The sequence below is a fragment of the Trachemys scripta genome, chromosome 2, assembly GCF_013100865.1.
Source record: "Trachemys scripta elegans isolate TJP31775 chromosome 2, CAS_Tse_1.0, whole genome shotgun sequence".
NCBI lineage: Eukaryota > Metazoa > Chordata > Testudines > Emydidae > Trachemys > Trachemys scripta.
The window spans coordinates 144,431,271-144,575,449 of record NC_048299.1 but is presented as its reverse complement, the minus strand read 5'-3'; the positions used below and the strand labels follow the sequence as shown (position 1 = coordinate 144,575,449).

The 144,179-nt window shown below is 44.7% G+C and overlaps 1 protein-coding gene across 1 annotated transcript; it reads right to left on the bottom strand.

Moving 5' to 3' along the window:
- Window positions 1-40,399: 40,399 nt before the first annotated feature.
- TACR1 (tachykinin receptor 1) lies at window positions 40,400-137,417 on the bottom strand. The gene is made up of 5 exons (XM_034761737.1): window positions 136,714-137,417; window positions 94,719-94,913; window positions 51,220-51,370; window positions 49,862-50,058; window positions 40,400-47,248 (listed from the first exon to the last, which is right to left on the bottom strand). Exons 1-5 carry the CDS (start codon window positions 137,256-137,258, stop codon window positions 46,957-46,959), a joined length of 1,380 nt encoding a protein of 459 aa, XP_034617628.1. The 5' UTR covers window positions 137,259-137,417; the 3' UTR covers window positions 40,400-46,956.
- Window positions 137,418-144,179: the final 6,762 nt, after the last annotated feature.

The window sequence follows — 144,179 nt, the reverse complement described above, 5'->3', positions numbered from 1 at the left end:
CCAAATACCTTCCTTATTCTCACCACAGGACCTTCCTCCTAGTGTCTGATAACACTTGTGCTCCTCAGTCCTCCAGCAGCATACCCTCTCACTCTCAGCTCCTTGCACCTCTTGCTCCTAGCTCCTCACACTCGCACCACAAACTGAAGTGAGCTCCTTCTAAAACCCAGGTGCCCTGATTAGCCTGCCTTAATTGATTCTAGCAGCTTCTTCTTAATTGGCTCCAGGTGTCCTAATTAGCCTGCCTGCCTTAACTGGTTCTAGCAGGTTCCTGATTACTCTAGTACAGCCCCTGCTCTGGTCATTCAGGGAACAGAAAACTACTCATCCAGTGACCAGTATATTTGCCCTCTACCAGACTTCTGTACCCCACTGGTCTGGGTCTGTCACAAGGGGAAGCGGAGGGGGAAGGTTCCTATTCAGCCCTGCTCAGTTTGAGACTCCAGACCTCGGGAGGAGAACAAGGCAAGCTGCTCACAAGCCATTTCTCGCTGCTAGCAAGTGGGCAGAGCCATGACTCCTGTCCTATCCACACTCCGGGATGCCTGGGAATCTCGATGTGATGGAATGATGCCGAGTCATCTTTTGGAGACGTCTCTTTTACAGCAGGTATTTATATTCATTCAGTTGCCTGACTAGCTAGGAATGGGTAGACCCTAATTTTCATTCATCCCAGTGTAGCTGCGGTAGCATCCTGAGGGTTAACTGAGTCTGTACCCAGGATCCCAAGCAGGATTGTATTCAGGGGACTAGCCCAGGCAGCTACGCTGTCTCTTTTAGTGAGCTTGCACACTCAAAGCTAGCTCCGGTATGCCACCTTCCAGTTGCTATGTAGATAGACCCTTAGCGTGCTCGGAACTATACCCCCAGCAAAACTCTTCTCCTGGTTCTTCTGGGGCGGCTGCCCTCTTGGCCAATGCACTGGGGATTGCACCAGGGACCTCTAGAGCAAAAAGCATGAGCTACTACAGCTTGAACTAATGAGCCAAAGCTTGGTAGCTGAGAGCTGTAACATCCTCAGATCTGAGGATTGGCACAGAGGGGGACCTGTCGCACGTGCTCACCAGTGGGTTACGCTTGCTTTAATTTTCTATCCGGCTGCTTGCCTGATTCAGGGGCTCCTCCTCGTTCACAAAATCCAGCTGGCACATACAGCCAGCAAAGGGTTGTCACAGGTTTTCTCTGCACCAAGCACACAGCCCTGTTGAATGCCATCAGTGTGTGAGACACCTCTTACAAAGTTCTCCTTGCCCATTTGCATGGGGGAAATGTGGGAATTAGGGCTTTTTCCATGATCCCACTCCTCATAAGGTTGGGCAAGTATATTTTATTCACCTTCTGCCTGATTTCTATCCTAGATCAGGAGCTCTGGGAGGCAGGGACGGTCTTTGTGGCATTTGTTGGTACAGTACTTTGAACAAGGAGGTCTTTTTAGCTCAACTGAGGTTGCATAACCGATCTGGAGCTGGGTTGATGATTTGGCATGACAGGCTGGTAAGGCTGGTGCACTAGTGTTTTTTTGTTTGTTTGTTTGTTTTAAACCATTCTTTTTCTCTTTGGTGTTACTTTGTAGGAGGTGTCTTTATTTCTACTGATCTTTAGAGACTATCCTGGGAGTAGGAGGAAAAACAAATCAATTATCAGAATTTTAAACACAAGCATTAACAATCTAACAGCCATTTCCCCTGGGTTCTGATTACAGTCAGGGTTGAAACTATTGATTCATAAGGAAGCCCCAGGAAGCACATGGTCGGCTCTGACAAGCAGCAACAAGTTTATCGCAGCACCCGTATTGTGTGAAAGTAATAAATCCCCAAATGGCAGGGTTACAGAAACGGTGCCGGAGGGAGGCTGCATTTGACGAGAGACATCATTTTTAATTTCCACATTTATCAATAGCTCTCAAAAGATCTGCACAGGAGAACTGGGTCCGGGATTGTGCTGAAACAAGTGCACTTACCTCCTGTGAAAATGTTCCACCCGTACTGCCCAAGCATGCTGCTTCTGCCATGCTAAGCTACGTCCTCATGAGAGGAACAATCTTTTTCAGCTTCAATTGCCCAGTGCACACAGCGTCCTCGTCTGCTTCTCAATGCAGGCAGACCATTAGTGGGAGTTCCCACCTTTTTGTCCAGCAATTTTATTTTATTTTTTTTATTAAGCTTCCAGCTCCTGGAGTGCTGCCTTTCACCATCACAGAGCTGTTTAGCTGTTACTTTAGATTGCTTGGATTCATTTCATTTTTTGTTTCATAAAGTGCTGCCCAATTTTCTTCCTGTTGTCTTTGGATACATCCACACTGCAGCCAGAGGTGTAATTTCCAGCATGGGTAGACAGATGTAAGTGTCCTGGATTGTGCTAGAGCAGGGTTTCTCAAACGGGGTCCATAACTCATGGACCCCCTGGAGTACCCTTATGTCCAAGGCCGCTGGTCCCACTGATCAACTCCTCCCTCCCAGTGCCTCCTGCATGCTGCGGAACAGCGGCATGCAGGAGGCACTGGGAGGGAGAGGGAGGGCGTGGGAAGGGGTAGAGGTGGGGCCTTGGGGGAAGGGGTGGAACACTGTGCTAGAGCACTAAAAATAGCCGTGTAGCCACAGAGGCAGTGGGATGGCCTAGCCCAAGCCACGCAAGTACAATACTTTGAGACTCTAGGTACATACGAGGGTGGCTTGCTCCTGTTGCTGCTATTTTTAGCATGCGAGCTCAGTCAAAACTAGCAGGTGTATGGCTATAATAAAAGTGAGCAATAGAGCCTTGCCTTATTAGTTAGGGTGAGGGGTTTCAAAGGCACCTAAGGGTCGGTCCACACTGCATCTGGGAACAAGCCTCCCACCCTGGGTTCCAGCAGGGCTCGGGGTAGTGCGCTAGAAATAACGGTGTAGATATTAAGACTCAGACCCTCAAGCCTGAGGGAGGGGTTGCGTGAGAGTCGGACCTCACGTCAAAGCAATATTTACACGGCTAGCGCAAGTCCCAGGGGCATGAGTCTGCAGACCCAGGCTGGCCGGATCGCTCCCAGATGAAGTGTAGACATGTCCAGAGTGGTTTAGGAGCACACATCCCATTGAAAGTCAATCAGTCTCCTCCTCCTAGCTCACTTGGGAGCATATGAAAACACAACCTGCAATGGCTAATGGAGGAGACGGGTCAGAGAAGGCTCTTCATATACAAGTCTGTCTCTGTTTCCCTAGCTATCTTCCGATCCTATTCCCTCTCCAACCACATGTTCTAACAATCCCAGCACCCAATAATGAATTGCATGCTGTACGGAGACATCAGGTGTTTTCTGTGCCCACTTCCTTCAGGTGCAACCTGTGCACAGGTGTAACCTGTGAGACAGTGTTGTCCAGTGGTTAGAAGTGAGAAAACCTTGGTTCTATTCCAACTCTGCCACTGTCTCACTGGGGCAACCATGGGCGAGTCCCTTCACCTCTCTGGGTCTCGGTGTGCTCATTTGTAAAATGAGGCTAATACTTACTTACCCATCATAACATCTCTCACGGGAGTCTTGTGTTTGTAAAGCAATTTGGGACATATTTAAGGGCTTGATATGCTGGAGGTCAGACTGCATGATCTAACGTCCCTTCTAGCCTTAAAATCTCCAACTGCAAAGCTACATCCTGAGCTCTCTGAGTGACTGTAATGCTGATTGTTAGTTATCCATGCAAGTTCCATGGTGTTGGTGAGGGAGGAGGAGACTTGTCCCTCCCCATGCACAGATCTCAAACTCCATGGAAGGACTTCCCTATGTCTCTGGAAGAAAGAGGACAATGCTGCAGAAGAATCACTCCAGCCTGCTGCGATTCTGGGGCTGGGATCCCCTGCTCACAGATGCATAGTGTTTGAAACAATACTATGTTAAAGCACACATTTAGTGTGCACCAGCAAGGTCAATGTGGATCAATTTAATGTGCAACATGTTGGTGGGCGTTAGTGTGCATTACCCCGCCTAGTGTGCATCACCCTGCCATGTTGACATTCCCATCCTGACCATATGGCCCTAATCTATATCTTTTACTAAACAACCCTAGAGAAATAAATTTTGGAATGATTGCACTGAATTTACCCATTCTACTTAGTATGAAAAGGTCTGGGCATGGGAGGATAAGAAATGTAGGATTTCAGGCCATGTTTCACTGAATGGCTCATAAGCTTTTGTGCAACACCTCTAGATTATATAACAAGGCAGCAGGGCAACATACTAATCCAATGATCTATTCAACAATTAAGGTCTAATGTCACTTTGTGCAAAACAAGGAGCTGAACTCACTTGCACTGTCCCAGATATAGACAATTGATGGGATTGGGTGCAGCTTTGCACTGTATGGCTGCAAACTCTTATGTAGCATTAATAAAAAGCAAATCCAACATAAGAATGGCCATACTGGGCCAAAGCAGGGGTCCATCTAGCCCAGTATCCTGTCTTCCAACAATGGCCAGTGCCAGATTTTTCAGAGGGAATGAACAGAACAGAGCAATTTTGAGTGATCATCCCCTGTCCTCTAGTCCCAGCTTCTGGCAATTGAAGGTTTATGAACAGCCAGAGCACAGAGTTGCATCCCTGACCATCTTGACTAATAGCCATTGATGGACCTGTCCGCCATGAAGTTATCTAATTCTTTTTTCAACCCAGTTATACTTTTGGCCTTCACAACGTCCCCCGCTATTGAGTTCCACAAGTTGACTCTGTGTTGTGTGAAGAAGTACTTTCTTTTATGTTTGTTTTAAACCTGCTGCCTATTAATTTCATCAGGTAACTCCTGGTTCTTGTGTTGTGTTGAATGGGTAATGCTTCTAACCACCTCTTTTAATCAGCTGTTTAGCCAGGGTAGTACTTTTTTTTTTTTTTTTTTCCCCTGGTCCTCTATCTATCTATCTATTAAACCTCTACCTCGATATAACGCTGTCCTCGGGAGCCAAAAATTTTTATCGCGTTATAGGTGAAACCGTGAAACCGTGGTATATCGAACTTGATTTGATCTGCCGGAGCACGCAGCCTCCTCCCCCCTGGAGTGCTGCTTTACCACGTTATATCCGAATTCGTGTTATATTGGGTGGCATTGTAACAGGGTAGAGGGGGGGGGGTGTGTATATGATTTGGCATATACATTTCATTTGAGCCTCTTATGGTGGTTGTAAATAGTCTCCATGCAGTTTGCAGACAGTTCACCCTTGTTACAGTACTTTTTTAGTTTTCATTTAACTAGCTTCCCCTTTTTTGTATAGTTCCCCTTTCTGAAGTTAAGTGCTACTGTGCGGAAACCCCTGTGTTAAATACTACTGTGGTGGCATTTTCCTCCTAGAAGGCTGTTAAATGTAATTAAATTATGGTCGCTATTATCAAGTGGTTCAGCTACATTCATCTCTTGTGCCAGATCCTGTGTGCCACTTAGGACTAAATCAAGGATATAAATCAACTGTCACAATCTGGTTTAATGGGAGGCTGACTACAAAGTCTGCCTAGCTTGCATGTACATTCATCCAAATTTAGCTGCTTCTACCAATTCCAATTTTAATTCACCCATTCAGAAAGGCAAGGGCAGCAGTTGTTAAAGGGGACAAATGAATGTTAAATCTCTTAGACACATGAGTGAAGCAGACCTTTCAAAGCAATGAAGAAGGCGGCGATGATAAATCCTTTGTCATTTTAGCTTATGTACAAAAAGGGTCTAAGGTAATGAATATGGGCACTGGACCGGGATTTGAGAGATCTGGATTCTATTCCAGTTCTGCCACTGGGTGACCTTGGGCAAGTCACTTCTGTGCCTCCGTTTCCCCCTTTTTAGAAATGGGGGTAGTGATACTTGTCTCATCATTGGAAATGTGCTTTTGAGATCTATGGATGAAAAACAATCAATTAATGGCCCCGGAATCAGGTTCTGTAAGAGCTAGGCAGTGGTATTGATTCTTTTGGGCAATTTTTAGTTCACGTGAGAAGTGCTGCATTGACTGCTGGAGTTTAAAGCTGCCCCTCTTTAGTGGAGCAGAACCAAGGGTGGCTGCAATAGTACAAATGGTATCTCCTACACCTAATGGGATGAATCCAGTCAATGACCAGATGGAATATTTTAGTCTCTGTTCACGACAAAAGTGATGTCAGCTGGAGAATTCTGCTGTCGGTCCAAATGCAGCACCTGTCTTTCCTGTGCTGTACTAATGATCCCATACCAAAAGCCCTGAAATATATGGATTGCCCCATTCATCTCAATGGAGTGTTGACTCTGAAGCCTAACGACACACATTTAAATATCCACATTAAGTATTTCACTAATGACCATTTAACAGAAACATCCAGCTGCTTGGAGCTGTGGATAGAGGTTAAGGAGAGCACTGTCACTTTCCCATCTCTCTGACCCAAAGAGAGAGAGGCATGCGAGATTCCAAACTGTAAGTGATTATGTGGGTGACTGGGCAACAGATCATTATAGGAAGCATAAAAGAGATGGGTTTTGAGTTTGTAACATCTCCCCTGATTGAGCTGTGTCTGGGGATTGGGCAGGGGACTTCTGAATGCAAACGCATGAGCCTCTACTGCAACAGTTCCCAAACCTTTCACTGACATGACCCTATTTTAATGACTTATTTCTCCCTAAACGGCATGGAAGATGTCATTTTGTAGAGCAACATGGCATCCTCCATAGGTGTGAGATCATACTGAATGAAGGATGCCATTTGCTCTGTAAAGTGGCATCCTCTGCAGTGCATGCGCCGTACACGTGAGGTCCCCCTCTAGTGGCTAGAAGTTACTGCTTGGGGAATTGGAAGGAGGCAGCAGTAAAAGATGGCTCTAGCATGGGAAGAGGGGGAGTGCCGGACTGAAAGCAGGGCTGCCGTAGCATTATGCACATTAAGCTCTGCTGAGAGGATGACAGTAAACCCCCCACACACACACATACCCCACGTCTGTCTGTGTGGTTTAATCCCCTCCCACCATGCCTGTCTCCATTGCACTCTCTAAACTGGTTTTAGTTTACTTAAGACTTTTTCCTGTTTCAAGTACATTGCAATCTCTCTCTCTCTCCTCTCTCTCTCTCTCTCATAGAAACAACTTCCCATTTCAATTCATCCCAACTCCTGCTGAAATACTCAGCTCGTTAATTCTTTTGCCGCAGACCTAGGCAAGCGAGAGTTGAATATGAACTGAACAGTTTAAATGACCTCTATGTGTAATGATGGGTTAGGTTTCCTTTCACTTTCCTCCTAATAAATTCCATTATCTTTCCCTTTTCAGCCAGGGACTCGGTTGCTGTTAGACACAGTAGCGATGCGAAAGCTTGGGTAGCTTCGGGCTCTTATCAAAGTAGGACCACTCTGTGCTATCAAAGGTTGTGCTTGGCTGTAATGAAGTCACTATCCCCCTGGCCCTTTCCCCACAGAAATAGGATGCAGTAACATCTCCTAATGATACCGTAGGATCTTCTATTACACAAAACACCATCGGTCTGAGAACATAACTTTTCATAGTCATGAAAACAGAACTGAAGATAAAGCTGACTCGGAGCTCTAAAATCATGATGAATTAACAGAGAATATTGCTTTTCTGTGTAATTAAACCTCTTGAATAATGTGAATCACCATTCCTCTGTAGACTGTTATCTGTATTCCAAGACTGCAGCCTCATTGTGCAAGGTGTTAGACATACACGTAGCAAGAGCCAGTCCTTGCCCTGCAGAGCTTATGACCTTGTTAAACCAGACGGGCAGAGGTTGGAACCAAGTGGGGGGGAGTGACTTTCCCAGCATCACACAGCAGGTCAGCAGCTGAACCAGATGTCTTGAGTCCCACTCCAGACTCCCTGGTCACTAGATCATGTTGTTTCCCTGCCATGGAGCTACAAATAGAACCTTTTAGCACTTTGTATCCAGTACCGGGGCAAATTCCCAAAGGAGATGTGACCTTTTTAAAACATCTCCCCTTTCTAACTTCTGATGATCCAGAAGCATCAGGGGCCCAATTCACTCTTGGCATGGGGTCAGCCCACAGTCTATGTCCCCATTTAAGCCTTACTCAATCACCAATTCCACTTCTTGAAGCATCTCGGTATTCCTTGATGGTCTTCTATCCAAGTCCTGGATGAACCGTGTCCTTCTCCGCATGCAAATCCTAATAGAATCTAAGGGTACGTCTTCACTGTAGCTAGTGTGGGTGATCAGCACCCAGGATAGGTTAGCCCAGGTGGGAGCAGCTGCACAGTAAAGCCTTACCTGAGTTACTGCGTCTTTGATTGTGCTACACTCACCTGTGTGTGTGTCGCAAGGACATCTGGGGACATGTCACCTGCTGCAGTCAGCTGAGCTGCTCTGATTCTTTCCTGGCAAATGGTAGAATGTCTCCGTCTATCCTGGGCACACAGAGGGATTGGGGAAAGGCACTGGAGGATTATCAGCGCTGGTCATTTGGCCTGCGCCCTCACCACAAAGCAGGTGGGTTACCAGCCCAAGTGAAAGCCTCCTTCTGGCTTGAGCTGAAATCCCAAATGGGCCAGCTAGCCCTGGTTGAAAGCACCACCGAACTTCAGTGAGAGGGTTGTGTGTGGACTGGAGCAGGATTAGAGACAACACCCAGGTAAGAGCTAGGCCAGTAGTTCCCAAACTTGTTCCATTACTTGTGCAGGGAAAGCCCCCACGGGCCGGGCCAGTTTGTTTACCTGCTGCATCTGCAGGTTCAGCCGATCGCGGCTCCCAATGGCTGCGGTTCGCTGCTCCAGGCCAATGGGAGCTGCTGGAACCGGCGGCCAGTACATCTCTCTTCCCGCTGTCCCCATGGGCCTGGAGTGGCAAACTGCAGCCACTGGGAGCTGCGATCGGCCGAACCTGTGGATGCAGCGGGCAAACAAACCGGCCCGGCCCGCCAGGGGCTTTCCCTGAACAAGCGGCGGAACAAGTTTGGGAACCACTGGCCTAGGCTAACTCTACAGTGAAGAGAGACCCTGATTTGAAGGTGATGGGGCTGCCAAAACATATGGTTTGCTACTCTCTCAGAAGAGATAATCCGAGCCAAGATCCTGATTCAAGACTATCCTTGAATGTTAGGAAATTTTGGGTCCAGGTCAAGCCTTTGCAGGTTGGGCTTGCATCTGATCATGCTGTAGCGAACCTTCTGATTATCAGTAGAACCCACAAGAATTTACCCACCTAGAGCCACGTGAGTAGAACTCCTGGCTTGATCAACTCATCAGCTGTGTTTATGAAAATGTGTCATGTGCACACAGAGCAATGCTTAGTTGTTTTTGCTGTTATTTAGGGACACGTTATCAACTGGCTCCATTAGAAATAATGAGGTCTGATTTACAATAATTGCACATGTGTGCCTGTAACTTCCCCACATGCTGCTTTTGAAAATGTCTTCCCAGCTCAATCTAGTAGTTCCCAGATAAATCAGACCCTAATGAGCACTCTTAATAAGGGATAAGTATCATAAAGCAGGGGTATTTTATTTGATTTTATATTTTAGCAAGGACCTTCTCTGAGTTTTCAAAGCATTGAAATTGCCCATTCTCACGTTTGATTTAGCCCATTAATTGCACATGGCGTAATTAATCAATCAATGTACATGCCAAGATGAAGGAGAGGGACAAAAGCAAAAAGGAATATTCTTCCGTTCCAAGCCTAAACTTATTTTCTCATAAGTCGTTAGAATTTTAAATGAGGCATTCTCAGCAAAGAAACCTGCCTAAATCATAGAAATTTATGGCTGGGAGGGACCTCCGGAGGTCATCTAATCCAGTTGTGTTTTTTAAAAGTGAGTAAACTGTGGGCTGGCATGCTGCTTTCCCAGCCCAAGATAAGTTAGGCAGCCTTCAGTCAATTGTGGTTCCTTCTTCCTATCTTCATGGGAACTTACAGAAAGTCCAAACAGCACAAAACAGTGTTAGCAAAACAAAATCAGCAACTACAACCAACAATGTCCACTGTCCTACACATCTGCAGGTGGGCATCTAGCTCACACTCAGCTGTTTCTCCCCACCCCCTCCTTCCCAAGGCAGCCCCTTATATTCCCCTGGTCCTTCTAGTAAGTCAGTTAATTGGCCGATGCATTAACTCCTTAGGTTCTGACTAGGGACTGCCCTTATGCCCTGTCACACTAACCTTTTTGGGGTTCCAGGCTGGGCAGTTAGGCACTAAGGCTGTGCTGAGATGCCCCTATTTGGAATTGGGTTTAACGTGGGATAAAATGCTTTTTTGGCCCTCACAGTAAACAGACTGGCCACTCACAGCCAGCCTTTGCTTATCAGAGGAGAGCAGACGTTATTCCTCGAATGAGAAGTGAGAAAACTCGACTCTGCTACTGAATTTCCATCACAGACGGGGGCAAAAAGTCCTAAATATCTAAACTTGTTGCGAAAAGAAAAGTGGGGGAACTTTTCGATTTGGAAGTGTGAAAACATTTCATTTCAACATTTTTTGATTTAAATCGTTTGATGTTCCTGAGGAGAAACATGACAGATTTTCCCTGTGGAAAATTCTGCTCAGACTTCTCTCTCTTCCTCCTTCCTCTCCCCCTCCCCCATCCCCCGGAAAAGTTCCATTTTGATGAAAATCTGTTTTCAAGCAGGGAAAATGTTTTTTTGTTCAAAACTCTTCAACCAGACCTGGTTGTTGCAAACTTTTCTTCCTGGGTCAGGTAGTGCCTCCATTGCACATGGCTCCATCTTTTTTCCTCCAAAGCACCCCCTCCAGTAACCAAACTGAAAGAGAAACCCAGGTATACACCCCAAGATCAAAAACTTCTGGTCTCCTCCGAATGGGATAGAGAACTGATTCCCTTCCAGAAGCATGTCGTTGTAATCCTGTATGGAATAGCTGTGATGCGAAGTACTCTAAAAATGCAGATCACTAATTATTAGACTTGGTTATTTATCTATCTGTGAAGGGCTTCTTTTTGTCAAATCTTACAGGCAAATGTTCTGTGCATATACGTTTTGAAACCCCTCTACCAGGGACCAAAAGAGAGAGCTATAGAGACAAGTTTAGGAAACTCCTGTGTAAATGCTAAACAAGCTGCAAGATTCATCTGTGTTGGAGGAAGACTGAGCAGGGTCCCAGTAGGAAAAGGGAAAAGCTGGGCTGGGGGGGGAAGCTGACTGGAAAGCAGAGAGCAAACTCGATTCTTGCCATTTCTTGCAAACTGGATTCTTAACTCCCCTCTGGCTTTGATGGGGGATGCTGGAATATTTAAAATTAACAAGCAGCAAAGTATTCCAGCAGAATCCCCTTCAGATTGAGAAGGTGGGCAGATACTTGGTATCTCCTTGCAGACATTAACCACAACAGTTCATCCTCTCCATGCCCTTCGCTGACATTCACCTTGGTATGTAGGGGCCAGAACAAGACCATGCACCGCATAAGTTTTCCAAAATAAGGCTCAAGTGAGGTAGAGGGGTGAATTTTTCCTCTTCGCTCTGTGAGAAGTGGGGCGGGGGGGAGTGGAAATCTTAGGTGGGTGGGGCACTGCAGCTCCACCTTGGCTCTCCATGTGGTTGAGAGGCTCCTTTGACAGTGCCCCTCAGTGCTTTGCTGTGGATCTCAAGTTGTTAGGGGAAGTGAGGCTGCTGTCGCTTCACTGGTTCATGCTAGTGGAACAATATGCTCTGGGGTGCCAGAGCAGCGGCGTGCCAGGGTTGCTACAGCTGGCAGCACTATCCAGGGATAGCTCAGTGGTTTGAGCATTGGCCTGCTAAACCCAGGGTTGTGAGTTCAATCCTTGAGGGGACCATTTAGGGAACTGGGGTAAAAATCTGTCTGGGGATTGGTCCTGCTTTGAGCAGGGGGTTGGACTAGATGACCTCCTGAGGTCCCTTCTGATTCTATGATCCTGTCAAATCAATAGCTGTAAATTGCTGTCCTGGAGAACTGCTGGGTGCTCAGCCTTGTTCTGACCCTCAGACCAGTCATTTCAAGGGTGGATATGGATTTAGGAGCCAAACTTCAAGATCAGTTTTTTGGGGTTTTAAAATCTTAACCTAAATGCTCATAATGATGAGGGGTGCTGTGTAAGAACCTAGAAAGAGTAAGTTACTGTGTTGTAAAGTACCACTGTTGTAAATTACCTACTGTTACCATGTAGCCCATCGTCTTCTAAACTAAAACGGGATTGTTCCCTACAGTTTATTCTGTAGAAAATAGCTGAGCTTAGTTTTCGGTGTCACATGTGCTAAGGCTCCTAATACAAACAATGGAAGTGGAACAAATTAATTTTTCTGCCATAAATGGGTTTCATTTTCTTTATTTTGTCCAGATAATCATTTAACAAGCAAATGGTTTTAGAAAACCATGAGAACTTTGCTTCCCCTGCACCGCTGCCCTCCTCATTTCTCAATACACCAAATAATCTTTCGGACTGAAATCTTCCCTTTTAAACAAAGCTTTATCTTTCTCTTCTAACAAAACAATCCCACATTTGATATTTAAAATAGAATAAAACTTTGAGGGAGGGAATCAGTCATTCCCCTATAATTTTTCCTTCACGTTTTCAACAGGAAAGATAATTGTAGCTCAGATAAGATAACTCCTACAAACTCGATTACTTTTTTTCCTTATTGTACCCACACTAGTGCAAAATGAAGGCTCTGGACAAGGGAGCGGGGATGGGATGTGTGATGTGGATTGTGATAGGACCAGGCAGGCTAGTGGCTAGATCATTGGTTAGGGAGGTTGTAGGGTGACCTCACCCCTCCTTCTTCCTCAGGACCTGGCCCACGGTCCTGTATTGCTCAACCCCTAAACAGGGGAGATGGATCTTCCTCCCAGCCGTGAAGGGGGAGGTTCAATGCCTGTTTTCCTGGCCTGCTCTCTATGCAAATCCTTTTAGTTTGGGGCGTGGCCCCACTAGTCCAGTTGCCCCGCAGTAGGGGCTTCTCTGTAGGATCCCTTGGCCGGGAAAGACTTACTTGCCTTCAGTGGCTGCGCTGGCAGGCAGGTTGCTAGTCTATGCCTTCTGGCAGGCATACAGAGCGCTCCTGCCTCTTCGCCAGTCAGCCCCTGACTGAGCCAAGCTCCCTTCTTTTTTCCCCCCCTCCAGGCCTGGCACTAAAAATACCTCTGATCTATATTTATCGGTAATTGTTCCACTCTACTGGGTCTTGGAGAGGCTACAGGTGGTGTCCTGTTTCCAGTCTGGGGCTCCACACTTTAAGAAAGCTAGGGACAAAATAGAGAATCCAGAGGACAGCAATAAACATAAGAGGTTTGGAACATATGACCTATGATGAGGGGCTGAAAGAACTGGGCATGTTTAGTCTCGGAGAAAAGGCTGAGGGAGGATGTACATCTTCATGAGTAAAAAGTTCTTATAACAATGATGGTGATCAATTGTTTTCCATGTGCACCGAGGGCAGAACAAGAAGTAATCAGCTTAGTCTGCAGCAAGGGAGATACAGGTTAGGCATTAGGAAAAACCTTCTAACTCTAAGGATCATTAAGCACGGGAACAGGTTACTTACAGAGCTTGTGGAATCCCCATCATTGGAGGTTAAGAACAGGTTAGACAAATATCTGTCACGAGTGGCTTAGGTATATTTCATCCTGCTTCAGCATGGATGAGAAGGGACTAGATGACCTCTTAAGGTCTGTTCCAGCCCTCCATTTTATGATGCTATGATGATTTGTTCCCGTGCAACTTTACATGCATTTTACATATTGCGCTGACAACAGACGTTAAAAGCCAGAGTCATCTCCCTTTGGGAGGCCACAGCCAATTGGCATAGTGCAGGGCAGCTTCTGGGTTGATCTAAACTACTCTGAGGCTGCAGCCAGCATAAAACTGGCCTCCGATTTGGGCAAACGAAACTGGCTCCTTTGCCGAATTTTCTTTGGAAATAGAGTGCAGCAGATAATCCAATTATAAGGCATTTATCTGCACAATTGGGGTAAATCAAATTTGCATGAGTTAATTCAGTTGTACCCATGCAAGTGATGTTGCAAAAGATACTGCATGCTCACAAAGGCCAAAGCGAGTTATCCTTGAAAATTTAGCCTTGAGTTTTCAACGCCTGAGTAGACAGGATGCACTGGGAAACCCCAGAGGTGGGAATGACCTGTGTGTTATGTTCTTGTTCTTGTTAATGATTCACTTACTATTTGTGTGCGTCAAGGTTCTGTGAAAAGAGGAAATGATAGCTTCAGTCTTTTGTTCCTGGCCCATCCTTCCAGTGATCAAAGGGATGTTTGTCTGAACTAGAATGTTATACTAGTTTTCTTCCCTAACCAAAGGGCAGGGGTTAGGAGAAGGCAATATTGGTGCTGTTGAATCCAATCCAAGGAAACTTCATTTCTTTGCTGATTTTGAATTCATAATTTTGCACAGCCAAATAACTATCCAACATACAAATCATTCCATAGAGTGTTCCTTATTAATCTGGTAGCAGTGCACGTACTAAAGACTCTTAAATGGGTTTGGTGACTTATGCTGGGTTAAAGATTTAGAAAAATGACTTGTTCCCTATAGGCAGGGTGTGTGAGTTGAATGTTCAACTAAGGTTTTAGGAATGTGTAGCTACAGACTTCAGATTAAACCATGAAAACAATCCATTGCCAAAAGACATGCACACCCCAGCCTTGGCCACTCTGCGACATGCCGTCTGCCATTGGAACGCCAATATGTACTAGAAGAGTTTTTGGTGCAGTGGTGTCACTACTAGACACCAAGTGGCATGATGATGAATGCAAAGAGTTAAGAATGTCCTTGCTCCCCAACTCCAGAAAACGAGTACATCGTTCAATGGGGATTGGTGTATTTTCTTGGCGTCAGTTCTTCATCCATTATTACATTTGGGATTGTTTAGTTAGCAGAGGAGAAGAGTGAGGGAGGATTTGATAGCTGCTTTCAACTACCTGAAGAGGGTTCCAAAGAGGATGGATCTAGACTGTTCTCAGTGGTAGCAGATGACAGAACAAGGCATAATGGTCTCAAGTTGCAGTGGGGGAAGTCTAGGTTGGATATTAGGAAAAACTTTTTCACTAGGAGGGTGGTGAAGCACTGGAATGGGTTCCCTAGGGAAGTGGTGGAATCTCCTTCCTTAGGGGTTTTTAAGGTCAGGCTTGACAAAGCCCTGGCTGGGATGATTTAGTTGGGGATTGGTCCTGCTTTGAACGGGGCTGGACTAGATGACCTCCTGAGGTCACTGCCAACCCTGATATTCTATGATCTCCATAAATAATACATTTAACTTATGCTCATTGCCTAACTAGTAGGATCTCTATAGAACCTAAAGAGAGAGCCCCGTTCTCAGCATGAAGCACCTGACAGCTCAGTAGATCTATCCTCCAAGATTCCTCCAGAGTGGTGGACTCCTCTGGTGCCACCAATGGTGGCCCATGCCACTCCCCCTTCCAGCCCCTCGCATCGGGTGACTTCCTAGGAGAAAAGGGGTGTGGCCCAGACATCCCTAAGGATGGCTGTAATTTACGTTGGGAGCCATTCCAACTCCTGGATTAGGGAAATGCAATGAGACATGAAGACTGACCCTTTTGCTTCTTCCTGTCTGATGCAGGGTCAGAACACTGGATAATCTGGCCCAGATATTCATTTAGAGGGAATTTTTAATTTCTGTTTTTAGGTCTTAAATGGTCCTTAGGCTTTGTATTGGCCCTCTGCCTGGGGATGCATCTCAGCCTGACTGGAGTGCCAAATGTTAATGCATTTTTCTGTTTAAATACAAATTTGGCCAAGATTTGAGAAGCGTCCAGTTACTTTTTGGGGGGAGAGGGGTGCCGCCTATCTTGAGAGACCTTAAAGATGCTTGATTTTTCAGAATGGGTGCTTGGCACTTGGACAACTGGGCTCCTTTAAGATATTTCAAGTTGGAGTCTCAAAACGGGAGGCCCCCAAAATCACTAGTCGTGTCTAAAAACCTTGGCTTAATTTTCAAGGGACTCTCTCTTGCTATATGTGTATCCTGCACCTAATTCAGTGGGGCCTGACCCAGTTGTTGCCTCTAGGGATGGTTTTAGGGACAGGCGTAAAGGGTGGTTTCACCCTAGGCACAAACTTCCCAAGGGTGTAGAAAACATTTTCTGCCCTGACTGGTAGAACGCCAAGGGCAAGTCATGATTCTACAAATAACCAGGGGGAGAGAAGTATGGTACCAATTTGCAACTTCTGTTTATTTTGTTTCCATCAGAACTTGAATATGTCTTGGATACTCTTACATATTTTATGACATAGGTATTTTCTTATAAATCAGACAGCTGCTTTCCTGAACTTCTCACCCCGCCCGCCTGAATGTTTGGCTTCAAATACCGAGCTCTCTGCACGCGCGCACACGTGCTGATTGACAGTGTATATAATAAAGCCAAGTTCTCTTTCCATTTATTGAGTGAAGACATGCTCCTCCGCACACTGTTGAGCAAGCAGATGAAAGCCGTCAGACCTAAATTCTCCCTATGGCAATAGGCAGTCGGGTAATGCCTCTGCTGTCAACTCTGGCTGTAATTAAATATCCTCTCTTTTCTATTAAGAGTTTGCTCTGTGCTCTTCTTCTTTAAAGATAGATAAATAAAAATCGGATGTTCTGAGTTTTGGCCCTGCCTGTCGGAGGGAGCTGAAACTAGCCCAGGCATTGGCAAACCGGAGACCAACTTGGGGATTCAACATTTGCACATGCATATGGGATTGCAACTGGACTGGATTTCCTTTTCTTCCTTTAACTTTGTGTCATCTTGGGCTTAGAATAAGCAGTAAGACCCTTCCTGCTCCCCGCCCCCCTGGCTTGTATTTCTGGCTCTGCTGCTAATTCCCTGCATGCTCTGGGGGGGAACAAGTTCCCTATTCTGTGCCTCAATTTCCCCATTTGTTAATGCTTGTTCATGACACAGCGATGTGACCGTGGGTTCCGTCCTGCAAGGTGCCAAGCGCTTCCTATGAAGCGGAATTGGGTTTGAATTCATTAGGCACATGAGGGCATCCAACACCTTGCCACAGGTGCTCAGAAGAATCCAGTCTAATGTTTGTAAACCTATTCTGAGCACCTGTATCTTCCAAAGAAGAGGTGGCTCTGACATTATTCTCCATTATACTTTTTGGCTGGAAAATTGGATTTTTGACCAAAATGAAAAATTTTTGTGGAAAGTCCTATCCATGAAAATTTTCCTTTAAAAAAACAAAAACAAACAAACAAAAAAAACAACCAAAACTGAGACATTTTCTGCTGAAAAAGTTGACAAAAACAATTTTTTTAATTTTTTGCCAAAGCTTTCCATTGGGCATATGTGACATGGGAGAGAGGAGGGGGCAATAGAATCTTCTGAGCAGCTCCAGGGTTGTAGGATTCTCTCCTGATCATTCTACCATACTCAGTTATGACTATTGACAGCACTGAATACAAGTAAAAACTGACCCTATCTTGTGAAGCTGACAAAATTATTTTCAGGGAGAAAGTAGTTGTTTTAATGCCAGTTCTCCTAGAGATGAGGCTAGGCCAAAAATGCCAGATCCAGATATCACCCAGCTTTGGCAACATATGACCCACCTTCAGATTCAGAGTTAAGTTTGGGGTCCACCTCTCTCATATAAAGTGATGTGGGACATTGAGTTTGAACAAGGTTTTGTAATGTAGACAGAGCACAGGCAAGCTTTGAATCCTGTCAGAAGTGAGCCTTTGATCCTGGGTAGGGGGAGTCAAAAGAATTTCAAAGGAAAGGGAAGGACGGCTGTACAGATGGTTTAATGAAAAAATCAACGTGGCAGCAGTGTTGAAAGAGAGTTAGATGAAAAATGCATGCCGGACCCTTTGGGTCTTTCTGAGGTTTTGGGAAAGCTCAAAAAATTCAAGTGCTGATCTTTTCAGAGAAATAAAACAATACTTGCACTAATTTCTCTCCTGAGCCTGAATGACCTTCCTATAATATCAAATTGTTTAAATATTACTCAGGCCAATAAAAAGCAGAAGGAATCCCTCACCACTACTGGACTCCAGTTTCACAGTGGATTAATGGAGTTTGCCCAGTGTAAGATGGAAATAACACCGTGGTGATTTGGGCCCAGGAAATTCAAAGTGACTTTAATTCTGTAGCCTCAGCCCATGCTGCTCGGGTGAGATACTTATGCAGAATGGGCCGAATTCACATTTTGACCCAATAACCAGAGCTGTGAGAAATGAGTTTTCCCCTCCTGCATTTCCCAGTGTGTCCCATCCTCTTGTGTCTATTATTAGTAAGCTCTTTGGAGCAGGGAGTCCTTAATTTGTGTGTATTGTTCAGTACGGAGCACAGATTTGACTCAAAAAGGCACGAGATTGGCCGGAGAACTCTGTCTCCATTGTCAGATCAGATCAAAAGACAGGGTCCTGACCATTTGTGATAATCTCAGATTTCATGGTACTTTCCCCAAAACCCTAGTCAGAGAGATTTAAGGGAAGAAGGAATCGGCTATCAAGTAGTCTGACTTGTATATCCTAGGCCACCCATGCTGCCCAGCATCTGTGCACTCAACCCAACAACCGAAATCAGACCAAAGTAATAGACCCCACAATTTCAGGCAGTTTCATTCTGCCCTATCTAAATTCTCCCATGGAGTTTCAAGTGAATACAGTATTCTTTGCTTGCCATCCAAAATTCTTGGGTGATGGTGCTTGTGCACTGTGAAAGAGCTGCTGGTTTTACCGCTAGGGGTTTGCATTTCAGTGGGGGGAGAAGGGGAGGGATGATTGTTAGATAGCAAAATTAATTTGTAAAGCACTTGGAAATCGTCTGGATGGCAGTTGCTGTGTAAATGTAAATTCAAGTCTGTTCATACCACGGATACATCAGCCATACAAGTATAATAGAGGCAGATTGCAACACAGTTGTCCTGAGATACGAATAGAGGGTCACGCAAGTCATTGTTTATGTAGGCTGAGCTGTATACTAGTAAGTGAGAGTAGCATATTAAGCTGTGATCTATAAAGGCAGTAGCAGGGGGCTGTCAGGGAGAGTCCTCTGCCTGCAGCCCCAAACAGGCCTTCTGAGCCTGATTTTCCTCTGACTTACACCAGTGGAAATTAGACTTTTCTGGCTTTCCAGTTTTCACCAAAGTCAATAGGGCTCTGCTCACTGAGGCCTGGGATGTTCCCAGAAGCTGTTGAAGTGATCACTGGAAAGTTGTTGCGTTAGACAGAAAGGCCATTGAGTTGAGTGTAAGGCCTTGTTTCATTTGACTAATGGAAAGCCTTTTGTAGTGGTAGATAGAGTCTTAATCATGACTGGGCTAAAGGTTTGGACTGTCCAAGGTTTTTAACCAAGTTTGAGGGATACGGTTGGGTCCTGTCTCCACTGCCGCTGTGAACAACGGTGTAAGGTAGGTCACGGAACAGCCATTCTGGAACAGGGCCTATTGTGCAGATGTGAACAAGCTCATTCCTGCATAGGTTGATGCCAAGATACAGGGTCAAGATTTTGAAGAGTGCCCAGTAAGCTCTAATTTTTGGGTGCTTGACCTGAGACCTCTGTGAGGAACCTGATTTTCCAGAGATGGTGGTGGGGGGTGCCCAGTACTTGCTCAAAATCGGGTCCCTTTAAAGGGAAATACCAAGTTGGGCATGCAGGCACGTTTTGTTTTTGTTTTTAAATCTTGTCTTAGATGCATAAACCTTGTCCATGTATAAACCACTGGTGAGCCTATGTTACAGGTCCTTGTCTGTGCCAATCCATAGAGGATATAAATTGTTTCAGCTCCCACTTATGTGGTTGCCGCCATTTTCACTGATACACTGGGGATTGAACTGGCGATCTCCAGAACTGAAAGCATAAGCTGCTACTTGAGCTACAAAGCCAAGACTCCCTAGTTGGGGCCTGTAAGAATTCATCTCCTCTATGGATCACAGAGTGGGATCTGTTACACCTGCTCAAAGGTGAGCCACTGAGAATGCAACCAGCCAGATGCTGCTGATAGGAATCTCAGCAAATGGGAGATTGTTTTGGAAGTGCTGATCCAGCCCTAACAAAAGCATCAGAAAGACGAATGCTGCCTCTTTAATATCTCATCTTACTGTATAATTTTGTCAGTGCTGTTTCTTCGCCTTCACCTGTGGGTTCAATTAAAGCTATATTTGGATCTTTTCCAGATAGTTAAACTTGTCACTCGAAAAGATGAGAGAGATTTCATTTTACAGATACAGAGATCAAAGCTTTTTCTGCTAAGCTTTCTAACCTGACCAGTGTGTCATCATTATCTTCAAAACTACAGCTTGTCGGGGCCTTATTAAGGGGCTACATTTCTGCTTCAGATTGTGTTTAAAAACAGGTAGCTTTCCAGTTAGTTCCTCCAAGTAGTGCCCTGAATTTGTGGGAACTAAAAGTTTTCATTCTAATAAATGAAAAGTGAATGGGGCTAGGAAATCACTTAACAAAGTTTGTTGGGAAAGAAGACGGCCATGAGGTTGAGTCATGGTCTGAGACTTGGGGTTCAATTCTGGTCTCAGCCTCTGTGCAATGTGCAAACACTACAGCGATGGGAGGGATTCTTCAATTGTTGTAGTAAATCCGCCTCTCTGAGAGGAGGTAACTAGGTCTTCAGTTGACCTGACCTACATAGTGCTAGGAGTCAGGTCAGCTTAACTACCTCTCTCAGGGTGGGAATTTTTCATGCCCATGAGCGACATAGCCTAGGGCCACCTAAGTTTTGGGTGTACAGTAAGTCGAGGTCGCCTTTTCTCTCTTTCCAGGTGGTGTCTGTTTTAGCACTTGCCCTGGAAGTCATGTTGGTGGCATCCTTAGTGTGTCCCAAATATGTCCATCATCGTTGTTTTACCCTATTGAACGCTTTAGATTGGTTTGGTCTGCTTACAGTTTCTGATGTTACAAGAAACTCTTTCCAATGGACTCTGCAGACCTTTCGCAGGCATTGACTCTGGAATGAGTTGATCTTATCAATTTTTTGTTTCAGATTTCCATGTCTCTGATCCACAAAGGAGGACAGACAGGATGTCAGTATTAAAAAAATTGTCAGTGCCAGTCAGGGTACTTTTTTCCAAATCTTTTCAAGTTTATGAAAGGTGTTTGCTGCTGTAGATTTACTTGTCTTCTCTATTAGTGTTTTTTTTTTTTTTTTTTTTTTTTAGCATGTTAGTTAGCATATGTTTGTTAACCCATGGCAACATCACATCTGAAGTCCAGTGCATACAAAGCCTCTGTGACCTTAGTGAAGTCACCTAGGATAGGTTTACACAGCCTGGGGCAGCAGGCCTCCCAGCTTGGGTCAGCAGACTTGGGCTCATGTTACCACACTAATGAGAGCTGCATAGATAGTGCTTTGAAGTTGTAATTTGGGCTCTGAAGCCTAGGGTGGGTTTCAGAACTAGTGGCTCAGCCCAAGCCACAACTTCATGCACTGTCTACGCAGCCACAGACTGACATACCCTTTGGGTTTTCAAAAGTGCTCTGCACTGACTGAATTCGGCTCCCACTCATGCTAATGGGAGTTCTACTGCCAACTTAACAGGGAGCCATTAGGCCAATGATGAGCAATTATGAAAATCAAATCCTAGCCCTTGCCTGGTTCCCTGTGCCTCACAACCAGGGGTGTCGGACAGGGGACCAGGGGCCCCCCCACTTTTATAAATGGGAGGGCTATGCCCTTCCATTCTTACTGGGCGTAAGGGCAAACGACAGGCAAGAGGGGGCAGAGAGAAGCGAGCGAGGGTGGGGTCTTGGGGGAAGAGGTGGTGCAGTGTCTTGGGGGAAGTGGCAGGTGGGGGGGGGTGGTGCCACAGTTTGGGTACCTGTGGCCCCCCCACTTTCAGGAAACTTCTGCTGCTCCTGCGTAGTATACCATCTGTAAAAACAGGTCTAATACACCTTCCTTTGTCTGGTGTGAGACTGTACGTACAGCACCGGGCATGATGGAGCCTCAATCTCAGTTGAGACTGCTGGATGCTACTGTAATAATAATACATTCCTGCCTTCAGCAATTTATATTCTTTCTCTCCCCTTCTCACCATCCACAGTCCATTTAGCTCTTTGAATTAGCATTTTATAATTAGCATCTCTGCTTTCTTTGGCATGTTTTCAATTTCTTTTCTACCCAATCCTTTGTGGTGGTTGCTGGTTTGTTTTTTGAAAAGGGACTTGTGAAGTAAAGGCACATCCCAGGAAGGTTAAGCTTGAGTCCAATTAGGCAGCTTTGTCACCTCTAATTGTGCTGCGTTTACGTGTGTGGCTTGACTAAGAATCTGCCCCTGGCTATGAAGGTGCCAAAGCTTTGCCAAACTACTCTTGACTGATTAAATTGATAAGCCCATACATACCTGAACATGGGGAGGCCCTGATGGGGAAAATGCAGCCTAATTTAGCCTAAAAATGGCTGTGCTGAAAAAGTCTCTCCAAGGCTGCAGACATAAGACATCATAACGTTTACAGTTTTACAAGTGAGAGTAATTAAGCATTGGAACAATTTACATAAGGTCGTGAAGGATTCTCTCCATCACTGGCAATTTTTAAATCAAGACTGAATCGGAGCAGAAAAACATGTTAGAAACCCATCCTAGCAGGAATTGTTTTGGGGAAGTTCTCTGGTCTGTTTTATACTGGAGATCAGATTAGATTATTCCATTGGTCCCTTCTTTGAATCTATGAACATGGGCGGGAGGGAGTCTGGCTTTTAATGCCACTAGTGATTTAGGGAGGTGCTGGGGCAGTGTCATTATGTTGTCCCTGGAGAGGACACAGTGAGGCAAACACAGCTGGGGAACATACTCTATCATAGTATTCTGGCTACCTGATGTGATGGAGAGGGCTTTCTGCTCCTCATTGTGTTCCCACACAGGGGAGCCAGACCCTACCCCCGCTGATGTCCCACCAATGTTGTCTACATTGGAATTTTAGACACTAGTGTGGCTGTGATTGCATTATTTATGCCAGTGGCTAAAATCCCAGCACAGAGAAGGCATTGAAAACTTATTCTTTGTTTACAATAATCCCCCCGGGCAGTTTTAAGATCTCCGGGGTCTTCAGCAAATGTCCCCTCACTCTGTTTTTGTTTCATGCACCATATGCTGGATAATAACACGAGAGGGCTCCAGGCTTGTAAAACTAAATTGACTCTTTATTTAGAGAACTATTTACAGAGGTTCTGCAACTGCAGTTAATTTTCCAGCCATTTGCACACAGACTGACTTCCTGGTGCATCTTCCAAACTCTTTCCTCTTGCAACCTGTGCTCTTCCCTCCATGTTTCATGCAGGTGTCTCTTCTGTTCCTCACCATTGTGCTTGCAGGGCTATCTCCCCGAGTGGGAATAAGTGATCCATGACTTCAGAAACCCTGTTATTCTAGAGTTAATGAAGATCTTACGTCCGCTTTGAAGGTCGGCTGGTTTTGGCAAAGCTTCAAGCCCAGGAAGATTGAAAGAGGGATGAGGGGGAATAAGGAGGGAGAAATTACATATATTTTATGCAACTGCTTGGAGAAAGGCCTCTCTGATGAGGCTGTGAACTGACAGTATTGTTCAGGGAAATACAGTATCACTGGGGACAAGAAGAAAACTCATGGAAGGATGGGAACTTCAAGCCCCTATGCAGAGTTCACAAAAGCCTCAGGCAGAAAATAGTATGGAAAGAACAATACTGATTCAGTGTGAGAAATGTTGTTCTGTAGACAACCAGAGCAGAATTGGAAGGTACACTATGAAAAGTGAATGAAGGGGTTCTTGATGGCTGCTAACCTTTTACAGAGCTAATTTATAAAGCAGAACTGAAGAGAATTCTGTAATAACCATCAACAAGGAGCCTCTACAGCAGGTCTGCTTTGCAGAATGGCAGTTGATGCTGCAGAAAGCCAGCTCCTAGAGATTTGAAGCCGCTTTTCACGCAGAGCAAAATAAGTCACATAACTGCGGAACATCGTGCAATGTTGTCAGGCTGACATTTTCTAACCCAGCTAGGGGATTTAGCTACACAACTTCCATTAATTTCCAGTGGGAGTTGTAGGCGGTAAACCTCAATGTTTGATGCAAAAATGGTTAGTTAAAAAAAAAAATCTTATGTTGGGTTGGAATAAATTTTTCTGCACCTTCATTAAATTGGAAGAAATACTTGGGGCTTGGCGATTAATAATATACAACAGCTGTGAGGAAAGGTGCCAGGGAGTCATGCTGGCTTCTTCCCCGCTGGTGCTTTCTACCAGGCAAATTAGTCTGTCCCTGCAGCCTCCAGCAGATCGAGAGATGTGATCATTCCCCTCTATTCGGCATTGGTGAGGCCTCATCTGGAGCGCTGTGTCCAGTTTTGGGCCCCACACTACAAGAAGGATGTGGAAAAATTGGAAAGAGTCCAGCGGAGGGTAACAAAAATGATTAGGGGGCTGGAGCACATGAGTTATGAGGAGAGGCTGAGGGAACTGGGATTATTTAGTCTGCAGAAGAGAAGAGTGAGGGGGGATTTGATAGCTGCTTTCAACTACCTGAAAGGGGGTGTCAAAGAGGGTGGTACGAGATGACAGAACAAGAAGTAATGGTCTCAGTTTGCAGTGGGAGAGGTTTAGGTTGGATATCGGGGGGGAGGGGAGGAATTTTCACTAGGAGGGTGGTGAAGCACTGGAATGGGTTACCTAGGGAGGTGGTGGAATCTCCTTCCTTAGTGGTTTTTAAGGTCAGGCTTGACAAAGCCCTGGCTGGGATGATTTAGTTGGGGATTGGTCCTGCTTTGAGTAGGGGGTTGGACTACATGACCTCCTGAGGTCCCTTCCAACCCTGATATTCTATGAGTCTATGAACGTGGGGAGGGATAGCTCAGTGGTTTGAGCATTGGCCTGCTAAACCCAGACTTGTGAGTTCAATCCTTGAGGGGGCTATTTAGGAATCTGGGGCAAAAATCTGTAGGGGAATTGGTCCTGCTCTCAGCAGGAGGTTGGACTAGATGACCTCCTGAGGTCCCTTTCAACCCTGTGATATTCTGTGAATGGCCACTTGGCTGTGATTGTCAGTTGTATGTGATGGCACCTGGATGGAAGATTCAGCCTTTGTTTTGGTGGGAGGGGCGGCTGTTTATGTGCTCTCCAGACTTGTCTGATTCAACCACATTTTTGTCTCATATTTGTACAAACCTTTTGGCATTTACCATACATACACCACACAAGAATATTAATGATCAATGTGGTGATGGTGGTTTTTTCCAGTGATACTGTATGTAACCCCTATTAGATCCATATTATTGCATAAGTGAATTGGGGTCCACTGACCCAACTGACACTCACTATCCGATACCAGTGAGCGAGTCCTTTGCCCTCTGGCATAAGGATGCTCTTAGGGTCACACTTTGGTGGGAGCTTTTAATTGTGAAGCTACTGTCGATTTTGTAATCTTGGGAACCCTTTGGTTAAAAGGCAAACCCCCAACAGGAGTGTCTTCTCAAAGAACTAGCCACCTCCCCCTTTGTTATGAAATGTGAAGATTCTCCTCCTTTTTCTAAGATCTTGAAGGGAAGGGATGTATAGCATCTGGCATGTCAAGGCCACAAAAGCTAAGTGCCTCCTTTCTCCGGCTTCATAAAGAAAAACTTCAGTTTTAAATTGACACACAGAATTTTCAAAATATTCTTATTAAAAATGAATTCATATTTCCCTTAAAGTTACATGCATAGTTGGGACACCATTTGTAGAAAACTTTTATTTCTTAAATCCTTAAAAATAGCATAAGCTTCCTTGAGATGTTTATTTGCAAATGTTTTTTGTATTTAAATGCAAGCCTTACAATAATGGCCTGATGCCATTGTTATATAAACAGTAGTATGTTGTATGCACATATATACTATTGCCGACTGCTAATATAAGAAGCCATTTGAGTACAAGGTATTGATTGGGAAATTAATTAGTTACCTAGCAGCGTTTAAGCAACTTCCCTACCAAACTCAGAAAGATAATGCTTGGAGAGGTGGTTGTTAAGACAAATCAATGCCTTTATGGAGGACTATTTAAGCTATAGACTCTTTAAGAATCACCTAAATTTAAAAAGTCTATTTCAAAGCTAAGAGACTTGTTTGAAACGTGGTTCATGAGTTGAAGTTCTAATAAAACTCAAGGAATATCTCAGACATTGGATTAAATACAAGAAAGAGCTAAAAGGCTCTACAATTTAGAGATAATCTGAGACTTCAGAATTCTATACTTTGGTCCTATCTAGAGCTACCAGAAGCAGGGCCACTCTCAAAGGTGTAATTCCTCATGGCTGTCTGCAGACAGACATACAAAAGAATTTGTAACTAAAATAAACATGGTTTATTGTTTGTGTTTAATTTCCTCCCTTTAATAATAAAACAGCCAGTTAGTCATTGTAATTATTTTGTTTTTAATCATGGCATCTCCTAAGGCCTGGCAAAGAACCTCATGAGTCTGAAATAGTGGGAATCACATCCCTGAATGGACATTTGAGAGAGAACTTAAGATTTGGCCCCTGTGTTTTCTTGTTTCTCTAGTTTATACATTTTAATAATTTGTTGGAATACCATTACTTGGTGCTCAACAGCTTGGATCTAGTTCATGCAGTCTTGTGACTTAACTCCCTAGTCGTCCTGCAAAATCTCAACCTCAGACTGTGGAATCAAAGTGAAGAACGAGACTCCAACACATTGGCTGTGTTTTGCTTGATTTGAAAGGACTGGATAATTTTATGACCCACGCCATTTGCAGCGTGCAGGATAAAATAATGTAAACTAGCTCTTGCATAGCTGGTCATTGGAGGTGCCAGGGAGGAATTCTCCACCCAGGCACAGCAACATGTCTAGCATTGTGTAATTGATTTAGATGCATTAGTTTTCCCCCTTCCTTTAAAAGCATCTGATATTGGCCCGTGCTGGAGGCAGGATACTAGACTTGTGATCCCATAGCAGCAGCTCTATCCCTGTGTTAATATGGGGGCAGAGGGCAGGTGGTTGGGTCTCCCTATTAAGGAGTTACTGGGGGCTGGGTCAGCTCTCAGTGCAGGGTAGGGCAGTTCCATGGGCTGCTCTTACTTGTGGCCATGGTGCAGTGGCCTTTAGGACACAGGTCACCCTTGGCCATGTCTCCATCTGCCCCTGGCCAATTCTAGGACTGCTGCAGAAGCAAGACAGAGCTGATGGATTCAGCTCTGTGCCTGGCATAAAGAGGATGATACCCTGGGAGAGGTTAAGACCAAGACACACCATAAGGCAATGACTAATCTGGCCCATAGCAGGATCAGGGCAGCAATTTTTTTTTTTAAATGAGTCTGGAGGAACCCCACGCCCTTGTGAATCAGGTTGGCAGGAAGCTGGTATCATTTTGGTCAGCTTCCATCCACAGAAAGGGCACATAACAATGCAGGTACCAATAAACAGTGTAAGTACCCACAAACACAATGGGATCTGGGGACCAAAATAGAAGCAGCCCACTGCTTGCTAGTGATTCTCTACTGGGATCAATCATGTTTTCTGGAGCTCGGTAGTAACTTTGCAAGTGAACTGATGGTAGGTGGGTATGAATTTTTATAATTAGTAGAAGTGGACTCTGCTTGGAAATAAGGAAGATGAAATTTCAAGGCGAATAAGTGGCTGTACAGTAACTTGCTAAATTGGAGGTAGTTCTCCAAGCATGTAGAAAATAATCCCTATGCATTTTTCTCTGTTAAAATTTACCATGCAGTTTGGATTCAGTCAAAATTGTGTTACTCTTGTTTTTGACAGTTCCTAGATATGATTGATGGTTTAGTTCGAACACCAAGTTAATTTGTTTTGTTGCTTCTTTAAATCACTCTTTTACGGATTTTGGCAACGTCTTTAATCTTCCCTTGGATATAAATTACTTTTCAGCAATTGAAATATGATTTTCTTTTGTGGTCTCTCTGTCGGAAATGTAACAACCAAAAAAACAAAAACAAAACCCTTTTTCCTTTGCACAAAACAATTCTCTCAGGAGTTTCTCATAAGCTGTCAGCCAACAACCCATCTGTGTCTATTTGTTCTCTGCCGTTTCCGCATGCCAACATTTAGTTTCACACAATGTAAAATCATTCAAAGATCAGGGTTGAGTCCACATAATAGTAAACCCAAAGTCTATTTGTTTTTATACAACTGTACTTTAGGACCAAAATGCCCTCATAGAAGTGAATTGGTATTTTGGCAGTTCATTTTTCTAAAGGAAGAACCTGGATTTTCTGTTCAGGCCAATAATTCTTGCATTTAGATTTAACCTTACAGTATCTTAGATTAGATTTCAGAAGCTCTTCCCTTCTGGTACCTTGCCTGTGATCTAATGGTTTGAAAGCACAGGGTATTGGTTGCCTGAATTCTCTGCCCGTCTCTGCCACTGACCTGCTGTGTAGCCTTGAGCAATTCTCTTAGGCCAACAATTTTCAAAAGCGTCCCCTATTTTGGGATGCCTCAAGTTCTTGGGAGCCCAATTAACCCCCAGGGCCTGATTTATTCTCCCCCTACCCCCCGAGGTGCTGAGCGCCATCAGATCCTAGGGACTGCAGCTGGGGCTCTCAGCATCTGAATCTCTGCAAACTGGGTCAGACCAAAGGTCCATCTAGCCCAGTGTCCTGTCTTCCGACAGTGGCCAATGCCAGGTGCATCCTTAGTCTTAGCTAATATTTGTAAAACACATTGTAATGTTCAGGAGTTAAAATAATTCTCTACTCATCCCCGTCCCATGCTCCTGGCTCTTGTCAATTTCTCTTCAATTAGAGCTGACCCAAAATTCCTCTGTTCCATTTGTGTTATTCACAGGTAACATCAGATACTTTTGAGAGCACACGCATTTGCTACAGATCCAGTTCAGAGCACACAAATTCAGAGGTTGGGTAAAGGTCATTTTGAAAATGTGGCCCAAATTTAACAGACCAAAATTAGACTCTGAAACTAGCGTATAAAATTAATCTCCCCTTGCTAACGGAAGTGTTTTGCATATCCCTAAACTTTTCTGATATTTACTACTTGTTATCAAAGGCACCTATTGTGTAGACAGCTGTCCACACACAACAAAAACATGATCTGTGCCTGAAAGGGATTTTGCTGTGTTGTGAATAATAAACCCAGAGTTATAGGTAATATGACAGCTCCGGTTTCTGTGCCTGCACATCTGATTTATGAAGCTATTAGCTCGGTTCTCAACTGGTGCAAATTGGCATATTCACATAGCTTGAACTGGGCATCAGAGCTGCATGGATTCACACCAGCTGTGAATTTGTGTTCTAAATCTAACACAAGTTACTCACCCTTTGAAGACTGATTCTTCTTCCTGACATCTATAAAATAAGCATTGCAGTATTTAATATCTTCTTAAATGTATATGTGGGCTTTAACGTTCAGTGGTGCCCATTTTATTCTAGAAGCCAGTGACAAATCCAGACTTGTCAAGACTCTGAATGCTCAACTCTGCTCGGTTACATTTGAATAAAGTGGCCTATTGGTTGTTAATAGAGAGAATGAATTTGTAATGCATAGCAAGTCAGTCTTGTAAAACATTTTTGACTTGTCCCTTTTCAAACTCTACATAAAACTGTTTCATGCTGTGAAGTTATACTTTAGTGGTAAAACACATGGGGCTTTCAATGATGCTAAAGCAAATATTCTTTGACTGTAATTTTTGAAGGGCAGGGACTGTTTCTGTGTGTGTACAGCTTTATACACAGCAGGGAAATACTGGAAAGTGACTAGTAAATATTAGAGCAGGTATTCACTAGGTGTCACTGTTACAAAGCTGCCAAGTTCTTTTTTTTTTTTTTTTTTTAGCATGCGAGCAAATGTTCAGTTTTGGGAAGACATTCGGTGGTGGTAGTGTTTGAAAGTTTTGGGTTATACAAAGTCCTATACGAAGGCAATGCTTCTTGGGGAAGGAAGCTGGATAGCAGCAAGAGAGTTTGCTCTCTCCCTTAGCCTCTGTTGGAAGTCCATTCATAAGGCAGAGTTGTTCCTTGGGAATTAAGCTTTGGTGTGGGGTGGAGTCTCCTAGAAGAAGAGATTGCCTTGCATGTTTTTTGACCATCTCTGTTCCAGGACAGGTGTAAGGCCCGATCCGGTGAGTGCCTTGTGGAGATGCTGAGCATGCTGAAATCTCACTTCAATAGCAATTGAGGGTGCTTGGCATTTTGTGGGATTGGGCCTTAAGAGGACAGCAACATACTGCAGTAACTAAAGTTCTTTACGGGTTTTGAAGATGTGCACCATGGGGTGGCAGGTGAAATTCACTGGCCCAGGTAGGCCTTCACAATAGAACTCAGGTGCTGCCTAGGTCTTGTTTTAGCACTTTACACAGAGTGTGCTTTGCACTGATCTAATCCTTGAGGGGGCCACCTAGGGTTCTGGGGCAAAATCAGAACTTGGTCCTGCTAGTGAAGGCAGGGGGTGGACATGATGACCCTTCAGGGTCCCTTCTAGCTCTATGAGATGGGTATATCTCCATACATTATTATTAATCGGGAGGGGAGAAAGCCTGGTATGGTCCTTATCTGTGAAGAAAAGTCGCAATCTATTAGCAGGGCAAATTGGAAGAAATCACTCCCTGGAAAACCAGGACCTCTGGCTTGTTAATCTCCACTAACAAAACCTGACTAACCATACCGGATGTATATCCGGCTACAAACCAGCGGCGTAGCTAGGAGTGGAAATTTGGGTGGGCCCCGACTTTTTCAGGTGGACAGGCAATGACAGACACTGCTAGCTCAGCCTCTCCACCGACGCCTCGCCCTCTTCCTAGCCCTGGTGCCCCCGGCACAGGGCTTCACCTGCCGAGCTGGGCACGCACATGGGGCGGCTCAGAAAATGGCCAGGCAGAGCTGCCGGAGCGTAGCTTTCTGAAGGGCAGGCGCAGAGCTCCATCCTGGATTTCAGGTGCCCGAGTGACGCTCTGGGCTGCTGTGGCAGCACTACACCCCTGCTCAAATTTGGGTGGGCCTTAATGCTAAGCAGATGGGCCGCAGCCCACTCAAGCCCACCCGTGGCTACGCCCCTGCTACAACCTCTAGCTAATGATGCATTCAGCTCTGCAGTTGTTTAAAAACACCTGTGGCATGGCATGCCAGTCCTGGCAGCAGCAAAGAAGTTGAAATTGTTTCCAGCGTAGAAGACTACCCCCTTCGTTCTCTCTCAACACCGGTGACCTCTTGCCAAATGAACGTGCTTGTTGCAGGAGCTTCATTAGCCAGAGTGAGAATCCCTTCCCCCTGGCAGGCTTGCAAAAGGAAACACATGTTGCCTTTCTGGTCCGGAGGAAGCAAACAATTCATCCTTTCAGAGCTGAGCAGAATCTGCATGGAGAGAAGAGCCTTCTGATGTTTGCTCTCTGTCTGCAGAGATTCCATGGAGCACTGATGCGCTACCCTCTCCTGGAGTCTGTTCTTGCTACAGCCAGCTGGTTTGAGGGGTGGGATGTCCCATACTGAGAAACCATGGTGCTGGGCATATTAAAAATACCTAGCAATTAGGATTTATTATTTCTATTGCAGTAGAGGCAAAGGGGCCCAATGAGGACCATTGTAGTAGGTGCTGTAGAAACAAATAATACAGATAGCCCCTGCTAGGGGGTTCGCAGTCTAGGAGACAGATTAGATAAGAGAAGCAAACAGGTTGACAGCTTCCCTGTATTTATCAACAGAGGGTCCTGTGGCACCTTTGAGACTAACAGGACCCTCTGTTGCTTTTTACAGATTCAGACTAACACGGCTACCCCTCTGATACCTGTATTTATATAACTTCTCGGCATTCTTAAGGGATTATATGCAACTCACTATATCAATCTTAATCTCTCTCTCTCTCTCTCACACACAGACACAGACACAGACAGAGTGGTTTAGCAATTATTTATCCCTCCAATGTGTGGCTCTTCAAGCCTTGCGAATACTCATAATATGAGATCACGCGGTTAAAAGTCAGAGACATTCTACTTCCTAAAATGTAATAACAATAATAATAATCCTTAGCTTTTACATCAACAGATCTCAAAGCACTTTACTAGGAAGGTCAGTCTCATTACCTCCATTTTACAGATGGGGAAACTGAGGCACGGCAACTTGGTTCAAGGTCACCCAGAGGGATAGTGACAGAGCTGGGAATAGAATTTAGGTATCCTGAGTCCCAGCCCTGTGCTCTGTTTACTAGGACACCCTGTGCAATTTATTTCGTGCTTTTCAGCTAGGAGATCTCAAAACACCCCTCAACAAGAAGGATGTGTCATTATCCCGATTTTTGTAGCTGGAGGAGCAGAGACTTTTCCAAGCAAACTGGCAGAGCTCTCCTGACTCTAGGTCCCATTGTCCTTACCTTATCCACTGGACCATGCGTCCTCTCACTTAGGAGTTTCTGAGACCTGTGCCAGTCACACTACCCTGGGTTCTGAGCGATCTCGTCACATCTCATGCACTAAGGAGCGAATCCTGTGAGGTGCTGAGTGGCCTCAACCCGAGCTAAGCATGTTCAGACTTGAGGACATTCAACATTCCGTTTCAAGGAGCCCGATTTAAGCAAGGCCTATACTAGCTGTAGAGATGTGGGGTGGAGGGACCATCTCTCTGGCTAAGGGGTAGTTTCCTATAATACATTTTCTAGTGCTTTGTTTGTTCTGTACTTAATGCCCAAAGTGATGGGGTTTCCAATCCCATTCCATTGGGAGACTATGCCATCGCTTGAATGTATTTTGCTGTGAGGAAGCTCTTTGGGATAATCAGGCTACACAACCAAGAGATCGGTTCTGCAAATCCTACGTTCTTAAGTACTAGACAAACTCTAATATTTTCTGAATGGCACAATAACTGCGCTCCTGAATATAATTATTTCATTGAGAATGCAACTTTCTTCCTCCATAGACTTCAAACCAGGCAGAGCTGATGTAGTGTGAATTCCAATGAGCTCATAGGATGCAAAATCATATCAGTTTTGCAGGGGAGGCTTAATTGATCATTCTTTCCAATAAGCACAACCCAGACATTCTACTCAACGTAGGAGTATGTGTTTAAAAACTGGGATAGACATGGTGAGACATTGATTTAAATACAATCGTTTGAGGTATATATTTTATCCTGGATCTAAAACAGTGAATTTTGAAGAGACATGCCATTCTTGGACTTCACTTTTAAGGGAAACCATGTAGGGAAAGAAATATCTGTGCATAATGCAGCTTCCGTTCAGCATCGAACCAGAATTGTGTTTCAGACTTCTAGGTCCATACTCCTACTCACGTGTTTGTAATAATAGCTGCTAGGTGCTGCTGAGCTCTTTTGCAAATCGGGCCTCTTTGCGTCTGTCTACACTGCAGCAGAAGCCTAAGCTCAAACTCAGGCTCAAGATCCACCCCCTCTTCTGTCTACACACAATTCTGTCTGACTCAGGCCAGCAAGGGAGCAGGTTGGAACCCGAGTCATACTGAGGGTCGGGTCCAAACTCCATAACTTTGCAGTGTGAATGCAGCTCAGGCCTGGGTCCCTCAGACTCTGGTCCTGAGAGTCCGCCACAACACCATGGGCCTGGGGTTTCTTGTTCTTTCTATCCCAAGACTAGCCAGTCAGCTCCCAGGAAACAAAAGCAACCCACAGTTCAAGTACAGTTGCTCAGCGTTCTTTGACACTGATGGTACCTGGAGTCAGGGAACAAGGTTGTTGCCATTCTGCAAATGTCTAGCAGGCAGAGCTCACACAGGTGCAGAGAATCCTTGTTTGAAAGAGAGGTTAGCTGTAGCAGTGCAAATTGCCGTTTACCTTGTCTGCACTAGAGTTTTGCATTGGTGGATGGCCTTCACTGGCTAAAATGGCGGTTAATCCCCAATATAGACAAGCACTTTCTCTGGAAATACCTATTGGCATATAAACATAAACTATACAGCATGCCTGGAGCTGGTCGAAAAATTTCCAATTAAATGTTTTTTCTGTAGGGAAAATTCCCTTTCATCAACATCTAAACTTTCTGTGAGAATTTGCCAATTTCAATGAAATTTCATTGTAGAAAAAATAATCCAAGCACAGCGTGTGGATAATGTCAAAACATTTCATTTTGATTTTTCACATTGAAGTGCCATTTTGTTCCAAAATGTATTTGATAAGTAATAAATTTTTTTTAAAAAAGGAACATTTTGATTGTCCTAAAGTGAATTTTTTTCTCATAGGTTTAATTTTGCAGGAAATTTTGAAACTCTTTGGCTTTGTTCCAATTCAGAATGAAAATGAGGATCAAAATGAAGGAATTAACTCACAGAACAGCAATTCTGGTTTCCGCGAAGCTCTAAACATGGCACTTATTTACTGTGCATTTACAGTGGAGTTGGAGGGGTAATTTCCACCCCTGTGTTAGCTCTGGTTGAGCAAGCATGCGAAACGTAGCTGGGGTGGTGTGAGCGGCAGCAGGACTAACCACCATGAATACAATCTTGTCCGAGACCATAGGAACGTACTCAGGGTGGCTAGCCCCTCACCACTCACTCAGCTGAGGCTACACTTATCTTTTTAGCACCCTAGCTCTGATCAAGCTAGTGTGGGTGCGTCTACATGAACTGGATTTTATCCCTCCAGCTCCAGTGTAGATATAGCCTTAGTGTTTGCTCGAGACATAGGCCCTGATCCTATAATTGTTCTGCCTGCAAAAATTCCCCACTGAAGCCAACAGGAGTTTGAGCTAATGTGACGCCAATTTTTAAAAAGGGCTCCAGAGGTGACCCTGGCAATTACAGGCCGGTAAACCTGACTTCAGTACTGGGCAAACTGGTTGAAATTATAGTAAAGAACAAAAATTGTCAGACACATAGATGAACATAGTTTGATGGGGAAGACTCAACATGGTTTTGTAAAGGGAAATCATGCCTCCCCAATTTACTAGAATTCTTTGAGGGGAGTCCCTAGCCTTTGTCTGCCAGAAGTTGGGAATGGGGGACAGGGGCTGGATCACTTGATGATTCCCTGTTCTGTTCATCCCTCTGGGGCACCTGGCATTGGAAGACAGGATACTGGGCTAGATGAACCTTTTGGTCTGACCCAGTATGGCCGTTCTTATGTTCTCGTTCCACTGTTAGAGTGATGTATAGGAGCCATATCAGGGGTGAAAATCTCATCTCCCCCCTCAAAGGCTGAAGTCTCTGGGTTTGCTCCTCCTTAATCTGAATGAGTTGGCTGGGGGCTGGACTGTTGAGTTAAGAGCTGTCATTCAAATTTCTTCTTTCTCAATCATCCTTTAAAATGAAGTAGTGATCAATTAAATTCAGACCCCCCCCAGCAAGTTCTGCTCCAATAAGAACCTTTCTGAGATGGGTTTGATACAAAATCCTTCCCTCTCGTCTTCTATGAAATATTTAATGTTTTGCTCTGAATGGTTGGTGATCTCCCAGAAGCAGAACGGTGCTGTTAACTACAGAGGGAATCTGTTATATGGAATGAAAGACACTTTTAAAAAGCCCAGACTCTCCATGTCCCTGAAGAGGCAGGAGAGATATTTTTAAACTTCTAACAAGGGGCAGGAGAGAAATGAAGAGGGCATAGGGACAGGCAGAGTAAGGTGATGGTCTCTGGATCACTTCACATCTTGCTGATCAGAATGTAGGGATTGCCAGACTGGATCATGTGGGGGTATTAAAACTGTGAGATCTGTCACTTTAAATTTCTGCGGGTCTTCCTGGCCTTGCTTCCAAGCTAGGGAGCTCTGGAGGGAAATGGAGGATCTGTGTCCTCAGCAGTCAGTTCTGCAGAGAGCCAGCCTTAAGTAAGGTGGGATGAGTTTAGAGAGCAGCCTGTTTTCTCCCTCTCTGATTGTGGGTACTTGTGTCGTATTGTTCTGAATTCTACGAAACAAAGTCATGTTACATTGCAACCTTCCATCAAGAGTATTTTGTTTTTATCTAGCATAGAATCATAGAACCATAGGTTTTGAAGGGACCACAAGGGTCATCTAGTCTAACCACCTGCCAAGATGCAGGATTTGTTGTGTCTAAACCATCCAAGAGAGTTGGCTCTCTACGGTGTATGCCAGGAAACACAACAGATGGGGCATTCCATAATACTCCAATCCTATCTGTATCAGTGGACAGCGCAAAAAGCGGGTAATGATGAGGTAACCTGCCCCCAGAGGAAATCTGACTCATTCAGTCTGTCTTTCAGAAACCGATCTCAGCCAGTAGACTTCAGGTAGGATTATTAAGGAGGAACTGATGCAAAAAGGATCAATTGGAGTAAAGATTTTCAGGAGAGACTCTTCTGTCTTTAATGGCTAACCATTTTAATTCTGTCAGCAGCCTTTGCTATCATTGGTCATAACATTTTCTTGACTAGGTCAGTCTTCAACGGCTCTGTCCCTTCCTCTTGAAGACAGCCCTGGGGAGGAATTGCTTAATTGCTTTTCTACCCCGAGGGGGGCTCTCTCGCAGGGCTCTGCAGAAATCCATTGGAGCACAGTCCCTGTTCAACGTGCCTATGGAGTCTCTGTTGAAATGGGGAGAGGTGCTTCTATCTGGCACCCAGTCAGTGCAGGAAAGGGTTAACAACATATTGCCTTGGGATCAGGCAAGCAAAACAAGGCTTTGAGAAGTTTAGGGCTTCATAGCACAGTTGAAAGCAAAACTTAGGAACACCCCAGATGGCTGACTGTGCAGTTCAGTAACGCTATCTATTAAGTCATTTGGTGGAGTGATAAGTAGTCAGCAAATGCATTATTTATTGCCCTGCAAATGTCTGCTTTGCAAAAGGAATCCTCTAATATGGTACATACTCTAGAACACTGCCAACGTGGGCTGGAGCCAGGTCAATTTATGATACCCCTGAGGCTTCTGCATTATTCAGCGTGCTCCAAAAATAACTGGGAACTAGCGTTCCCCTGCCTTATGATTCAATTCCAGGGCCGTTTTTTTTCCTCCATTGCTCTGCGCAGTGTACAGTCATTTGCAGCAGTCCAGTGTGGGTGTCCAGTACTCCCATTCAGGTTTGTATAAACGTGCAAGGCACTGGAGAATCAGACTTTAGAGCCTTCTGGGTATGAAAACTTATATTGCACCTGTCCCTGGGCTGACATGCCTGTGACCCGCTGTGTAGCATATCCCAACAGTGAGTAGGCGAGGTTATAGGTGCAAAATCTGGGATGTATAGAGAAGAGAATAATAAAGAGAAGGTACCAAGGGGAGACTAAGGTTACATACACACTACAGCTTAAGTCGGTATAAATTACGTTGCTCAAGGGGGTGGCTTATTCACATCCCAAGTTGCACTGACCTAAGCGGCGGTGTGAACAGAGCTATATTAGCAAGATGCTTCTCCCACCAATATAGCTACCACCTCTTGCAGAGGCTGGAGTAATTAAGTCAATGAGAGAGCTCTCATCCGTCGGCGGAGACCGTCTACAGTAGCAGCACTACAGCAGTGCAGCTACATCGGTACAGCTGGGCCAGAGTAAGCTCTGCAGTGTAGCCATAACCTGAGTAAACAATGATCCAAGAAAGAGATCTGGGACATGCCTGTGGAGTATCACTTGAGAAGCAGGCGATGCTGTATGGAAAGTGTGTCTGGCCCAGGGCAAGTGGGAATAAATTGCTGCAGAACCTACCCCCATCAGCTCCCTATCATTCAAGTGTTGTCACCATTGATGAATTGATTTGGAGATGGTTCATCTAGTGTGTAAATTTAATAATCCACTGCCTAGGGCATGGATAGGGAGGGATTCTCAGTGTACAGCTCTCTATCTCTTGAACTAAAGGAATAAGTCCCTTAACTGGTAGCCATAATAGGCTGTTATCCTCTAATGAACCAGCCGCTAGAGGGAGATGCATCATACCCTTTGCCAGCAAGATAGGAATGGTAAGATTGTGAGAGCAGTGAATATTTTGATACCCATATGGCTTCAGCTGGAAAGCGTTGACTCTTGTTCAGTGACCCACAGGGCGTTATTTGTGGTTGATCAGCTCATGCTAGGGAACAATCTTGCATTACAGGGACAGATGCTCTAGTTCAGGAGCCTTTTGCTGAGAGCCAGAGCCTCCAGGCTTAGTTTAGCCCAACCCAAAGGAATGTACAGTTGATAAATTGTATGGTCAGGCTTTGAGGCCAGCGTGGGATGAGAGAAACCTAGGCTGGCCTCTTAAGGAGGAATTCTTCCAGCATTTGAGCATGACCACTGGGTAGAGGTATCGCCAGTGAGAAGATAAAAAACAAAAAAGCAAGATGTTCTGTCAGAGCACGTAGGGCTGGATTCTATGGCCCAGCATGGCTGCTTTGCACCAAGCATTCTGAAAGTGATGCAAAGTGTCCTTAATGACTGTAGATAGATAGACAGTGGAGAATGTAAAGCTCTTCAAGACCGCTCTGCTGTAAGGGGATTGGGAGTGTGACATATTGCAGGCGAGTTGGAGCTCCACTACCCCATAGCCTCCGGCAGCATAGGTTCTTTATGCAAGCGATGTAAGTTAGAGCTGCTTCTGGGTGGCGCTAACTTGCACTGGGGCTGGGTGACAGCTGAGCAGGGATCTGCCTCTGGCTTCCTGCACTCACTTTCCCTCACTCAAAGCGAGCTCCAATCACATAAGGTGGAGAATCATTCCTACAGTCCCTTTTTCCCCACCTGACATGCAGCTAACAAAGAACATGCACCCAGGAGCTGTAAACTCCCCTCAGCTGTGATGTTCTCTCATAGCACGGCCAGCCCAAAGCTGTTCCATGGCAAAAATACATTAGGGATCTGCCTCCCCTCCCCCCATGAAGTGACCTGTAATGAAAAGGGATCTGCCGAAGGCTTGGTATATGAGCATGTGTGTGGCTGGGACTTCAGTGGAGATGCCAATCAAGTTTGCCTTTACAGCACTAGTTCAATTAAAAATTGTAAATTACAATCTGCTGGAGATAATTAAAAGGGGCTGTGTGTGATTGGAATAGTCAGCTAATGATTGCAATACAGTCTATGCTGTCTTTAGGTATGAGGATGGGGATGTTTTCCCCCTTAATGGGAATAATCATGAGTGGTACATCTACAGAAAACCACTTAAATATGCAGGACTGCACTGACTGTTGTGGTCAAGGCCTGATTTAGAGGCAAGTGACCCTGGGGTGCCGGGTTTGGGGGATGCCAGGCTCAGGGAGCTGTTTTTGTTGTTAGTGGTCAATGGGAAAATAGAATGTTTGAAGTCAAATATTTCAGGTATTCCATGTGTGGATTCATTCTTCACTAACCTCCTAGAATGTTTCGGGCCTTTGTAGACTCTTGTGGAACCTTCCAGACTTTCTGAGACTTTCTGTAAATACAGATTTACAGATCCTAGTGTGCAAATTTATCTTATGTGACTGGGATAAATCATGCATCAAAGTTGTGAAATGGGCTACAAATGCAATAAAAAATAAGGTATTTTAAAGTTTAACAAATGGGGGGGGGGGCGCCAAAGACCCTCTTTGCCTGGGGTGCCATTTGGTTTAGGGCCAGCCCTGGTTGTGGTCCCATTTTTAGAAGTAACTGTAAGAATACGTATCATGATACAAGCACAGAAGTGACCATACTAGCAGGAGGACGATATATTCATGCCAAGCCGGGATAGATTGCCAGGAGCATGTCCGATGTGCTTGAGAAGGCTACAGAAGCTTAAGCAGGCTTGAGTGATGCAGTGAGTTCAGTGATGCCTTCCCCCATGAAACCTGAGAGCTGATTAGCATCACGGTATTAACATTTTAATGGAATCACCTGCGACGCGAAGGACCAGATTCAGCCCCGGCATAAATAGACGCAACTGTTGTTGAAGTCTATGGGAATTGTCCCTACTCGCACTAGGGCTGGATTTGGTCCTGTATTTATATTGCATCTTAGCAGTGTTACTCTTTCGTTTGTGTAAGTCCCCAATCCGGCAAAGCCCTTAAGCTCATGTGTAACTTTAAGCACGTGAGTTGTCCTATTGGTCTCAGGCACTTGCTTATATGCTCTGTCAGGTCTTATACGTCTAAGCTTGTTGGTGCTACATAATTGAAAATAATTGTGTTGTTACAGGATACTACTGCCAGAAGGGTCTTCCCAGTTGTCCTACGTAAGCTCTTCATGTAAAGAAAGGAGCTGGTAAGTACATTCCATTTAAAAATGTTAGATGTGTTGCACTTAATGGAATGTTGATCTGCTCTCATATGGTGGTTACCCTGATTCCCTTCCCCTAGCTGTTCATCGGTTACAGTAAGTAATGACAGATGTGTCATTACTCCTTGGGACTCTGTGAGTTCTGCAGCATCTCCTTTTGCTCTTGTGTATCCCCTTCGTTCAAACCCAGAGAGAATACCTCTCACCCACCCACCTTTCCAGTTCTTGACTGGCATTGCCAACAACCCCCACGCAGCTAAAATCACTGTTTATCCAGCAGCCGGTTTGCAACACAGCCTCACGAAATAAACATTTATTTATGAAAATATGTTTTGACTTAACAGTAAACAAAATCAACATTTTTTTTGTTTTACATAGACATTACCACAGAATGCACGTCATACAATACTGTAATCATTAGCTGGACCATGAATTGAACATCACAAGCCATTGGTACATCGCACTGTGATTTTTTTTTTTTTCTTAATGTATCATATTGCACAGAATTAGAATCACTTTGTCCAGGGCTGAAAGCTTAGACTCAGTTTCATTCTGGCCTTAAAGGCGATAGTGTATCATGATCATCTAGTCTGACCTCTTACCCATTGCAGGCCACAGAACAACACCCACCCACTCCTGTAATAGGCCCATAACCTCTGGCTGAGTTACTGAAGTCCTCAAATCTTGATTTAAAGACTTCAAATTACAGAGAATGCACCATTTACTCTAGTTCAAACCAGCAAGTGACCCATGCCCCACACTTCAGAGGAAGGCAAAAAAACAAAACAAAACCCCAGTCTCTCAGGGAAAGCCAGGTATGATCTTTTACCTTTCTCCAGCTGTTGTGTTCAGATTTATAACCCCCTTCTCCAGGGCATCATGAAGCTCAATCTAGAGGTTTTACTGTGATTCAGCCATCTGTGTGCAAACCATTTCAGATAGTTTAAAATACTGGCCTGTGGATTTTGTGAATGGACTGACAAGGTGATAAATCTTTTGAGTCTTGGACTGTGACACTCTTTATATAGGGTGTGGGGCGGGGAAATCATGAACATGACATTAAAAGATTTGAGTATGGAGGCCTCTCTCTAACGACAGGAAGAAGATTGAATCTTGTAGAATAGGTCCATGAAGCCCACTGTGGTTATAAAATCCTGCAAGATTACTCTAGCTAAGAGGCAACTGTGCTTTCCCAGCTCAGAGCCTTGTGGGCAGTTTGCCAAGAGCTAGTGGCTTCACCTATGTTGCATAAATGTAGCAGACTGCAGACACTCCTCTTCCATACAGGAATGGGACCTGTTGGGACAGCATGGTAGAAACTCTAATGCCTCAAGATGAGCCAAGCAGCTGGTTTTGGATCATTGTGTGGCTGGTAATGGTAGTTGGAAGACCATGATAGCTCTGTGCACTGGACAGGATGATCTCTGGCTAAGTGCATTTCTCTTGCATGGACCACAAGTGAAGGCAGTTTGGGTTACACCTATCACTTGAGCTACCCCATTTCCCATCTCTGCAAACTTATTTTAGACTGTGGCAAATAAAACAGAGCTAATAATTTTCTTCTTGCTGTATGTGTGTTGATTACTGACAATAACGTGGCAAGTGTCTGGGGATACATAGGGAAGAATGTGTTAGTGAGTTGGTACAGCCCACAGTCGGGGCTAAAAGATCTAATCAGCTTTGTGTGGGAACTCCAGTTAAGGGTCAGTCCATTGGCCTATCTGAAGCCACCAGAGACAGCCAGCTAAAGCAAATGCACCGTGTTCCGGAGTGGTTCTGCAGACATTGGTTTTGACGCTCTGAAATGACGTCCGTATATCATGAGGTTGTGACTTTTTGCTTCACTTTGGCATTGTGATTTGTATGTCCATCTTGTTGGGCCTCTGTGTGTGAGGACTGGCTGTGAAGACCAGCCCCTGAACTCCACGAATCTGGCCTATTGTACTTATCTATTTTAGGGCCCAGGCAAGACAGGGGAACCAGGTTCAAGGTACAAGTGCTACCAATTTTCAGCACCAGTCTGTCATCAGATGCACAACTGGATACCATACGCCAGCCCTTACAGGGATGGGACTCATTATACCTGTTCCCAAAAGAGAATATTTTAGATGCTGATTTCAGTTTTGGGGTGTTCAGACACCGTATTTTGGTTTGGTTCCTCTACAAAAATATAGGGGTTGCTTGAAAACCTAGGTTTGGTTTGCAGAAATCCCCTCCCCTTCCCAATGTTTTGGCGTGGTTTGAGGTGTTTTGGAGTCAAGTCTGCTTGACAGCCTTAGATTTTGAATAAATTAGAAAAAGCTGTATTTGTCCTGACACTCCAGTGTGTAGCGTGCTTAATTAGTAAATATACTGCTGTTTATTGTACTCGTGCATCTCTTCGCTGTCCCAGAAGAGAACATGCAGCTCCCATTAATGTTGGTGGGAGTAATATGTATGGGTAACAAGGGAGGAATAGATCTCCTATGTGACTATCTCAGAATATTATTATTCAGCATTGCAGAAAGCCCGGAAAGAAATCACCATGCTTTGGAATTGGATTTCTGATAAAAGAAGCGAAAGTAAACCTGAAACAGATAAAGCCCAAGGACTCTGCACTACAGTTACACTATTTGAAAGGAAAGGTATAATAGTATTGAGACTCACAGTGTATTTGCAGGGGGGCGGAGGAGGTTCCCTATGTCTCTTTCATGAGCTCTTCAATCAGCGTAGAAGATTTACATGCCAATATCCCTATCTTATTGCACAAGAGGGTCCTCTGAGCTAGGTAACTTGTTGCATACATGTACGTACATCGTATTTATTTCTAATAGATGTGGACCTGAACCAAAAGGCGAACTCCAGATCCTAATTCTATAGTGTCTCTACAACAGGCTGAGGCCAACCCCCTAATGGAAATAACCTTCCATTTTTGGGAAAGTTTGGCTCTGGACTCCCTTTAGCTTTTAACTATGCCCATTTTATACTGAACATTTTGGTTTTTACTAACCCAGTCCCCACTGAATAGAAATAAATACCATTGGTGGCTTAGTCTTTGGAAATGTCCTAGTCATTGGGCCAAATCCTGAGCTGGTCTAAATGCTTGAGGCTCCATTGAAGTAATTGGCATTATACCCATTTACAGCACTTAAGCATCTGGCCCACTTTATTTCAAGAGACAGATAAAACCATTTTTCAAATGATCAGTTGGATGCTGCAGGATGCCTCATTTTAATATTCTGACCCTGCACCTATGGGTATAGTTTACACACACGTTAATAAGAGTGACCCCCTGACCTAACCTTGTAAACCAGTCAAAACTCTTTGTAAACAGTTACAGCATACGTATTTTGATGATTGTGTGTTCCATCATTTTTAATTTCGTCACAAAAACTGTAACGTTATTTACTACTTTCTCACTGCGTTATTACTTCAAGTAAAAACACTTAAGTATGAACGGAGTTGCTTGTAAAGTTGTACAGTATGAACAAGAAGTATCTTATACTGTGAATTATGGCGACTTCATTAACCCTATACATGTCCTTAGGGCTCTCCCATCTTTAACATATTGTGGTGGTTATAAACTTACTATAAGTAGGCCACTGATAAAAGAAACCAATAATTCTTGTTCTCCTTGTGTGCCTTGTAAGTATGGAGGAATGTAGGGTGGTTAGGTGTGTGTGGTTGTTTTTTTTTTTTTGTTTTTTTTATTTTAAGGTCAACCTGTAGCTACCAGTCCAGCACAAATTTTGTGTATATAACGCTGGGAGTATAAGCCAAACCTTGCTTGCCTTACTCATGTATGTACTCATGTAGAGCTTTACTTTGAATCATTTGGTTTTACTTGGATTTAACATTTCTTTTGGGACTGCTTGTCTGAATAAGTCAACCAGCATTTCGCTCTGAACTGGCATAAAAATGCACTCCTGCTTTTACAGCACATTCTTAATGCAGTGCAGCGCTGATAAATTTTGCAAAAAAAGGGTATTATCAAACATCCATTTAAAAACCTCCAATCAGATAAATTCCACAGAACTTTGTCAGAGCAAAAACTCATGGCTTGCAACATAAACTACGTTGTTACTATCCCACTAAGGTATTTCAGTTTACCGGGCTCATGCTGTGCATTGGGTACTTGAATGTTGTACGACAGCGTGATACCAAGTAGTGTAAATATAGGGTCAGGCTTCAAGCAGTGGGTCTGAAGTCTGCATGTAAAAAAAAAAAAAAAAAATCCTCTCCTCCAAAATCCATCTGTGACCCTTCCTTTTTTCCCACATCATGCAAGCTACTAGAAAATTATTTGAAGAATAAGGCGGCGGTAGCAGGAAAACAAGTGTGAGATCTTGTCCCACGAGACAGGAAGCATGAGAGATCGTCTCACGCAAGCCTTGGATGAAAGGAGACATTGATAGTATATGGGAGGTGGTACTGTAGCAAGTCTATACATGAAGTGTGGCACCCTATAACCTTATAGGGTCATCACAATAAAGAATGGCAGGCTGATATGATATCCAGAAGAGCTGTTTTCCAGAGGCAGTACTTAGCAGAATGTAGACTAAAAAAGTATATCCTGGCTTTTGCCAGTTCTACCTAGCAATAACCATTGGAGAAATCTGTGAACTTACTACTGGTATCCTTATTTAAATTAAATAAAGGTATTTCTACCATCTATAAAAACAGTTTGGGATTGGGATTTATTTAACAGCTGTATCTTCCTGTGGTCAGTTCACAGGCTGCATAATAAAGTACCGCCCAAATTTAATCTCTGACTTAATTTCATACATTTCAGGGGATTTCACCAAAGGATAGGCACCCCACAGTTAGACCCACCCAGGTATCTGCAATGTATTTCAGTCTCTTACAACCAATCAGAGTTTTACAAGCTGCAACTACAGTAGAACCTCAGAGTTATGAACACCTCGGGAATGGAGGTTGGTCATAACTCTGCAAAGTTCATAACTCTGAACAAAACATTATGGTGGTTCTTTCAAAAGTTTACAACTGAACATTGACACAATAGAGCTTTGAAACTATACTGTGCAGAAGGAAAATACTGATTTCCCTTTATTATAGTAGTTTACATTTAACACAGTACTATACTGTATTTGCTTTTTGTGTGTGTGTTTGGTTGGGGGTTTTTTTGGTCTATGCTGCTGCCTGATTGCGTACTTGCAGTTCCAAATGAAATGTGTGGTTGACTGGTCAGTTCATAACTCTGAGGTTCTACAGTAATGGTGTTGAAATGCAAGGCATACACTGGAAAGCATCTTCCACAATAGAAGTATATCACTTCCTTTTTAGTAGGTTTTGTTTTTGTAAACGTGTTAGACATTCCTTTTTAGCTTTCAGTTACATCAGATATTTGTATTCGATAATACATGATATTCTTTCCTCTTAAGCCCTGATTCCATGCTTATTTACAAAATTACTTTCCGCTGGCATTGTTAAACCTAATCTGACTACATGCACTATCTACTGCTACCTCTGTCATTATCCCTGGTATAGCCCCACATGCACACTGATGAGGTTTCATTCATTCAAAAGATGCCTTTTGCCATCAATACTGTCCAATTGCATGTGTTGGAGACAGATGTCTCTTGGCACTCTCCTACTGCTCTCGTGTCCCAAATGAAGCATAGTCAGGCCTGTTCAGCACTTACTAGGAAACATCCAAGGAAAACCCAGGTCATGTATAGGACCAGTACCCAAGCATGTTTTGAGGGGCTTGGGAGGGGGGGTGCACTGCTGATGGTATAGAGCCTGTTTGCAAACTATATTTATTTCCTGACAATTAGGGCTAACCCAGACATTTTGTTTCTTGTTGTATTTCCCTTTATATACTAAGAATAATTTGGTGGGTGTTGGGGGTGGTTGGGTTAAAAAGGGAAGAACGTAGTAGTGAATTTTGTATTGTGCGTCTCTTGGACTATCCAGATAATGATGATAGACGCCACAAACCCCATATAGAATTTTAAACAAAGGCATTTCCAAGCTCTAGAGTGTCAAATTAGCTTTGGGTAGGAATTTAGAGTGAGGCCAATGGGTTGAGGTGTATCTGAAAGCCCCCAGAGCCAGCCAGCTAGAGCAAACACCTGAAGTTCTGGCTTGGTTCTGTAGTCCTAGATCTTGAAGTCTTTGCATCATGAGGTTAGGATCATGCAAAGAGTTGAATCTAGGAGACCCAGAGGAAATCAAAGGTTGTGCTAGAACCTTTTTGCGGTAAGAGCAAAAGAAGCTGAACAGGTCACATGGTCAATTTTAACTTGAATCCAGTAAACTCTGCTGACTACACTACAGATAGGATCCTTGGGAGAAGGAGGAGTATACCTTGACAGAAAGCTGAGTAGTGGAGAATAAAAAGAGAGGCATGGTAGCAATAAACCTCAAGAGCTCAATCTTTCCTTCACCAAAAGAACTGAAATCCTCTGTGTTTAACATACCATGTGCAAGAGAGGCAGCCTTTGCTGTAGTGTTGTCTACTAAGCTGGTGGAGGTGTATTGGTTGTTTCATAAGTCACCAGCCCTATCTTCCTCTTTTGATACCATTTCTCCATTTTGCTAATCAGCAACAAGTGAATGGCAAGTCAGGGAGGAGATATGACAACAAAAATAGTGGGGAAAGGAAATGGGGAAAAAGCCCCCCCGGTGGAAATTTATATTGCATTCAGACACCGATCAATGGCGGAGCATAGCTTGAGAATGAACAGTAGCACTGAAGGCCAGGTTCTGATACCTACCATCTTTTTTTTCTGTAATGCTGTGTCATAAATTAAGATCTACTTTCAGTGAACAGCATCGGTTAAGCATTCAGCCCAGCAAACGACTGCAAGATACCATAGAGAGAGAAGATATTGTCGATGTTAATTGATGCAATTACACTGGGTCAGACAGACACACTGTTGAGAGGTGGCTACTGTCGCAACCAAGGCATAGCATCTTCATCAGGAAAAGGTGAATACAGGCACACCTGGATATATGGTTAATGGAGACCTGGGGCGTAGGTATAAGCAATATTTTCTGACCCTTGCTCAGTTGGATGGCAGCTTAGGAGAGCGTGTTGGAATAGAAGCTGAAGCTTTCGGAGACGGTTTTAGAGTCACTGCGGGAGGAGCCGTTGGATGTCATATCCACGGACAGGCGCTTAATTTTGTTGCTCTCTTCAATGTCTTCCTCAGTGTTGCCGGTGACGGAGGATACAGTTGTCTCAATCCGGCTGACCTTATACATGCTGCTCTGGGTCTGGAGGTACCTGGCAGACTTCATTTCCAGCCCTTCATATTCCCTAGCATTGATGAGAGGGCACCACCGGAAAGCGTGCTTAAAGCCAATGCGGAATCTGAGGAGACAGCCAAGTGCAGGGATGTTAGGCCTAGCATGTGCTGAGCTGGTTACAGAACGTTTTCAGTGCAATCCATAGGAGGAGTCACCCAGCATATGCATTGATGCAAAAAGTGTGACCAACTCTCAATCCTTAATACCCCTATCGTCCAGTATTCTGTTCACTAGACCATGCTGCCTCATTCTGTTCCCAGCTCTGCTGCTGACTCACCATGTGATCTTTAAGTCCCTTCCCTTCTGTGTCTCGGTTTACCCTTCTGTAAAGTGGGCATTGGGATATCAGAGAATCCTAAAAATGTTGGGTTGGAAGGGCCCTCGAGAGGTCATCCAGTCCATCCCCCCTGCACTGAGGCACTTTGAAGTAAACCTAGACCATCCTGGACAGGTGTTTGTCCAACCTGTTCTTAAATGCGGCCAATGGTGGGGATTCCACAGTTTCCCTTGGAAGCCTATTCCGGCACTTAACTACCCTTTGAGTTAGAAAGCTTTTCCTAATATCTAACCCAAATCTTCCTTGTTGAAGATTAAGCCCATTTAGGGTGACCAGATATCTCGATTTTTTTTTTTTATAGGGACAATCCTGATTTTGGGGCCTTTCTTATATAGGCTCCTATAACCCCGCCACCCAGTCCCGATTTTTCACACTTGCTGTCTGGTCACCCTAAGCCCATTACTTCTTGCCTTACCTTCAGTGGACATGGAGAACAATTGATCACTGTCCTCTTTACAACAGCCCTTAGCATATTTGAAGACTGTTATCTGGTCCCACCCCAGTTTGCTTTTCTCAAGCTAAAATGCTCAGTTTTTTAACCTTTCCTCATAGTTCAGGTTTTCTGAACCTTTGTTCATTTTTGTTGCTCTTGTCTGGACTCTCTCTGTACAGTTCACCCACATTTTTCCTAAAGTGCGGTGCCCAGAACTGGACACAGTACTCCAGTTGAGATCTCACCAATGCCGACCAGACCTGGACAATTCTCCTGTGTCTTACATGCGACACTCACTCCTGTTAATATACCCCTGCTAATAGTCAATCCACCATCACTGCCTTGCTATTATACTTGGTAAAAGAGAGAGGCTTGCAAAACTCTTTTGCAATTGGGGCATATAACCGACTAATTCATTCAGAACAAGTTTTCATTTACCCAGTCCCTCTTCGCATTTCAAATTCTTATTTCCAAGGGTAGAGCCCTTGATGGCCTTTATGCATCCATTTACATAGTAATATTGATTTAAGGGCTTTACCAATGTTTTATGTGTTTCTCGCCAAGTTTAGATTGCAAACTCTTGGGAGCCTGAAGTGTGCCATACTAAATTTGCATGAACCTATGACATTATATACAAGTTTAACATTGGATCAAATCCTGAAAACTTTACTCCATCCAAATACCCACTTGAGCCACAGGAGTTTAACCGACTAGACACTTCAGGATTGGCCCAGTTTTATAATCTTGTATCTGCTAGAACAGTAACAATTTTATTTAAATGCACTTACATGTGTGTCTATATAAAGCAGGGATTATAACTATGGTGGGAGGGTAGGATCGGTATAATCTATTAACCCAGAGGCTGCCACTCATGCCATGGTGATGGGTCCCTTTACAAATACCCTCTTACTGCCCATCTGGGTCTGTATCTCATTCCAGGTATACTGCTGCTATCTCCTTTCTGGGCATGGATTAGAGCCTGCTGATATTTGTTGGTATTTTTGCAAAATATTTCAAAACTGGATTGCTTTGTTTTGAAATTTCAGGAATTAAGATTTGCCTAAAGATTGTTTGACAGGAAAATGTTTCATTTTGAATGTTGGGGTTGCCCCCTTTAACTTTTCTTCTTCCTTCTTGCCCCTGGAAAAGTAGGGGATAAGGAAGAGAAAGTGGGGAACAGCCAAGCACTTTTTCACCCCCATGGAGAAAAATGGAAAGTGTTTCTTTTTAAAGGAAAAACAAATTGTCAAAATGAGAACTTATTTCATGCTGAACTTTTTTCATTTAAGAAAATACAAGCTGACAATCATTAAAGCGATTTGCTTATGCCCCCCCTTTTTTTTAACTGAATAAAGATTGGATATACCCCAGCTCTCGCAGAGATTTTCATCTAACTAAGATGGGGAGTGCCGTTATTCTCCACTAGACTGCACTATTGGATCCCAGAGGAGCTATAAGAAATGTATACGCTGGCGAGTCTGATCTACAGTGTCTGCTGTAGCCCTGTTGACAAGGGAAAACTGTGCTGGAAAGAGCTTGGAGTTTTTATTTGACTTTGGCTGCCTAAAGCCTTTGAAAATGTAATGCCTGATTATTCAGAGGTGCTCAATACCTGCAGTTCCCATTGACTTCTGATGAAGATGTAGGTGCTCAGTACTTGGGAAAAATCAGCCCCTTAATTTAAGAAACTGTGGGAGGGAGAAGCCTTGGTGTAGCTGTTAATTTGGTACGCTCCGGCTGTAGGTAAACCCAAACAATTTTCTGAGTAATTTTAACAGCCACCCCAATGTGTTAGCTCCCTGCTAAGCTGCAACTCATCACCATGTCTAGGGTCCTCTTCTGTACCCGAACCATCCCCCACACTTTCCCTTTATTGCACTCAGTCAGTAGCCAAGCTCATAACTCACCTGTCATTGAGGCAGCAGTAGATAATTGGGTTATACATGGTGGAGCTCATGGCCAGCCACATGACTGCTAAGTAGACCTGCTGGATAAACTTCTCCTGGTACCAATCGGGGTTAAAAAAATGCAAGAGGAAGTAGATGTGGTAGGGCAGCCAGCAGACAGCAAACGTGCACACCACAACAATCATCATCTTCACCACCTGTATGAGAGTGAGACCTGGTTATAGCAGAAGTTTACACTGTACCCTTTGAGCAAAGCATACCTAATAGAACTGAAGTCAGTGTGAGCAACTATGGGGGAGAATGGTGGGGTGGCCCTCCTGGGAAGAGAAGTCCTCTGTTTATCCACAGGAAAACAGATAGGCAAGGCAGAGATGTGCTTCAACTCTGCCGTGGAAGGAACCACTTCAAGGAGTAAGTAGTGGTCTTCTTCATTCAACCCTTGGTCTTTCTATTGTGATTTTCAACCAGGGGAGCCAATTATTTTTGTTGTGAGAATGGTGGGGGTTTTGGATACCTGTTTTTAGGAAATGGATTGAACCCAAACATATTGGGTGGCAGATGACAGAACAAGAAGCAATGGTCTCAAGTTGCAGTGGGGGAGGTCTAGGTTGGAAATTAGGAAACACTATTTCACTAGGAGGGTGGTGAAGCACTGGAATGGGTTACCTAGGGAGGTGGTGGAATCTCCATCCTTAGAGGTTTTTAAGGCCCGGCCTGACAAAGCCTTGGCTGGGATGATTTAGTTGGTGTTGGTCTTGCTTTGAGCAGGGGGTTGGACTAGATGACCTCCTGAGGTCTCTTCCAATTCTAATAGTCTATGATTTCCTCTCCTCCTCCTTGCCCTATATTAATGACTTTTGGCCACTGCTGTCAGGGACTGGATTTGAAATGATGGCTCTGTCCCGAGCGTGATCCCATTACCAGTTATCTGAGCCATTGAGTCTCTCCAAAATATAATACACACCTTAATTTGAATTCGGTATTAGAGCACTCAGCGCCACATTGTTAAAAATTTACCTCTCCTGTTTTTGCGCCTGAGTTTTTGGGTATCCAGCTGGCATCTGGTTGGACCTGATTTTTCAAAGGCGCTGAGCAACTGCAGCTCCCATTGATTTCATCTGTACTTGAAAGTCTCAACCCTTTTAAAAATCAGGACTCTGGGTGTCAAGTTGTGCACCCCAAAAAAAAGACATCCAAAGTTGATGGCCTCTGTTGAAAAGTTTGGCCACTGTGTATATGTTATGTTCCATTTAAAGAATGGCTGAGAGAGAGTAAATAACCATAGACCCAAGTTTGTTCAATTGCCTTTGCACACCCACTCCCCAATCATTCTGCCATGAGGTCGGAAAGCTGCTTACCTTTCGCTTGGCGGACACTTGCTCATGGTAGCGGTCAGAAGAATCGCCGGGTATCTCGCTAGCCCACAGAGTGATGCCAACCACCGTGTAGGCACATCCTATCACCAGGAGCGGCAGGATGTAGATCAGCACAGTCACGCAGAAATGATACCTGAAAGTTTGTCATGGTAAAATGCTGTTGAGTGCACAGAAAAACATGCAGGATATTTCGGGTCTGATTCTCAGACGTGCTGAGCACTAGCAATTCTCATTGATGTCAACAGGATTTGTGAGTGCTCAATACTGCTGGAATGTCTGGCCATCGGCTTTCAGCAAAGCATTCGGCACCCTCGTGAAAACATTGCACGAAAAATGTTAAGGCTGGGTGTAGTGTAGCACCCAGATCACTGAGATAATTGAGTGACAGAGAAGTTTGCAGGCTTAACTGGAATCAGTTAACCCAGGGGTAGGCAACCTATGGCACGCGTGCTGAAGGCGGCACGCGAGCTGATTTTCAGTGGCACTCACACTGCCCGGGTCCTGGCCACCGGTCCGGGGGGCTCTGCATTTTAATATAATTTTAAATGAAGCTTCTTAAACATTTTAAAAACCTTATTTACTTTACATACAACAATAGTTTAGTTATATATTATAGACTTATAGTAAGAGACCTTCTAAAAACATTAAACTATTACTGGCACGTGAAACCTTAAATTAGAGTGAATAAATGAAGACTCGGCACACCACTTCTGAAAGGTTGCCAACCCCTGAGTTAGCTTATTGTGAGAGGGATTGCTGATGTTTGTGGGACAGTGATTAGCCCAATAAGGGGAAAACCCAATTGGCAAGAACTGGAAGTAAAAGGGGAGCTCAGAGAGTCAGCTGGGTGTGGTAGAAAAAGCTGGGTGCCGTGCTTCTCCTGACACATGCCTTTCCTGTGTTCTGCAGTGCCTGGAATCTGGAGGTTAAAGGTATAGAATCACAGAACATTAGGGTTGGAAGTGACCTCAGGAGGTCATCTAGTCCAACCCCCTGCTTAAAGCAGGACCAATCCCCAACTAAATCATCCGAGCCAGGACTTTATCAAGCCAGGCCTTAAAAACCTCTACAGATGGAGATTCCACCACCTCCCTAGGGAACCCATTCCAGTGCTTCACCACCTTCCTAGTGAAATTGTGTTTCCTAATATCCAACCTAGACCTCCCCCACTGCAACTTCAGACCATTGCCCCCTGTTCTGTCATCTGCCACCACTGAGAACAGCCGAGCTCCATCCTCTTTGGAACCCTCCTTCAGGTAGCTGAAGGCTGCTATCAAATCCCCCCTCACTCTTCTCTTCTGCAGACTAAATAACCCCAGTTCCCTCAGCCTCTCCTCATAAGTCATGTGCCCCAGCCCCCTAATCAGTTTTGTTGCCCTCTGCTGGACTCTTTCCAATTTGTCCATATCCCTTCCAGTGGCGTAGCCAGCTTCTGAGTGCAGGGGGAGCAACCATAAAAAAGGTGCTCCTCCTCTGGCCACACACCCCTTGGCTCCTCCTCCGGCCGCTCCGCGCCCCGCCCCCAGGCTCCTCTGGCCACGCTGCTTCCTTCTCCAGGGGGCTGGAGGGAGCGGAGCAGTGGGGCGGGCAGCAGCTGGCGAGATCCCCTCTCCCCGGCAACTTTCTGCTTCCCCGGGCAGCCCAGCATTTCTTTCAAAAGCGGCGCCTGCCGGGCCGCCGCTGGGCTCCTGCAGGCAAGGCGGGGGGGCAGGGGCAGCATGGCCGGACTCCGGAGGAGCCATTTGGGGGGGTGGCGGGCGCGGCCGGAAGAGCGAAGCGGCCGGGCTCCTCGGCCATCGCACCCCACGCTCAGCGCTGCCGCCTCCTGCGGCAGCTCAGGGCTCGGCGGCCGAGCGCTCCGCAGCTGGCGGGCAGATCCCCTCTCCCCGGTAGCTTCCTGCTTCCCTCGGCCCGGAAGCAGGAAACTGCCAGGGAGAAGGGATCTGCCCGCCAGCTGTGGAGTTCTCGGCCGCCGCGCCCTGAGCCACCGCAGAAGGTGGCGGCGATGTTGGGGCCGCGTGGGGCGCTATGGCCGAGGAGCCGGCCCCTTCGCTCCTCTGGCCGCGCCCGCCGCCCCCCCAATGGCTCCTCCGGAGTCCAGCCGTGCTGCCTCCCCACTTGCCTGCAGGACTCCAGCGGGGTCCTGGCAGGCACCCCTTTTGAAAAATGAACTGAGGGGAAGCAGCTGCTTCCCCTGAACCCCCCTAGCTACGCTACTGATCCCTTCTGTAGTGGGGGGACCAAAACTGGATGCAATACTCCAGGTGTGGCCTCACCAGTGCCGAATAGAGTGTGTATGTTGTGAGTTAGAGACCACTCAAATGGGCCAGGCAGTGTGGTGCATTGGGTAGATGAGGGAGTGCTTTGTGACAGCCTACTTTAAACTACCTGTTAGTTTGCTTCCTCCACCTGTTGGATCTTTTCATACACCTTGAAGACTGGGCTTTTCAAAACCACTCGAGAGAATTAGGCTTCCAGTTCCCACTGAAATCCAATGCCCTTTTGACAATCCCGGACACACATTCTTTGGGATGGAGGCTGTCTCTTTACTTAATTTCTGTGCTTGGGGCCACTAGATGTGAGCAGTCTACAAATCAGTGTAGTCTCCAGAGTCCAGTCAATTTCTTTTCTCAGCTGCAGCTAATCTCCAGACCTCCTGAAGTCTATTATTGTTGGGGCATCCTCCTGAGCTGTGATTTTTTTTTTTAAAGCAGTGAATCATGAGCTGCTTCTAGAGCTGACACTGCTTCATGTCATCATCATTTTATTGAAGAGAGATCCTATTATCCCATACAAATAAAGGGCTTCACACCCCAGCCGGCTATCAATCAGGCCATCCCCATCCCCGATGGGAACACACACAGAGCCAGCCTGAATAAGCATCTGTCCAGAAAGGAGATCTCCATCCCCGTGCCTGCTATCGTTCTTGCTGTCAAAATGTTACAAGTGGCATCCATGCGAACATTTGAGTGAGCTCACAAGCAGAACTGGAACGTTGCTGCCTGTTTTCAGTTCCCCATGGAAGCAATGCCACGTTCCGTGCTGAACTGAGTTGCTGTGTTTTAGTTGTGACTGACATTAGCACCTTTCCAAGAAAAAGGAAAGAATGCACTTTACAAGCTGTGTTCTAATTGGACACGGCACATCCTTCCCTAGAACGCAGAATCCTATTTGTCTTTGCACCTTCCTCCATACAGCACCTTCTTCCTGAAACCCCATTCTCTGATCCAGTCTACCAGAGCTCCCCTTCAGTCCCACAGGCAATTCTGGTATTTCAAAATCTGGTTTTGTCCCAAATCGGAACAAAGTCAAAAATCTCAATTTTTTTTTTTTTCAAAATGAAATATTCCAAAAAGTTTTGCATTGACTGACCAACACATTTCATTTTGACGTTTATAATTTATAGTCAAAATGTAATGTACCATAATTCAAAACAAAACATTTCATTGACTTTCCATGAAAATGTTAATAAAATGATGCATTCTCATGAAACATTTTGGTTGTGTGGAATCAGCATTTTTCAACAGAAAACTGTTCCATTGGAAAAAAATTTGACCAGCTCTATCTCTTACAAAAAGCCTATAAAGCCCATCCCTCACCCAGCCTTCCCTACACAGAGGTTTAGCTAATCCACAGATGACCTCAAAACACTGTACATTCCAAATTTGAAAGAAGTTTTTAAAACATGGCCCCAGACTTTGACTTATTCTCTTCTACAATTCACTTACCTACGGGGGACTGAGCTAGTTATCAAGTCACTTGAAACAGAATGTGGTGGTTTCTTTAGGCCAAGCTTGGTATAAAGGGAAATAAACACTGAGCTATAAAACATGCGTCTGACGAAGTGGGTATTCACCCACAAAAGCTTATGCTCCAGTACTTCTGTTAGTCTATAAGGTGCCACAGGACTCTCTGTCGCTTTGAGCTATAAGAGAACTCAGTGTAGAGATAGGGTTTAACATTATTCTTTGTTACAGTAGCAACTAACATTGGTACTTCATTGTGCTAGGTGCTATACATACACATAGTAAGATGCAGCCCTGGTCCTGAGGAGCTTACGATCTAAATACACATCAGGGAGAAAGGAAGACTTATCCCCATTTTAAAGGTAGGGAACTGAGGTATAGAGATACCAGGTAACTTACTCAAGACCACATAAGAGCCAGGATCTGAATCCACATTTCCTGAACTGCAGTCCAATGCCTTAGCCACAAGATCATGCTTCCTCTATAGGACACAGAGGAAAATTCAACCAGCTTTTTTTTTTTTTTTAAACCTGTGTTAGTAATCTGTAACCATCCGTTTCCTGATTGCTGTGTATCCCCAAACTCTGGTGAAATTCAGATCTGTACTTTGCTGCTTGGGGTGAAATTTTCAGAAGTGCCTATGCTAATTAGGAGCCTGTGGTATACAAGGACTATGTTGGAACTACAAGCTTTAAAGGCAGAGGGTTTTCCTGTTCCTGCTTCAAGGCTCTGTAGGGAAGCAGGCAATTATCAAAGGCAGTCTTCAGAAAAGCCAGCCTCGAGTAAGACTGGGTTAGTTGTGGCTCTCTGTTTTAAGGAGTAGCCTGTTTTGTGTGTCTCTGTTTTGGGGTTCTTGTGTGTTTGGGTTCTGAATTCCAAGAAATAAAGGAGTGTTATGTTGCAGCTTTCCAGCAAGAATATTTTTAATCTAAGTTCTCTTTGTGTATGCCATGAACATAACAGAGCTCTTACGCCCCATTTTCAAAAATTACTTAGTGAAATTTTGCTTCTGGTTCCTCTTCTAGTTTACAGTTGGTGCAAGATGCTTCTCCCCACAAGAGTTTCCCAAATGCTCTGCTGTGCTTACAATGGTTGCAGTTTCCTGCCTTCTAACATTGTTCCTCTCATGCCTTCAAGAGCAAAATCATATATTTGGACAGCAAAGATATTTGGAATCCAAAAACCAAAACAGATGGTGGCTCCCTGGAAGCTTGCTGTTCAGTTCAAGCATTTCTCCAGTATCTATTGCCTCGTTTACATTGTCTGCCCCTGGTCTCGGATGGTGCAACAGGACTTCAGCTTTTGGAAACCAGATATTGCTTTAGCTCTTGTCACTCGCTGTGTCTGGTATCTAAACACGACCTGAAGATTACCAAGTGCATTACAAGTATTAAATCTCTCAGCATTCCTCTCAAGTAGCATTGGTTATGTTAGATCCGTTATACAACTGGAAACCGGCACCAGGAAGGATTAAGGATAAATTCCTCACTCAGGTGTGTGTGATTTCCATTGGGAGTTAGTGGAAGCCATGCACAGGTATCCATGGGTAGACTTTGGCTCTGCAAGCTGCCTTCAAGTCTCACCATACAGCAATCCTTTGGCAAAGCTAACAGAGCCAGAAGTGCCCATTCCCAGTCTTATTCTAACCACTAAAAGGCACAGGGCCCTTGGTTCAGTTACTCAGTGCATTACTCAGTGTCAGGAGAAAATCTATTGAAGTCTAACTGGCTGTTTTAAAAGTCAGTTTAAAAATCAGGCCCGTTGGGGCAAGTAATGACCTCAAATACAATGGTATAAAGCCAGAGCTGTTAGTCACTCTGGTTTAATGCCTGGCTGGAAGGCACTCAGATACAGCGGCGATGTGCACAGTCTAAGCACCTATATAGAATGGAATAGAGTAACTCTATTTCCAGCAGTAGATCTAATCAAGGGGAGGATTTTCCAAAGTGCCCTAGATGGTGCGGGAGTGGAAGTCCCATTGAAAGTCAATGAGATTTAGGCTCTTCTGAAACCTACAGCAGGATAATTTAGGGGATTTGGGCCTATTCCAGGTTGATAAATGTAATGGATTTTTTTTTAAAGCTATAAACTTAACCACTCCATCTGAAAACAACTCAGGTTCCTCTGACTGCCCTTTCGCTCAAGCTTTGTCTAAAAGCATCGGATTTTTCCAGAGGGTATGGAAATGGGAACATAAAATGATGTCATCTACAGAATGATGTATTTCTATGGTAGTTATTGCTTCAAAGGCTTTCCAGCAGCACCCTCTTTCCCATGCACCCCCACACCCCACATACATTAGCAATTCCAGGAAGGCACTAGATCACAAAAGCAAAGCTAGAAGCGCCCTCTAGTGGCTGAAGACTAATCACTGCAGGTCTGCACTGTGATCGCAGTCCTAGGCGAATAAGAATTTATTTTGCACAAGATTGCAACTCTAAAAAACAAAACAAAAAAACCTCCGTTGCAAAACATATGAAGAGATTGGCCTGACTCCCTCAGTTGCAAATCCAGTGGGCAATTCAAAGTGCCCCAGCAAAATTATAAGTAAAATAAATAAAGCCATGAGCTCACTTGATGGCAGTTCAGTGGCAGATGTGACATAAGTTGGATGTCTCCGCCCAGTTTATACTTTGGGGGTCCTGATCAAGTTCTTAATGGGTAAGCAGCTGTGTCACAAAGGCCACCTTCCTCACCGCATGTCTAAGGAGGAGGCGCATGGATCAGCTGGGAAAAATGGGGAAAGCTTGTAATGATACATGTGCATTAGTTTCCGGGGGGGTCAATCGAGCATCTGTTGCCAGAAGCAATTGACTTGAAGAATTAAGAATGAGGGATGTGGTGCGGTGTACAGGGGGGTTGGTGCTGTACACTTAGGCCCAAGTCCTCAAAGATAATTTATGCTCCTAACTTCCACTGATTTCAATGTAATATAGGAGCCTGAATACCTCTGAGGATCTGGGCCTTCCTGTGCATGGCTAAGTTTAGGTATCTGCATCTTGCTTAATACTAAAGGAGAATACATGGACAGCTGGTCTGATCCAACTCTCACACCAGTTGGACTATACGGGCTACTTTCTGGTTTATGTCGGTGCAAGAGGAGAGGTTTGGGTCCACTATGTATGCAGACTGCAGGAAGGCCAGCAGAGCAGCTTGGGATCATGACCATGTCACGCTGGATGGTGTGATGAGACAGCAGCTTTAAGGCAGCTGGGTTTCAGGTCTTCCCTGCCTCGAGGGTATTGCTGCGTAACACTAACAAGGGGTGAAGGGGACAAGCAGAGAGTTTTTGTGATATTCTATGATTAGAGAATACCGAGAAGAAGAACCAGACTGCAGTGGAAAGAGGTGTCTATCACCAGAGTCCCTGCCTCATGGGGATGGGGCAAGGAGAGGAATAAAAAAGGAGAAGTGTGGTCTAGTCGTTAGTTCAAGAACTCTTGGGTTTAATCCCCAGCTCTGATCTCGATCCAGTGCGTATCCTTGGCCTCCAAAGGCACCATGTTCAATGAGCGTCTCAGATTTTGCGTGCCTGACGTGGCCGCCTGAGCCTGATTCAAAGATACCGAGCAATGGCAGCTCCCGTCTCTAAAAATCAGGCATAAAGTCTCTCAAGTTGGGCACCCGCAATCCACAGCCACTTCTTAAACTGTTGGTCTCCCCCTCTTTGTGCCTCAGTTTATCCTTCAGGAAAACAGAGCAATGCCTGGGCTGGAGCCGAGCCTCAAGTCTAGTAAACCACCATCCAGCAGCTCAAAGCAGGGTGCTGCTCCAATAGGCAGGGCTTTGATTTGGTCCATTATAGAGACAGGAGTCAGTTCTAAGTCTGCGATCAGGGCTCAGATCCTGAACCCACTCAGAGTTGGGGGTGGTTCAGATCAGAGTTTTGATTCAGGCATCGTCGGACGTTGTGTGACTTAATTAGCATGTCGGAAGCACTCAGCTGTAGGGCCTTTCATCTGATCGTCTCCACGGGAAGCACCATTACAATGACACAAAGCAGAACACTGACTCCCCACTGAATAGGAAATGCCATAAAACAAGGCACTATGGGTAGGGCTACATTGCAGTGCGGGGTATGAATGGCAGCTCGTGTAGTTGGACTGCCCAGCTGTACAATAGCTAGCTCACTAAAATCAGAAGTGGGGCTGCTTTAGCACTGGCTTCAGTACCAGCTGCCCTAGCGAGTATGTACCTAGAGGAGACAGACGGCTTGTGCGGCCCACACTACAGCGTCTTCGCTGCTATTTTTAGGCAGCTAGCTATTGTATAGTTACCACGGGTACATTTACACCAGCTGCTGTTCGCACCCCTGACTGCAATGTAGACTTACCTTAGGGTTAGGGACACCCATGCTCTGGGTGTTCCAAAACCTCAGACTGTCAGAAGTTGGGACCGGACAACAGAGAAAGGATCACTCGACAAATTGTTCTGTTTTGTTCATTCCCCCTGAAGCACCTGGCTCCAGCAACTGTTGGAAGACAGGATCCTGGGCTAGATGGATCACGGGTCTGACGCAGTACAGCCGTTTTTGTGTTACCAAGGGAAATATTCCAACAGTTGAGCAGTGAATTGTTAAAGAGGTGATTCATCATTAGAAGAACTATAGCGTACCTGGCAAAAACAGAAATAAAGACAGTCTCTGCACCAAAGGCCCCAGAGTCTAAAAGAGACATTACAGTAGTTTTTTTTTTTTTTTTTTTTTTTTTCCTAAATCTGAAAAGTCGGTGGAGTTGAGAGGCTGGGAGATGTGGTTACATGTCTGAGATTGGTACATCTTGGCAGTGTCAAGTAGTAAGCTGTACTGGTAATTAACTAGGAATTCCCATCTCTTTGGGTTGAGTGTGATCCCATGAATACTCTTCCGGATAGCCCAGGGTGTAATTTCTTGACAGGCTCAGACGCATTTATTAATGTGGGATTCTAGAAAAATAAGTAATTAAACATAGAATGAATTGGAAGAGAAAAATCTGCTTGCTTGCTAGCTGCAAACTAGTGAAGCGGTGGGATGTTATTAAACCCGGCACCCTGTCACCATGGCTCTGTGTGAGATTTATAACTCAGCTTTGGCTCTTAACAGTGCATCCAAAAATGGGCGAGAAAAGAAAATGATCCATACCCTGCTTGGGTCACTGGATGCCAAGTATGGCTTTGCAGGAATTTTTTAATGATGATTTTCTTAAATGAAATGCCTTTAAATGGGATTAATGAAAAGTAGGATAACTCTTTTAGCAGCCAGTGACATCAGAGGCTAGTCCTGGCCTGTGACCTTTCATATCCCAGAGTCAGGTCAGATGATAGGGGTCAAGGGATAGACTTCGATCTCTTCCCAATACTATTGTCACGCATGTATTGCAATAACTAACATTGGTTGCTGCCCACCAGTAATTTTCTTTGTGCTCAAAACTGTATAGCAAACCAGTTTGTATACTCTCACAGGCACATCTGTGTCTTGTCTGTGACTCTCTGTCCATCCATCTGTATTTATAAAGTATCTGTCACTGAGGTATCTAAGCACAGAGAAATGCTGTTTATGCCATAAATACTGCCTGGGGTCTAAGCTCAAATATTACAAAGAGAAAAGGGAATCAGCCTGTTAGAAGAAGAGCAGGGGGACCCAGAGGCAGATTGAGTAGACGGGATTCTTTATTGCGGTATTTGTTCCCCTCAACCCAATTGTCGAGTAAGCACTGAGTTAATTACATCACACTTCTTTATTTACGTTAATATGTAAATACCCACACTTAATACAACACCCCCAAAACCCTTATTCGATAATACGAACACCCATATAATGAATATTAATAGCTATATACTGAATATCATTATACCCGCCCCTGTTTACAGCATTAAGCATGTTATACAGAAATTTTTACCATGAAACTACATTTCTTTGAAGTAATTATAGTCACATGTTCCCTTAATCAGCAGTTCACAGGGGAGGGAGGAAGGGGCCATGACCCCGAGCTTATCTATGTAGCTGGGAAAGGAAGGGAGGGGGAGATAACACTTCTTTACTCAAAGGGTATTCTTTAAACAACCACATTCCTGATGCAGCTGCATCGCTTATCTATCCTTAACAAGCAGAAGGGAAAAGGATGGCTGTGTGCCTGTGCCTTTCTCCCTACTACATGGTGCCTGCCTGTGCCTCACTTCCTAATACCATGATAGCAGTCACCTGGAGTAGGTTTTTACTTAACTCTTACATACCCCAACACAGCTGTACAGAGTCTGATTAGAATTCTGCTCTCATATCCCCAGCTAAAGTGACCAAGCCCTGTTGGGGTTGCATAAACTGGGCTCTCAGGGTTGATACTCCGCCAAGCCCTGCTGTATTGCTTGAAGATTGGGGTTTTGGTCTTCCTCTCACAGAGCACTGGAGTGGTGAAACAGCCTACTCCTACCAAAGCAGCTGCTGTACTGGCGGCAATGGCATAGACACCCCCTAGGCTAAAAATAGGTCAGGCTAGCCAGCAGTCCACACTGGATAAAATGCCCCATAACATACAGAGTATGGACGCTAGAGAACGCCAGTGCTTTGTGGGCTCTAAGAATACACTGGCTGGAATTTCTGTTCTGAGGGAAATTCTGACACTTAATTTTTTTCCGTTCCAAATTGGAACAAAAGCCAGAATTTTAAAAATTCCCCCAAAACAATAATTCAGAACTATTTTTATTCAGGATAATTGAGTCACCTTGTTTCAAAGCTGTCAAAACATGTAGTTTTAACTAGATCATTTTAATACATGCTGGTTTGACTTTTACATTCAATTAAAATACTGAATACAGTATATTTAAATCCGTATGTTATGATATTCAAACTGAAATGCATCGAAACACTCATGTTGAAACAAAAGGTTTTTACTTGATTAAAACCTTTTGACATTATCAAAATGAGACAGTCGAAATGATTCTTTTTAGATTTTTTTTTCCCATGGAAAATCTTGTTGAAATTGACATGTTCCCGTGAAACGTTCTGATTTTGATTAAACTGCATTTTTGGCAGACCACTGCTCAGCTATTTTTTTTTTTTTTAGCAGCTCCAGACCTACCGCAGATCTTCCTGACCTGGGGGAGGAGCTGTTCTGGCTCTCAGCTGTTGCCCCACGTCTCCCAAGGCTGGGGGAAGTGTCTCCCGCACCCACCCCTCGAAGACACTAGGAGAAATGGCATCTGCAAGGCATATAATCTGTACCTAGTTAAGACTTGTTTTATGAATTGTACCTGTGGAGCAATTATGGGGGTAAGGGTAGGATGGGAGGAGAAAGGGAATTGCTGGGTTCTGGTGGGAACCTAGGGCTGTGAAAACTGCATCGACCAGTGTTTGCAGCTCTAAGTTGGCCACAAGGTAAATCAGAGCCTGACTCCACCCTGGCTTCTCGTGGGTTTACGGTTCTGCTTTAAGAGGTTTATTATCCTTAATCGTAGCTGATAGTCTGCTCTTCCTGTGGGCTCAGGTCTCGTGTTACAGAGAGAGCAAGAAACAGTCCAGCCTTGGCTTGCCTATCCTAGAGCAGAAAGTTACCCTGAGCAATTAGCCTTGTAGCACAGTGAGCTCTGCCAGTAAAATCCCAGCATTCAGGAAGAGCCTGGAATCGAATGAGAAACATTCTTCAAGTCTCATGAATTATCATCTACCTTCAGAGCAACAGCCTTCACCGGAACCTCTCTGTGTCACAGCCTCAGATACCCACGGGGGGTGGGGAGTTTTCTGTTGTGGCTTTGAGCCTGGATTTCAGAAAGCGAGGGAGCGTTGCAGAAAGAGGCAGGCTGTTCCTAGCCTGATGGGCACAGTAGCTGTGAGCTCTGAGGCAAAGTGGGAATTGCTCAACGGCTAGATTCACGGGGCCCTTTCTGGGACTAGGGCCTGAATCAGAGGCATTGAGCTTCTGTGAGTTCCCCTGGAAGCGGTGGTATTTAGCACCTTCGTGCAGGGCTGGGTTAACTCTCCCGTGGGCTCAGGGCTATTAGATTTTGTGGGGCCCCTGGGAGGTTGGAGTGGGCTCAGGGCTGGGGCAGTAGATTGGGGTATGGGAGGGGGTGCAGGGTGCAGGCTTCGGCCAGGAGGCGCTTACCTCGGGCGACTGTAAGTAGGGCTAAGACAGGATCCCTGCCTGCCCTGGTTACGTGCTGGTCTGCTCCCCGAGGTGGCCGGCATGTGCCCACAGGCACTGCCCCTGCAGCTCCCATTGGCCACGGTTCCTGGCCAATGGGAGTTGTGGAGCCGGCGTTGGGGTCGGGGGCGGCGTGCAGAAATTCCCTGAATGCCCCTCACCTAGAGGCCGAAGGGGCACATCGGCAAGCTGACGCTTGCAGATCCAGGCCAGGGGGCGGGGGGGTGCTGAGGTTTGGGGACTTGTGTCCGGCCCGCGGCGTGGAGACTTGCCATGGGCCGGATGAAAAGAAGCAGTGGGCTGCATCCGGCCTGCGAGGCCCCCCCTTAGCCCGAGGCCTTGGGCTGCAGCCCCTAAAGCCCTTGCATTAATCCGGACTTGCCTCCGTGGTGATTGTTCTGTGCCTCCCCCCCAGTAATTGCTAGACAGTTCTGAGGTGTATTTCATTTCTGAGCCATAGGAACTAATGGAGCCATCTTAAACCTGGGCTCGATCCTGAGTTCTTCGCATCAGCTTCAGAATCAGGCTCTTTAAAGGCTGTGATTCAGCAAAGTATTTCAGCAGGTGTTTAAGGGCGTTACTGAATTGGGCCTTTTTCAGTAGTTAGCCAGGCAATCAAAGAACCATTAGGATACCTGAAAGTGGCTCAGTATTAAATGCAAGAACAGAATTTCCTCTTTCTTTCCCTCCCCTATTCTCAGCAGCCTCCCCCCTCCCCAGCTTCTGTCTCTTCTCATTGCGCTAAATTACAGAAAATACCTTCCTTAGCAGGTAAATACAATCTTTGTTGCTGGTATCGTACAAATGCACCCACTGCTCCTTTGAACCAGTGTCTGACATCATGTGAAGTTTGATGTGATTCAAAGATTCGTCCCCTTGGTAAGCAGTATTGTGCTGAGGATGTCTGGTTACCTCAGTTAGTGAAATTGCAGGTGTTAGGAAGAGACCTGTGTTTGACTGTCCACACCACTGGTCTTGGGCAAGCATTGAAGTTGGACTTTCAGCACAGCCTTCTACCACTTCAGCTAAAGGAATAACTCCATTAGCCAGCAGTAGGCCTTGATCCTCCCTGTGGACTTGCCACCGGAGGGGGATGTGACATGTACTTTACAAGCGAGTGATGATTAGATTTTTCTCCTGATAAGACAAACAGGGATTGTCATTTCCTTATGTAACCACATCGAGGTTGGTCTCTACTATGTCCAAGTGCATCGCTGTTATAATTTGTACAATACTCACTTTGGGTCCATCATTCACAGCGTTTGGGATGTACAGTGTGTGAATTTCTTAGCAGTGGGACAACTTCAAACTCATTGGGAAGTTGGATTCGTACAGGAGGCTGAAACTCCAGATGCTTATCTGGAATTTATCTCATGAGCTGGAGCCTTCAAAATTGGACTGGAAATAAGATAACAGGCTTTTTTGCAAGATTTCCAGCTCTTCCACTAGTAAAGGCAGAATTATTGCAAAGAGACCATTTCGTGGAGTATTTCCAAATCCCAACTAGTTCCAAAAAGAACAGAAACTGTGGAGAAGGAAAAAAACTTCACTGAACTTTTTCAAACCTGATTCTGTTCAGATGTTTGGATGAAGATGCAGTTTGGTCCTTTTACTGAAATCAGTTAGCTCCTTCTTAGTAACTTAGAGCCTGATCCTTAAATGCCCCAAGACCCTACAACTTCCACTGAAGTGGGGAAAAATATGTGACAGAGACACAAGATTCAGATGCACCTCGAAACCAGTGATATACCTAAGATATATGAAGATATTTGCATCCTCTGGACAGACGACTTAAACTCCTTCAGAGATTTCCACCACAATGTCAACAGCCATCACCCCTCCATTAAACTCCCTTTCTAACGCTCCCAACAGCAGCATCAACTCCCTGGACACCACGATCCGCTTCAGCAGTGGAACCCTTCAGACAACCCTATACAAGAAACCCACAGATCACCACACCTACCTTCATAGATCCGATACCCACCCCAAACACACCATGAAATCTGTTATCTATGGCCAGGCACTCCGATATGACAAAATGTGCTCCAAGGAGAAAGTCCGGGATATACACCTTAACACACTCAAAACCGCCTTCACCAGACAAGGGCACTCCATCAGCCTATCACAACGTGTGGTGCACCTCATCCAGTGCACTAAACACCCCAATAACGATGTGGGTGAAACCAGACAATCACTACACTCTCAAATGAACTTGCTCAGTAAAGTGCTAAAAGTCAAAAACACCCTATCTCCTGTGGGGGATCTCTTTTCACAAAGAGGTCAGCTATAGAGTAATCAATTAGTTCCCATCCTCAAAGGAAACATGCACAACGCTTTCAAAAGATGAGCCTAGGAGCTTAAATAAATAACTTTATTAAGACCATGATTTATAGTGCCTAGCAAAGACACTGGATTTATGGCTTCTTATAACAATCTGTTACCCTCTGACTCCCCCCCCCCCCTTTTTGTCTATGGCTACACTTCACCTTGAATGGTCTCTTAGAATATGCGCTAACTACTTATGCTAAACTATCTGTTCGACCTTATATTTAGCTGTAACTCTCGGAATACCTTTCCCAAACCTGAAGAGGAGCTTTGTGTAGCTTGACAGCTTGTCTCTCACACCACCGGTCCAATAAAAGAGATCATCTCACCCACCTTGTCCCACGAGATTCATGAGGCAGTCTGGGGCAAGGTAGTGGAGTCAAAAGAACGAGGAAGGCAATTTAGGCCAGATTGATGAAATGCCAGGGGAAAATGTTTGAGGCTTATTAGTGTTCCATTTCTGTGCAGATGAAACACATGCGTCTACGGTGCAGCAAAGAGTGGGCCATGTTATTGATTAAGGGCCTGATTTTCAAAAGGATTTAGGCTTCTAAACATGGAGATGGGGTACATAATGAGATTTTCAAAAGCACTTAATTGGGATTGTTTGTGGAGTAAGATGCCATTCAACTTGAGTAAAGGTATCCGAGTCTGGCTCACGAAGGGTGGTTTTGAAGCTCTTTGTGAAGCACAATTTTGTTTCCAATCACATAGAGCGATCGGTGTGGCCTGACACAATGTATAGCATGGGCTGGTGTTTTGCTCAAGCAGAATTTATCAAAAAGGTGATTGCTCCATTACGTTTATTATGAAGCTCCAAACTTTTGGAGCTGATCTAATAAGCTTAGCTGAGCTGGAAATGTTATCCAGTATCCCAGTGAGCACTCATCAAAACTACAGCAGCAGAGAGAGCTGTTCTCTCTGAAATACTTACTCTGTCGAGCTTCTGGAGAATTCTGCCACGTTTAGCTCTTTACGGGAAGCCTATCAAGAATGCACTTTGCTCTACGCTGAGGAGAACAGAGGCGCAGAAACAAATGCGTCTCAAATGTTGTGCCGTATAAGAGGGCACTAGTTCCAAACAACTGGGAAGCAGTAGAATTCTGTTGGCTCAGCCATGTCTTGGGGCCAGATTCTCCGTGCTTGTCAATCGGTGCAGCTATTTACCTCAGTGGAGTGACACCAATTTACATCAGCTGAGGAGCTAAGGAACTGGTACAGCTGCCTGACAAGGTTGGCCTGGCGGATATTTGAAAATGGATAGCTTGGCTGGATGCCACAGATAGCTCCATGTTCTTCTGGGGCTCTTATAGCCTGGCAGGGGCTATTGAATCTTTTCTGGCCGATCACCTTTGCTTTTAATATACCATGCGGCCTGTTCCTTCACGGCATTGCACGGGGAGTAAGTCATTTACACCCGTGTCAGGAAGGTGTGAAAATCAACTACTCCGCCGTAGAGACTCTGGTGCTGTGTCTGTGCAAGTGGCTGCTGTGTTTTATGCAGCTTGCTGTCAAGTCTGCGTGGCATACACTCTTAATGGATCATGATTGCAGTCTGTAATCACCCAAGTTCCACACCAGTGTGGTTAATTTCAGGGCCAGATGTTATCCTGTAGGTTCGGAATGACTGTGTGTGTTTTACATAACAGAAAATTGTATGATTGAATAAAAGCTCAAAGCAGTGAGCAAACTTCCCGACAGCATGAATTATACGTAGCATTATTCTTCCTAAACACATCTTTGTGGCAGAGGTTAATTAAACCTCAGGTGCCACGCAGTAATGGCATCAGAATCTCAGCATTGCAGCAAACACTAAAGGTAAGAAATGAGTAAAGGTTTTAAGCAAACAGTTTCTTACGTTTTTACGTGAGAGCCAAATCTCAGCAGGCCGAACTTGTGGGACATTGCTTCCGGATGAGAGATGCAGCGTGCGCTTTGTGTGGATGTTCTGAAGTGAAATACAACCCTGATTTTCTGGAGGTGTGGAACAGTGGCCCCCAGGAGCTTTGGGGTGGGGGGAGGGCATAATTTGGGGTTCAGGAAATAGAGGGGATCTGAGCTGCAAGGCCACAATTTGTGCCCTGGATTCCCCCTTCCAAGCAACATAAGTTTTGCCGACATAAGTGGTAGTGAAGACATGGTCTGACTCTCTGTTTAGAAAAGTCCCCAGACAGTCAACGCAGGCTTGCTTAGAATGTCAAGTGTTCTGCTCTCGTTGCCCAGCCTTAGCAGCTACATAAAGTAATTAATACAGCACAGAGGAAGATGGGTTCATGAACTCAGCAGTGCATTCTGTTCTCCGGATTCCTGTCAGGCTGTCACACATCTATTACTTACATTTCAGGACATTAATATCAGTAGAAGCGAATTTTAATTGTCATTAGAAGTGTAATGCAATTAGAACTTACTAATTACAGTGGCCTAGATATTCATGGAGACTGAATAGTGCAGTTCAAGCCTCCACAACGTCCACATATTTTTCCTTCTTGTACTTTTCTAGCGGGGGGAATTCAAGCCGTCATATTTCAGAACTCACCGCAGGGAACGATGGTGGGTTTAAAATAAACAGTGACTGCATTAGCCAGCTGCTACCTTTTCTCATCTTCATTCTCACCTTTTGATTTACTGATGCCAAAGGCCTTCGAACACATCAGTGAGATGTGGTTGATATTTGAAGGAGCTCTCCCATAGTCCAGGAAGCAGGTGATGCTCCTTGACAGACGAAGTATGGAGCAACCACTAATTGCTCCATGGTTAAGGTGGCAGCTAAATTTCTGTTTTCAAGCTGAATTTTGCTTCCCCCTTAACATCCACCTACTCGGATAATTTGAAAACTGGTTTGCCATTTCCAGAAGTGGGGTAGAGTTTTGGTGCAGATCTAAGGCCATTTGGTCAAGATATTCTCAGTGGGTGAACACTGTGACTGAAGTCAACAGCTGAGGATCTATCTCACAATTGCTACTGATCGCATTTAAAGTATGGACACCAAAACCTAACTGGTAAAATGCACATATTTGTAACGAATGAATGTATCTTTGCAGCTGATCCGGACAATGTCAAAAACCTCAAACTATTCCTAAATAATACTCTCACCACATGGGAGTGGACGAGCAAAGGCAGTGCTGCAAAAACTTAGCCTGGTCCTGTTTGTGTGAAGGAATGAAACTAACAAGAAGGAGCAAAAGGGAGCGGCTGCAAAGCACTTTGTTTATTAAAAAGACCCGGGCTAGCAAAATAGCATCCATGATCTTGATACAGGGCATTTCTGGGGGCACGAAACACTAGCTAGGGTTAATCGACTCTCCCAGGTGGTCGCTAACCCTCTGCTTTGACTGTGTTGGTGTTTAATGACCAGCCACGCAAATCAGGCATGCAAAGATTCAGCTAAACTGGCAATGCATCAGTAAAACAGAGTCTCTTCGCTGTGTGCTCATCCAAGCCTTTACAAACATGTTTTTGATCAGCCCATTGTAGCTAGGCAGCATGTGCCATTTGCTTTTTTTAGTACAACACTCCTGCAGATCCATCCTCGTGTTCTAATCACAAGCCATCATTTGAAAACATATCCAGTCATCCTCCACTCCATATATGGCATCTTTCTGCCAAATTTCTCATTGTCTTTAGTCATTGGGTCCCTGGGGTCTGTCCCTGCCCATGTGTTACATGTCCTTTGCCCTAAGTGAATTGTCAAACTTTCTTCCCAGCATTCAGCCTGGGTGAAATTCATCCCTGTTCAGAAGGCCATGAGGGCTTAAATGGTGACTAGACCTCGTGCTGGCTCTGAGCAGGGGTGACTGTACACTACGGAGGTCGGCTGATTCCCCTCCCCACCTGCTCAGGGAGAGAATGACCGATGTCGCTTGCTACGTGTCTTAGAGTAACACCTGCTTTTCTCCACTGCCACAAACTAGATGTTGCTCCTCTTTAACCCTGTGCAGCTTGTGACGTCGTGCAGCAAGATTGTTAGCTAGCGCGTAACCCTAGAATCATTAGCACTGTATCCACTGTGGGGCTGTGATCAGTGCTTCAGAAACTGTGGGTGGAGCCCTTGCCTACTGCCCCTCAGCACGGCGTATCTGGAGAGCAGTGAGGGGAGCACACAATCTTCCCATTAACCTGTGCACCATAGTCTCTCCACCTCTGAGTAGAATGCTCATTTGCCTCGTGGGGGAGATTTAAGTGTCTACAAAGTACTCTGAGCTCATAAGAACATAAGAATGGCCTTACTGGGTCAGACCAAAGGTCCATCTAGTCAAGTGTCCTATCTTCCGATAGTGGCCAGTGCCAGGTGCCCCAGAGGGAATGAACAGAACAGGTAATCATCAAGCGATCCATCCCCTGTCGCTCATTCCCTGCTTCAGGCAAACAGAGGCTAGGGACACCATTCCTGCCCATCCTGGCTAATAGCCATTGATGGACCTATCCTCCCTGAATTTATCTAGTTCTTTTTTGAACCCTGTTACGGTCTTGGCCTTCACAACATCCTCTGTCAAGGAGATCCACAGGTTGACTGTGCGTTGTGTGAAGAAATACTTCCTTTTACTTGTTTTAAACTTGCTGCCTATTAATTTCATTTGGTGATCCCTAGTTCTTGTGTTATGAGAAGTAGTAAACAACACTTCCTTATCTACTTTCTCTACACCAGTCATGATTTTATAGACCTCAATCAGAGCTCCTCAGACAGAAGGTGCTGTATCAATGTCTAAGTATTTTTAGGCCAAACACTGTAAGCCATATTCAATTCTTGCTTGGACAAGACTCTTGTTAAGCCTTAATGGGAGCTTTGACTGAATAATAACTCCAGGGTTTAGCACATAATTACTGGGTCAGATTCATCCCTGGTGTACCTTCACTAGCTCCAGCGGAGCTGCTCCAGGGATAGGTTTGGTGCAGTATCAATTAGAGGGCCATTTTCTACTCATTTTGTATGTGGAATCTCATTTGGCCTCATCTCCATGAAGTACTAATCCAATTTACATTGGATTTTGTAGGGCTGTTTTCTATTTGGTTCATTACAGAAGCGTCTTCGCGGCACCACAATTATGGTTGCGTTGCGTTCCCCTTTAAACGCAGGGTCTAAAGCAGTCTCAAAGAGCTGAATCCAATTGCTCAGTGGCAGCAGAAATATCCCAGTGCAACAAGGGAGGATGCACTTGACTCTGTGAGTGACGTCAGACAAATGAGGTGTCCCTTTTAAAAAGGAGCCATAGAAGGAGTGTGTGTGGGAGGGGAGGGGAGGGGGGGCAATTGGCTCCTTTTGGAGCAAGAGCGTCGTGAGTTTTCAGATCCATGTTACTCAGGATTGACAACAGGTAGCCATTTGAAATTTCCTGCGTCTTTTTTCTCTGAATGTTACGTTGCTTTTGAGGAATGGGGACTAGTGTAAATGTCTAGACCTGGGTGAAATTCGCTTGGTGAATTTCTCAGCAGAGAATCTAAGGAGATTGAACTGTCCTCTCTAGCAGCCAGGTCTGAGTTTAAGCAGAGTTCCGAGGGTGATGAGTAGGAAGCCAGGCATCCTTCGTCAACACAGAAGCTAAAAAATACACTGACCAGTGAAAGGAACCCCATGACGCTAATGCACACTCATGATAGTGAGGAAATACGGCACTGGGCAAAGATGAGAAAGATTTCAGTTGCAGTACTTGAATGTCTTTATTGTTCCAGCAAAAGTCCTATTAAAAAGCCCGCAGTGGCCCTCCATCTCTTTCTGCATGCACAGGCCAGCATGCAGATTACATTTCAGCTTGGAGATTCAGCTATTTAGTGTTTACTTAGCCACTGCTAGAAATTAACGTGGGACTCTTTCTATATTGTTATTATCTTAAAAAAAAAATAGCAAGTGGAACAGTATGTGCAGTCACAGAAAATTATTCCAGGGCTCTATTCATCAGAGAAGAATCATTCAGTTCGCCTGAGAGTTAGTGAGTGCGCTTGCTCTGTCTCTCCCTCCTTCCTTTCTTGGAGGCAAATATTAAGCCTGGTTGAGTGAGGCGGGTTGAAAAAACCTGTTTACAATGGATTTGGGATCCAGAGAGCAGAGCTGTTTTTTTTTTTTCCACAGGAATTGCATTGTGATGGTTTTATAGCGTGCACATGCTGCACAGATGTGAATTTTCATTCATAAAAATGCCAGGTTTAGCCTCTTTTAGCTGTGTCGTTATCTCAGGAAGCAGCTATTTTCAAAGGCACAAACAAATCCCAAGTGCCGTTTTTTAAGAATACTGGTGTGACGGCTGTCTTCTTAGCTGACAGACTGGGGATTGAACTGGGGACCTTTGCAGCTAAAAGCAATAGTTAAAGTGCCAGGGCTCTGCAGCTGAGGGCTGTGATAGCTGGGGCTGCATAGAGGTTTTTCAGGATTGGGGCAAAATCTGAAACTGAGGGCCCCCCCACCCTTCGAAAAATGATCACTGAGGGAGGCATTTGATGGTTGGACAGTGAGCCCACCTAGCACTCATCCTACAGCGGCTGCTCCTAGGGATGCGGGAACAGTTTTTATAGTGGGGGTGCTGAAGGCAGAAACCATGTGTTTGAGTTGTTGTTACTACTTCAAGGCAGGAGGCGTGGCAGCACCCCTATTTCCTATGGCAGCTCTTGGCCCGTAGGCCTGGGCTCAGCTCCCCACTCCAGGTGTTGTCACCTGGTATGCAGGGTCACAGCTCCATTCAGGTTTGGCCCAGCTGCCTCTCCATCACAGCTATAGATACAGCCAGGCCTAAATTTTTAGAATTTAATTAGCGAGTTTAGGCGGCTCACTTTTTGGTTGCTTAACTTGAGAGAGGCCCAATTTTCCAGAGAGGTGAGCATCTACCCTCTGCAAATGAGGTCCCTTTTAAGGTGTCTGAAGCAGAGCGCACAGAAACGGTGCCAACCAAAATCACTAGTTGCCTCTGGAAATGTAGGCCCCCGGTCTTGGAGTCAAGCTAAGCTTTCCATGCCCACTGCTTTAAACCAGACGTTCTCAAACTGTGGCAGTCTGCGAGTTCCATTCAGGTGGTCCGTGGATAGTTCCCTCTAAGTTGTGCACCTGGGTGGCCACACACAAGCAAATAAAGGGTTACCCACCTAATTAATGGAGCCATACCTGGGCAGCTCCACTAATTAGGTGCCTGTACCCTGGAGAAGACGCACATGTAAGGTGAGGTGGTGGGCCTTGGGGGGAATAGGGGGTAGTTGGGAGGGGGCAGTGGGGTGAGAAGAGGGGATGGGAGGAAATTAGGGATGTGCAGGGCTGCGGTGACCAGAGAAAGAGGTGGCTTTCCCCAGCTCAGGGCTGGGGCTGCCGGGGAGAGATGGCCCTCCTTCCCAGCTCCAGCTCAGGGGCTGCTGTGGTGCGGGAGAGACCCCCCTCCTTCCTAGCCCCAGCTTGGAGGCTGGCACGGCGGGGGAGAGGGGCACATCCATCGCATTAGAAAGGTAAGACTACTGATATTAAAATATGAGTTGTGTGCTTTTATTTGTAGAACAAAAAAAGTTAATTATTGTTGTGGGTTTTTTTATATAGCGCATTTAACAAAAGCGCTTTTCAGTAGTTAGCTAACGGTACAAACAACATTTGGAAAGACCATTAAGTGGTCCGAGACCCTCACCAATTTTCAAGTGGTCCGCAAAAGAAAAAGTTTGAGAACCACTGCTCTAGACCATCCTGGCCCTCAATGAGAGAGGTGTGCATTTACACACACACACACTCACTCTCTCTGCACTGGGATAAACTGAGACCTTTTTCTGGAAAAACCCAGGTGGTAGGGAAGGAGAGAGACCCACCGCCAAATAGTCCCATGTTTAGAGCACCTGGTATGTAGGAGCTCACCTTCAAGTCCCTACTGTGTCTCAGAGCAGAGCCTTTCATCTGAGTGCACTAACCACGGGTCAGCCTTTCTTGTTCTGTGGCCCAAAGAATATCTACCCTAATGCAGATTCCTTTCAATAAGGATCAGTCGAGGGCTCTTATCAAGAGAAGAGATGCTTGATCTGACAAGTTTGAACAGCAGGTGGTTGGTAGTGCCAAATGTAACTCTACTCTCCAAGTGTAGAGACTGCCTGTTAAATTGATCAAACATGTGTCTTATGACAGCCCACTTGTGAAAGACTTGTTCATGTTGCACCGCACCCTGAAATAGCCACAGGGGGGCTTAATTCAGAATCAGGCCCAGACCTATAACAGCCATTTGCTGTTAACTTTGGTGGAATTCGCAGGTGTTCAGCACTTGCAGAATCAGGCTTTTAGCAGGTGAGGTATTATCTTATTTGTATACAGCAGCAACTAGCAGCCCTGAGTGAGATGAAGTGCTGGGTGCATACACGTAAGAGTCATAAGAGGCCCATGCTGTAAGTAGGCAAGACAGACACTAATAACTTTTAAACTAGGTTCCATTACCCATTTCCCCACCTTTCTCATTGTCCAGATACCTCAGCCAGCCAGGGATTTGGACCCATGCTGGTTTTATGCCAAATTAAATCTTAAATGAAAAACTTCAGACGCTAAAGGCCAGATGGTTAAAAATGGCTTTTTAAAATGTGCCAATAGAATTTGCTGGGGGCATCCATGGTGGCACAAATGGACAACTGAGTGCACAATCATGCAGACTTTGGTTGCATTTTGAGGCTGTGCCTCTCAAATTCTTCTTTCCTGGTCAGACCACCAACAAATCACAAGTCGAATCCACATGTAACTTGGCAACAATGGGCCAGGTTCTCGTCTTGTCTTCATTAGTCTGAATCGGCAGTTACCTCATAGAAGTCAGTGGAGTTACCACTATAAAGCAGGTGCAAGGGGAGAATCGATATCTTTTAAAATGGATATTAAGCTTGCAGAAGTGCAAAGAGGTGAGTGAAAAAGAATGAGAGCGGCAAGAGAACATCACTTAACCAGCTGGTCTGGCATTCAGAGGACTCCAGATTGTGAACTGTAAATCAGTAAGAATCTGTCCTTTTATTTTGCAAATGAAAGAAAAATAAGCTTATTTTTCTTGGCAGTCAAGTGCAACCATCTTTTCCTTCTCCTAAATTGAATAGCATTGAATCAGCAGCTAATGAAACTAGAATAGATTAGACCTCAGTTTAAAAACAAACTCAATTGTTTATCATAATTTGTTAACAATGGTAAGATTTAAGTTATAAGTAGACATCAAAATGGTGTTAATTCACAGTGGCCTACACAGGCATGGTATTTTATCTTCTCGAGAGGGGCTTCACTTCCTTAAAGAAAGCGGTTAAGATTTACTTTCTCAGTATCCCTTATAGCAGAAAAGAGTAGTCTACTAACTGGAGCAAGGGACATTGATTTGGGACTCTTGGATTCCATTGCCAGCTCCGCCACTAACTTAAAATGATCTTGGTCAAGTCATTTAACTCTCTGCGCTAGACCCTTGCAATCCAATCCCAACCCAACTACAAGTGTCGGGTTCGGGTTGGGTCTGAAAGCAATTTGACCCTCGTGGGCTTGGGGTGGGTAATCTCTGATTGATTCCTCCTGCCCATGGTGGTCAACCCGGCAATGGCTGCATGTCGTGCTCCCAGCTGGCTGCTGCCATCTTGCTGCGTTGAATATGCTGTGGTGTGAGCGTGTCAGAGAGTTGCGGCATGTCTCACTGTGCTGCATGCATGGCATAGAAGAGGGCAGGACCGGGGCGCACATGCCAACCCCCTGGGCAGGAGGCAGCCAGAGGAGGATTGAGGGCATGGGGCCAGGCCCCAAAGACAAGGCCAGAGACAGCAGCAGTGACACAGATTTCAGGGCAAGTTTCGGATTCAGGTTGGGTCTGAAAATGACTCAACGTTCAGGATGGGTTCTGACCAGTTGTGGGTTAGTTGGGTTTGGGTTGGCCTTTAAAATGAGACCTGAGCAGACCTCCTCTCTGCGCATTTATTGATACATATCTAGGTTAGTTGTTATAACTACTTCACCTCACCGTGGTACTGAGACTTTATTTGTCTTATTCATTCATGTCTGAGAAATGCTCTGACTTTTTAGGAAAGGTTCTTTGTAAGTGCAAAGAGGAGAATGAACTGGCTAGTGTGCATGTGCACCCTTGCTCTCTACTGGATAGAATTAGAACTGTTCACCTGTGTGTCATAGGTCCTATACTGCTAGCAGCCCACTGAGAGATTCTCCTTTAACTCAAGTGGTACATGCATGCTGTTTTGGAATAGCAAGATCCAAGTTCTATCCTCTCTGCCTTGAAGTTCCAAGTGGCCATGGTGTGTAGCTTAGTGGCAGGTAGGAAGTAATAGGTGCCCAGGTTTGTTATGTTATTATTAGAATTGTTCATGTTTAGTTACCTTATTTGGGAAGCTATCTCCTTAGATAAAGAAGCTATTTCCTTTTGTGATCCACCTTCCCCCATGAAGTATATGATATTGCCTATTTGCTCTGTGTCTGGCTACCAGAGACAATGTTTCTATTATAGCCTTTTCTTTCCTGTCATCTTTACTAATTGTCCTAACGTTTGTGAGTTATCTGAATTGGGTTGGGTTTTTTTCTGAAAAGAGATGGGATATGAAATGCCAAGCGGGATGATAAATATCACCAAATCTAAGGGAACAAAAGCAAACGAAAAGTAGATTCATAAGGGGCTGTTGTGATCCTCTATCTGACCTCCTGCATAAGACAGTCCTGTAAAGAGCATCTATGAATTATGCTCTAGTTCAAACAGGAATGCTCTTTTAGAAAAACATCATCCTGTTTAAATACTGGCACAACATTAGCTTTCTTCTATTCTTCTGGAACTTCCCCAGCACTCCAAGATGTATTGAAAGTCGCTTTAACAGTCCAGATTCCTCCTCAGCCAGCTCTTTTAATACTCTCAGATGCTGATTTTTAAATGTCTGACTTTAGTAGCTGCTGTTTAACTTCCTCCTGAGTTACTTCTGAGATGAATAGTGCCTTATAGAAGCCCTATCCTGCAAACTCACTGACATTAGTAGTCCCACTGGAGTTAATGGGATTTTTCCTTTGAGTAAAGGTCTGTAAGAAAGTCTTGACAGGACTATGCCCTAACAGTCTATGTTGTAGACTAGTTCTGGCTAGAATGAAATTGCACTGCTAGCTGTTTTCCCTTTTCAGATTTTCTGTGTGCTCAGAATATACAAACCCAAAGAACAAGAAAAATGACTATTAATGGGGAGGGGGAAAAAAATCAAACAGATCATTTAATTTAAAGCAAATAACGTATTGATTTTTTGATAGCCTTCTTTGTGGTCATGGTACGTAACTATGATTCATGCTCTCTTGCAGTTATCCTAGCAAATGCACCATGAAATTTAATGGTTCATGTTGTGCATTAACAAGGCATCTCCATGGCTACGCAGAGCCACTGGCCAATACTACCTGCAGCAGAGGAGAGTACGTTGACAAAGATGCTGTGTGGTCTATGCCAGGAAGATTCTGTGCCCAAACAGAGAGCCTCAGCCCAAAGTCCGTTTATCTGGATTTGTCTCTAAATTGGATTCTGAGGAATGAAAACTGTCAGGCACAAAAGGCCAAATTCAGACTTGCTGTAACTCTGCTCTGTTGGAGAGAGTGCTTCCAGCTACCAACGCAAGGCATCGGATAGCTCTTTGGTTCCAATTATTCTTTCAATATCTTCCATAATGGGGAACCTGGTTACAGGACAGTAACCCCAGCCTTGGTGAGTACATGGCTGGATCTTTCAGTGGAGAGAGGACCAAATCGCTTTCCAACTAAGCACCCGGTTTGGGCCACAAAAGACCAAAGCATGGTTCAAGAATACTGTGTAGCCATGGTTCAGTGCCATGAACACGGCGAGACTAAATGATGTATTATCTGTGACTTGTTATGATCAGGAGTGCTCCAGTAGGGCAGTACTGGAGCTCTGTCCCCACCTGTCTTGCCTCTGTCTTTCTTCCTCTCCGTACTTTCTCTCTCCTCCTCATTTCAAGCTCTCTGCCCATTATCTCGGCTCTGGGACTGCAAACAAGCTATCAGTGATAGCATTTCCTTCCTTAAAGAAACCCAAGTCATTCCACAGTGTCCAAGTGGCATTTGACACCAGCCCAGCCACCTGCCTCTTCAAAGTTATTTTAGGAAAAGCAAAACAGCGTCTAGAATGAACACTAGCTTCCCATTACTAGGGCAGTGTTTAGAACTGGGACCCACAGGCCTTGCAGCCTGCCAAAACCCAATTCATAGAATATCAGGGTTGGAAGGGACCTCAGGAGGTCATCTAGTCCAAGCCCCTGCTTAAAGTAGGACCAATCCCCAGACAGATTTTTGCCCTTGATCCCTAAATGACCCCCTTCAAGGACTGAACTCATAACTCTGAGTTTAACAGGCCAATGCTCAAACCACTGAGCTATCCCTCCCTCCAGTTGCAAGGGAGATCAGGGACACAAGATGGTAACAGTGCAGGGAGTTTAAAACCAACAGGGGATGAATGGTCCTGATTCTTTTGCTACATTATTTCAGATCCACGCCACTATAACAGCAATGATTTCCCGGGGAGAATTAGACTTAAAATCTTGAACGGATTAAGACAATATTTTAAATGAGCACTGATCCCTGATGTATCCGCATCTCTGCAATAGTGACAGGCCTGTGTGGAACTAAAGAGGTGCCTTTTTGCTCTGAGCAGCATGTGCCATTGCAAATTGCTTTGCATTCCTACAGATCGTTCATGCAAGCAATTGGAGCATTTGGCCAAGATCAATCAGTATTAATCATTTAGTGCATCCCTCTAGGAGGCAGGTTTTAGGTCTATTTTATACATAAATGAACTAACAAAGAGGAGCAGTACCCAAAGATAATGCCTATTCCTTCATGTTTATAGAAAGCTGTATCTAATACACCAGGGAGCAGAATAATAATTCTAATTATACAGGCATCAAAACTTAACAGTTCACAATCACCACATATAGACCTTCTAGTGCAAGGGGAAATGGAGAGAGTTCAGGGAGCAGCCATGGGAAAGATTAAAGGATTGGAAAACCTGACTTATGACAGGCGCAAGGGGTTCCATCTGTTTTCTTTAACAAAAAGAAGGTTAAGGGGTGACTTGATCACCATAAGCTCCTATCTGGGGAACAGAAATTTGATCAGACATCTCTTCAGTCTAGCAGAGAAAGGTCCAATGGCTGGAAGACAAAGCTAGACAACTCCAGACTAGAAAGAAGGTGCAAATTTTAACAGTGAGGGTAATTAACCATTGAAATAATTTACCAGGGGTTGTAGTGGATTCTCCTTCATTGACGTTTTTTAATTCAATCATGACTTGCTGTTTTTCTACAAGATCTGCGCTTGTTCAAATGGGAATTACTTCAGAGAAGTCTTCTGGTCTGTGTTATGTGGGAGGTCAGACTATGGGCCGATCTGGCCTTAGAATCTATGACCAGCAAAACTGTCTTCCAAGGACAGGTGCTGAAATCCTCACCACTCATTCACATCCAGGTGAACTGCAGATTAAACCTTATTCATTCCATCAGGGTTCTATGCCACTGGAGGGAGGCAAAGTTCAGGCCCCCCCGCCCCCGTCAAGAACCAGGACACTAGTGTAACCCTTCTGCCCATCTGAGTTGGCAGCAACAAGGACTGGGTTCAATATCTAGGGGTTCCGTTTCAATAACGCAATGCAAAATCGGCTCGAGCCCCCCCCCACCCATTGACCTGGGACAATTACATACCACCCCCTGGGCGCCTCTAAGAGGCAATACTTCCCCTCTCGCAAGCACGGAGACTGAGTGTAGCAGAAAATGTTTAATAACATGAGGTAAACGACATCAGAATTAAATTGGGAAAACACCACAAACAGGATTCGTAACACAATCCATGAGCAAAAGACCCACCCCCAAAAGTCCAAAACCCCAAAAGTCTCTTAAGTCCAGCAACCCAAGAATCACCCAAAAGTCTCTGTCCCTGGTCAGTGCAGCCCCAGAGTTCAAAAGTTTATCTGCAGAGTCTTAACCCTGCCCCCCAGCCTGGGTGGAAATGGGGGGGGGGAAGAAAAGGCACGTGGGGTATTAAGGGGCACCTTACATGGTCTGAGGCCAACTGCCCCACCTCTCCATGGGGTTCTGCTGCAGCCTTCACCACGAGCCGCTCTGCTCCTCCAGCTGTCCCATGAGCCACTCCAGCCGTCCCACAAACTGCTCCGCTCCGCTTATCGTCCCGTGGGCTGCGCCAACCGTCCCACAAACTGCTCTACTCTGCCAACCCCTTAGCAATAAATCTTCAGGCTCCCCCAACTAGTTAACACAGCACTCGGTGATTTCAGCTTGTAGTAGGGGAACCCCAGTGCCGGTGCACCATTGGCCCAAAGTGAATTCAATATAGCAGCCTATAACTAGACTCTTAATGGAATCAAAATTAGCTCTGCTATTCAACAGTGGAGAAAAAAGATGGTGCAATTGATGTTTCAGGCCCTCAAAAGGGGCCCATACCATCAGGTACAAATACCTGTCCCTAACCTCTCTTAATTCACTGGGTTTTGGAACCCATGTCCCTTGTCTAGCGAGTGCTTCTTAGGTGATGGTGAGACCCTCTGTCATAACAGTTTCATTGTCCTTGATTCACATAATCAGGGTAACAACACTTTATTCCTCCTGCCCCAATAACAGAGAAACTGGGGATCCCACAGCAGCCAAAGTGACCATTTTGGGCTGCCATGAGCTCATGCTAGGCGAGTAGGTGTGCCTATGCAAACAAGGTCAGCCCCTGAAGTTCTTTTCCACACTCGCCGTAATTCACCACCAGATGTCAGAGTAGAGCTCATCCTGACTCTGCTTACATCAGGTTGCCATGTGACCCCCTCACCTCCTGTATACCACCTCCTCTCATTGCCCCCCCCTTCCAGTTTTTTTTTTCAGTCTAAGAACTTGATAATAGTCACATTTCCCTGTCTTGGTTGCACATGGACCTGGGGCTAGTAGATCCACATAACAGTCTATAGCCCCTCCCAAGGCCACTGTCAAGGTGACCTCCTGCTCTGCCCCAGCATGAGCAGGCCAGGGGACTAGTTTGGCAGCATGCAGAGCCTGGGGAAGATGCGTGAAGTTTTATGTGAGGCTTCCGTGGGGTGGAGGACCTAATACTGCCAGCCTTCTGTTGACATTTAAGATAGGCTAGAGAGAGAATTTAAGTCTTGCCTGGGAGCAGAAGTCCCAAGCTGGCTTGTAGTAAAGGTAACTGTAAGAACTGACGTTTTGCTGAGCAGTAATCTGTGGCGTATTGTTAAAAATAGCTGTGCGGATATTTTTGCTATATTAACCGCCAGATGTGTGTAAAAGATACAACAGATAAAATTGCCCAAATACGGGGATAAACAATGAATAACTGTCTGGAGGAAATAACCTAAGATAAGAAGTATGTGCCCAAAGAAGGAACTGGTTAAGGGTTAGAGTGATAAATAAGAAGGGAAAGAAAGGTTATACTTACCCTAAAACCTCACGAGGAAATAGAACCATGCAGCTGGATGTAGGCTCTCAGAGAGCTACAGGAGCTGTTGGTAACTGTATACCTCTCTGTGTGTGAGTTGGCTTTGCTGTTAAATCAATAAAGGCAATCAAAATGGATTTATCCAAGGTTTGTTGTTGATGAACTAATCCACACTTGAGAGAACCAGTCTCCTTAAATCTCTAATCACAGTTAAAATTTGTAATCAATTATTGGTTATCAATTCGTTATTAATTATCAGCAAATTATCAATACTGTGCACCAGAGATTAGTTTCACCCTGTATGAGTCAGAGTAGCATCTGCAATGGCACTTGTCATCAAGCCTTACATTTCCAAGGTATAATCTGAGGGCACAGATCACCATCTGGGCTCAGGGAGAAATCTGCCCCCTCACCCACGCTTCTCCCCCATGGTGTAGTGTTGCAATTAGGTTCATTGTATAATTTATATGCCACCTTCAAAGGAATCCAGTGCTGACCGCTGTTGGCGGCAGAATGCTGGCTTAGATGAACCAGAGATCCTTCACAGAGGTGCAAGAGTTATCAGCTCTGGTATGAGGAAGCTTGGGATTTCCCAGTCCAGCTTTCAGTGCAGCTCTAGTTTTGGCAGAGGGTGTAAACGGACAATGAAATGGAATGAAATATTCAGTGCTCGGCATGCCAACCTGGAGACCCGGGTAAGAACATAAGAACAGCCAGACTGTGTCAGACCCATGGTCCATCTAGCCCAGTATCCTATCTTTAAAAAGTGGCCAGTGCCTGATCCTTCAAAGGGAATGACAGGGCAATTATTGAGTGATCCATCCCCTGTCCTCCAGTCCCAGCTTCTGGCAGTCAGAGGTTTAGGGATACCCAGAACATGAGATGGCATCCGTGATCATCTTAGCTAATCAGAGAGAGAAGGTGGATGAGGTAATATCTTTTATTGGACAAACTTCTGTTGGTGAGAGAGAGACCCACATTGTCCAACACAGCTACACTGCATACTTCTTGGCCAATAGTCATTGATGGACCTATCCTCCAAGAATATATCTAATTCTTTTTTTAACCCAGTTATACTTTTGGCCTTCACATGAACCCCTGGTACCAAGTACCACAGGTAGACTGTGCATTGTGTGAAGAAATAATTCCTTATGTTTGTTTGAAACCTGCTGCCTATTAATTTCATCAAGTGACCCCTAGTTCTTGTGTTATGTGAATGGGGGAATACTGCACACAATTCATGATTTTTACAGACCTCTACCATACCCCTCCTTAGTTGTCTCTTTTCTAAGTTGAACAATCCCAGTCTTTTAAATCTCTCCTCATATAGAAGCTGTTCCATATCCCTGATCATTTTTGTTGCTCTTCTCTGTACCTTTTCCAATTCTGATGTATCTCTTTTGAGATGGGGTGACCAGAACTGCATGCAGTATTCCAGGCGTGGGTATACCATGGATTTGTATAGTTGCATTATGATATTTTCTGTTTTATTATCCACCCCAATTATTATCTAGCTGTGCCAATTAATTTGCTTCTAATGCCTTTCCAGCCACCTAGTTGATTTCCTGCAGCTGAGGAGACTCAAAGGTTTGCCTCATTCAGGGGAAAATGCTGCTCCATCGTGCACTGAATCACGCTGGAGTGATTTGCTGTTTGCTGCCCCATTAGGGTAATACACCGAAATGCACTTAGTTCAGTTTGAGATAAACAGCAGTGCTTCGGAGAAGAACCTTTCAGTGCAATTGCATGGTGGGCTGCAGGACAAATGGCTTGTACAAACCAGCCTCTTAAAGCTGCTTGGACGTACAGCAGGATTCACCAAACCTCTGGTAGTTAGATTCCATCTGTTCCGCCATCGTAGGGTGCACTAGCCTGGGGCGAGGACCCAGAGAGCCCTTCCCAGCAGGTTAATCTGCTGTCCTAGGACTTGTATTTTCTGCAATATCAACCCTAGATATTTGTACAAGGAATTGATAGAAAAATGTGACCCGTTCGCAAAGCGTCACTGATTTCCTGACAGCCTCGGTGAAGATACTTAGGTTTTAAACAGGGGTGATCCCAATGCAAGGCAAGATGGTTCTGCCAATTCAAAGCCAGAGGCCTAGAGCGCTTAGCTGGATATTTTTCTTCAGCTGACGAGACGCTAGACAACCATCAAGAGTGCCAGAGTACCTGGGATGAATTCTAAACAGGACCAGAAAGGCTTTTGTTTGAAAGAAATAGTGGGGAGAATGGATTTAGCTAGCCCCTGAAAAGGATACTCAAGTTTTCCCACTTGTCCCAGGGAAATAGAGTTGCAAAGAATCTGCACAGAAAAGCAGCCCAAACTCTTCCTCCAGCAGCTGGGACTGGACAACAAGGGATGGATCACTCGATAAATTACCCTGTTCTGTTCTCTCCCTCTGACGCACCGGTCATTGTTGGAAAACAGGATACTGGGCTAGATGGACCATTGGTCTGACCTAGTATGGCCATTCTTATGACATTGTAGTATGAACAACACATAATTGGGAAGTCTCATTTTGTTTGCGAGCACTCAGAGCAGTGTGTAGGAAGCTTCTGATGACAGCAGCCTGCATTTGATTGTAGTTCAACCTGGAGATATGCGGATTGCTCCCCGACAGATTTTTTTTTTCCACCCAAAGACAGGATGTTCTCTGTATCTTTACTGGAAGCCTGAGGATCTCCCATTCAAGCTATGTAGCAAAATCTCTCGGCTCAATAGGACTCATGTTGGAACCAGTCAACATGGCTCCTTAATCATCCGAAGTCTTGTTTCACTCGCATCCTTGCCCCTCCTTCATAACTAGAGAACACTGGTATAGCAGCACTCCCAGGCTGAGATGCAAGAGAGTCACTGAAATACATTCTTCTGTAACGCTAGTTTAATTCTATTTGAGTCGATGCATTTTTAATGGCCCAACTGAGAGGATAATTTAGTTTCAGGGCTTGGATTAGGGCCTCAATTATGTAGCAATTCCAAGCACAGCTACTGAGCTGGCTCCACAGCAGGTAACTGCATAGTGTCTTACGCAATACCTTTCATCTGAGGGTGTTAAACTCCCCAACACTTATATGTTAATTAATATTCCCATTTTACAAAAGAAGCTGAGTCATGGATGAGTTCTGAGGGAAGTCCTTTTGGCTGAGCCAGGAAAAGAACCCAGAAGTCCTGACTCCATCCTCTGCTTTTAGCACCGAGGCCTTGTCTACACAGAGGAAACTGACTGGCATAACTACTCCAGAATAGCTATTCTGCTGTAGCTATTCCAGTGTAGCTCCCCTGCGTGGACGCTATTCTGGAAAAAGAGATTTTATTCTGGAATAATCACCCTGCCACCAAAGTGACGTTAATATTCTGAAGTAGTGTCCACAAGGGGAGCTATTCTGGGACAGCTATAGCAGAATAATTATTATGGAATAGCTATGCTGGTCAATTTCTCCATGTAGACAAGCCCCAAGATACTGCCTTGATTACTTCCTTTTAAACAGTACTCCATCGTTTCGCCCCCCAGAAGACAGACTATTGTACACTTGTGCATGTCCAGTGCTGATAACTGAAGCTGAGTGGGGAGGCGGAAAGGAAGTGTGTGCATGACCCTGGGCCTAGTTGGATAAGATCACCACGCTGTAAGCTGACGATATCCAAAGTGGTTACCATGCAAGGAATTGAGGCAGACTGGAGAAAGTGTTCTGTTACTCTGAAGTCTCTGGTAGAGATTAGCGCACACGGGGTATTTATATTCTGACACCTCTCTTCAGAGAGATTATCAAAGAATTCACTCTGTGTCCAAGCTGAGAGGTAACAATGCAGAGTCACAGGTGCAAGAGCAAAGCATGTGCTTTTTGCTGTCACACTAACACATGCAGCGTGTTTTGTGGAAAGATTCATAGATTATAAGGCCAGAAAGGACCACTTTGATCATCTAGTTTGACCTCCTGAATAAACACAGGTCATAGAACTTCCCTCAATTCCTGTTTTGAACTTGAATTTATAGTTTAGAAAAACATCCGTCTTGATTTAAAAAATGTCTACCACAAACCCTTGGTAAATTGTTCTAATGGTTAATTACTCTAACTGTTAAAAATTTGCACCTTATTGCTAGTCTGAATTTGTCTAGCTTCAATTTCCAGCTATTGGATCTTGTTTACCTTTCTCTGCTAGATTGAAGAGCCCTCAATTATCAAATTTCTGTTCCCCATACGAGAACTTCTCGACTGTGATCAAATCACTCCTTAGCCTTCTCCTTGCTAAACTAAGCAGATGGAACTCCTTAAATCTCTCATAAGTCAGGTTTTCCAATTCTTTAATCATTCTCATGGCTGTTCTCTGAACCCTCTCCAATTAACATCCTTCTTGAATTGTGGACACCAGAACTGGCTCCAGTAGCAGTCGCATCAATGCCAAACACAGACGTAATATACTTTCTCTGCTCCCCTGTTTATACAACCAAAGATTGCATTAGCCCCTTTGGTCACAGCGTCGCACTGGGGGCGTATGTTCAGTTGATTATCAACTATAGCCCCTGGTCTTTTTCAGAGTCACTGCTGTAGCCTATAGGACTAACCTGCTTGCTTGCCTATATATATCTTTTCTTATCGTTTAAGTATTTGGTTTATTGTAATACTTTAATATAAATTTATAAACCTAAGTTTGGCTGTAATGCAGGAGACCTACAGGCCATATCCTGTATGTTAAATTAAGGCAAAGTTAGCATATCTATATTAAGACCTTTTACCCAGAAAGTAAAGTTGACCTATACCTTGTTACCTAAATAGATAAGTACCCATGCCTATGTCTATGACCTTTTATCTAGACCAATAGACAATGGAGAATGGCATAGTGGTTTTTTCAGTATTGTACCCACAGACTTAACAGGTACACCATAAGGAAACTTATGTGCGTATGTACATGTCATCAATACGCACAAACATACTAGCCTATGGGGTACGCGTACCCTAACATTTTGTGGGTGAGGAATGAAGCATAGGAGGAAGGATTTCCGGCACTTGTGCCCTATAAAAGAGGTGACCCACCTCGCTAGAGCACTCTGCTCTATCGATCTCACTTACATTCTATTTCTACTCTATCTCTCTATCTATTCGATCTATTTACGATGACTACTACTATTAGTAGGCTATACTTGTCCTTCTTAAACTTTGCCATGCATCTGAAGAAGTGGGTTTTTTACCCACAAAAGCTTATGCCCAAATAAATCTGTTAGTCTTTAAGGTGCCACCAGACTCCTTGTTGTTTTTGTGGATACAGACTAACACAACTACCCCCTGATTCTGAAACTTTAAATTTCAAGGGAACTAAGCTAAGCTTGGTTTCCTAAATTTTATTCTTAGTTTTGTTTATTAGGTTTTGATTTTAAATTTGTTAATCAAGTAAACCCTAAGTAGCATTAACTTTTTCTAAGCACTGCATCCCTCACTCAAGAATTGAGAAACCTGAACTGCAAGGCTAGTCTTGTCTCTCTTACCACCAGGTTATCAAGGAAGGGTGTGAGTATATTAACCAAAGCTTTGTTGCATATAATACTATGTTATCATATGTATCTTTTAAATAGCAGTAATGCAATTGTAACTCTGAGTATTTTACCATTTACTTACTATTATTGATTTTACTAAAAAGTCTTTAAGGCTCTATCTGTCACAGTGTGAGCTTCCTGTCATACCCCGAAGGTCCTTTGTAAATTCTGTGGATCCTGATTCAGGACGAGAACCTTTATCTTCTGATTAAACAGATTGGTGAGCCTAAAACCCATACTATTAATATTAATAATTCATTATTATTAATAATAAAATTAATAAATTAAATTCCCATATTATCCAAATTAATATTATTAGTACACCCTAAGTCAGGCTACACTGCTTCCCAGGAGAGAGTCCCCTATCCTGTAATTATCGCATACATTCTTTGCTTCTAGGTGTATGACCTGTATTAAAACAATACATTGTGCAGCGTCTCTCACCATGCATTAGAAAGAGCAACAGAATCAATCATTGTGCACCGAGAAGCATAAAATCCTCATTCATTTTAGACTGGCACCTATATTGTGGGGCTTATCTAAGTCTCTGGACCTTTGAGACTTCCCTTATCCTCTAATACCGTGGTTTTCAAACAGATTTGATTGCTCCCCCCTCCCCTTCTTTGTGTCTGTAGTAGTTCATCTTCCCCGGGCACCCAGCCATCAGCTGCCACTCTTGGTCACCCAGCTCTGAAGGCAGAGTGGAGAGCGGCAGCTGCTGGCTGGGCACCTAGTTCTGAAGGCAGCCCTGCTGCCAGCAGCAGCAGCAGTGGAGAAGTAAGAGTGGCATGATATGGCAATGCCACACTTACTTCTCTGCTGCTGTTGCTGGCGATGCTACCCTCAGAGCTGGGCACCCAGACAGCAGTCACTGCTCTCCAGCCACCCAGCTCTGAATGCGCGCAGTAAGTTGTTCCCCCCCCCTTCCCTAATGCATCTCATGCATTTCCCCCCCCAGACTACATTCTACCATGTACCCCAGTTTGAGAACCTCTGCTCTATTACCTACACCATGATATTAAAAAGGGAGTGGAGTGTCGGGCAAGCAGTATCCAAGGCTGCTACTGCCTTGTCCCCGTTCCTAAGGGCAGTAAATGGACACTTGCCTGCGTAACAGAAGTCAGGATTTTGTCCCAGCTGTAACCTGTGGAAGCGCTTTGTTTCATCAAAGGCAAAGGATTCATGGAGAAATGAGACTGTTCCGAGTCCAGGCTCCCTTGCTCTTGGTATTTATTAATGCAAGAAATAATCTGTTCAGTGATGTGGTGATTAAGGCCCCCAAGCTGTTAACAAGTATTGGATCCTCACTCTGCCTCCAAGCTGAGTCTGAAGACTTAAGTTAATGACCTGCCAAATTCTGAAAACCCATTGGCGTAATTAGACTACAGTGCGTGCTCCTGAATAAAGTAACAAGCCAGCTATGTGCCGCCTGCCAATAAGTCAGTCACTGAAAATGTACGACAGGCTGGAGGTGAATATGGCGGTGTTTCATAGGAAGCTGATCTTTGCTTTCAATTTTTTCCTCCCGCCCCCATCAGCTGAGTTTGTGATCAGAGCCTGAGCTCCTCGACTTTGCACAAAGAGTGTACAGTGTGGGCAGTGGCAGGGCAAGCTTCCCTGCAGACACAACCCAAGCCTGAGAACAGTTGGGGGGGGGGGAAGGGTGAGGGCAACCGGCTTCAGCAGTGTTCGTGTCAGTACAAGCCAAGCATCAAATCTGGGGGCAGGGGGATGTGATCCCGCCTGCCCCCCATGCATTGCCTCTGCTTCCCTTCATTACTCTGTGCCAGGGATACTGTGTATTTAGGCTGGGTTTTTGAAAGGAGCCTAAAGGATTTGGGAACCTCACTGCCTTAGGCTCCCTTGACATATCAGGGCCATAATCCCATGAAGTGAAATCACCAAATACTGCCCAATTCCAGCAAGTCTTCACAGAGCTATCCCCACCCTACCTATTATTTTTTTTTAATGTAGGCTATAATTACAGGATAGGGGACTCTATCCTTTGTACCTATTATCTGTCGAGATATAACCACAGCACAAGAACTTAAAACACGCCAAAGACAACCCAGAACTTCCCATTCAACATGTTATGGATAACGTACCCAACAATGCCTGAAATCGCATCTACCAGGCCAAAACAAGCACACTATTACTGTCCCAACAAGCCACCCTCCCAGTTTCAACCTGCCACGCAGACTTGGACTGTGTTGAGCTGGGTCTGAACAAACCATGGAAGATGCAGCTACTTGATGCACCAGTTGAAGATCAGACTCCCCTTCGTGCGACTATGGTGAGATCATCCAAACCATCAAACACATCAATGCAGTGCCCCAAATATGGATCCAAAAGTGAATTGGATGATATCCCCAATGTCACAGAGGAAACCTTGAAATGGCTTGTGGCCCTACAACTGTTTCTAGAGAATGTTGCTCTACAGATGCTGTAGCACATGTGCGAGAGAGAGAGAGACACCCTACGTATCATCCTGCATTTGCTATTGAGATGTTGACTCCCATCTCTCAGCCCACAATGCCAGCCTCCAGCTCCCACATGTTACACCTTCCTGCTTTCTCCCATGCTGCCCCTCATGCTTGGGAGGAGCTCCCCATAAAGCTCCTCATGAACCCCCTGCAAACCCCTCCTTAAAACTCTTCTTTGCTGTGATACCTACAAAAAGCTTGACGAAGGTTAGGAAGCTGGGGTGGTGAGACCACAGCCTATTGGGCTGACCAGCATTCTTTCCTTGTGCTTCCATGTCTATCCTATTGTCTCCTGTTGTCTTTTGTCTTGTACTTAGATCAGAAGCTGTAGGGGCAAGGGACCATCTTTTTGTCTGTGTTCGTACCACACCTAGCCCAATGGGGTCCTGGTCCATGACTACAACTGCTAGGTGCTAATACGAATATATAATAATAATAATTTCACAGCTTGTTATACATTATGCAACCAAGTTCTGCTGTAGCAGGTAGAGCCAAAGCTGATATAACTGTGAATAGCTGTGCTTGGGATTTCAGAGCATTTTCATCTTAGCAGTGGCTAATTTTATCATGAAAGGCGTAATTAACATTCTCCTCCTTAGTAACTTGTTTGCTACTCACCATCCTCATAAGAAAATTGCCCAGGGCCTCTAAGCCAGTGTGTTGTCACTGTAACTAACAAAATGCAATTAGGGGATGAAACACATGGGGCACATTGAGCCTTCCGGTTGACAGATTGACAAGAGAACAAATTTCCCAGTGTCTGGCATTCAGAGTGAGAGACATTGTCTCTCTTTATAGAACCATGACCAGATAAATTCAACTATTTGTAGGACTTGTTTGCGGCTTGTAGAGCTAAAAGAATGTAGCTAAGAAAATATTGAGAGCTATGCTTAATTTATTTTTCTGCATGAATTGTATGCTGAGGCCACATGTAATTCCAGCCATCCAAGACAATCCACCCGAAAGCTTCATGGCTTCCTCAAACTTTTCACTGTCACTAATCCAGAGATTATGATGTGTAAGGAGCTACATGTGTAATATAATCTATGCAGTGGCAATAATATAGATACGTTAGCTCATATAGCCTATCGATAAATTAATCTGCCTCACAGTGGCACTTCTCAAAGGATTCAGTCAGTAAACTAGCATGAGATGGTGTTGTCAAGTAGATAGGGCATTGGGCTGGGAATCAGGACATCTGGATTCTAGTCCCAGTTCTGCCATTAACCTTCTGTGTAACCTTGGGCGAGTCCCTTTGCCTCCCACCCATTCCATTTTGTCTATTTAGACCACAAGCTCTCTCAGCGATGACTGTCTCGCTATGTATTTGCACAGTGCCTACACAAGGAGCCTAAATCAGGACTCTAGGTGCATAAATACAAATAATAAATAATACTAATTATCTGAACCTCCCAATGTTTGATGTTCCCCAGCCACTATAATTGACTAGATCACCTCTACTATGAACTCTGCGTCATTACATGTCTCTGATTTGGGGTGCTGCATCAGGATTTGATACCTTTTAAATGGCTCTTAGAGAAATAGTTGCTTTGGCTTCAGCCAACCAACCAGTTTGATAATGAGTTTAGCAACCTGAAACCTAGCTGATCATTCCTCTGGATTTTAGATTGCTAGTGTCTTTTTGAACTCGTGACATTTTACTCACCCTCTGATTAAGCTTCTACAAAAGGGAAGTGAAACAGCCAGCCTCCCTGACATCAAAGGGCAAAACAAAGACGGCTGTAGCACTGTCAAAGCAGTGGGGTCACCCAAACCTTTTGAAATGCTAGAAATAATTAGAAGGAACCTCAGTGGGAGGAAAATATATTCATGCTAGAAAAACTCCTACCAGATCTTTCATCTGCCAGTCTTGCTCAAGCTTTATAATAAACACAGGTATAGAGAGCACTTGGGTGATTTGATGTTAAAGTATTTGTTTTTTGGCATGAGTTTGGGATGATTAAATTACGCACTCAAACAAGTGGCTTAAGTGAAAATTAAGGAGGCAGTCTGGAGCTCTGTGTGACCAAGTGGCTAAAAGAGTTAATATGATCCTGGGTGGTATAAAAAGGGGAATCTCGAGTAGGAGCAGAGAGATTATTTTGCCTCTGTATTTGGCACTGCTGGAATACTGTGTCCAGTTCTGGAGTCCGCAATTCAAGAAGGAGATTGATAAAGTGGAGAGGGTTCAGAGAAGACCCATGAGAATGGTTAAAGAAAACACAGAAAACATCCCTTATAAGTGATAGACTCAAAGAGCTCAATCTATTTAGCTTAACAAAAAGAAGGTTAGGGAGTGACTTGATTAGTCTATTAGCATCTACATATGGAATAAGTATTTAATAATGGGTTCTTCAATCTAGCAGAGGAAGGTCTAACACGAGCCAATGGCTGGAATTTGAAGCTAGACAAATTCACACTGAAAATAAGGTGTAAATTTTTAATAGTGAGAGTAATTAACCACTGGAACGATTTACCAAGGGTCATGGTGGATTCTTCATCACTGACCACTTTTAAATCAAGATTGGATGATTTTCTAAAATCTCTGCTCTAGGAATTAATTGGAGGAAGTTCTCTGGCCTGTATTATTCACGAGGTCAGACTAGATAAGTGGTTCTCAACCAGGGGCCTGGGGCCTACTAGGGGGCTATGAGTAGGTTTCAGGGGGAACACCAAAATAAACCAGAGAACAGGGCCAGCATTAGACTTGCTGGGGCCCAGGGGAAAAGGCCGAAGCCCGAGCCCCACCAAGGGCTGAAAGCCAAAGCCAGAGCAACTTAGTTCTGTGGTGTGGGGCCCTGGGCAATTGCGCTGCTTATTACCACCTAACACCAGCCCTGGCTTTTAATCTACTGGATATTCAGAAAAAGAGTTTTTGTGGCACTGGTGGGCCATGGCATTTTTAAGCATGTTATGGGGGGGCCTCAGGGAAGAAAAAAAAAAGTTGAGAACCCCTGGACTAGATGATCACAATGGTCCCTTCTGACCTTGAGTCTGACCCTCTTCAAGATTGGTCCCAAGGATGGGGCAGCATAAGGCCAAAGGGCTGATTTGTACTAATTAGGGCTGGGTTGATGGTTTAGAAATAGATTGCTCAAGCCTTATGGAAAATTCCTGCAGAAGTTTATATAGGGAGCCATCTCCTTTCTCTTACCCATGCTGGTGAATTTAAAAGAGAATCCTACCCCTGCTATAACATTTTTACAAGATGGTTCAAAACACCCTTAAGAAGGATTTCATTTGCTATTGAATTCTATAGGATTTTCAGAGTCGTTTTTAATATAAACCTATTGGCTCCTCCTCAGGATTTTTGTTTTATAAGCAAACCCAGCTCTTTTAGGTGTCCTATGAATCTGAATTTCTGTGAGCTTAGTTTCAGCAGGTCTTAAACCCTGCAGGGCAAGGTCATAATGCCACAATAGCATCCTGGAGGAGCGCATGCACTCCAAGGGAGCATATCTGCATTACAAGATAGGAGAGGGTCAGGTATATTGGGGAAATGGCTGCTGTTGCCACATAATTATGGACATAAGCACTGGAAAGGACCTTTTCAGTCAGCTGTTCCATCCCTCCCAGCCAACGCAGAACTCTTCTATACAGCACTGTACGGTTTTAGGTTCTTTGCCAAGTTTGCATGGCCTTCTTTGCGAGGCTTTTCCACAGTCTAACATTCCTCATGACAATGAAGTATTTCCTTTTCCTAACTTTGTGCCATTACTCCTAGCTTTCCACCTTTGGCCCACCCTCGCCAATTCTTCTACCGCCTCAGTATTTACCTCAGCGTGAGCCCCTTTCAGTCATTGCTTAGCCAAGCCATCCATACCAAACTCTTTTCATCTCTCCTCCTTCAGTCCAAACCCTTAATCATTTTAGTTACTTGTCCCTGAATTTCCTCCATTTTGTCAGTGTCTTTCTGACATAGCTCCATTTTGCCATTTCATTCTGGAATTGTACTCACTCTGTGAAGCATTTTAAGACACAGTTCACATGAAAGGTGCCATACAAAACAAAGCTGTATTAAACTGCAAGCATAAATAATGCCCTAAGAGCAATGCAGAATCCATCTGCATCCACAGAGACAGAATATCATGTCCTATCATCCCTTCAATGAAATTTCCATCAAGAACTAGCTTTAGAGGACAGAAAGCAGCCAGGCACAGCAATGGCTCTGGTGTAGCATTTTGATCATCGGTAGTACCACATCCAGTTTAATTTACATTTCCATGAATTCCAAGGTGACACGCAATAGGATTTAGTTACCTAGGGACCTTATGCTGAACAGTTCCTTAATCCACAAATGCAATCAATGAGAACCTTCCTCACTCTGAATAGCACGTTACCCATGAGTTATCAGAATCTGGCCACCAATAATCCACGTTGGTTTTATTTATTTTTGTTTTTATATCCATTTAGTTGGTTGTTCTTCCCAAGATGATCATATAAATTAAATTGTAGAAAATTAATCAAAAAATTTCCAACAGAATTTTTCCATTGGAAAATGTTGCTTTGTCTAAATGTTCTGTGGGAATGCGTCCATTCCAATTAAAATTTTGTTTAGGGGAAAAAAATCTAAATGAAGCATACAGAACATTTTGATCTCAGCTAAATGGAACATTTTGATTTTTTCATTTTGAAACAACATTTGTTTCAAAAGGTATTTTTATAATATAATGTAAAATAATATAACATTCCAAAAAATCTAAATAAAAATGACATTTTTCAATTAACCTGAAACAGTTTTTAAAAAATCATTTCATGGATTCTTTGAAATTTGAGGCCTCATTCTGAATCACAACAAAAGCACATTTCAAAAGTGGGGAATTTCTCTGCAAAATGGAAATTTACAGTTCCTGCATAGGACTACTGAATTGCAGATTGGTGCAATGAGCCAAATTTATCTTTGGTGTAGCTCTGGAATTAGAGCATGGATAACTGTGGCCCAATTAGTTCAACTGGGATAAAATACATTACCAGCAACAGCATCTTGTCATGATCAGCAAATGAGACTTTCTTTTGCGGACAAGCTTGGTCAATATTTGTATGGAAGGCCTTCAGAGAAAACCAACCTATTGTTCTGTACTGACCTCATTTCCCTCCCTCCTATTCAACTGCCTAAGAATGGGTCCATGAGAGAGGACATTTAAAAGTTCTTGACCTTAAGTGCCTGTACCTTGTCTGAAAGAGATATTAAGTCTATTGTTGTATAAAGTAAACATACAATGGATGCAATACCATGGGATTTCTTAGGGTTTACTTACATCCTTTCTAGAATTAAAAAAAGAAAATGGGTAACTACTTGTACACTTATATGCTGGGTTGTAAATGGAATTGGAGGCTTGTGTTATATCAGAGGCTGTATGGTCCAGTGGTTAAGTCAATAGAGGCAGAGTCAAGAGACCTGAGTTTTGTTCATGGCTCCATCATTCTGCCTTCGGGGCAAGTCCCCTCAGTTCTCTGTGCCGGTTTCCTCAACTGGTGATAATGATAACCTCCTTTATGTGTTCTGAGATTCTCAAGTAAAGGAAGAGCTACAATGTATACGGGCTAAAATATTGCCATGATACTGAATCTTGCTTCAGGGGCTCAGCAGACTTAGGAGCAGGAAGACATTTTCATCATGGAAAATAATAGTGGGAATATTTGTATGGGAAGGTAGGAACCCTCCCCCAGCACTGTGTAGGTGGCATGCATTGAAATCAGATGGGTTTATCCCCCTCAACCAAATGTCCGGTGATTGCCAGGAGCCTGCACCCCTTTCCATCTCTCCCCACCTGCTTCTGTGTCTGTATATTTCACATTGTTTTTTCCCTCTGTGGAATGCATCCTCTCTATACTGTGTAGCCTCCCTCTCTGCCTTGCTTTTCACTGTAGGAAAAGGAAAGACTCACGTTTTTTCATACGCCCTGGTGTCATACTCTGGCCAGTCCACCAGACACACCACCCTGTTGGGAAGCTCTGCTGTCATCGAGTAATAACCCTGCGGGAACGCCAGCAATAAAGCCAGGAACCAAATAACGGTGACAACCACCTTGGTGGCTGTGGCTGACAATCTGGGTTGCAATGGATGGATAATAGCCATGTACCTGTAACATAGAGAGAGAGAAGGGCTTTAAAAATGTAGCCGTGTAATATGGGACATAAAAGACATGGATTCTTATTTAATGAGACTAAAATAGTAAAGAATCTTCTCCATGGATTACAGGTAGCAGAATCTGGCAGAACAAGAATAGCTGAGATCCGTTTATTTTGTAATGATCTCTACTCATGGGGTTTGAACCCATGACCTGCAGCATTAAAGCACTATTTGAGCTAAAATACTATCTCTGTTAGCCTCTATATGGACCAAGCAGGGAGGGAGGGAGGATGCAATACACATGTTAGACACCCCCATAATACAACCCCCCCACCACCAAAAGAGTACTGCTTGTTTGATAGTGATTTGGTGGCATAAAGTTGGTGGTTTCTCAATTAACTGGTGTTTTCTCACGTCTTTTTTTTTTTTCAAACTCCTCCTTTAATAGCTTTTTACCATTTTGGGGAGGCTCTTTCCCACGGAAGTGCATAGAGCTTGATTTCCCTTTCTAGTTCTAGCCAGTTTGGGATGAAGAATGATTTGCAGAAGTTCTTTGCATAATTTTGAGTGAGGAATAAATGTGACAACCACTGCAACACAGTCGGAACAGAGGCGACATTCAACAAATGGTGCACCCAGCACTACATCTGGCAGCTGTTTGGTGACTAGTACAAAGTGATTGCTTAATCCAGTTCCTAACATGTCATATAGTTATCTTTCCAACTGGCACTAATGAGTAAACTCAGCAGAGAGACAAAGGGATGAATCTGTAGGTACTTTAAGACCCCCATCAATGTAGTATTGGAGCACCTAATAATTTCTATCCACACTGCAACTCTGTGAGGTAGGGATATGTTGTTATCCCCATTGTACAGATAGTGAACTGAGGCACAGAGATACCATAGTGAGAAGGAGCCAGATTTTAAAAGGTATTTAGGCCCCTAACTCCCATTGAAATCAATGGCAGTGAGGTAATTAAATCCCTTTAACAAGCCTGACCTAGGGCATGATTCAATTGGGGATTGGTCCTGCTTTGAGCAGGGGGTTGGACTAGATACCTCCTGAGATCTCTTCCAACCCTGAGATTCTAGTAGGAAGACTATGGCAAAGCTGGGAATTGAACCAACGTAGTCTGAGTTATAGCCTGTCGCCTTAACCACTGGACCATCCTTCCTTTTCAAATGCCCCCCTGGGAATAGGAATGGGGTAACTGTCTCAGCCCTTCCTGTGGCTGCAATTCATAGGCAAGGGTTACAGATATCACTGACAATTTTCAGGTGTCTCCCAGGGTATATAAGTAATAATCACATGGTTTTCCTTGGAGGATTCATGCTGCAAGGAGTTTAGGGGGGAAATAGGCTGAGTGCTGCTGATCTGACTGTTTTAATTGTTCATTTCCCTTACTTCCTTAGTCATTGTGAGTATATCATTACATGCCATTTATGTTATCATATAGTGCTAATTCCTTTTCCTGACTTCAGGTATTCCATTTTTTTCAAACCCGAACCTCAGTGCATCTGATACTTTCGCCATACAAAAAGAGGGGTTATTTTGTGCCTAATCCCATAGTAATAATTTGTGTCTGCTGAGCTGGTCAAGCATGTGTTCACGTTAAATGTGGTACTAAATTGCCGCCATTCTGTGTCTGAAAACCTCTGTTACTTGAATGTATATTTTGTAATCAACATTAATACCTCTAGGCAGGTTGCAATTTCCCAGAGTTTTGTTCCAGGGACTTGCTGATTATTTATTTTTTCTTTAGAATAAAGCCAAATAGGAGGAAAGGGGGAAAATCTATATATCTCATAGATGTTTTTGGTGGTTTTCTTTACATAATTACAATAATAAATGATTTCATAAGAGCTCAAAAAGCAGGGATAATATGCGAAAGGGCTTATCACTGATAAAGATAAATAATATTGAAGGAAAAAATAGTGTTGCTGCTAGCTGCCCTGAAGTAGCAGATGCTGATGCCTTGCAGGCTGGCTTCCTGTTAGAGGAGAAATCAGTGATGCAGTGTCTGGGTGTATTGTTAATGCAACTGTTTGTTTATGCAATATACACAGGTCCTTGAACAGAAGTAGTCACAAACAGCATGCAGGCAATCCTTTTTTCAGGAATCTCAGCCAAAACTCTAATGCCCACGTCCTCGGGGCAAGAATTGACTCTAGTTAGCGAGATTAAGGCAGAGAGCAACTTCTCTGTCTGTTTGCCACAGCTCCCTTGAAATGGAACATCACCACAAAACAACAGTGCAACATTTCTTCAAAGGCTGATCAGTGCACATAGGCTAAGGGAAATATTGTGTAAAACTGTGTGTAATGGTGCCACTGGTGATACCAGCCATAACAGGAAATATTGTATATTGTGGATATTACTGTGAAGTCTTATAGAGCAGTCATTCTCAGCCTTTCCAGACTACTGTATCTCTTTCAGGAGTCTGGTTTTTGTCTTGTGAACCCCAAGTTTCACCTCACTTAAAAACTACTTGCTTACAAAACCAGACATAAAAATACAAGTATCACAGCACACTATTACTGAAAAATTGCTGACTTTCTCATTTTTACCATATAATTAGAATATTTATTTTCCAATTGATTTATTTGATACTTACATTTCAGTGTATAGTATATAGAGCAGTATAAACAAGTCATTGTATGAAATTTTAATGTGTACTGACTTTGCCAGTACTTTTTATGTAGCTGCTTGCTGTAAAACTAGATATATCTAAATGAGTTGATATACCCCCGGAAGACCTCTGTATACCCCCAGGGGTACACATACCACTGGCTGAGAACCACTTTTATAGAAGGTGAATGTCTAAAATGAGAGTGCTGGGTTGAAGGGGGATCTTTTAGGTCACATGATCTGTTTTCTCAAATGCAATGAAAAAGGTAAAGCTTCAGTTATGTGTTGCAAAACGAGAAAGCTCTGGGAAAGGAAAAGGTCGCATTAAGGCTGGAATGGGGCTTAGGAGACTCGGATTCAAATCCTGGCTCCGCCGCAGATTCCCCATGTGATCTTGGGTAAATCACTTAACTTCTCTGTGTCTTAGTTTCTCATCCATGAAAAAGAGAAAAAAAATGTCCTGTCTATTTAGATTGTAATCTCTTTGGGGCATAGACTATCTCTTGTAAATGTTAGTCCACTGCCCAGCAGTTATGCCTGGTCTTGGTTAGTGATATTGTAATACAACTAACTAACTGTAATACATAAGGCAGGGTGTTTTTACTGTGACAAAAACAGAGGGTGAAATTCCTTTCTAAAATCTGATTTTGCAACGTAGTTGCTAGCCAGCCATTTTGGAAGAGTTAATTGGGCATGGCAAAAAATCCCTCTTGCCTCAAGTGCTTGGGGAAAATGTCATTTTCTGGTCCAAGGAAAGTGACTCTTGGTTTCAGCATGTATACTGGTGCATATGTCATCTCATACTTGGAGAATGAAAGACACATGCAGAGGAGTCTCACCATCTGTACATGCAGTAACTCTGTGCTCTGCCAGATTTCTGCTTCCTGCCACTTCACTTGCCTACAAGTAAAAGTAGCTCTCTTATATCACAAGTCAAATGTAAATATTTCTGTAGCTCAGCATGGGCTTTTAACCCCTCCCAGAATAAAACAGGAGATAGGCACAGTCTCTATTTTCTGTATTATGCACCCTGAGTTGCCTTGAATCTCTCTAGCTACTAAACAGCCTCAGGAGAAGCCACTGTCTCCATAGGAATTCATGAGTTATGCTGAAGGAACAGGCTGATCAATGTAAAACAAGAAGTTATTAAACAAAACACGTCTTGTGTTAAATGGAGGAAAGAGAAACTCTCCCTTTCCTCCCAGACCGGAAATGTTTCTCTTGTTTACTGGTCGGAGACTCAACTTCTGCATCCCAAGCTGAGCCAAACTCCCCTCTTCTCCAGTAGCGCTGCCCCAACAGCTGCAATGGAATCGCAGCAGCATAACCAAGAGGAAAACTTGGCCCTTTCTATTCAACGCTTCAATGACGCCTTGGGCAAAGTTATTTTCTATTGTTGTTCTGGCCATTTTAAGGCTATGATGTTTATCTCTTTCCCCCCCACCGCCCATCCCCCGTTCTCCTTTGTTTTTGGTTTTCCTCCCTATGGGATTGGGATGTAGAATAGCTTAAGTTTCAAGGTTTCCTTTTCTTTATTCTGCCCCCGTGTTCATGCCTCACATGCACTCCCAGGCCGTATGTGGCTGCATCTGTATTACTATCTATTATTTGTATCACAGCTCCTAGAAGCCCCGATCATGGACCTGGGCTCCATTGTGCTAGATGTTGTGTTCAGTGTTGTGTAAACACAGAACAAAGACAGCCCCTGCCCCAAGGAGCTTACAATACTGTCCTTGTCTCTCTGCGGACTGGATGTGTTCGCCTCCAAAGCCCTTGTTCAACATTTAAGTTTCCCAAAGCAGGGAGGAGGAGGTGTCAGAGGGAAACAAGAAGCACTCCAAGAAGAGAGAAACAAGACCTCCTTGATGGTCCATGAACTCCCCTGTAAAATGGACCTGGCAGCATTTGACAGCAGAGGTAGGCTCAAGCCATAACACTTGGATCCAGACTTTGACCGCCTCCAAATTTGGAGGCGGATTCAGATCTGGAGTTTGGGGTCAGGCCTTTCTGAAGATAGGGGCCATTCTTCACCCTCTGTGTATGAAGGCAAGTTCTGATGCAAATGCCTCCCTTCCCTCCCCCCCACATCCAAAAAATTGGATCTAGGAGTTTGCTTTGAGCTCACCTTGAGTTTTCAGAAATGGCTCAAAACATTAGTGCTTACTATATGGTTGCTACCACTTAAGGTTGCTATTACCGCAGGGGGCTGTCGTGTTTTAATGGACTGAAATGAGCTGTGACCCCACTGCATGGTAGCACATGCCACGTCTGAGATGGCTTAGCACTGGTCTCCTTTGTAAACATATTTAGGGTTTGACGCTGCAAGGTCCTGAGCACATCTGTTAGGTGCTGAGCACCCTCAACTCCCACTGAGGATAGAGAATTGAGGGCAGTCAGTGTCCTATAAGAACAGTCCACACCTTTCAAGACTCAGGTCCCGAGACAAAATTCTGTGTTTATGAAAATGAATCCGAGACAGCTCGGAAGGGTAAAGAATCCCATCACAGAGGAGGAATCATGGGAAGGGGATTACACTGGAATTATTCACAGCTGCAGAAATACAGGCACAGCAACGTGGAGCTTTTTGTAATAAATTCCCTGCATTACTATGTGGTCTGTCAACCCTACTACTGCTGATCCTACCCCCAAAGCTGCCAGCCAGAGCTGAATTCTTCCAGCCCATCAGCTCACAAATACTCCGAGCTGCTGCATTTGGTGTTTGCTGGGCAGGAGTTGAGTTTTCTTTTGCAAAATTAAAATGGACAATGTATTGCCCTTCCACGAGAAATTGACCCTCAGTGGCGGGAAAAATAAAGAGAGAGATTTATGTAGAAACATGCAGGAGACACACTTTGCCAGCTATGTATCTCTGCCCACGGGTATCACAAAGCCTTATCAGTCTCTCACAGTTTATCCAGCCTGATAATTATCCATCTGAAGTCTCGGTCAGCCATTTGGTACCTGAATTCAAATCTAGTTCTAAAGATGCAAGTAGATGGGGCTTCCAGGGCTGCCCTGGGGAGAATATTTAACAATCTAATGAATCTCACTGGGAAGGAATTTTTCCACCTACACAGCTGAAATTTGCCTTTTCTTATTTTCACCTCATTATTCCTAGCTTTGTTTGCTGGGGCCACTCCAAAAGAATTCCTCTTCCTTCTGGTGCCTTTTGAATTCTTGTTGATCATTATGTCCCTCTGTCATTAGCCAGCCAAGCTATGCTATACGTTATTCCCACTCTTTGTTGGGGCCATTGATTCAGAGTGTCTCAGTATTTATGGCACCAGTTTGAGACAATGGAGGCTTGATTTGAAAGAGGACCGAACTCCCATAATCCCACCTGAAGTTGACAGGAGCTACCCAGGGCCGGTGCAAGGAAGTTTCGTGCCCTAGGCGAAACTTCCACCTTGCACCCCCCACCAGTCCTGCGGCAGCTCCCCACCCCCTCCTCCACCCTGAGGCGCCCCCCCCACCCGGGAGCCGTGCGGCGGCTCCCCACCCCAGCTCACCTCTGCTCCGCCTCCTCCCCAAGCACGCCGCCCCCGCTCTAATTCTCCTCCCCTCCAAGGCTTGCGGCACCAAACAGCTGATTGGTGCCGCAAGCCTGGGAGGCGGGAGAAGTGGAGCGGCGACCTTGCGCTCAGGGAGGGGGCGTAGCAAAGTTGAGCTGGGGTGGGGAGCTGCCGCACGGCTCCCCGGGCCAGGGGGGTGGGGAGCTGCCGCGGGGGTGGGGTGCCTCAGGGCGGGGGGGAGAGCTGCTGCAGGGCTCCCTATCCCAGCTCACCTCTGCTACACCCCCTCCCCGAGCACGCCGCCCCCGCTGGCAATGACAATAATTGCATGGAGTGGCGGCTGCACTGGGAGGGGGAGTCTGAGCCGCACGTGTCAGCGCACCGCCGGCAGCCCAGCCCAGAAATGCTGTAAAAAAAAATTGGGGGCACCGCTTTTTGGCGCCCCCAAATCGTGGCGCCCTAGGCAACTGCCTAGTTTGCCTTAATAGTAGCACCGGCCCTGGAGCTACCGGTTCTCAGCACCTCTGAAAATCAGGCCTGTGGTTGATCAAACTGGACACCTAAAATTGAGGCAGCCAAAATCAATGGCCACTTTTGAAAATTTGGACCCTAGGACTCTGTTTTCAGCCACATGGGGGAGAGGAGGTATTTTTTAAGGCACTGTAAACAAGTTGGCCAGCACCTGAGTGTCCCCTCATGACTGGGGTGCCTCTGCCTTGCCCCACTTTTTATTTTCCCTCTTCTAGGCCCTTTTAACCAGACTTCACATGTTGCTCATCCAAACAACGCCCTTACTGGGGTCTGGGTTGACTCAAATGAAACAAACTCCAGAGGGAAAACTCAGGCCTAACAATCTGTTCCAGGGCCTGGCTCTTACCTCAGAGCCTGGGTGAGAGGAAAAGTCTCTTTATCAGTTCCTAAGAGGTGACCTGCTTTGGGGTTGGGCTTGCAGCAGCCCTGCTCAGCGCTGATTACTCCCTCACAGATTTGCTGGAGTCAGCACCTCTCAAGAACTGCTTCAGCTCCCTTTATAAGGAGCCAGCTGCTCAAGGTTCCTTCCCTGCGCCATATGTTTCTGGCTGGCTCATACAGCAAGCCAGCTCCAGGCTTCGAGTCTCCTGCAGGCAGCTCCCTCACTCTTTCTGCGCTCTTAGAATTAGGGGCCTAACTCCCCTTGACTTCCAATGTGAGTTAGGCACCTGGCTTATCTATGCCTGGGCACCTAAAGTTGGGTACTCAGTGGCCTGATTTGGAAAGATGGCGAGCATCTTCAGCTTCAATATGACCTGCAGATCCCTCAGCACTTTTGGAAAATCATAACATTGGTCTGCAAGTAAGCTCCTGGGTCATTGAGTTCAGTCCCTGCTATCACAGGCAACCCCACCATTCTATCCCCCTCATAAACTTATCAAGTTCCATCTACCTTAAGGAAGAGATTTTTCTAAAAACATCCAAGTGATTCACCATCACAAATACCATTGACAGTCAATGGGACTGGTGCTTCGGAATCACAGAGGCGCTTCAAGAAACTTCCCACCCTTTAGCGCCGACTTTGTCAAAAGTGTCCCTGGACTTGGTTGCCCCAGCTTGCAGTTGCATGACATGAGATGCATTAAAAGGGCCAGATTTGAGAATGGATGCTCAGCATTTCTGAAAATTGGGCCCCTTTTAAGGCCTTTGGAGTTGGCAGACAAGAATGAAGGTGCCTGGAATCCTTAGTTGCTTTTGAAAATTTAGGACTTGAGTCCCAGATCCTCAAAGGGAATTTAGGCTCCTGATTTCCATTGAAATGTGGTTACCTACATACTTTTGGCTTTCAAGCCAAAAAATTTGAACATTGGGTGCCAAAATATAGGCACTTAAGTGACCTGATTTTCAAAGATGTTGAGCACCTGCAATTTTCATAGATTCCAGGAACACAAGGGACCATTATGATCATCTAGTCTGACCTCCTCCATAACACAGGCCAGAGAACTTCCTAAGATAATTTCTAGAGCAAAAGTTCCTATTGATTTTTTTTTTAATGCAAGAGAAGGATATTCAGCCCCTCTGAAGGTGAGACTTTCTTCATTTAGGTGCCCAGCTATGGATTTATTGTGGATTCATCCAAGTATGAAAATTTTGGCTTGGAGTTTGAAAATTGGGCATTTACTTCCCTTACTCAGTGCTCAAGTGCAACTTTAAAGGATTTGAAGTCATGACATAAAGCAGACCCATTGTTTGCTGGGCTATGCAGTTTCATTCGTTAATAGCTGATTGCAATCAGATGTAACTAACCATGTTTACATCTCAAATCGAATTTCTGGCAACACGCTCTAGAGAACTTTCCTCCTCAATTAAAATGCTTCGCAGCTGTGAAAACCTTCCAGATGATGAAATGGGCAAATAATTGTCATTATGATTAAATAAAATCCAGCCAAATAGCCAAGAGATCCCTTTAATTGTCATCTATTTGTCTATGTCACTGGCTGCTGTAGTGCTCCTGATGGCGGCAAGACACCGGAATAAATGTGGCAAGTCATACAGAGGAGGAAAAGACACAAAGAGAGTGTGAGAGACAGAGGGAAAAGAGAGCGTGGGGGAAAAAGATAATTCTGCAATACCACATAGGCATACTGATGAGGAAAAGCAATACAGGCAGGAGAAAGCATGATTAGGGGATAGCCTCGGGACTTAGGAGACCCCAGGTTCAACTCCTTGCTCTGGGCAAGGACCTTAGGCCGTCACTCAGGGCTGGCCTACGCTAGAAAGTTAGGTCCACCTAGCTGCGTCACTCCAGGGTGTGAAAATTCACATCCTTCAGAGATATAGTTAAACCAACCTAAGCCTCAATATAGACAGCACTAGGTCAATGGAAAATTTTTTCCTGGGGCCGGTTTTGTTCAACATCTTTATTAATAATCTGGATGATGGGATGGCTTGCACTCTCAGCAAGTTCACAGATGACACTAAGTTGGGGGGAGAGGTAGATACGCTGGAGGGTAGTGATAGGGTCCAGAGTGACCTAGACTAATTGGAGGATTGGGCCAAAAGAAAGCTGATGAGGTTCAATAAGGACCAGTGCAGAGTCCTGCACTTAGGACGGAAGAATTGCATGCACTGCTACAGCTGGAGACTGACTGGCTAAGCAGCAGTTCTGCAGAAAAGGACCTGAGGATTACAGTGGATGAGAAGCTGGATGAGAGTCAATAGTATGCCCTTCTTGCCAAGAAGGCTAACGACATATTGGGCTGCATTAGTAGAAGCATTGCCAGCAGATCGAGGGAAGTGATTATTCCCCTCTATTCAGTACTGGTGAGGCCACATCTGGAGTATTGTGTCCAGTTTTGGGCCCCCCACTACAGAAAGGATGTGGACAAACTGGAGAGAGTCCAGCGGAGGGCAATGAAAATGATCAGGGGGCTGGGGCACATGACCTACGTGGAGAGGCTGAGGGAACTGGGGTTGTTTAGTCTGCAGAAGAGAAGAGTGAGGGGGGATTTGATAGCAGCCTTCAACTACCTAAAGGGAGGTTCCAAAGGGGATGGAGCTCAGCTGTTCTCAGTGGTGGCAGATGACAGAACAAGGAGCAATGGTCTCAAGTTGCAGTCGGGGAGGTCTAGGTTAGATATTAGGAAACACTATTTCACTAGGAGTGGGGGATGAAGCACTGGAATGGGTTTCCTAGGGAGGTGGTGGAATCTCCATCCTTAGGGCCTGGCTTGACAAAGGCCTGGCTGGGATGGTTTAGTTGGTCTTAGACCTGCTTTGAGCAGGGGATTGGACAAGATGACCTCCTGATGTCTCTTCCAATCCTGATATTGTATGATTCTATGATCAACCTAGCTACCATCTTTTGGAGAGGTGAATTTACTATAGCAACAAGAACCCCAGCGGCACAGTTGTACCACTGTAATGTTTCTGGTGTGGACATTCCCTTAGGCTCCTACGGCCTAAGTCTTGTGGCCTGTCAATGGGACTTAGACAGCTGGGAGCCTAAGGGCCAGGTTTTCAAAGGTATTTAAACACCCAAGATGCAGGTATGTGCTTAGGAGGACTTATGCTGCTGCCTAAGCAGGTAAGAAAGCCAAACCTGCTTAGGTGAGTTTGAAAATCCCACCAGGCACCTTCCTGTACCTTTAGGCACCTAAATACCTTAGAAAACCTGGCCCTAAGTCACTTTTGAAAATGGGATTTAGGAGCCTACGTCAGTCAGGTGTTTTTTTTTTTTTACTCTTAGTGTCTCTGGGCCTCAACAACCCATCGGAAAGAAAATTTAGATATTTCCCTGCACATGGGTGTTGAGCGTATAAATACAATAAAAGGCTTAGGAGGTGCTCCAATACTATGGTAATGGGGGCCATGAAAGCATTTCAGTTAGATGGAAATGTCTAAAGATATGATGAGAAAAAATTATACCACTATTTCATATTAAAGTATCTTGTAATTATATAAATAACTGTATCACTATGCAGAGAATAATGATATAATCATCACAACCGCCTCTTTTTTTCCCTTCTTGACATGAACATGTGACGAGAAATACAATGTCATCTTGCAACCTCCTTAACTCCACGATAAGAGTGTAGAACCAGGGCTGTCAGCTCGCTTGCGTTTGTGAGAGAAAAGTATCACATTCTCCCTGCCAGTTTCACAGCTGGCCACTCCCTGCCCATGCACCAGACATTCTGGCAAGTTCTGGAGCAGGACTATTGAATTTAGTAGTCAGTGAACTCATTCCTAGAGAATTGTATCTCAGAGGTAGAATTCTAGAGGGCAGCTCACAACTTCTAGAGATTAAATTCTACAGTGTTTAAATATAAATGTTTATAGAAACATATTGGGAGGGGGTATATAGCTTCTTCTGAAGCGCTCACCTGCTCTTATGTATAAGGATATGTCTGTACTGTAATCAGGGGTGTGTTTCACAGCTGGAGTAGACATACTTGAGCTAGCTTTAATCTAACTAACTCGGGGACTGATAGCACAGGCTAGTTCCTTGAGTGATTACCCAGGGTTCCAGGCTGCCGCAGCTTCGCTGCTCTAGGACCAGAGCTAAAGAGATTAAAGTTACCTCAGCTATAAGAACAGGAGTACTTGTGGCACCTTAGAGACTAACAAATTTATTAGAGCATAAGCTTTCGTGGACTACAGCCCACTTCTTCGGATGCATACAGAGTGGAATAAATATTGAGGAGATATATATACACACATACAGAGAGCATAAACAGGTGGGAGTTGTCTTACCAACTCTGAGAGGCCAATTAAGTAAGAGAAAAAAAACTTTTGAAGTGATACCTCAGCTATGGCAGTTTGAGCTGTAATCTCAGGGTGCCTTGTACCCTTAGAATTAGGTATTTGATTCTCACCTGGGCAGGTCCTTGCAATACAGTGTGTGTGATATGCACAGCCCTTTCTCATCTTCTCGCCTAGATTCTCCTCACACCTCATTAACCCCATTGACTTCAGTGGAGCTACTCCTGATTTACACCAATGTGAGTGGGAGGTAAACCAGGCTTTTCTCTGTTTCTGTATGAAAACCGTTGAACATGCCAGTATTTTTTTTTTCTGCAGCACTATGGGTCTGAAGCAAAACCCCAGAGCTGGACACTCCTGAACTACAGGAAGGGAATCCAGGCTTTTATGGGTTAGGCCCATCTCTATACAGTAGTTTCCATCTGTGTGTATCTGAATGGGAATTTCCTGTCTCCTAGCCTTGCTTCTCCTTCATCTCAGCTCTGCCTTGCATAGTGCAGTTAGCAGTTCCTTCTCTTTACCAACTTTTCCCAAGCCAGGATTTAGGGAAGACCCTGTTCGGTGAAATTAGGTAGCACAAGCTCTTACTCTGGGAGTTACAGACCCAGAAAGAACCACATGGTTGGTCTGCGTCCAGCAGCCTCAATGAAGAATCCCTCTGTGTATTCATAGCAAACTGCATCTGTCTCTTCTCTGACCCAAGGGACACGACCCAGAGCAGTACTAATCCTGTGCTTGCAGCTCGTTGCCGTGGAATGTGCAATAGATAGGTACATATAGATATTCACACCCTGAGTTGCCAAGAAACAGCAATTCAACATCAACACAGTTCCTGGGTATGTTCCGAGTGGTGTTTGTTCTTATGATTATTTCTGATTTTCAGTGTTTACTTTTGGAACACGATGGCTCTTTTTTTTTTTTCCCTTGGAATCAAAATTGGGTTTTATTGGTATTTTCAAAAATTAGTTTTTCTGGACTTCTGTTAAATCTTGTATCAGAGGGGTAGCCGGTTAGTCTTTATCCACAAAAACAATTAGGAGTCCGGTGGCACCTTAAAGACTAACAGATTTATTTGGGCATAAGCTTTCGTGGATAAAAAACCCACTTCTTCAGATGCATAAGCTTTTGTGGGTTAAAAAACCACTTCTGCATCTGAAGAAGTGGGTTTTTTATCCACGAAAGCTTATGCCCAAATAAATCTGTTAGTCTTTAAGGTGCCACCGGACTCCTCATTGTTTTTGTTAAATCTCAGTCTCTCTTGCACCTCTTTCTCCCAGGGATGAGATTGCAGAAAAGCCACCACCTATCTCAAATAATTTTCAGCACTCCACAAATGCTAAATTTTTTTTTTTTAAGTAAAAACTTCTTTTCCAACACTTTTCTGCTTTGGGGGTTTACTGAGCTTAACCAAAATATATTTCAGGGAGAAAAACGCGAACTGGAGGTGTCATGTTGGGGCTCAGAGCAGGGAATTCCGGAGCATTCTATCCCAGTTCTGCCATGGACTGACTGGCTTTGTATGCAGTTTGGTTATCGCCATGGCGGTCCCAGGATAGTAGAGAGACAAGGTGGCTGAGGTGATATCTTTTATTGGACCAGCTTCTGTTGGAGCGAGAGAAAAGCTTTCGAGCTACACAGAGTTCTTCCTCAGGTCTGGGAAAGGTACTCAGAGTGTCACAGCTAACGACAAGGTCAAACAGATCATTTAGCATAAGTAATTAAGGCAGAGGTTTTCAAACGGTGGGGTCTGCCCTCCTATGGGGGCACGGAGGAATGTTTGGGGGTGGGGTCGTTGAGCTGCAATACCAGGTGGATCGGGCTCAGGGAGGGAGTACCATCTCCACCACTAGGAGTCAGTGTCCACATCCACCATGGCCACATTGATTTCCGCTTCTGGCAGCCTCCTCCCCCAATAAGTGTCGCACGCGCCTTCCCCCACCCTGAAAGCCTGAGGGGGGAGGGGCAGGTATTGTGTTTGTTTTTGTCTGGGTTGGGGGGCTCAACCAAAAATTGTAACTCAAAGCGGGGCCTCCGCTCAAAAAGTTTGAAAACCGTGGTTCTAGGGGATGACCTCTTGTAACTCACTTCCCTGACACATGGTTCAGTTTCTTCTTCTTTAAAATGGGGATAAAACACCACAGGAAGGGCGTTCTCAGACCCTACAACACAAGATGCTAATTATTAATGTTGTTAGTGTTCAGATCCTATATCTTACAGTAGTGACATCATGGCTTCTGTCTATGGCTGTGATCTCTTGGCAAGGAGAATCTTAAATAAGCCCCTCAGTATGATTCTTTATTAGAGCTGGTCAAAAAACTGACATTTCAATGAGAGTTGAAAAATGCAGACAAAGTTTTCAAGAAAAAAGCCAACTCTCTTCTGCACTAACTGCTTTCCCTCTCCCTTGTCCCATTTTGTTCTCATCTGTTGTTTAACACATCATACAGGAAGGGATTAACGGGACTAGAACGAACGTTTTATTCCCTCCTTTTCCACAGCCTTGCCCAGATTTCACTTCTCCTTGAGCCATTTACCTTCGCGTTTACACCTGCCTGAGCTCGCTCTGGCTGTGGTGACTCAATAGAACCATCTAATAATATTTAGTGCTGCTATCGTGCATTTTGTTCAAGGGCCTCACAGAAAATATTAAGCCTCAGAACACCCTTTAAGGTAGGTGCTGCTATGCCCATTTTACTGAATGGCTAACTGAGGAACAGTGGAGTTGGGTGACTTGCCCAGTGCTGTACAATGACTCAGGGGATTGAAATTCAGGACTCCTGACTCCCAGACAACCTGATTTAATCACTGAGACCACACTTCCTCCCAAAGCAAGGATAGAACCCAAAACATTGTCTCCCTGTCTTTTTGGCTCTAAAACACTAGATGAGACTCTCCCTCTCTATGGCAAAGTGTTCACTCCCAGAGGAGGGTTATTTATATAGTACCAGCCATCTGATAAAGCATCTAACATGTGTAGGAAAACAAGGACCCTGCTCCAAAGAGTGGTGAGTGGGGATCGGACTTGAGGCCAGCTGTGAGGGAGTGAGGCTTGGCACCAAACACGGGCTGGGACTCCCATCTCTTTGCTTTAACAAAGCACTCTGAGCTGCAGGAGCTAAGGTAGGATGTCTAGGCTGCATGAGGCATGGAGGGCGCACATCCTATTGTACAAAATCAGTTGTATGGGCTCCGCCATAACTAGCACCATCCCTGGTTTGGCCAATACCAGCCGCTTTGAAGAAAGATGCAAGATACTCTGCAATAGGCAGTTTAGAATAACTTGGCCCCAAAGAAAGTTTCCTCCTGACCCCCGGTAGTTAGAGGTTGACATATGCCCTGAAGCATGAGGGTTTGTACCCTTTCTGTAACTTGTATGTGAAATTTTTGTTAATGTTCACCCTTCGCGAATGAACAGAGGGTTGTTTGGGGGCAGAGTTCACCTGAAAAGCTCCTTCCTGCACAGTTGATGGTTTGTTTTTCCAGAGGCTCCCCTGGGAGGAGGGACATTAATTTTAAATTTATTTTCAAGTCCAGCTGACATGAAAACATCTGATTCAAAGGGAAAAGAGAGACCAATTTTCCCCGCCATCTAAAGATTAGATGTCAGATAACTGATTGTGGCATGTACTGAAACCAAATCAATGTCAATAATTTATTACTGGGGGAAAATAACACGTCAATTGCAATTTTGCTTTAAAAAAATCTCTGCAGCTTTTTTTTAAAATGAGCAAGTTTCCATTAAAATGGAAATTAGATTTCACAGGCAGGGTACAGCACATCTGTGGTGTGCAGGACTTGGGTGGATAGATATGACCTGATGGCAAGTGCAGGAAAGCAAAAAGGAGGTTGAAGCAGTTAGGGCAGATTCAGAAGGACAGCCTTGTGGGAAAGGCACTGGATGGAATTCAGAGTGGGTATGTCTACACAGCATTTTGGAGGGAGCCTCTGAAGCCCATCTCCCTCCCTAGGTTTCAGAGCACATGCCCTAACTTCAAATCGCTGGCTACACAGCTTTTTATGGAGCACCAGCATGAGTCCTGTTAAACCGTCTGTCTGTCCACCAGTCTGGAAGGCTCACTCCAAAATAGTGTAGACAAACCTTTAGGGGTTCTGTGACTCAGTTTCCCCATCTATAAAATGTGTTCCAGGTGCATAGGAGGGTGGTGAACGTGACTGTTAATGGTTGTGAGGTGCTCAGATACTGTGCTGGTGATGGCCATAAATATCTAGACAAACAGTAAAAGAAAGAATAAGTCACAGCCAGATCCTGCATTTCACTTGTCCGCACAAAGGAGGAGGAGGAAGTCATATGGTAAAGGCACAGGCCTGAGTGATCTGAGTGCTGGCTCTGCTACAGACTATCAGCATGTTACAGGGCTTGTTTTCCAACATGTTGAGCATCCCCAGCACTCACTGCGTTCAATGGGAGTTGGGGGTACTCAGCAACTCTGGAAAACAGGCCATTAATCCCCGCGCATGTCCTCAGTTACTCCACTGTAAAATGAGGCTAAGCACACCTCCCCGGGGGCGAATGTGAGGTCTGAAGGCACCAGTGCCCCAGCCCGCTATGGAAGTCAACAAGATTGCTTCCTTGCTGGTGTGAACGCAAGGGACCACAAAGGTGTTTGTGTGTGAAAAGCACAGCACTAGCCTAGCAGACTTTGAGAAAGGGCTGCTGCTCAGGGGAGGATAAAAGGATACGGAGCATTTCACCTGTTGCTCCCCAATCTGAATCCAGCCCAGGTTTGTATCTGGAGGAAGCTTGGTGTTCTGTGGTAAGATAGATTCATAATGGGCGTGTAGGGTTCAGCATTGTAATGCCTAACTCCTAGGTGCCCTGCTGGCCAGTGGAATTCATGACCTCAAGTTAGGAGCCCAGACTCCTTCTGAATCTAGCCCTTAGTGGGTTCCCTCCAGTTCTCAGTGAACACGTGACCTCGGAGTGACCTACTGAGAGAGGGGAGAGTAGGGAGGCTGAAATACCCTCACCCCAAGAGAGGGGAGTCACTCCAAGTCAGAGAAGAGAGATAAAGGGGTGTGAGGCTCCTCAGTTGACAAACTCTAGGACGGAGCTTGTGGGAGCCAGGATATAGGCCTCTCCGTGAACAGGTCCACAGCCGTCCAACTTGCTTCCAATGGAGATGGGTCTCAGCCTGAGCCTTCCTACATGGAGAGCACATGGCAAGAGGGGGCTTTGCTGTTGTGCACAAAACAGCATTTAAACATTATTCACAAGGCTGGGTTTATGATGGAAGTCAAGCCATGATCAAAGACAGAAACCAGAATTTAAACTGAACCAGCCCTTTTATTGAGCTCAACAATACAAGTTCCAGTCTCTGGTAAGGAAGAATATTATTTAATAAGGAGGCTAATGATTCTACTTTTAGTTCATGTCCCAGCCCAGTAAATTCTGTGTGCACAGCCCTGTTGGTTTGCTCTAAGAGACTGCCCTATTAAAGGGATGTACAGTTGAGACTCTTTGTTACGTATTCCAATGATTTCCTTAGTTTCACCTTAAGGGAAGAGAACCTGTCAGCGGGTAAAACACTATGTTCAGTCAGGCTTGTTTAAAAACCAACATACACCTTTGTGCAGCACTGTTTGGTTTAGGTAAATCTGCAGAGTGTGGTACCAGGATACTGAGCTCCCTGTGTGCCCTGAGGATGCTGTACTTTTAGTAGAGAGGGTTTTGCTCTATTCGGCATATTGCTCTAAAAGCAGCTGGGACGGGAGAAAAATCAGTGTAGCATGGTCCTCTCTCAGTATAGTTATGGGGAAGGCTCCTGCATCTGTTGTATTAGCATGAATATTTCAACCCCTCTCTGCAAACCACACTAGCAGTTGAACTCTACATGACTTCCCAAAATCCCCTGTGAAACCTGTGTTACTAGTTATACTCTCTTCCTGTTGCATGAGAAGTTACCTGCTCTGTGCAGGGCTGGTGTCTTCTCTCACTTACAGCAATGTAAATCGATTCACCCCTGCCTTCCCCCTTGAGGAGCTGTTTCCACCTGTACAAAGTGAGATGTAAAATGCTACCCTCCATGTGAGTGGAGAATTCTGATTCAGGAGCAGTTCACATCCATTTTGCTACACGTTGGGCGAGACAGGTGTAAATCAGTCTCACTAACTTCAGTGGAGTTACTGAATCTACAGCAGTTTCAGAGCAAAATCAGCCCCCCAAGGCTTTTTCTACAAGGTTGCTTGGGAACCCTCTTGAACAATAATTAGAGCTGGGCAAAATCTTTTGGACTAAACTTTTTTCCTCCTCCCTGAAAATGCAGTTTTGGGTCGACTGAAGCATTTCACAAATTTGTGTTGAATTCATTGAATTATTTTGGTCAGGAAATCCAGCTCCCTCTCCCTAAAAAAATCTAAATATTTAATTGATCTTTTTAAACAAAGCATTTACATTTGTTGATACTTTTCATTTTGAAAGGTACTTCAATTTCATTAAAAAAAATTTAGAGTGGGGAAAAAAAAAGTGAGAACAAAATGTTTTGTTTTACCTGAAGTTAAATTTTTTTCACCTTTTTTGGTTTTCTGAAAAATTCCAAAACTTTTCATTTCAGGTCGACCCTGAATTTTCTTTCCTGATTTTTTTCGGTTTGGCCGGTGAACTGAAAAAATCAGATAGCTATTCACACAGCTCTGTCAATAACACCCTGAACCCTGCTCACCTCAAAGACATTACAGGAGTATGTTTCACAGCTGTGTCAGTCTCTGCTCATCCCATCCTATGACCGAACCATGAAAGGAGCAAGCAGCTCAAGACAAATTCTGCAGCACATCAGCTTCTTTGCTAACCGTTTCCTCCTCTGCCAAACATCCCCTGTCTCCACTGGAAGTTCCCAGGTACTTGCTGGCATTTGGCTGAGGGCGAAATCTCATCCCAAAGGCTGCCAATGATGTATGGTGTGTGATTGGAAATTCAGTTGTTTTCTCTGGGAATGTTACCAGCCACAGATGGGGGAAGAGAGATGCTGTGAATCCAGAACCAAAACAGCATATTTGAAAACTGCTTATTATAGTCTGTCTTGGCTGTGTCTCCCTTGACTGTACTTAATATTTGCTTTGGCAACTAAACAGAGAGAAAGGGTGCATGTCACGGGGTGGGGATTGTATGTTTTTCTTCAACCGCGTGTGGAAAATTACATCTCATCCTCTCTTTCAATACAAAAGGACAAAATCTGAGCTGTTTTCATTCTAATTGCTATCAACTGGCACTGTATTTATACAGGGTGTTGTTGAAATTCGTTATATTCAAAATGCTATATTCACAAGCCCCAAAATCAGATGGTCTGAGTAATGATTATATCAAAGTAAAGAGAGAAAATGTTTATTATGGTGTAAAGTTCATTTATCTCAGTTATACCAGATGGGTCAAGAAAAATTCAAGACCTGCCCACAATTCTGATCAGTTTTGGTTGGCCATATTCCTGGAGGTTTGATCACACGACACCTTTAATTAAAGATTAATCTTTAATTTCTGGAGACTCCAGGACAATCCTGGAAGGGTGGTAACCCTACTGTTTACCTAGGGTGAAATTCCTCCTGTGCAGAGAACCAGTGCACAGCCTATACACTACTAAAGCATGACTTTAAAAAGCTTAGCAAGAATCCTGTACTCTAATCCAGAGGAATGGCTACCTAGCAGTTCACAAGCTGATGTTCCCACTATCTGGCCATCAGCATCCTGGCTGGAGTCTGCTGCACAGAAATCCATCCTCACATAGAGACATGCACAGGAGCTAGCTGCAGCCAGAGTGGATTCACCTATGTCTGCCATATTAAATTGGACTGGACTGACACTAGGTGCACAACCTATCAGACCAGATATTTTCCTGCTTTAAAAAGAATTATGTCAGCAATACTGTTTTCCATTATTGAAATATTTTATTGGGGGTTTTTTTTCAGTTGTTACCATGATGATAAAATATTCCTGGAGTATCCAGACAGCTGAGAGTACATTTGGTTATTAAATAAAAATAAAGTTCAGGGTAGTATAGTTATGTATTCCTTGCGTCTAGAAATCAAGAGCATTCCTGGATAACTAACAGAAGGCAGTTATCTTCACCCCTATGGAGGCAAGATGAATCTAACAATAAAATCTTCATTTATGAAGCATCTTTCATCCCAAAGGCTCCTGAAGTGCTTCATACACTAATACACATGCTATATATAAAGGATGATTGCACCAACCATTGAAATACAGCAGCTGTTTAGCAGCATACGGCAACAATGCACAACAGTTTAGGACAGGAAACAAAGAAGAATGTTGTATCCAACTAAAACTCAAGGGGGAATTTCAGTTCAGTGGGATGCCATTGCCCCAAAATGGAATTTGGACTGAAACAGGGAGATGAACAACAATAACCTTGCATGCCTGCACACACAAAAAAGGTGTTATAAATAAGACTAGGTATTGTGGTTATTATGGGATTGGACTGCAAGCAGTTGTAGGTTTTATCTGAAAGACCGCCAGCAGCACAGAGCCCCCTTAACACCATGCTAGGGGAATGGTTCATTTCTGTTATAGAAACAAGAGAGCTGCCAACTGAAGTAAATAAAAGGTTCATGAGTAAAGTCCTATGAAAGAGCAGCACATCAAGGACCCGTAGAAATCAAGACAGAAGACTAAGGGCTGGTTTCTTATCTTAGTTATGTAGGTGTAAACCAGGGTCTGTCAACACTGTATGCTCCTTACGGCAGTGTGTAGAGTACGTACACAGCAGGTATTTATACCTAGCACAGATATTTATACCTAGCACAGTGTAGACGATGAGACACTGCTTAGGTAAGTAAAGCCATGAACCTATGGGTATGTATGCTGCACGGCTCACTACGCACCCAAGCAGTGCCTCCCCGGTCTGCCCTCCTATTTTTAGCAGGGTCTCCCTGCTGCCAGAGCCTTTCACTGTCATGCCTCAATTTCCCCTCTATGTAAAATGGGCCCAATGATACTTATTCCCTTCTTGGCAAAATTCTTTGACATTAATGGGTGATAAGTGCTACGTTATTTATTCAGCAAATACTTGTGATACCCATAAAACCAGTGCACTATAAGGGAGTTTTTTTCTTTTGATCCTGAATAAGGAAATGAATAGTATATCTGAAGCTGTGTGAGCCACCTGCTGCATGGATGTACATCTGGGGGACCACAGAGTCTCCAGTGGAGATGAGAGTTTAAACAGAAGGCAAAGGGAAGCCCTAGTGGCAAGGGGACCGGGACCAGGACACAGACAGCCTGACTGACTTGCAATGGAAAGAAGAACATAAGAACGGCCATACTGGGTCAGACCAAAGGTCCATCCAGCCCAGTATCCTGTCTACCGACAGTGGCCAATGCCAGGTGCCCCAGAAGGAGTGAACCTAACAGGCAATGATTAAGTGATCTCTCTCCTGCCGTCCATCTCCACCCTCTGGCAAACAGAGGCTAGGGACACCATTCCTTACCCATCCTGGCTAATAGCCATTAATGGACTTAACCTCCATGAATGTATCTAGTTCTCTTTTAAATCCTGTTATAGTCCTAGCCTTCACAACCTCCTCAGGCTAGGAATTGCACAGGTTGACTGTGCACTGTGTGAAGTAGAACTTCCTTTTATTTGTTTTAAACCTGCTGCCCATTAATTTCATTTGGTGGCCCCTAGTTCTTATATTATGGGAACAAGTAAATAACTTTTCCTTATTCACTTTCTCCACACCACTCATGATTTTATATACCTCTATCATATCCCGCCTTGCAGAGAAAAGGAAAAGAGCAAAGCTAGTAGAACTTCAGTGTCCTATCATGCTCAGAGGAGTCTTTACTGACCAGCTCTGGGGGAAGGGAGCAAGGAAAGGCTTGAAGTTTGACAAAGCAAAAGTAGGGCCTTCAGAGAAAAGCACAAAGCCAAGTGACGCTATGGCTCATGAGGAAGGGACCAGACAACAAATACTCAGCTGCTACAGCTAGCAACTCCAGTGTCCGAAAGGAGGCAACTGCTAGGTGTAATATATCTTCACCGAAACAGATGTTTAATAGCAAAGCTGACCCCCCTCTAGCCCCTTAATATCCGCTCACCAAATGTCTGGATTATAGCCTAGAAGGATTGCTGACCTCTGTATCCTCTGAACATAACAGTGACAGTGAGGCAAGACACGCCACTGCTTGTTTGTGCATATTGCTTTGACACAGGACAACCCTGCCCCAAGAGAGAGAGAGGACCAGATCTCTAGCTATTGTAAAACAGCATAGCTTCTGTTGTATTGGGTGCTCTACAGACATATAGAAAGTGACAGCCTCTGACCCAAAGAGCTTACAGCAAAGGTTGGCAGCCTTTCAGAAGTGGTGTGCCAAGTCTTCATTTATTCACTTTAATTTAAGGTTTCGCGTGCCAGTAATACATTTTAATGTTTTTAGAAGGTCTCTTTCTATACGTCTATAATATATAACTAAAGTATTGTTGTATGTAAAGTAAATAAGGTTTTTAAAATGTTTAAGAAGCTTCATTTAAAATTAAATTAAAATGCAGAGCTCCCTGGACCGGTGTCCAGGACCTGGGCAGTGTGAGTGCCACTGAAAATCAGCTCACGTGCTGCCTTCGGCACATGTGCCATAGGTTGCCTACCCCTGGCTTACTATCTAAAAATACATGGATCAGTGTCCAAGCCATAAATTAATAAGGAGCACTGACACTATTACTCCCCTATATTCCAATGAGGGGAAAAAACCAAGATACCACTACCATCCTCTTCCTCTCCCCCCGCAAAATACCACCCCCTCAAAACCACCAATTGTTAAAACACAGGCTAACATTTCAAACATTTGCTGGAGAGTGAATATGGACAGTATGGCAATTGAGACTAAAGCCAAGAATCAGGATTCCCGGGTTCTATTTCCAACTCTCCCATTGATTTGCTTTGCAACCATAATAACCTTAACTCCCTTCACAAATATTCACATCCCCCCCTTATAAAGCATGTTAAGATCTGGGTGTGAAAAAGCACTGTATGGATGCTATGCAGTATTGTTTGTTATGAATGCACATGTTCAGATGATAAACAGGGGCTTTCTTTTCTACATTTGTGATTACGAAATGGGCTTTTTGATGCCAAGCACTCCAGGCGTCACATGATCATGGAGGTCTGTGTATGCATCTTAGTTTCTGCTTGCCGACATGCAGCTCATCTGTTGCACTCTGATTTTTATAGTATCATTTCCAAAGGTCATAGGCCAACGTTTCCTAGAGTGGCTAGAGATTTTAGGTGCTACAGCTTTTTAGGTGCCTAGCTTGAGACACCATAGGCCTGATTTTTTCAGGAGAACTGAGCAGCCACCACTCTAACTGAAGTCATTGACAGCTGTGGCTAATCAACACTTCTGCAGATGAGCGCCAGGGCTCCTAAAAGTTGAGGCATTCAAAATCAGTGGCCACTCTCTAGAAGGTTTTGGCCATAACAAGGGATTGGCCAGAGCCATCAGCTCAAATGTTCATAACTGGCTGCTGCTTCATCATGGGACAAACTTGAAGACTGGACCTAGTAAGTCAGCAGGAGTCAGTCAAGATGGCATTGACCTGGGTTCAGTGCTAGTTTGGCCAGTGACCTGCTGCATGATCTTGAGGAAGACACTTTCTCTTGGTGGCTCAGTTTCCCAATCAGTATCACACTCCTCATTTTACAGACTTTCCTTTTCAACATCAGAGGGGTAGCCGTGTTAGTCTGAATCTGTAAAAAAGCAACAGAGGGTCCTGTGGCACCTTTAAGACTAAGACTAATAGAAGTATTGGGAGCATAAGCAAGTGCATCTGAAGAAGTGAGGTTCTTACCCACAAAAGCTTATGCTCCCAATACTTCTGTTAGTCTTAAAGGTGCCACAGGACCCTCTGTTCCTTTTCAACAGTAGATCTCCAAGGGCTACATAAGAGCCAAACATTAGATCCAAAGCTTGAAGGAATCCTGCTCAGTGGGTCTGATTTGGGCCCTTCTAACTCTGGAAAACTTTTTTACTTTCCCCTGTCCATGGTACCCTATACACATTTTTACAGTGGAAATGAAAGATTTGGAATGCCTTTGAAAGAAAGCATGTAAGGAGCCAGTTTCATCCTTGCTGGCAACTGAGCTACTTATTCTTCTTGAACCAAGTGTTTACAAATGGATGCAACAAACCTAGTTTCGTATCTTCAGTAGCTAGAGAGCAGAACTTGGATCCAATTTCCCCCCTGGAGCAACTATCTGTATCGACAAGCCTGGTCCCTCTTCTCTGCAGTGATTTAGTTTTCCAGACTTTTGTGCCACAATAAAGAAGACTGTATTATACACCAGTAAAGGGTAGAAAGGAGAAAAATGAGAATTTTCATTACTTTGACAAAGTACCTTCAGAGCCTCATCTGATTCACAAAAGACCTTTTGGATTATCAGCCTACGGTGCATTCTGAACCGCAGGCAAATAGGAAAAAGATGTCACGCTTATTAACATGGATCTTTATAAATATGCATGTTAAGGAAAAAAGAAAACCTTTAACCAGAGAGTGACTGTGGACATGTTCCCACCAAGACTGTGAATGAATTTTTCTATGAATTCTTTGCACGGTATTTACACTACTGGAGATAAGCTTCAGTGAGTCAAAACAATCCCCCACAAATTTCCTATTCTCCCTGACACATTTCTTTATTGAGAAACTAGGTCTTCTCATTAGATTCAATTAGTAACCTAGGTCTTATGCAGATCACACATTCCAGCTCTTTTTCTGTGTCCATTGGAGTTTGTTCCATCTGCTGAGTTTATTCCCTTGCCAAAAGTCAATTGCATTATCCTTCTAATCTCTTTATTTTCAGCTGGAGTTCTTACCCTGTGCTCCTTGAATGGGTTTGTAATTCTAGAACGAGGCAGGGGAAGAGTACATGCACACAGTAGAGGTGATAGCTATGCATTGTTGGCATCCAAACAGAAAGAGGATGTGATTTAGTTTTTGAGATTTTTGCACCATTGCATGTACCTTGTCAAAGTACGAAAATTCACATTTTTCTTCTTTCTACTCGTTTCTGGTGCATAATACTCCTACCCCAGAACTGGAATGGAATCCATTGCATTTGTCTCATGAAAGTCTCAGAATGGGGCTAGGTTGCAACATCTGGTTCTGATGACTCACGTAAATGGACGGAGGTGACATTAGAGACTCCAAAGCCAATAGCGCCTGATGACTTTAACATCCACACGGATGTTGAATGCTTACAATCAGCTTGTACCAACTGTGCCAAAGTCAACCCAGGAATGTCATCTAGCCAGAGTTCAGAAACATGTAAGGGCCTCTACAGAAGCCTGCAAGTGCCATCTATACACATCTCCCCGCCATACATAATCCCAGGGACTAGACCACAAGCCTCATCCCTGACTACAGCATGGCCTGTTGACACTTTACAACTTCCATAGTTAGTATTTAACAGAATATGTTTAAGACTGGGGTTGCCCCAAAACTCTTGCATTCTGGTCTCTCTGCCACCCATTATCTTAAGGTTCAAAGAACTCACAACAGATTGCCCCTGTTTGATTTCCATATCCTCAAAGTATGGCCCTATTGTTCCATCTCTCAGCCACCTTAAGGTGGTTATCAAAGGGAGATAGCTGTTGAAGCTACAGGTGAGAATAAGGGTCTTGAAGCTTGTCAAAGTCATAGAATATCAGGGTTGGAAGAGACCTCAGGAGATCATTTCGTCCAACCCTCTACTCAAAGCAAGACCAATCTCCAACTAAATCCCCCAAATGGCCCCCTCAAGAATTGAACTCACAACCCTGGGTTTAGCAAGCTAATGCTCAAACCACTGAGCTATCCCTCCCTCCAGCTGTACAAATCCCTACTCCATACTTAATCTAGTGCCTCATTTGCTTTTTAATTAAGGATGGCCTTCCTATTCTTGGTGTAATTCCATTGTTCTGCTCTGTGTGTCTCTGCAAGGCACACAATCTGAAATACGTGAAACAGCATTTTCAAAGCCAGCGCTAATGACAGTACAGCTGCTCTCTGAAGTAACATCAGTGCTGCCTGCTTTCATTTCTGTTTTCTTCCTCAAGCAATGAGATCTGACTGATACTGAGCTTTCATTGAAGCTGATTCATAGAGCAGACGGCTGTAGGGGATATTTGTGCTGTTTCCCCAAACCTCTTCCCTAGCCAATATGTTGCCGCATTTTCCGTTCAACAGCAATTTGCCATTGCTCTCAGGGACGTTCTCCTGACCTCCCTACAGAAATGAATATGTTATATACCAGCAAAAGTGACCTGAGATTTTTCCGAAAAGTTTGCAAACATCTCTGGTTTTTTGCACTCAGAATATTAGCTGTACTGAATGCCCTGCAGGCATTTTCGTCTTTAAAAGATTCTGACTGTTAAAATAAATCCCAACTGAGTAGATGCAAGGCATATCACTAGAGGTTATTTTAGAGGGGCGAAAGAAAAGAAAATGAAGTGTTTTCGCTTTCAATTTTACACATCACTTTCTGTCACAGAACTTACATGCTGCAGTGCAACGTATTACACAGGTGCACAGAAGCCACGGACAATTTTAAAGTGATATGTGACAGAGACAGCTTTAACAAGATTTAAAAAGGTTATTTTCAGCAGCGGCACACTGTACTGTACTAACTATAACAGATTTTTACTGCCAAAATTTCATGCCTATTCAGTGGATCAGATTTGTGGGCAGGAGCTAAGTAAAGCAGTTAGTATAAGAGGATTCACTTTAGCTCCAAAACATGTATGTGATAATACAGTCCGATTGTGTACCCATTTAATTATGGATTTTTGTTTGTTTTGCATCATGGTTCCTATATCATCTACAACTCAAGATCTGTGCAAATACTATTATCTAATTCATTTGTATAAAGCAGCTGCAGCCCACAGCTGATCCCTAACAAGTTCATGCTCATCTGCTGATCCTGCTATTCAATTATTGCAGTCAGACACTTTTTTTGTTTGCAAATATTCTGTCCAGAGTTTTGAGTTTCCCGCCCTTGCTCTGCTTCAGTTCTTGAGCCAGGGTTTTTAAACCTAGCCTGTTAATTTTCCCATCATAGTTAATTATACTGGTAGAAAAAGTGAGGATTAGCTGTTCTTATTTGAGGTCGGCAATTAGTAACAGTCCCATTTTATAGACAGGAAAATGGAGGTAGAGTTTTAGGCCAAGTTTTTCCAAGTGGCCTTATACTTTTGGGTATTTAAACCCAGATACTTGGAGCCTGATTCTCAGAAGTGCTAAATGCATATGGCTTCAGCTGAAGTCAATGGTACCTACCAATGCTGAACACCTCTGAAAATCAGCCCCTAGATGTCCCAAGTTGGGCACCCAACAGTTGGCAGAACTCAGAATTTAGCGGCCACTTATGCCTTTTGGCAAGTCACTTAAGCCAACATTCTATCAGGCCCTATGGGGGTCAGTGTCACAACCAGAATTGGAATTCAACTTCCTGCCTCCCTGGGCTGTAGAGAACCTTCTGCCTCTACTCATTACTCTGTGAAATGTTCCACTGTTTACGTGCTGTTTGCTGGCTCATAGCTACATCAGAGAGTCCAAGGAAAAGGAGATCATCATTGGCAGACAGCCTGGAAGCCTGATAGATTCACTCCATGTTCCTCCATTCCACCTTTGAAAATAACAGTTAGTCCCCTCCTCACAGCTGCTATCAGACAAAACAGACCTCATGCTTTCCCAGGTCATCCGTCAATTCCTTTACAAGGGGTAATGTTTGCCCAGGTAACTTCCTCATTCACAGGGATTTCTTTGAATTGACAGCTCTGCAGAAAGGCTTTAATTCTCTGAGCCCTGCTTTCAGAGAGTTTGTCAATGCATTTCTACATCTTGCTGTAATGCCAGCACTGTCCTTTAATTCTCCACCCCCTCTGATGATGTTCCATGTGTCCTCTTCCCTTTGATGTGATACTTTAAAATCCCTAGGAATCTGACTGCCAAAATGAAAGTCCTTGGTGATCTCCATAGAAGCATCATCTCATCTCCATTTCTAGGCGTCTCTGCTTGGGGTGTAGTGATTTTTGGGGAGTGGGCATTTATTGTTCTTTTTTCCTGGAGGATGCTGTCAGCTTTGGTAGGACTAAAATTTCAACCCCTCTTGACATATTAAAGGATTTGCCGTCAGAATTTGAGGGAAAGGATGGTTCAGCTGGTAGGCGCTAACGTCGGTCATGTGAGACCCAGGTTCAAGTCCGATTTGTCATTGACTGTGTGACTTTGGGCAACTCCCAGACTCTGTAGGCCAGGGGTTAAGTACCTAAATAACTTAATAAATCTGTGCCTCAGTAGTCTTATCTGTAAAATGGGGATAATAGCATTTCCTTGCCTTACAACTACATTGTGAGGATAACTACAGTAATGATTGTGAGATGCTCAGATACCATGGTAATGGTGTTTTAACATATAAATATGACTCTTAAAACCCATTTCTTTTGCAGAAGATCACTTTTACCTGGGTTGATGAGAGTGGCCAGGAGAAAACAGATTGCTTTTGGTAAATAATTCCTAACTACATTTTCCCCCAAAATCATAAGAAAGATGGTTTTAATTTATGCCGACCATTAACGGTATATCTCCAGTGGAGTGGGATGCAAGCCTCCCAGCCTAGGTAGGGAGATTTGCACTAGCTCCGCTCAAGCTACCCTGCTCAAAATAGCAGCATGAACATTGCAACATGGGCAGTGGCTCAGGCTAGCCATCCGAGCTCAGACCCAGGGGCTCAGGTGGGCTTGGGCTCAGGTGGCTAGCCCAAGCCTCCACCTGTGTCACAATGCCCATGCTGCTATTTTTACCACACTAGCTCAAGCCAAGCTATTGCCACTCTGTCTATCCGGGCTGGGTAGCTTGCCCCCAACTGCATTATAGACATACCGTGATAGCCGCCAGGGGTAGAAGATGCAGCCTAGGATCTGTGTGAAGTAGGGACACATCCTGGTCTTGCCTCCTTTTTTTCTTTTCTTGCAACACTGGCAGCAGGGGAGGGAAGGATGCATCTGAACCCTTATAGCAGCTCTACTGAAGTACAGAAACACTCTGGAATTGGGATGACCCTCCCTGGGCCAGCGAGGTTGGCTTCTCAGCCAAATTATGCCAGTGGGCTGGTGCGACACAGTGCACTGCAGCTGCACCCCTGTGGGTGATCTGGCTTCAGAAGCAAAGTCCTCTGGCAGTGCCCAGCCAAGGCCAGGATCTAGGGATTCCTTCTTCCCAGTGCTGACCCCCTTCCCCAAAAAGAGGAGGGGTGACTCCGCTCAGAGAGCAGAAGGGGAGCTGGATGAGGAATCAGCATAGCAGAACCTTGATTAGAGCGGAGAGAAGCTTCACTTAGCAGAGTGAGCTGGCCCTATCCCCTGCCCTTTCTACTCTGTAACCTGTAGCCCTGTGGACTGAGTGTCTAACTGCTGTAATCCTGCTGGGCCCTTTTTGACTCCCAGCTAGTTCTGTGGTGTGTGTGGATGTTCTGGTCGGTGGGCTGCTGTGGGTGCCTGCTGAACCACAGAGCTTAGAAGAAAGCCTGGTTAAGTGACCTTCTCCAGCCCCCAGCCAACACAGCTTTGTTTCTCTCGCAAATCTCAACTCCATTATCCTAAGTGTAAGTCTTTGCTGCAGTGTAAGCCCACGCTCGAGCCTGGGCTCAAGGCTACATCTCCCCTCCCCCCCCCCGCCCCCATTGCATCTATACTACAGTTGCGCTAACCCTGGGTTTGGACTCAGGGTTCCAGGACCTTGCAGGGCTGGGGGATCCATTCTGAAGTCAGGCCAGAACCCAGGGTCCGAGCCCTGTTGCTTAGCAGTGTAGCCGCAGCCCTGCTTGACTGAAGTTCCTGGAGCCATCTGGAAGTACCCCACGATTCCATGGGACAACTTCTGTCGTCCTCTCTAGCCCAACAATCTGCAATCTACACTGTTGAAAATGGAAGCCCCCCGCACACACACTTGGCAAACAGCAGCAGCTCAGGTCAGCATTTAACCCATTCTCTCCTGATCACCAATCTGTAAGCACGCTGTCAGAGAGCCTCCTGGGTCTGCAATGGAGAGCGAACCCATCAAGCCTTTTGCAAAGTGAGGTGCTTCCTGGTAATGTGCAGGGCGGGCAGTAAAGTCTTCCCACAGTGCACCATGTTCCTACGGCTAGAGTGGCCACATGTCGGAGGGGTGGGCACTCAGGCCTCAGGGATATGGTTACTTTGACTCGGGTCTGCACACTGCGAGTGTGGATACCGGAGCCCTAGGTTTAAGCACGGGTCAGAAAATGTTTAACCTTGAATTAAAATACAAGGTAGACGCTCAAGTCCAGGGTTCCCTAACACAGACCGGCTGACTCGAGTCCCACTAATCCTGGGCTTATGTTGCAGTGTAGACATTACTGTAATAGTTAGGAATTCTCCTATGGCCCTTAGTCCCGATTCACCAGTAGCCTCTGGCTACTTTGCAATGCTCCAGCAGGTTAAACCGTGTTTACAGCTGCTCCATACGGCAAATGGCACAAAGCAGCTAGAACATATGGCCCCTTCTGTCCTATGATCAGTTTAATTCTGTTACCCCTACTAATACCTCTTTGGATTCCTTTAATTCCATCCTCTCCATCCATGGCCTTTACACACTTCGTGTTACATTCTTGTAGAACAAGTGCTCAATGGTGCTGGAACAATTTGTATAGTGGGGGTGCTGAGAGCCTTTGAACCAAACTACAAACCCTAGATCTAATGGAAATAACTTCAAGCCAGAGGGTGCAGAAGCACCTCCAGCACCCCTAGTTCCAGCACCTATGCAACTGCTATCTTTTGCTCTACATGGTGTTCAGATTGACAATAAAAACTGATGAAGACATGATGATAAAGGAGCTACACAGAGGCTTACAATGACTAATTAAACATGTCAAGGGTGACAAATTACGTCAAATTACAGCCAGATGAATCTATCGCCTTTCAAAGAATCTGCAAGATCATCCATGAATTCATTATTACACATTTGACATTCAGATGATTCACAAGATTATCCCAGCTACTTGTGTGCAGACGGCGTGTTGCATTTTAGAGAGAGGCCTAATAAAGCCCACGTTGCTACATGACTCAAACGTACCTTGTTAAAGTGCTTTTAAAAGCCAAACAGTCAAAAGAGGGGGCTTTATGGCTAAGAAAAAGTGATGTCACACACCGATTTTAAAAGTGTATAAGGATTCAGAAGAGGGATTTCAAAGGTGCAATCAGTTACTGACTTAATTGCAAGTCAGTCATAGAATAATAGAACCATAGAGTTAGAAGGGACCACAAGGGTCATCTAGTCTAACGCCCTGCCAAGATGCAGGGTTTGTTGTATCTAAACCATCCAAGATAGATGGCTACCCAGCCTCTTTTTGAAAACCTCCAATGAAAGAGCTTCCATGACTTCCCTAGGCAGTTTGTTCCCTTGTCCTACTGTTCCTACAGTTAGGAAGTTTTTCCTGAGTTTTAATCTAAATCTGCTCTGCTGTAGTTTGAACCCATTGCCTCTTGTTTTGCCCTCTGTGGCAAGAGAGAACAACTTTTTTATGGTGGCCTTTAAAGTATTTGAAGATTGCTATTATATCCACCCATAATCTCCTCTTTTCCAAACTAAACATGCCTAGTTCCTTCAGCCTTTGCTCATATGGCTTGCGTTCCATCCCTTTGATCATCTTTGTCGCTCACCTCTGGATCCTTTCCAGTTTCTCTACATCCTTTCTATACATTGGTGACTCAAATTGGACACAGCTGAGGCCTAACGAAGTGCCGAGTTGAGTGGTACTATCATCTCCCATGACTTGCATGCTATACCTCTGTGAATGCAACCCAACATTTCATTTGCTTTTTTCAATAGCACCACATTGCTGACTCATGTAGCGATTGTGATCCACCACTACTCCAAGATCCTTCCCAGCAGTGCTGCTGCTGAGCCAGTTATCCCCCAGTCTGTATTTGTGCATTTTGGTTCAAACAATGCAAACCAAAAAATGTAGCTTCAGTTCCCGATTGCAGGCAGTAACCGTTTTATTAGCCATATGGGAGGAATAAAGGTTTATCCAGATTTACTGTTTCCTCTATGATTGCTGTTTGCACATTGAAGAGTCTTTAAACTTCTCACTTAGCTGCATATTATGACAGTGATGGCCCTCTCATTTTGCTTGCTGAATTCCAGCACATCCCATGACAGCAGGGGGGTCAAACTGAAAGCAGGTGTGACAGCAGGGTGTGCGGGTGGGTGGACAAAGGAGTTGGAACAGAGCTAAGGTTAATGAACCTCAAAATATTCAGAAAAATGATTGGAAATCCTACTCAATTATGCTCCCTAGGTGAAATTTACCCCTGTGCACAGGGCCAGAACAAATTTGCACCACCTAAGTCCTCAAAATAGAACTTCAGTGGTGCATAGGTCTTGTACTGGCTCTCTGCACAGGGGGGAATTGCACCCCATATGTATTCAGAGTCAGAGCTGGCTACTTCACTGACAGAAATAAGTGTCTTTTTTCCCTTCATTTAGGCCTGTTCTACACTTGTGGGGGAGGGGGGAGGGAGGGATCGACCTAAGATATGCAACTTCAGCATAGTTGAAGTCAACGTATCTTAGGTTGACTTACCTCGCGTCCTCGCAGCGCGGGGTCGACTGCTGCCGCCCCCCCATCGACTCCGCTTCCGCCTCTCACCACGGTGTAGTACAGGAGTCGACGGCAGAACAATCGGGGATCTATTTATCGTGTCTATACTAGACACAATAAATCGATCCCCGATAGATCGATCACTACCCGCCAATCCGGCAGGTAATGTAGATGTACCCTTAGTCCTGCAGAGCCAGTACAGCAACAACAGAAGGAACTGCAGGATTTTATTTTTTTAAAAACTTTTCCTTACAGGTCAGGTTTTCAACTTGTTTGTTGGTTTGTTTTTTACATTTTTGTTGCTCTCCTCTGGACTCTCTCCAATTTTTTCCACATCTTTCTTAAAGTGTGGCACCCAGAACCAGACCCTGTACTCCAGCTGATTCCTCACAGTGCCTAGTAGAAAGAGACAATTACTTCTCATCTCTTACATACAACACTCCTGTTAATACAAAAAAAGAACAGGAGTACTTGTGGGATTTGAGCATAAGCTTTCGTGGCTACAGCCCACTTCATCGGATGCATAGAATGGAACATATAGTGAGGAGATATATATACACATACAGAGAACATGAAAAGGTGGGAGTTGTTCTACCAACTCTAAGAGGTTAATTAATTAAGAGAAAAAACTTTTGTAGTGATAATCAAGATAGCCCATTACAGACAGTTTGACAAGAGGTGTGAGAATACTTAACATGGGGAAATAGATTCAATGTGTGTAATGGCTCAGCCATTCCCAGTCTCTATTCAAGCCTAAATTGATAGTATCTAATTTGCATATTAATTCAAGTTCAGCAGTTTCTGGTTAATACAGCCTGGAGTGACATCAACCTTTTCACAACTACATCACACTGTTGACTCGTATTCAATTTGTGATCCACTGTAACCCCCCAGTCCTATTCAGCAGTACTGCCCCCTAGCCAGTTATTCCCCATTTTGTAGTTGTGCATTTGATTTTTCCTTCCTAGAGGTAGTACTTTGCATTTATCTTTATTGACTTTCATCTTGTTGATTTCAGTCCAATTCTCCAATTTGTCAAGGTCCTTTTGAATTCTAATCCTGTCCTCCAAAGAGCTTGCAACCCCTACCAGCTTGGCAAATTTTATAAACGTACTCTCCACTCCATTATCCAAGTAACTGAAAATATTGAATAGTGACAGACCCCTATGGAACCCCACTAAATACATCCCTCCAATCTGACAGCGAACCATTGATAACTGCTTTATGAGTGCAGTCTTTCAACCAGTTTTGCATCTACCTCAGAGTAATTTCATCTAGACCATATTTCCCTAGTTTGCTTATGAGAATGTCACATGGGACTGTGTCAAAAGCCTTACTAAAATCAAGATACATCACATCTACAACTTCCCCCAATCCACTAAGCCAGTGGCCCTGTCAAAGAAGAACCACTAACCTAAACCTAAAGAAGCAGCTGCAGACAGAGGTGTCAGGTATACATACTTCACAAGAAGTTACCTGCACAGTCATTGATGGCTCTGCAGTTCTTTGGATAATACATTGGCTAGTACATAGTATCGTCAAGGAATTTGTGACCAATTTTAGAGTCTCATTGAACACCTGCTAGCAGCAGGTGGTATATACCTTGTCTTTGAGGGGTACAAAAACTTCAGCACAAAGAGTGTCACAAGACAGAATTACAGGAACAAGCAAAGTGCATCAGTTGCGTACAAATACACAGAAATTTGTTAGGTTAGGTTGTTTTGCCATGGTTTGCTCTTAGCAAATACATGTTGGCTATTACTTATAACCCTGTTATGCTCTAGGTGCTTACAAATTGGGCTTGCTTCATCAGCTATGAATGCAGAAAAAATTGCTTGAGCCCTGGCACCTCTTTCATTACAAATTAAGCACTACGTGGACCCCATCTCTTCCAGCAGACCTCCTTCCCAAAACAGCATCCCATGGTTCAGGAAGCCAAAGCCCTCCCATCAACACCATCTTGCAGCCGTGTGTCCCTGCTTGGACCCTTACCCTCAACTGGGTAAGCCACCTGCACCCCCAACCCTTTCATGCTCACTCCCAGAGCCTTGTAGTCACAGCTGATTGGCTCAGGGTCATAGCAGGCAGTATCATCAGTGCCCATGTGGATGTGTAGCATGGAGTAGTGGCTAGAGGGATGGATGAACCTCAGCAACCTTTCTGTAATGTCTCAGCCATGGGCTCCAGGTAAGCACACATCTCCCAGGATGTCAGGTCAGCAGATGGATGCCTCTGACCACCTCAGAAGGGAGTCCCTGACCACCAGCACCCTACATTGCCTCCTGTTGGGTGTGGTGGTCATGATCTTCCAGCCTTGGGGCCAGGTGGCAGTTCCTACTCAGCCACTGGGGTCTGCTCCTGTCCTCCTGTTGCCAGTACAACATACCAGTTCTTCACCTCAGTGGACAGGGAACCTGATGGTGGGGGGCAGCACTGTCTAGTGCTCAAGTGAGCCAGCAGCCAGTTTCCTCCCCATAGAGCAATCGATTCTCCTGGTGCCACTGTAGTCCATCTGTGGTTAGCTAGTATCCTCTATCCCAGATGTTTCCAGGTGCATCCTGCCAATAAAATCCTCGCTCTCCTGGAGGCTACACAGATGAGCCACCTCCTCCTGCAGCTCTTACCTGCTTCCAGAGGGACTCCACCAACAGACACCTTTCTCACAAGATGGTTCCCCCAGCCTGGCTTTCATTGGTGGGGGCATGCAGGTTGCATTCCCAGCAAGTCGAAACAAGGACCTGGGCAGAAACCTCCAGAGTCAGGAAGCCTGTCTGGCCAGGACCCCCACAGGTGCAGTCAGAGGAAGAGCTAGCAGTGATATTGGCAATGTGCCATTTTCCTCCCATTGCGGGTTCTTCCTTGTAGAATATCTGGAAGTTAAGTGAGGGGAGGGGAAACCTACCTCCCTGCCTTCCTCCACTGGTGAACTAGGCTGGCTCTTTGCAAACTGACTGCTGAAGACCTAGATTGCACACTTCTGTATAAAGTCCCCTAGCCTGCAAGCAGGCGCAGGAAAACCCATGAGAATTTTAACACTGTTTTCAACACACCAGAATTAGAATCCAAATTATTGTCACATACAATCATTGCCGCCTCACCTCTTTTCCAGACCAATAAACCGAAACACTGATCTGAGTTCAGAGCCTGGAGACTCCCTGCTACAAACCTGTAGCCGTGCTGAAAACTGTCCATTGACGCCACATACTTATCCCCTACTCTTTCCTTTCGTCTCAGCCAGTTTCTAGTTCATGGTGGTAGTTTACTTCTCCCCTCTGATGTCATTTCCTTAATAGTTGTTTCTGAAGGACTTTGTCAAAGACTTTTTAAAAAGACCAAATAAACTGTATTAACTAGTGAGTAAAGGAGAACCAGGGTTTTCTTAGTTCACGTAATAGATTAAAAAGGCATGATTTTTCTAGGCAGGAGCCATCCTGGCTTGTCCTTTCCTAGCTCGGTGTTTATAATTCTGTCTGTAATTATCATTTCCACTGGTATTTAATTCTGTCACTGGAAGAATTTGAAACTGGAATCTGGGAAACGACCCTGCAGATAGCAAGCGCTACTGTGCTCCCAGTTGCATAGAAATGAAATGCTGCACAGCACCAGACTTGTGCAGCAGGTTCTTACCAAAAATCTAAAGGGAGGTAGCTGTGTAGCCCTTGCAATGCTTCTGCCCAATCCTATGTAGTGCTGAGTGGTCTCAATTCCCTTAAATTTGGCAGCGGTTAAGAATGCACTCATTCCCTTTCAGGAGCAGGCCCCCTATCTGCTGTAACAATTAGCTCCGAGCCTTGCTGTAACGCTGTGGCACTGGAAGATATTTTCCATGGGAGATGACAATCAGCCTGATTTTTTCAGAGCACCTGCAGCTCCTGTTAACTTATACTAGAAATTTGACACCTCTGAAAAAAACAGACAAAATACACCTCTACCCCGATATAACGCGACCTGATATAACAAGAATTTGGATATAACACTGTAAAGCAGTGCTCCGAGGGGGCGGGGCTGCGCACTCCAGTGGATCAAAGCAAGTTTGAAATAACACGGTAAGATTTTTTGACTCCCGAGGACAGCGTTATATCGAGATAGAGGTGTATTTGCAAGTAAAAGAATTTTTTTAAAGCGACTTGCACAATCCAGTTTCAGATTCTGTATACCTAAATTCTATTATGTGTGAATTTTACATAAACATCTTAGCTTGTAAAATGTTTGCTGATTGATTGGTGCTTAGGGTTTGTTCATTCTTTAGAAGGCAATTTCGCATCCTCTGGCAAGTGTGTTATAGAAATTATTTACAGAGGGCACATTTTGAAATAGATTGAACAGCTTTTTGTAAAGCAATGTTCTTGTGAATAACTTGATGGCTAATACGCCAAGCATCCTTTAGATTACATATCCAAGTTAAATAATAAATTTGTTAGTCTCTAAGATGCCACAAGTACTCCTATATCCAAGTTACTGACAGAGATGAATCACTCCACTTGGGGAATATAAACCATATTCAATTCTGTATGTATTTATTTCCCCCCCTGCCTCTACTGAAAATAAGTTGATTTCAAGTGTGTTTTCCTAGCTGTAAACCAGCCCCTGCTTTGCTGAGACTACATAGCTGTCACTGGTTGTGTCGATCTTATAGGGTATGTGGAATTCCGGTAAATGTTTTCACCCTTGATGCATGGGCTATCTTTAGGTTTGCGGTTTGAATGGGAAGCATTTGTCCTAGCCCTTACTGGAATGAGATACTTAATTTGACCCATGCTATAAGCTCTTGTCTTGAAACACTAAACAACACTCAAAATTGATTCCTCAAGCACACAGGTCTGGAGTGAAATACCTGGCTAAAGTAGTTGAATGTTTTCATCCACCCACCATTTCATCTAATTACTGATGTTAGATCCAAGAGCAAGATAACAAGTGATTTTACAGCGTTATCCATGGTTCTCGACCGAAGGAAAAAAAGAAACAGAGGCTACCCTGAATCCACATTCCAAAGAACAATAACTCATGTGAGATTTGGCATCAACAAACTAATCAGATAATTCACTGCCCTCAGCATCTTATTCTGTAATACTGCGGCCTTTACTATATTTGCCTATTGTCATTGCAGATTTCCTTGATCAGTATCTCTTTTTCCCTCAACTCATACGTTATCTTTGAACTGCCTGAGCCCAATTCTTGTGAGATGCAGCACCTAAGAACATACACACTGAAGCCACATGCACTAGATTTTCTGTACATTAAATTTAATTTGTTATTTAGCAAGCTACAAGGTACAATTTTCAACAGCACCTTAAGAGCCCAAGAGCCTTTTTGGAAAGTGATTTAGGTACTTGAGAGCCTAAGGTTATGTCTACACTAACACTTTTGTCAGTATAAATTATGTTGCTCAGGAAGGGTGTGAAAAAACACACCCCTGAGCGACATAAGTTACCCTGACAGAAGCGCTGGAGTGGACAGCATTAAGTCAGCAGGAGACGCTCTCCTGCTGACATAGCTACCACCACTCATTGGGAGTGGTTTAATTGCATCAATGGGAGAGCTCTCTCCTGTCGGCATAGACCGGCTACGCGAGAGATCTTACAGCGGCACAGAACAGTGGCAGATTTAGAGTTAGTGGGGCCCTGTGTGCAGCTTCGTTTTTCCCCCCTCCCCACCCAGGACCCAGCCAAGAAAAAGAACATTCTCTTTTATCTCCCCCCCACACCCTATTTTTCATTCTTTTTTTCTTCATCCTCCTCCTATATTATAAGTAATGGGAAGTAATAGAAAATAAAGCGAGGTACCTTGATTAGGGCAGAGAATTGAGGTGCAGGAGCAGTGCGGGCTCTGGAAGGAAGTTTGGGTGCGGGGTGTGGGCTCTGGGCTGGGGCAGGGGGTTGGGGTGTTGGAGGGGGCAGGGGAGCGGCGCTTACTTAGGGTTGCGCGGCTCCCAAAGCGATCAGCACACACACCCCTCCAGCAGTGGCTCCTAGGCAGCGGGAGTCCAAGGGGTCTCCACGTGCCGCTGCCTGCAGGCACCGCCCCCACAGCTCCCATTGGCTGCAGTTCACGGCCAATGAGAACTGCGGAGTCGGTGCTGGGGTGGGGACAGCATGCGGGGACACACACACACAGGGACCGCAGGGACATGCCAGCTGTTTCCAGGAGCGAAGCAGCGCGGAGGGAGGGAGGCAGAGCGGGCAGGAAACCGCCTTAGCCCTGCTGATGGCAGTCTCTGCGCACCCCTTACGGGGAGGGGGCAGCAGGTCTCAGTGCACTGCTCCGTACACTGCCTCCCATTCCCACCAGGGGTGTACAGAGATGTGCCAGCTGCCAGCCACTTCCGGGAGCAGCGTGGGGCACCAGCCACGGCATGCAGGCAGCCTGCCTGTCTGTCTGAGCCGTGCTGTACTGCCGGCCGGGACTCGGGGGCAGGGTGTCAGATATTTGTCCTGCATTTTGGGGGGCCCGTGCCACCCCACAGTTTGTTTCATGGTAAATCCACTCCTGGCACAGATGTATCAGTACAGCTGTGCTGCTCTGAGTTCTCAAGTGTAGACATCGCCTGAGTCTCATTACAAGTCAATGGGATGCAGGCTGCTAAGTCACTTAGGAACTCTTGAAATTTAGATCCACTGTCTGAGTGCTAGATTAAGCAACTGACAAGACCCCATGATTGTTTACAGTGTTGTTGTAGCCGTGTTGGTCCCAGGATATGAAAGAGACAAGGTGAGTGAGGTGATATCTTTTATTGGACCAACTTCTGTGGGTGGCAGAGACATGCTCTTCTTCAGGATGTGAACATGAGCTCTGCAGAGCTCCAAAACTTGTCTTTCACCAACAAAAGTGGGTCCAGAAATAATTCTATAGTATTTGTGTGTGTGAAAGTCTGGAATGTTAATTCATCAGATGTTCAGCCCCAGGCCTCCGATAACCGACTTGTGTTCCATTAACTGAAAATACTCATTGGCAAGTAGTGCGGATTTTCCAGTTTTCTTTAGGAAGGTTCTCTTTACAAACTAGTTATCCTTGCAGTCAATGGGTATTTGAGAACGGTGCACTAACTGAAAAATCAAGCTACTAATAGAGCATCACATTTATAATGCTTTGTAGCCCATATGATCTCTTTCCACAGTGATGCTATGTGGGTACAACACCCCTGAAATACAGATACTGCTGGGATGGAGGGGAACCACGAACTACATATTTGGGGAGGGAGGAATTAGAGCAAAGATCTCAGGGCAAACAAAACCCATCTACTTTTACGGAAAATGCGAAGGGATCTTCATTTTCAATGCAGAGCAACTATGATCTTAAGACAGTGCTTTTCAGCCTGTGGTCCACAGACGCCAGGGCGGGCACAGACTATGGTTGTCATTACCATAGATGGATGATTTTTCAACATGTGATTCATGGACCCCTAAAGGTCCACACACTAAGATTTCCAAAGGGGTCCACACCCTCCGTTCAAAATTTTTTAGCTGTCTGCAAATGAAAAAAGGTTGAAAACCACTGCCTTAGGATAATGTTTTCCTAATTGCAGGTGGCGTTACCATTTGGGGTTTGATTCTCCTCTTATTTCCACCAGCGTAACTCCATTGAGTTCAGCGGAGTTACTTTGGATTTACTCCAGGGTAAGTGAGAGGAGAATCAGGCTCACTCTCTCAAGCCCGGCATGATAAAGAGATTAAACTTGTCAATGACTTCCCGTCCCCTCGTCATTAAAAACAAGCTAACAAATCTTAAACTACATTTCACAAGCTGTAGATGAATGAGTAATGACATCACTGTCAACTGCCTTCAGAAATTTCCATTAACAGTTTGCATTTCACTTTTCAAGTCAGTCTAATTCTAACACGTTAGCCAACATGCCCTCAGCAAAAAAATTATCTTACTCGATCTCATTTCTAATTACTGCAGAACATGCAGATGAGGAAAAAGAACAGAAAGAGGGAAATCCTAGAACATCACTCTCTATATATTTTGAATTTTAGATACCGAGTGTCAGCAAAGAACCACGACATTTTCTAGGAGGTACCAACAAATAAAATGTATCATCCTTTTAGAAAGGAGTAAACTGAGGCAGAGAAAGGCTCTGATTTGCCCTCAGTCACAGAGCAAGTCAGTGAAAAGATCTGCTACAGAGCAGCAAAACCCAATTCAGCCCCAGAAGTCCTAACCTCTAGTCCTTTTCTTTGACCACTAGATCACAATTCATCCCTCCACTGACCTGTGTTTAAACCCCAAGTGCCAGTCTGGACATTTGCTTCCTTGCCTCAGCACCACATTGGCTGGTTGCTGAATTTGTGTTCTGAGAACAAAATGTAAGCGAGATGCTGGTATGTGCTGGCAAGCCACAGAGAAAACAGGTGTATCCATCACTCACTATAAGCTGTACAAATCACAGGACAAACAGAACAGTGATAGATAATAGCATTTTCCATCCCCAACTTTGTAATAAAAGTAACATTATTTCAACAACCCAGTTGCCTTCAGTCAACACATTTGTACCCTGCTCTAAAATTTGCACAAGTCTGTCTCAGAACAATATAAAGCAGGAAATATTGAACAGAACCTTTTCCAGACAGAGGGTTAAATGCTGGAGGTCTTTACACAGGCTATCTCCAACAGGAAAATGGTTAAGATCTATCGTATCTGGCCCATAGATATCTCATCCATGTTCAACTATAAATATATCTCATGTAATTGGATTTTACCATGCTGTTTTAAATATAGATTTTAGTCTAAAATGAGGAAATCAGGAAAATTAATTTAGACAGTGAGTGAAATTGTAGAGGGCAAGACTATAGATTTCCTCTGATTAAAAAAAAAAAGAAAATAGCCACAGGCTTCTCTGGGGCACAATTAAAACAGACCCTTTTCATTAAGCTAACAGCATTTTCCTGAAGAGAATTATCGGCCGGGGTGGGGGAGGGAGGTATCTCTTATCTCGAGTGCTGTTTTTAAAAACGGGCCATTATCTCTCTTGCAATATTTGGGTGGGGGGAGGGGGGAAAGAGAGCAACAGAATGCTAAGGCTGCAGAAGGAACTCCAGCCGTGGTTCTAGACTGGGGTACCTGTACCCCTGGGCGTACACAGAGGTCTTCCATCAACTCATCTAGATATTTGCCTAGTTTTACAACAGGCTACAGAAAATGCACTAGGGAAATCAGTACAAAAGTAAAATGTCATACAATGACTTGTTTATACTGCTCTAAATACTATGCATTGAAATGTAAGTACAATATTTATATTCCAGTTGATTTATTTTATAATGATATGGAACAGTCAGCAATTTTTCAGTAACACTGTGGCTGTCACACTTTTGTATTTTTAGCTCTGATTTTGTAAGCAAGTCGTTTTTAAGTGAGGTGAAAGGTGGGGTACACAAGACAAATCAGACTCCTGAAAGGTTGAGAGCTACTGAAACTACAGAACTTTATCATATAAAGTGTAAGAGCCCCAAACGCTAGGGAACTGAATAATAAATACTCTTATTTTTTTCATGTCCCATGGGCCAGCTCTTTTGCATACCCTGATGTCCCCCCTCTCCCAGATCCATCCAGAGCCTCAAAACTGGATTGCTGCAGAATTATAGCCAGGCAGGTTGGACTGGGGTCTTTATAGTCTAGTGCCTGCAACCTTATGTTTTATGACCTGTTGACTAAGAGGAGCAAGGACCAGGTTAAAAAAAATCCACTCATGCTCTGAAAACAGATGTGGTGGTGATTGTTGCCTGTAGTTGGGAACCCTACCAGTGCAACTCTTGGGCCCGTTCCTACCACCACCCCACTCACGCAGCCCTTCTGGCTCATGCTCCCAACTGGCCTCACCTGTCCACGGCGATGGCCGTCATGGAGTAGATGCTGGCAAACACGGCGGCGATGGGGAAGAAGTTGTGGAACTTGCAGTAGACCAGCCCATAGTACCACTCGTTGTGAATGGCATAGGTGAAATTGACGACGGTGTTAAAGGCGGCCATGGAGGCTTCTGCAAAAGCCAGGTTCACCAGGAAATAATTGGTCACCGTCCTCATCCTCTTGTGGGCTAGGATGATCCACATCACAACGATATTCCCCACCACCGCCACGATCACAATGAGAGAGTAGGCGACAGCCCAGAGGGTGATCTGCCAAGCGGGCTGCGCGAACTGGTTGGCATCGGATTCATTGGCAGACCTGTTGTGGGACAACAGATAGTCTATGTTCTCCTCCACATACAAGTCATCATCCATCTTCCCCTCTCTCCTCCGCTCCAAGAAAATGCGGTGTGTGGGGGAGAGTCGTCCTCGGCCAGCAGTGCTAGAGCCAGGTGGCAACTGGTCATGAAGGTTTGGGTTAGGTGGGGCGAGGGGGAGTCGTCTACAGCTGTGGCACATCTGTAATTGTGAGGCACATCTGTGAATTCTGTCTCTGGAGCCTGCCTCCGTGGCTCGATTGTTCTTCAAAGGAACCCGGACAGCTATATCAGTCACTGCTCAAGCTACAGCTATGTGCACGGAGAGGTGGTGGAGTTGTTTCTCCCCCCCCCCCCCCCCCCCCCCCCCCCCCCAGCCTTTCGGGGAGAAAGTAAAGCCACCCCGGTGTAAACTTCTCTGCACCGATCACAGCCTGCGCAGCAGCTGTCAGCCCAAGGTGACTCCAGGCGCAGATCGGGAGATCTCCTCGCTTCTCATCCCCTCGCCCTCCGAGTCCCAGCGCCGGGCTGGGCTTGAGAGGGGTTTTATATAGGCACTGCTGACACGTCAGGGGAGCTGGGCAGAGCCGGCGCTCAGAACCCTCCCTCCCAGCTGCGGCGCAGCAGCTGGGCAGATGTGGCCGCGCGGGCATCACCTCTGGGGGGGACCTTCCCCGCAGCCAGCCAGGCAAGGGGAAAAGCTCGCTCGACCAGGATCCTGCTGGAGGCGTCAGGATCTGGGGACCCGGGACCCGAGTATTGCTGAATCGGGGTGCCGCGGAGCCGGTTCTTGCAGCGCTTGGACTGGGTGGTTTCGATGCAGTTTGGAGGCAGCTGGCTTCGGGAGGCTGAAATCGGTTCCTTCCTCCGGCTAATCCTTGGAGGAAGAGACCGGGTTCAGCCTCGTGCTGCAGCAGCTGGGCAGAGGTGGCTGTTGGTGCCTAAATCTGGTCCCTGCCCGTGCCACCCTCTCCGGGGTAGCAGTAGTCAGCGGTGCAACAGCTGGCCAGATGTGACCGCGATGGGCAGCCCTGGCGGGCGAGACCCTCCCAGGTTGATCTCGTGGCTGGGGGGACAGAAGCGGAGGCTGCCGCTCTGGAACTGGCAGTGTCTGGGCTGGAGGTGCCTGAGCCTGCCTAACAGGGAAATAACCGCTCCCCCCCCCCCCCCCCCCCCCAATACAGACAACAGGCAGCTTTTCCGCCTTGTTCTCCTGCAGACACTTCCCGGAGCTGACTTTTCCCAGCTCAGTTTGGAAAATGCCATTGCAAGGGGCCAATAATGGACACCATGCGGCTTGGGGGTGGGGGGAAGTGGAGAGAGAGATTCCCTGTGCCCTGGGGGGCGAGGGAGACGTGCACATACATCGGTTGTTCTGTGCACAGTGTGTCTGGGGAGGGGAGCTTCCTGCATTCATCTCTGTGCAGGCTGGATGGGAGGTTTGCAGGCTATGCAGGGAGTGAGCTTTGTGCATCAATCTGCCCCCAAAGGAGGGGTCTGGGTAGGGCACATGGTGTCCCTCTCTGGTGGCTGCCTGGGCAAGTGCCTCTCTTTGCACTGTGCGCAGCGGAGATAGGTTGTGCACCTGGATATTTCAGCAGCATGCCGGTCTCAGTCATAGAATCATAGAATATCAGGGTTGGAAGGGATCTTAGGAGGTCATCTAGTCCAACCCCCTGCTCAAAGCAGGACCAACCCCTAATTCAATCATCCCAGCCAGGGCTTGGTCAAGTCTGACCTTAAAAATCTCTAAGGAAGGAGATTCCACCACCTCCCTAGGGAACCCATTCCAGTGCTTCACCACCCTCCTAGTGAAAACGTTTTTCCTAATATCCAACCTAAACCTCCCCCACTGCAACTTGAGACCATTACTCCTTGTTCCATCATCTGGTACCACCGAGAATAGTCTAGATCCATCCTCTTTGGAACCCCCTTTCTCGTAGTTGAAAGCAGCTATCAAATCCCCCCTCGTTTTTCTCTTCTGCAGACTAAATTGTCATCTGGGACTCCTTTGTGATTCTGGCAGTGGATATTTGATAGGTGGCTCTCTGGGGAGTGGGTAGAATTCCAGGAGTGGGTGTAGCCCACATAACCTGCTGCCCAGTGGGGATTGCACATGCATCACTGCTTGATCTGTATCATTCCATAGTTCATAGAATATATCAGAGTTGGAAGAGACCTCAGGCGGTATCTAGTCCAACACCCCCCCCCCCCCCCCGCTCAAAGCAGGACCAATCCCCAGACAGATTTTTGCCCCAGATCCCTAAGTGGTCCCCTCAAGAATTGAGCTCACAACCCTCGGTTTAGCAGGCCAATGCTTAAACCACTGAGCTATTCCTCTCCCCTGTATGGGGGTCTTGATGCTGGGAATGGACATTGTATGTGCCCGGTGCGTAGGTGATTGGGCGTGTTGCACTTACCTGTGCAGAGCTTCTGAAAGGGTGTTGTTACTCTCCCCATCTGACAGTGGTTAATGTACACGCATCTGTGGGCTGCAACCCACACTTTAGATGCATGTACAGATTCTGCAGCTTTTCCTCATGTGCAACTGGTTTTAATGGACCAAATTTAGGCTTCCGGTGTTTTCGATAGGACCTTTGCTTGTGTTGCTTGCCCAGTGCCAGGCTATGGAGGATGTATCATAAACACCTTTCTGTTGTGCCCTCCCTCTACCTTGCCACCCACTTGGGTATATAAAGTAGATTGGCTTCAGCTACGACTCTGATCCAAATTTTCCCTGAGTCTGCTGGAGTTATCTGGAGATTTGCCCTGGTATTTTACATGAGTGACCCTTTTCTGTATCTGCTTTGATGCTGCCTGGTCTAGGCCACATACCTGGGTGTGATGGGGGAAGCTTGCAGCTAGACATTGCCCGTATGGGTATGGATGCTTGTTGAACTCACCAGCTGTGCCTATGGCAGCAGACGCTTATCACCCCTGCTCCAGGCCCTTGTACCAGAAGCACTGCGATGGCAAAGGATACTTAATGGGGAGCTTTTCCAACTAGTGTGAATCTGGCTCACATCATATGGTGATGTCCAGCTGTTATCATCAGACAGCTGTTTGGTGGCCTGGGTGAGATGTTCACAGTGGAGAAGTGTCCTTAGCATTGTTCCCCTCATTAGAAGCCTCAGTTTGCCATCCCTAATGTAGAGGCAGCTCAGGATCCAGGTGCACTGAGTAGGGTAGTGTGGGGTAGCTTACACTGCCTCTGATGTGCCCCCAAGAAAATAGAAGATTTGGGGGAAATTCAAGCCTGGTTAAGCAGGTAGAATTCCACCAGGGTGGCATTTTGCTCGCTGTCTCCGGAGATGCCAAACCAGCCTATCAAGTACTGAAGTCACTAGAGAAAATAGTCAATTTTCAACAAGCCAGGCACTCTATAGAAATGTGTATAAAATACATAGCAGCCAAGCTGCACCCAGACTGTCTTTGATGATTTCCCCAGTCTCTCAGCAATGTAGCCCAGTGGGCCAGCTTACCTGTATTATATTAATTGCTTTGTTATTCTGCTTTATTATATTTAGTAGTAATGCAAGGAACCTACAGGCTTTTATCCTGTAAAATTTGGCTTTAGTAGATAGTGTGAGGCTCTTGATGTTTATAACCTTTGATATAGATAAACTTAAGTAACTCATAAGTTATAGGGAACTGAAAGTAGCATGGAAGAGGGGGAATTTTGTCCAGCCACCCATAGAACATAGCTGACACCAACATCCGGAAGGTTCCGGACAGAACATCTGACCGCAAAGGTGCGATGACAACAAATTGATGTGTATGCTAATAGGGTAACATCATACATAGACTAACCTGTAGAAAACGGACACCTTAAGGGGAAGAAATACAAATAAGGACCTCTATTAAATATGCATAGGACATGATAGCGTCAGCGTAACCTACTATAAAAGTAACATCCCAGGGGCAGCAGAAAGGTGGAGAGATGTAGACCTTGGGAGGGGCCAGAATGATGGCCTCCGGGGAAGATGAGGATGATGGCGGTGATGAGAAAGATAATGGTTAAGTATGTAAGATAATGGTTAAGTAGGTTAAGAAAGATAAGGGTGTAAATATGGACGTCCAAATGTACTTTCTGTATTGTCTCTATCTGCCTTGTTGAGCTTAAGTGTGTGTATAACTTTGCTAAATTATTATTAAATCATATATTTGTAAATATATAGAGAGAGTTCCTATGGTGTGAGTGTTGCACATGTACACATCGGGGTTCCCAAATTATATGATAATTTTACAATAATCTTACTGGGCCTGATCTTGGGACAAGAACCTGTTAATCCTCAAGTTACAATCATATATACCCAACTTTGGGTCAGGCTACAGCAATCACAGTCAGGCCTTATCTATACACAGTTTTGTAGCAATGTAACTATATCAGTTTCTAAACAGATAAGTGAAATCAGTGCAAAAATAGTGTTTAGACCAGCCCAGACAACACACACGGATCTCAGTGGGGAGGAGAATGCGATATCCATGTTTTTAAAACAAGCCCAGCTAATATATGATTTTACATTTGTAAGGGCTGCTCTTGGATTTAACAAGCGCATTCAGCTTTGCATTAACACTAGCAGTGTATTTCTAACAGGTTGTTCTTTAAAGCTGGTAGGGAATGAAGCGATACTGAGAAACCAAGTCATTGTTAATTCATTACTGTCATGATCCATTAAAAAGCCACTGCAAATCCTCTTCTGGAAGCAATTGTAGACATGCTTTGACCAACAGAGTATAGGATGATTTAAAAATCAACACTTTTTTTCTCCTTTTACCTTTAAATCCATCATAAAGAAGCTTCAGAGCCTGAAATAACAAAGAAATCACAACATTCTATATCAGCTCACTATTTGTTAGTTCTTCTCAGTCTCATTTTGATCCCAATTACACCAGTGTGCATCTGGAATCACTCTAGGGGGCCTGATTCTCTTCTCACTTAGGCTGGCCTTACACTGGTGTAGTGCCATTGCGTTCAATGGAGTTACTCCTGGTTGACACCAGGGCAGGAGGGGAGAACCTGGCTCTATGATCTATGTTCTGATACCCTTTCTCAGAGTAATACCTCACTCCACAAATCCTGCCACTGAGTTCAGTGGGACTGACTAGTTGCGGTGTAAGGCACTCTCCCGTGTGAATGATGAGTAAGCTGGCCCTGTAGAAAAACCAGCCAGCTTATTGTCCGATTAAAGCGTGACTGTTAGAAATCTGCTGTGAGCTGACATGCAAGTTATGCTGAAGTATTGTGGGGTCAGAGTGATTAAGGTGTTTGACTACCAGGGGCGGGTCCAGGCACCAGCGCACCAAGCGTGTGCCTGGGGCGGCAAGCCGCGGGGGACGGCCTGCTGGTTGCCAGGAGGGCGGCAGTCAGACTGCCTTCGACGGCATGCCTGCAGGAGATCCCGCGGCTTTGGCGGCAATTTGGCGGCGGGTACGCCGAAGGCGTGGGACCAGCGGACCTCCCGCAGGCATGCCGTCGAAGCCTGCCTCACTGCCCTGCTTGGGGCAGCAAAATACATAGAGCAGCCCCTGTTGACTACAATCCCAGACATGATGGGTTCAAAACTTGCTCCATCTCACACAGAAGGACTGCTTCCATGGCAGCCAGTGGTGAATGGGTACCTGCTGCATGGGGTTAGAGTGATCAAAGGCAGACAGGTGTTGTGCTAGCTCCATCGCTCCCTTTTGTACTGTTGGCTATGGAAACTGACATGTCCCAGCAATGTTGTTTACGGTATTGTCATAGCCGTGTCGGTCCCAGGATATTAGAGAGACAAGGTGCGTTACCTAATATCTTTTACTGGACCAACTTCTGGGGGTGAGAGAGACAAGCTTTCAAGCTTACCCAGAGCAACATAAGACCTGAGGAAGACCTCTGTGTAACTCAAAATTTGTCTCTCTCATCCACAGAAGTTGGTCCAATAAAAGATATTCCCTCACCCCCCCCATGCCTTAACCATCTCAGCCCGATGACAGGAATATGGCTTGGGGCAGACTTTGATTATGATTGCACTTGGATTTTTATGTATTGAATGTTATCTGCTCATAGTTACTAAAAATAAAAGTAGTTTTTAAAAAAGCATATTATCTGGATTCCTTTATGCCAATCTTCCCTTACAGCCTTTTCAGCACATTATCCTTGTTTTTGTCCGCTAATGTGGTCGTAAACAAAACACATTGATACATCTGCTTCAGAGGCAATTGCTTCCTTTTTACTGTGGTTTGTACTCTGAATTGTTATCTGTTTATGTGGAAATTCAATCGGCCATTAAGATCTATAATCCTGAGCTATTTAGAGCTTGTCTAAATGGGAAAATTTACCAGCGAAACTACACTGGCATAATTATACTGATATAGTTCTGCAGGCAGATTTGGCAAATCGGTTACTCATCAAACTTGTACAGTTGAAGTCAGTGAGATGGTTGAATAGGGTCTATAATAAGTTAAGCGTGTACTTAACTTTAGACATGTGCTTTATTAGAACTTAGACTCTAATTCAGCAAAGCATCTATGTGTTAAAGGAAGTAGTGTGGTTTAATGTATAGGACACCAAACTGCGACTCAGGAGATTGATGTTTAATTCCGGGCTCTGGCTTTTTGGGTGACCATGGGCAGGTCGTGTCACTGTCCTGACCCTCAGTTTCCCCATCTGTAAAATGAGAATGGTATTAAAGCCCTTTGAAATGTATAGATGAAAAGAACTTATTAATAATAATAATTGCAGTATCAGGCACTAATGTAAATCCCAGGTACATTTTGTGTCCCCAACATGGTTTTTCAATATACTGGCTATTCCTTAGTAAGCATGATAATACGTTAACTCAAACCTTGTTTCATTTAAGTAATTTTAAATAGTCACCTGCAGTTTAAAATATAGTGTTTAATTGTAAGACTCCTAGTTCAGATTTTACTCTGAATTCCTAACCAGAATTAGAGCTACAGTAGCAAATAGCATTTGGAGTGTATTACTGGATTAACTTTTAGCTCACAGCAATATAAGATATCTTTGCTGCCTCCAGTACTTGATCAATTTATAGAAAACAGACCCATTTGAAAGCAGACTTTTTCTGCACAGAGATTCTTGAAGAGTTTTTACAGATTTTTCTACATGGCCGACACTGAC

What these genes read in the sequence shown, in the direction of transcription:
- TACR1 (XM_034761737.1), bottom strand. Translation starts at nt 137,258, where the DNA reads ATGTGCCACAGCTGTAGACGACTCCCCCTCGCCCCACCTAACCCAAAC. An exon ending in ACCAGGGCGTATGAAAAAAC is followed by an intron (nt 51,371 to 94,718) that starts GTGAGTCTTTCC and finishes ACAAACTTTCAG; the next exon opens with GTATCATTTCTGCGTGACTG. An exon ending in TACTGCTGCCTCAATGACAG is followed by an intron (nt 47,249 to 49,861) that starts GTGAGTTATGAG and finishes CTGTCTCCTCAG; the next exon opens with ATTCCGCATTGGCTTTAAGC.